General features: G+C 35.0%; 10 protein-coding genes, 2 long non-coding RNA genes and 4 other non-coding genes across 28 annotated transcripts; 12 read left to right on the top strand and 4 right to left on the bottom strand.

The window, feature by feature from the left end:
- Positions 1 to 7327: 7327 nt before the first annotated feature.
- LOC110816633 (uncharacterized) lies at positions 7328 to 24389 on the bottom strand. 5 transcript variants are annotated; one of them, XR_015821046.1, is made up of 6 exons: positions 24283 to 24389; positions 23107 to 23172; positions 15123 to 15199; positions 14868 to 14964; positions 8309 to 8494; positions 7328 to 8201 (listed from the first exon to the last, which is right to left on the bottom strand). It is a non-coding gene; the product is annotated as an uncharacterized LOC110816633 (long non-coding RNA). The 5 variants fall into 5 exon arrangements; XR_015821045.1 differs by having other exon boundaries at positions 8317 to 8494; XR_015821048.1 differs by having other exon boundaries at positions 7328 to 11196.
- LOC110816769 (purine permease 1-like) lies at positions 10436 to 12718 on the top strand. Its single transcript, XM_022045086.2, has 2 exons — positions 10436 to 11164; positions 12150 to 12718. The coding sequence occupies exons 1-2, from the start codon at positions 10436 to 10438 to the stop codon at positions 12495 to 12497; spliced, it is 1077 nt and encodes a 358-aa protein (XP_021900778.2). The 3' UTR covers positions 12498 to 12718.
- On the top strand, positions 15908 to 18646 carry LOC110816632 (purine permease 3-like). The gene is made up of 2 exons (XM_088221633.1): positions 15908 to 16692; positions 18213 to 18646. The coding sequence occupies exons 1-2, from the start codon at positions 15967 to 15969 to the stop codon at positions 18552 to 18554; spliced, it is 1068 nt and encodes a 355-aa protein (XP_088077759.1). The 5' UTR covers positions 15908 to 15966; the 3' UTR covers positions 18555 to 18646.
- Positions 24390 to 24924: 535 nt separating the features above from the next.
- On the bottom strand, positions 24925 to 29001 carry LOC110816788 (mediator-associated protein). Of its 3 annotated transcripts, XM_022045105.2 has the most exons (6): positions 28524 to 29001; positions 27861 to 27913; positions 26663 to 26827; positions 26228 to 26306; positions 25993 to 26076; positions 24925 to 25546 (listed from the first exon to the last, which is right to left on the bottom strand). In XM_022045105.2, the coding sequence occupies exons 2-6, from the start codon at positions 27897 to 27899 to the stop codon at positions 25110 to 25112; spliced, it is 804 nt and encodes a 267-aa protein (XP_021900797.1). In that variant the 5' UTR covers positions 27900 to 27913; positions 28524 to 29001; the 3' UTR covers positions 24925 to 25109. The 3 variants fall into 3 exon arrangements, with proteins under 3 accessions (XP_021900797.1, XP_021900799.1, XP_021900798.1); XM_022045107.2 differs by lacking the exon at positions 27861 to 27913 and having other exon boundaries at positions 28515 to 29001; XM_022045106.2 differs by lacking the exon at positions 27861 to 27913.
- A 1903-nt stretch (positions 29002 to 30904) lies between these two features.
- Positions 30905 to 33730, top strand: LOC110816810 (uncharacterized). Its single transcript, XR_015821034.1, has 2 exons — positions 30905 to 31419; positions 33107 to 33730. It is a non-coding gene; the product is annotated as an uncharacterized LOC110816810 (long non-coding RNA).
- LOC148270458 (small nucleolar RNA R44/J54/Z268 family) lies at positions 31449 to 31535 on the top strand. The gene has a single exon (XR_015816024.1). It is a non-coding gene; the product is annotated as a small nucleolar RNA R44/J54/Z268 family (small nucleolar RNA).
- LOC148270457 (small nucleolar RNA R44/J54/Z268 family) lies at positions 31704 to 31788 on the top strand. Its single transcript, XR_015816026.1, has one exon. It is a non-coding gene; the product is annotated as a small nucleolar RNA R44/J54/Z268 family (small nucleolar RNA).
- On the top strand, positions 31838 to 31912 carry LOC148270456 (small nucleolar RNA snoR122). Its single transcript, XR_015816035.1, has one exon. It is a non-coding gene; the product is annotated as a small nucleolar RNA snoR122 (small nucleolar RNA).
- Positions 32926 to 32993, top strand: LOC148270455 (small nucleolar RNA Z267). The gene has a single exon (XR_015816004.1). It is a non-coding gene; the product is annotated as a small nucleolar RNA Z267 (small nucleolar RNA).
- Positions 33731 to 34239: 509 nt separating the features above from the next.
- PEPKR2 (phosphoenolpyruvate carboxylase-related kinase 2) lies at positions 34240 to 41397 on the top strand. Its single transcript, XM_022044957.2, has 4 exons — positions 34240 to 34575; positions 34935 to 35795; positions 40053 to 40349; positions 40754 to 41397. Exons 2-4 carry the CDS (start codon positions 35042 to 35044, stop codon positions 41125 to 41127), a joined length of 1425 nt encoding a protein of 474 aa, XP_021900649.1. The 5' UTR covers positions 34240 to 34575; positions 34935 to 35041; the 3' UTR covers positions 41128 to 41397.
- A 1201-nt stretch (positions 41398 to 42598) lies between these two features.
- Positions 42599 to 45606, bottom strand: LOC110816711 (bet1-like protein At4g14600). 2 transcript variants are annotated; one of them, XM_022045015.2, is made up of 4 exons: positions 45393 to 45606; positions 45123 to 45253; positions 44023 to 44079; positions 42599 to 43002 (listed from the first exon to the last, which is right to left on the bottom strand). In XM_022045015.2, exons 1-4 carry the CDS (start codon positions 45412 to 45414, stop codon positions 42841 to 42843), a joined length of 372 nt encoding a protein of 123 aa, XP_021900707.1. In that variant the 5' UTR covers positions 45415 to 45606; the 3' UTR covers positions 42599 to 42840. The 2 variants fall into 2 exon arrangements, with proteins under 2 accessions (XP_021900707.1, XP_021900706.1); XM_022045014.2 differs by having other exon boundaries at positions 45123 to 45246.
- A 935-nt stretch (positions 45607 to 46541) lies between these two features.
- Positions 46542 to 49375, top strand: LOC110816710 (sugar transport protein 10-like). Of its 3 annotated transcripts, none has more exons than XM_022045013.2 (5): positions 46542 to 46559; positions 47136 to 47484; positions 47580 to 47905; positions 48060 to 48689; positions 48762 to 49375. In XM_022045013.2, exons 2-5 carry the CDS (start codon positions 47349 to 47351, stop codon positions 49236 to 49238), a joined length of 1569 nt encoding a protein of 522 aa, XP_021900705.1. In that variant the 5' UTR covers positions 46542 to 46559; positions 47136 to 47348; the 3' UTR covers positions 49239 to 49375. The 3 variants fall into 3 exon arrangements, with proteins under 3 accessions (XP_021900705.1, XP_021900703.1, XP_088077757.1); XM_022045011.2 differs by lacking the exon at positions 46542 to 46559 and adding an exon at positions 46920 to 46990; XM_088221631.1 differs by lacking the exon at positions 46542 to 46559 and having other exon boundaries at positions 46934 to 47484.
- Positions 49376 to 49779: 404 nt separating this feature from the next.
- Positions 49780 to 53215, top strand: LOC110816621 (dihydrofolate reductase). 2 transcript variants are annotated; one of them, XM_022044881.2, is made up of 6 exons: positions 49780 to 50398; positions 50517 to 50615; positions 50765 to 50806; positions 50949 to 51018; positions 52649 to 52750; positions 52891 to 53215. In XM_022044881.2, the coding sequence occupies exons 1-6, from the start codon at positions 50168 to 50170 to the stop codon at positions 52950 to 52952; spliced, it is 606 nt and encodes a 201-aa protein (XP_021900573.1). In that variant the 5' UTR covers positions 49780 to 50167; the 3' UTR covers positions 52953 to 53215. The 2 variants fall into 2 exon arrangements, with proteins under 2 accessions (XP_021900573.1, XP_021900572.1); XM_022044880.2 differs by having other exon boundaries at positions 49801 to 50398; positions 50889 to 51018.
- Positions 53216 to 54364: 1149 nt separating this feature from the next.
- LOC110816620 (pyridoxin (pyrodoxamine) 5'-phosphate oxidase) lies at positions 54365 to 64019 on the top strand. Of its 3 annotated transcripts, none has more exons than XM_022044879.2 (15): positions 54367 to 54545; positions 54620 to 54799; positions 54912 to 54950; positions 55353 to 55520; positions 55596 to 55701; positions 56289 to 56455; positions 56605 to 56847; positions 59836 to 59924; positions 61166 to 61216; positions 61319 to 61409; positions 62486 to 62590; positions 62669 to 62739; positions 62938 to 63033; positions 63517 to 63638; positions 63749 to 64019. In XM_022044879.2, exons 1-14 carry the CDS (start codon positions 54405 to 54407, stop codon positions 63581 to 63583), a joined length of 1614 nt encoding a protein of 537 aa, XP_021900571.1. In that variant the 5' UTR covers positions 54367 to 54404; the 3' UTR covers positions 63584 to 63638; positions 63749 to 64019. The 3 variants fall into 3 exon arrangements, with proteins under 3 accessions (XP_088077756.1, XP_021900571.1, XP_088077755.1); XM_088221629.1 differs by having other exon boundaries at positions 63517 to 63654; XM_088221630.1 differs by lacking the exons at positions 62486 to 62590; positions 62669 to 62739; positions 62938 to 63033; positions 63517 to 63638; positions 63749 to 64019 and adding an exon at positions 62337 to 62479 and having other exon boundaries at positions 54365 to 54545.
- An 18394-nt stretch (positions 64020 to 82413) lies between these two features.
- On the bottom strand, positions 82414 to 85980 carry AFB5 (auxin F-box protein 5). The gene is made up of 3 exons (XM_022044689.2): positions 84960 to 85980; positions 84083 to 84584; positions 82414 to 83992 (listed from the first exon to the last, which is right to left on the bottom strand). The coding sequence occupies exons 1-3, from the start codon at positions 85562 to 85564 to the stop codon at positions 83234 to 83236; spliced, it is 1866 nt and encodes a 621-aa protein (XP_021900381.1). The 5' UTR covers positions 85565 to 85980; the 3' UTR covers positions 82414 to 83233.
- A 22298-nt stretch (positions 85981 to 108278) lies between these two features.
- On the top strand, positions 108279 to 114469 carry LOC110816668 (GEM-like protein 1). Its single transcript, XM_022044958.2, has 4 exons — positions 108279 to 108732; positions 108842 to 108943; positions 111643 to 111914; positions 114052 to 114469. Exons 1-4 carry the CDS (start codon positions 108465 to 108467, stop codon positions 114229 to 114231), a joined length of 822 nt encoding a protein of 273 aa, XP_021900650.1. The 5' UTR covers positions 108279 to 108464; the 3' UTR covers positions 114232 to 114469.
- The last annotated feature ends 10347 nt before the right edge of the window (positions 114470 to 124816 follow it).

The following is a 124816-nucleotide window of genomic DNA, read 5'->3' as shown; positions in this document are numbered from 1 at the left end:
GATTTAATCTTGATGGACGGTTGAGATTAAAAGGCGAAGGGTATAAATAACCCTACCCACACCCCACCACAAAACCCTAGCCGTGAGTGCCTCGCCGGAGAAGAATAACCAGACGCCGGATGAGCCGAGCCGGCCACCGCCACCCGCCGCCGCACCGGAGAATTTTCTGACCGCCAATCGAGGTAAATTTTCTCCCATTAGCTCGTTTTTCGATGCTGAAAAACCCTGCCAAAGTCCAACGGTGCCGCCGCGGCTTCCCTCTATTTTTGCCTCCGATGAGGCCCTTTCTGGTGTCCGTTCGATGCAATTTTTATACCACTGTGATCACCGTTCTTTTCTCTACAGGTTGACCGGAGTAAAACATCAAAATACGACTCACGCTGGAGAAGCCGCCGCACCCGAAAGCACCGCCACCGGTAAGTCTCGATTTTTCGTGATTTTTTGGTCCACTGAGGGCCCTAGGGTTGTTTTATCGCAGGGACCGATGCAAGTTTGGCCGAATTCAACCGAAAACAGCCAACTCGAGGCGGATCGCCGTCGCTGGAGCGCGGCGGAGCCGCCGTGCCGGAATTTCGATATTGGTCGAAAGGGGCCTTAGGTCTGATTTGAGATTTTTTGGGACATGTGCAGGTACCGGTAGTGCGTTTCAGTTTCCCAGAGAAAATTTAGAGAATTTAGGGACAATCCGTATGCGCACTGTAGAGCCGATTTCAGACCCCAAAACAAGTAAGGATCTCTCACCCTACCTCCTATCATGGCATTAAAGCTTAATAAATAATTAAACGGTATTTTGTGACTTTATAGATATGTATAATTGATTAAGGTTGTCAATGGAGTACGAATCTGATACATTGTTGGTCAGTTGTTGTTTGATCTATTTTTCGGTATTAAATGCAGTATGATATTTGATGTATTTATTTTATCGTCTCGTATGCATGAATCATAATTTCTTTCATTATAGTTTGTATTATGGTGAACCCGCTACTGTGTTGTCTTGTTTGGTGTCAATGACTGGTTTACATATTTGTGTATGATTGGATGATTGAGACCAAGAAAAATGGCAAAAAAGTTATGTGAATTGATAAATGTATAATGTGGACAGCCTGACTAGATATCCTAGGAGATGGTGGACGGACCGGGTCCATAGGAAACCCTACCGGGAACATGGTCTCTCATACCGGACGGGGTATGGAGACCTTATGTGTTTTGGCGCCTATACCGGACGGGGTATGGGGATGGTCCGTTTCACTCTCATACCGGACGAGGTATTGAGGTTTATGATTTTGGCTCCCATACCAGACAAGGTATGGAAACGGCCCTGGAATCAGGTTATTAATGTTAATGGTTCACGTGTAGCGGAGACCCCCTATGGATCCCCATGGATACTAGTAGGCTGGTAAAAGAAGAAATTTATTGTCTGATTATTAAAGTGCAAAAGTATGATATGTGTTCTGTTACAAAGTCGATATGATTTTATAATGGTTATAATGTTATTGTTTTCGTATGTTATTTTCAAGAATCTCACCGAGGTAAGTGGACAGTAAAGGTTTTTATGTTAATCAATGAGTTTGTTATAAATTATGCTCCATTGTTTGTTTTTGTTTTCTACCGACCTTTACTCCTGTGGCAGTGAGATAGTGTGATGTCTTTACTGGGTTAATGTAGCTCATTCCTTACTTAATCATTTCAAATCAGAAAGACGGGGTTCCCGAGCCCGCTCCGCAGGAAGACGGCGAGTTAGACGCCTAAAGACTTTATAGTTCTATTTATAGTGTTTATTTCGAGTATCTCTTTTAATTAGCTTATTCTTTCATGTTTTGAGTACATTTTTTATTATTGTGTAAGGGATGTTAATCAAAATTTTTATTATGCTTCCGCATTTAAAATTCTTAACACATACATTTTCATTTAAATTTCAGAACCGTTACAATATTAATAAGACTCAAAATTATTTTATAAATGCCCGAGCCATTCCCATAAAGGGTTTGGGCCTGGCCCGGTCATTTTAAAGACCTATGGGGCTCTTTAAGCTGTTCGACCCGACATGGCTGACTGACTCATTAGGTATTACCTAGGGCCTAGACCACGATTGATGGGTTGCTGAGCTTCCTACCCAATAAAGTTATATATATATATATATATATATATACACTTCTTATAAAAAAACTACACACGCATATATATGAGAGACATTGCGCGGGGGGCCCATAGTCATAAACAACATTAAATGAGAAAGAAATTAGCATTGATGGAATACAGAAGACTGCTTCCTACCATTCATTAAATGGCTACTTTTTTCTTTTTCTTTGTTCTTTTGAATGATAGTGGTGGCTGTGCTTAAGACAGACTAGACATTATATTCAAAATCGACCTTCAACTGTTTGCTATTAACAACCTATATATATATATACACGTATGCATATATGTTTCGGATTCGCATGAGACAGTTTGTCGGTTGACGGAGACTTTATTGGAGTTTTACCCACAAAATTATTTAACTAAATTTCATCGCAAATTTTTCAGAGCAAATTACATAAACTACCCAATTTTTTAAACCGAATGATGAACTCCATGATGTGTAATTACAAAGTTTTTGGTATCACCGTTAAGCTTTGATGTTAAAATTTAATAACAATAACAAAATTACTAAAATGCTCCTTTTAAAATAAATTACCATATAGCCTTAACTGTGTGATAAACTCAAAGTTTTATGGGTCTCAAAAATTTTTATTTGTTTAGTTAAGAAATAAGTTTTTAAATAACTTCTATACAAATTTTAAAATAAATTTATTTTAACACTTTCAAATTTTGAGGGTACAAATTTAATGTACATAAGGTGTTTATAACTATTTTTTTTTTTGAAGAAAAAAAATAATAAATCGGAATTTTAACCCGTTATAAGTACTCAAATTAAGATGTAATACCCAATTATTTTTATTATTTCTATATAAATATAAATATGTATTAATTGAATTGAATTTAATTTATTTTATTTTATTTTAATTTAATGAAAATAATAGTAATAATAATAATAATAAGGGTGAAAAAAATAATTGAGAATTTAATTGAAAATAATTTTAAGGAAAATGGGTAAAAATTTGGGTTCTAAATGTATTTTTGAAAGAAAAATCGAAAAACGGAGTCAAAACGCAATTTTAAAAAGTTACGCCACTTCAGCTGCCCGGTCAGCAGCCTCGACCAACCAGGACGTGCCAGGTGGTAGAGACACTGATGCGGGAGGCCACGCGGGGGGAGTCACGTAGGCGATCAGTGTGCGCGCGATCGAACGGCTGAGATCCGTTCATGCGCGCACAGATGGCTCAGATCAAAAACGTGCACGGACAGCCCAGATTAATCGCACACGGACAGTCCATATTGAATCGCGATGAACGGTCCAGATTCACTCCCTATTTAATCGCGATCGGACAGTCCAGATTAAAAGTAATGGACGGCTCAGATCAAAAGCGGATGGGTATAAATAACCTCATCCTCACCCAAACCCTAACCCTAACCACCAGCTTGTCGGAGAAGACAGCCCAGCTGCCGGGGAGCCGACCGCCGCCACTCGCCGCTGTTGGCCCTTCCTGATTCCAGTTCGATGTTATTTTTCACCGTTGTGATTACCGTTTCCTCCTCTGTAGGTTGACCGGAGGAAAACACCCAACCGCAACATGAGCCGGAGGAGCCACCGCATCGAAGAGCCCCACTGCCAATGAATTTCGATTTTTTACGTTTTTTTGGCCCACCGAGGGCCCTAAGTGTGTTTTCTTACAGGAACTGATGCAAGTTTGGCTAAATTCGACCAAAAAGGTCGAAAACAGCCAACCCAAGGCGGATCGCCGCCGCCCGTCGTCGGAGTACGGCGGCACTGTCGTCGAAGCACGGCGGAACCGCCGTGCCGAATTTTTGAAATTGGCCGAGTAGGTCCTGGGACTGATTTTGGGTTATTAGGGACATTTGTAAGTACCGCAAGCGCATTTCAGTTCCCGAAGAAAAAATTCAGAGAACCTAGGGACCGCCCGTAGGCGCTATAATCATCTAGTTTTCGGCATCGAATCAAGTAAGGACCCCTCAATCTATTTCCTATCATGGAATTGAAGTTTGAATAAATGATAATACTGTATTTTGTATAAATTAAATCGATATACATAATTAATTAAAGTTGCTAATAGAACCCGAACCGGACATTATTCTCTGTCGATTCTTGTTTAATTTATTTTACAGTTTAAATACATTATGATATCTGGTTTATCTATTCTATGGTTTTAAATGTATGTATTACTGTCTTACTTTACCACTGTGTGATTTTGAAATTTAAGATATGATTGTATTACCGGGTGTATGTTTATTGTTTATGTGATTATGTTTAACTTAGTAACGGAGACTAAGGAAAAACAGATAAGGTAACAGTCTCACTAGATATCCTAGGAGATGGTGGACGGACCGGGTTCATAGGGAATCCTACCGTGAACGTTGTCTCATATCGGACGAGGTATGGAGACTTGGTCATTTAGCGCTCATACCGAACGGGGTATGGGGACGGCCCGCTTCAACTTCATACCGAACGGGGTATTGAGGTTTAATGTCCTGGTACTCATACCGGACGGGGTATGGGGACAGCCCTGGAATTAAAATTGTTAATGAGAATGGTTCACGTGTAGCGGTGACACCCCTATGGATATTAGTAGGCTGGTAAAAACGAGAAACGATGATAATCAGTTATTGTTAATGAATACAGATTTATGATATGTTTTATATTACTGATTATGCATGAAATTGTGATATGTATGATATTATTGTCTTTATAGGTTGTTTTCACAGGTTCTCCAATGGTAAAAAAAAAAGGGTAAATAGTTTTATTTTAAATAAATGTATTGGTTTAAATCTATTACTCCATTGGTTGTTTTGATTTTTTTACCAGTCTTTACTTCAGTGGCGATGATATAGTGTGATGTACTTACTGGACTAGTGTAGCTCATTTCTTATTTAACCATTTCAGATCAGGGGGACTTGGTTCCCGAGCCCGATCCAGAAGAAGACTACGAGTAAATGCTAGATGCCTTATAGTTTCCTTTATTTTTCTCATTTCTCGTATTTCTTTCAGAGAACTTATTTTGTAATGTTGTTTAGTACTTTTAAGTTAGTGTACAAGGGATGTTAATCTAAATCTTTTATTTCACTTCCGCACTCAGATTATTATATATATTCCCTTTTGAATTTCCGGGGCCGTTACATAAGAGAACTTAAACTTATTGAAACTTAACCCAACTTGATAATTGTTCTCCCACCAATATCCTAATTAATAAAGTTTTCAATATTACTAAATCAAATATCTTAAGTCAATCATAAATAATCTGTAATGCACTAATAAAATGATAAATTTTACGTTGTTAGTGAAATTCGAACTCGTAACATTCATGTAAAGGTAAATGATTCCAAACCTTAAGTTTTTTTTTATTAATGATCACTCTCTTTATTTTTTAATATTTGGGGGACCTTATTAACACTCTTATTGATATATAAATATTCTTTGTACGTAGATTTGCATTCCTTAATGTGTGTGAGCGAATATATATGCTTTTTTTTTTTTGACAAAAAAATTTTGACATATTAAGATAAATCCTACACCTCAAATTTTAGTTGGTTTTTTTAATCAAAATTTAGTCTATTGAGACAAATACCAAACTTGTAAACATTGAGTGACTAAAATACTTCTATTACAAGTAGGAAGACTATGATATAATGATTAAATAAAAAATACTAATTGAACACTTTAATTACAGAGGAGGAAAGTTGCATGTGATTTATAAGATAATAAACTTGTTGAAACTTAATTCAACTTGACAACCATAACCCTATAAATATCTTAGTGAATTAAGTTTTTAATAATATTGAGTTAAATATTATATGTTAGTTGTAATTTAAACTCTATTTTTTTGAATGAGGTTCGAACGTGTACTTTTGAAACAAAATATTTTAACTATTAAATTACGTAATTGTTGGTGCCTGTATAGATGTTTCAATTTCTTTTAAAAGCTTTTGAGAATACAAATGTCAATTTTAATTAAGATTAGTTAGTTCTAAATCCTAAATTTTTTAATTAAAAGTAATTTTTTTTATTTTTTTAAAGATTTTGAAAACTTTATTGATAGGCTTATTAATATGTAAGTACTCTTTATATATGGATTTACATCGTTTTACCACGTGTACTTTTTTGATTTAAAATAATAAAAAAAATTGACATATAAAGATAAATCATGCCCTCAAATTTTAATTGAAAATCAAAATTTAGTTGATTGAAACAGATACCAAACTCCTAAGAGTAAAGTGACTTAAATACTAATGAATTTTAGTTGATTGAGACAAATACCAAACTCTTAAACATGTGACTGAAATACCACTATTTAATAGTAACAAAATCATGATGCGACTACTTAATTAAAAAATTTTAAGTAAAAAAAAAAAAAATGGATTTATAAGATACTAATAAAAAGATTGCACGTGGGATATTGTACCTAAGTGATAATCTAATTGGTTTGCTAGCAAGCAACTTAAATTAGAAATTGACTAAATCAGGAAAATTTATGTTGTTACATTATTTTTTGGACATGAGAGGAAGGAACAAAATACGCTAAACTAATAAGTCTGCAACATAATAAATTGGAATTAAACTGCTTTAAGTTTGTTCTACTTTTTTAAATTAAACCTATGCATATTGGTTCGTGTTATATTTTTTACATATATATAAATATATAATATTTTAATTTATATATTGAAATCAGTTTTATTTGAAAATCACACGTGCCATAATACACAGACATTTATAAACTTTGTACGGATATAGGGTGGGTGAGTTCAGGTTTCACAAAGTCAATATGCACAGGTGTTATCTTTTCTATGGATATGAGAGTTCAATCATGTGAAACATGAGATTCTCGATATACAAGTCGGTCTCCGCAATCAATTTCATATTGCTTTTATGCTAGGAGAGGTTCAGCCCGTGAATGAGTTCCAAATTTTCAACATTAAGATTAATGCTTCAAGTTGTTACAAATCAACTGCTAGGGCCAGGATTATCGTTAGTGGAGCGATCTGCGCGTCCAACTTTAATCATTCGGTAAGACAAGCTAGAAAGATATCATGTATCTTCAGGCACTCAATGATATCATGTATTCTTAGAAAGTCTTAAAAGAGTAAGATATTGGCTTCCCTGTACAAGAGAGCCACCTTGATCATGAATATTCTTATATATATATATATATATACATACATACATACATACATACATACATATTGTCTTTCACCTTATCCATCTATCAGAAAGAAATGAAAATAAATTATCAAAAAATTTTACTATAAGATCATTCAAAACCTGTCTTGAATGAGGACAGTTTGATAGTACATAAAAAAAAATATCTTTGAGGTCTCATGTATAGCTAGGATAGGTATCATCAACTGTCTCCGCACTTCAAAGAAGAATAATTGAGCCAAGATCAAAGATAAATTGACGCATATTTGATCCTGAAATTTCATCATTGAAATGTTTCCAACTCAAAATATTATCTTCCAATTCTCCCATCTTACTTTTAATCATGGATATGCCAAAGCGCATTGAAAGTGGAAAGCAAGATTCGAGCTTCATCCAATTTTAAGAGTCATCCATATTGATATAAGTGGAAATATTTCTACCACACAGCTGTAAAGAGATATCTTTAAACGCAATATAGAGCAAAAATCTATCACCAACCCAGACATCCATCCAGAATTTAATTTTTCTTCCACTACCCACCAACCACTTAAACACTCACCATTTTCAGGATCAGAATTATACTTGATCCGGCTTCTCCAAGCATATGGTTAGGGGATTGGACAACTCAAGGACGTCATCATGAGGTCAGTATTTAGTTTCTAATATTTGCGCCTAAAGATTAGTAGGTCTCATGACCAGCCTGCAACCGAGTTCAGAAATATAGGCACCATCGTTCTCCTTCATTTTGCAAATTGTAAACCCATCCCTCTCCTTAACTTGCAAACTCTATCCCATTTAACCAATCAATCTTTTGGTTATGAGCTCTAGAATCAAAAAAGAAATCCCTGTTGAGTATGTCCAAGTGGTTAAAGATGAGGTAGACAACATGATTGTCAGTATATCATACGATTTCTTATGGTAGATATAACTGCGTTAACCAGAGTGGTTCAACCTGCCATAGATAAATGAGGTATTTGCCATCAAGCATATTTGTGTGGACTTAATAATTAACTGCTTGACAAGTATTATGCATGATCCTAAAGTGCATCAGTGGGATACCTACATACCGTCCAGGATTAGCTGTAGGTGGGACACTGCTAAGTTTGCTTTGATACCTCGCCACAATCACGTCAACATTATTAGAAATGTAAATCTTCTATTTAGCCAAGGTGAGCTTATACTCAAAGTTTGCACAAAAGACATTCAAACAATTTTTCAAGACTTCCATATGCTCCATCAAAGCCTCTGCAAAATAAATGAGATCATCAGCAAAAAAACAAAAAAACAAAAAAAGGGAAAGTAGAGAATCATCTCCTACAAAATTTTAGGGGTTTCTAGTAGAAGCTTCCTCTCACCACAGAAGCTTCTCCTAGTCATTTCTCGGACCTCCATATCCCTTCGGCTTATTAATAACAGTAGCGGTTCTCTCAAAATCATATTTGTGAGGTTGTGATTTGAAATAAAAACAATATTCATCAACCTACATCTCCACAACTTAAGCTCACTCATTAAACCAACCGTATACCTGCATGCACCGGATGCTCTAGTTATTTCTAACCCATTTTTAGATCATAAATCTTCCTTTTTATTTGGTACTTTAGTCTCTTACTTACTGAGGATAGCACATTGACACATCAACCTGGCCACATTATCATCTTTCACAACCTCTCCTCTTTGCCAACTTTGATATCCTATGTCCTTTCATCTCCCTTTTACAAGTTTACTTCCGGGAAATGAATTTTGGCATATTGATACAAGACATATTCTTAAGCATGCAGCAAGAAAGAAGAAACAGATTGTCTTGAAGATTCGAATAGCAACACCCAACAGACTGTCCTTCGGTTTTGTAATACTTTAATTTGGATATTACAAAGGAGATTTTGAAAGTTGTTTACCAATAGCTACAAAATTATTGTTTACGGCCCATAGTCTTTCTTAAACAACAACCTGAGCAATCTCTAAATAAACATTTTTAACTTAATCGCAACTTGTTCTAAAGTCAGCGTTGTCCCAAATTAAAATCAATGAAAGATAATCGGAGCAGTATGGTCAATCATCCCTTGTTTTTAATTATATTTCCGTCTCCCACTCAGTCATAAGCCAAAAAACAGCTTTCTATTTTCTAAAGAGTAACCTCGTGGAGAAGAGCAGGTAATATATTGGAAGGTAGTTAAGCCGGCCCCATAACATCAAACATGATCTCTAGTTTCTTGTCCCGCATTCCTCCACTCAATTCAAACTCACAATCATTCCGTCATTTAATTGACCAGAAGATAATTCTAGTGCCTGATTTGGTCCCACCAAACTTGAGCTCTAAGTCTCTAAATTAATAGGTCAAGATAAAATAGAATTAGAAAATTTGAAGAGAATTAATCATCCATATTATCATAATAATTTATCTTTGTAATAACAATAATAATATCACCAATTATAGACAACTTAAATGTTTGTAAATCTTTTCTAATTTATCACTTTTTGAAATTTTATTGTCATTATTATTTTTAATGTGTGTGTCTGTGTATATATATAACATTTAGCCAAAGAAATTCTATCACAAATTTATTGGATAATTTATTAATAGAAGATTGCACGACGCATGGAATTGAAAAGATATTAACAATTAGGCATGGAGTACCATCATTGACGTCTTATATAAAGCATTAATCCTGCAGTCTACTCGTTTAATCATCTGACACAATTTCTCCCAACTTGCACTCATTACGGATTCTTTTTTTTTTTTTTTTTCCACCTACAAACAGAAAGAAAAGACAAAATGAAAACAGAACTAACGTCCTCTGGTCCAGATACTATCACAAAGGTCAAGCAAAAGGGGACACGAAAGTCGTTTGGTGCATGATGGATCCTGATAAATCCACCGGAATATGGTGGGCACATTGAACCTTACGTCCTTTATAACTTCTATATATAAATAAAAAAAAAAAAAATTTAATGACGTAACAAACCAAATCAAAAACCTGATTGGCTTTTCTTCGTTCCACACTTCCATTTGAGACGTCAATTAGGAGCAATCAATGCATTTTGGATCCACATGAAAAGGTAGTCTTTGGTCCGTAATATATTCTATTTTTGTAGATGTCTACACCCATAAGGGCTTCCAGCGACAAAAGGCAGAGCAGGCAGAGTATTAATGTAATAAGCTAAGCTTGTGGGCTTTGTGCTAAAGAAATGGAGAACCCAGAACCTACTTTGAGCACGACTATGAAAAAAGTTCTACTAGTTCTAAACTGCATCATACTCACAGTCGGCAACTGTGGTGGCCCTCTTATCATGCGCCTGTACTTCATTCATGGTGGCAAACGAGTCTGGTTCTCAAGCTGGCTTGAAACAGGCGGTTGGCCCATCATCTTCCTCCCTCTCACAGTTGCCTACTTTTACCGGCGCCATACTCAAAAATCAAATCCATCTCAAAATAACAAGTTCTTCCTTATGGAATCTCGATTGTTCTTTGCCTTCGTAGTTATAGGAATTCTCACAGGCTTTGATGACTACTTGTACGCCTACGGTGTGGCCCGTCTTCCAGTTTCTACTTCTTCGCTGCTCATAGCTACCCAGTTGGCATTCACAGCCGGCTTTGCTTTCCTCTTGGTGAAGCAAAAGTTCACATCATTTTCGATAAATGCAGTGGTGTTGTTGACCGTTGGAGCGGTTGTCTTGGCCTTGCATACGAGCAGCGACAGGCCAGGGAATGAATCAAACAAGGAGTATATTATGGGATTCTTGATGACACTTGCTGCGTCGCTTTTATACGGGTTGATCTTGCCTTTGGTGGAGTTGTCTTACAAGAAGGCCAGGCAGCAAATTACTTACGCTCTAGTTATGGAGATCCAGATGGTCATGTGTTTGTTTGCTACCGGTGTTTGCACAGTAGGAATGCTGGTCAACAATGATTTCCAGGTATGATTATTGATTAATGCATGTTCGTCCACCTGTATCTCGGTTTTTCCGGCCAAAATACTATATTAAAAGGGTGTGGATATTTAGACGAAAAATTATTATATTAATCTCCAAAATTTTTTGTTTACTTCGATAACATTTTTTTTTTTTTGGATTAAAATATAATATTTTTTATTTATTCTAAATATATAATTTTCTTTCATTTTTTTAACAGAAAAAAAATATAATGATTAATCTATATTTAAATGTTTTAAAAATAACTTAAAAAATAATTTTTTTTTTTTTATAAAAAAGTTAATGTATAAAGTAATTATTTGAAATAGGAAAAGAAAGTAAGCATTTAAAATAAATGAAAAACATTAAAAATTAAATTGTAAAAAATATCAAACTTTAGAAACGGTTTTATTTTCAAACATCATGAACATTCAAAGACATGTAGACTAAGAAAGATCTCCAAGCCGGTTGGTATTAGGACTTCAAAGTATGTTTACTCTCTACTTTACTGGTATTATAATAAAGAATAATTAAAAAAATTATAAAATGCCGATAATAACAAATAGCTAGAGGAGGATGAAAAGAACATTTTATATAACATGGGTTTCTTGTACACTTAACAAAGTATCTCTTACATTTTAATGGAAGTATGGAATATTCCTAACATTCAACTTTATGGGAAGTGAACCTCAAAATTAATATTTTGTATAATAACGAAAAATCAAGCCCAAAGATATTTAAATTGACATAAAAATATTTATGAAATTTAAAAATATTAAAAAAAAAAAAAAAACGACATACCAAAAATCTATACATACTGCACTTGAAATGCTTTACTAAAAGAAAGCACCATAAATCATAAAGAAATTTATCTTAAGATTCGAAAATAAGCAAGAAATTAAGAAAACAAGCATGGAATACTCCATCTTCATCAATGTTCCGTCTACCCAAAATGTTATCTTCTATCATACTCTATTCTTTTCTTCTTCAGGCAATTTCAAGAGAAGCAAAAGCATTTGAGCTAGGTGAAACTAAGTACTATTTGGTGGTGGTGTTTAGCGCAATGGTGTGGCAATGCTTCTTCTTGGGGGCAATAGGAGTCATCTTCTGCGCTTCATCTTTACTGTCTGGTATTATAATTGCAGTTGGACTACCGATAACAGAGATCCTAGCTGTTATTTTCTACAAAGAAAAGTTCCAACCTGAAAAGGGTGTCGCCCTTGCACTCTCCCTCTGGGGCTTTATTTCTTATTTTTATGGTGAGATAAAAGATACCAAGAAACAGAAACCCAGTATTTTAGAAACAGAAATACCACGAGTTCCTAATCCAGACTCATAATAGCCTGGCTACCAAAATGTTTCTTGTTTCTATAACATATGTTCGCTTGAATATGAATGAGGGATTTATTCACAAAAGATAGATATATAATGCATGTAAAAGAAAGTTTCAATCAGGAATTGTTCTCATGCATCAAGCTTTCATCAAGAGGGAAGCTTAATCTGAAGTAAAAATCCAGCATGTATTTGACCTATATATATATTGCTGTTGTTGGAAGTCTATGTACCTTTGTATATTTAATTTTTTAGGTTTTTTGTTGTTCTAGATAATACTAATATTTGACCATTGTATATCTAAATTAACAGCTAGTGTAACCACCAATTTATCTTATAATTCAATTATTAATTTAGATAAATTATATTCTGACACAAACTTAAATTTTGTGGAAAGTCCACTTAAATCAATAATATTTTGAAATAAAAAAAAAAACAAGAATCTTACTAAATTGATAAAAATTAAACTCTTATACAAAGTAAGGAAAGTGTACACCAAAGTTTTATAATTTTTATAAAACCACAAGCCTAATTGGCTATTCCACGTCCCACAATTACATAATTTGTTATATAATTTTTGATATTTAAAGAAAGTCCGACAATTAGATAAATATTATTAGTTGATCTTAATTTTTGTTATATAAGTTTTTAGTAAAATTTAAGATAAACTAATTACATCAAGCAAATCTTTCGATCATTTTTACTCTTACAGCTTATTTATATATGCCATGCTTGATACTCCCGAGAGCTTCCAGCAATAAACAAGGACAAAGTAGACAGAATTTGGAAAAAAGCTGGCTTGTCCTAAGTAAATGCAGCGGTCTTGTTTTGACGTCGCATATAAGCAACGACAAGCCAAAGGAGGAATCAGAAAGAGTATAAACAGGGGTCTTCTTAACCATTAGAGGGGCTGTTTTTGCCTTGCATATAAGCAAGGACAAACGAAAGAATGAACCTACAAGGAGTATATGCAGTGGTCCTATTGAACATTACAGTGGCTGTTTTGACCTTGCATATAAGCAAGGACAAGCCGGAGAATGAATAAAAGGAGTATATTTTGCAAAGAAACTTTCCTTTTCCATTTCTTCTTTCCTCACTCAGGTTAGTCCGAAAAAGATTCGGCCGTTTCTTTTTTTTTTTTTTAATCCTTTTTATCCTTCTTCTTTTACTCTCTCTCTCTCTCTCAGGTCAGGCCTAAAACAGACCAAGCCCATTCATTTTTTGTTTTTTCTCTTCTTTCCTTTCATTTTTTTTAAGAAAGCGCCCAAACCAAAACGTTTTTTTTTTTTTTTCTTTTTCTCGTCCTCGGCACAGGCCATGGGCTCCAGGTGTGCCTTTAACCCACCTACCCAATCCGCATCATCTTGGGGAGGGCCATTTTTAAAGCCTTCTTCCTCTGCCTTCGAAAAGAGAGCATAGGTGGCTCTAGTCGATGAGGTCAAGAACTTAGATGCTACAAAAGAGTGAAGAGAGAGAGAGAGAGAGAGAGATGCTCCAAAGTGGAAGAAACCGGCAGCATGTGAAGTAAAAAACAATACTACATGTCACCGGTTGGAACATGCAGCATTATTTAGTTAGTTAACCTTTCACCCCACATTTCTTAAGGCATTTGACATGATAAACATTTTAAATAATATTTAAATTATTTAAAAATTAAATCATTTTCTCTTACTTTTCCTCTATATCGAAACATAAAACTAATAACATGAATTTCATAAATTATGAAGTAAAAAAATATATATATATCTTCTTTTTTTTTTTTTTGGGTCTCAGAAGGATGGAAATTAAGAGCATTGAGGGAAGCAACAAGAAGGATCATATGAGAAGTAGAAGAATAGCGGCTGGTGCCATTCACCAAACTGAAAGTAAACTTTTTTTTATTAATATTTTACCTTATAATTGAATTTTTTTGAAATAAATTTTAAATTTATGCACTTAATAAAAGTATAATGACAACAATTTATTTCAACACAAAATTACCATTAAGATTATACAAGAACTTGAAAATAATAATAATAATTTGCCATGTGAGGAAATGAATTTTATTTTTTAATCAGTGAATTAAGTTAAATATGTAATTTTAAAAATATTTTTTTCTTTCTTTTTGTCATAATATTTTCTCTTTTTTTTTTTTTTAACAAAATTTTTTTCCTGTCACCGTTATCACATTTTTACATTTTGAACTTTTTATGCAAATTGATAATGAAAATCTCCAGATGAGAATGAGTAAAATCACAATATTCCAAAACACAAGAAAGATGAAGCAGAATCACACAACCAAAGAACCTACTTTTAGATTAGTTGTTGATTTGGTAGGTTTCAAGTGAAAATATGAAGAATCAATAAAGAAAGAACCTAAAGAGCATTTAAATCATACCAATATTTGACTCTGAGCCAGAGCGTAAAACAGCCACACCATATGCCTCCTGACCCTTGAGTTGCTTGCAAAGCTGACCCTGTCATAAGCTTTTTCCCTGTTAAGATGAGTACAAAGCAAGTTGAAGCGAAAAAGATGCAGTTCAAAAAAAAAATTGTAATAGTAAATTTAAGTTATCTTGGGATATTGAATTGTTTGAACGTGTGATTGAGGTCTTTGAGATCAAAATCTTTTACTTCTAAAATCTATAATTACCAGATGAATCTTCAAAACTATTGAACTGCCTGTCCTGATGAAGGTTGAGTTTCAATTCTCCCACCAATTTCAGGGAACTAAAATGTCCATTTCAGAAAGAAATAAAAGTAAATTCCTGATTCTGATACTGTTAAAAACAAACACTGAATGAAGGAATGATAAAGTGACATTTCAATCATAATAATTTCGAATTATTTCTAGACATAATCTTAATAATTATCAACGAAGTTTCCATTTAAAAACATCATTAGTAATAAAAGTAAATCTTTGGCGTGGATTTCCCCTTCGTTCTTGGCTGTACTTTTCCTTCTCATTTTAATAATATCTTCTTTCATTAAAAAAAAAAAAATTTAAAAAAAAATCACAGAACCATAGGGTTAAAGAGGCGGTAAAAAAATTTGGTCATGATTAATTGTCATCCAACTAATAAATTACAAAGTATCCACTGCTGGGTATTCAAATTTGTTCTCCTTTACATCTTGAATTATCTAATAATTTCCCATAATATTTTATAATTTCTATCTGTATAAATAAAAAAGAAAAACCACAAGCCTAATTGGCTCTTCCACGTTCCATTTAAACTATACAAATCAACATAAACAAACTTAGAATATTACATATGTGCGATTTATTCATCTCAACTTTTTGTTATATATTTTTTTAATAAATTTTAAGATAAACTAATCATATCAAGTGAATAGTTAAACTCATTTGTCTTCTTACAGCTAGTTTATCACCAAGAGCTCCTACGTCCTAGAATATATATATGGCATACCCTAATAGTTTCCAGCAAGCAACAAAGACAGTAGGCAGAATTTTAAACAAGCTGGCTTGTGCTAAATAAATGGAGATAGAACCTAAGTCAAGGACCATTATGAAAAGGGTTCTTCTAGTTTTAAACTGCATCATCCTCATCATCGGCAATTCTGGTGGCCCCCTTATCACACGCCTCTACTTCATTCATGGTGGCAAACGAATATGGTTCTCAAGTTGGCTCGAAACAGCTGGTTGGCCCATCATCTTCCTCCCTCTCACAGTCGCCTACTTTTATCAGCACGGTGGGCAACAGTCAAACCCAACACACAGAAACAAGTTTTTCTTTATGAAACCTCCTGTGTTCTTGGCTTTTGCAATCATAGGAATTCTCACAGGGTTTGATGACTACTTTTACGCCTACGGTTTGAAGCATCTTCCTGTTTCTACTTCTTCACTGATCATCACCACCCAGTTAGCATTCACAGCAGGCTTTGCTTTTCTCTTGGTAAGGCAAAAGTTCACGTCATATACAATAAATGCAGTGGTGTTACTGACCATTGGAGCAGGTGTTTTGGCCTCCCATACAAGCAATGACAGGCCAACGAATGAATCAAACACGGAGTATATTTTGGGGTTTGTGATGACACTAGCTGCTTCTGCTTTGTACGGGTTGGTCTTGCCATTAGTGGAGTTGTCTTACAAGAAGGCGAGACAGGAAATCACTTATGCTCTAGTTCTGGAGATTCAGATGGTTATGTGTTTCTTCGCTACTGGGGTTTGCACAATAGGGATGCTAGTTAACAATGATTTCCAGGTATGATTGCTGATTTCCGTATGTTTGTCTATATCTGTCTTGCCCATCAAAATACAATCAAAAGCGGGTCACAGTACATGTATACTAACTACTAAACACGGATATTCAAGTACATTAAGAGAGATCTAAGCTGCTTAGAGCTAAGAGTAACATTCGTAAGGACTTCAAAGTTCTAAGATGTTTATAATTTGAAATATTTTATATAATATAGGCTTCTTCTGGTTAAGAGTATGCTGTAATTGCATTTTAATGGCAGTAAAAAATATTCCGAAGGTTCAATCTTGTTTGTCAAATAACACTTAAAAAATTACAGATCCGCAAGTGTTTTGTATTAGTTTCATTTGAAACAAAGCATACATAAAATAACATATTAATAAGTTTTGTTCCACTAGCATGAAAGATTTAAAAAACATTGAGATAATATATCAAGAAGTTCTTGTACCATTCAAAAAGAATTCAAATCCGCCCCTAGATTATTTTTTAGATCAAATATAATTTATACTTTCAAATTTCGTCCAAATAATTATCACTAATAACGTGTTTAACACTGTTAACCAAATGCTCATGTGATAGATAAATTACCCAGATGACATCAAGTTTTAAAATATAATAAAAGTGGCAACCATGTGACTGATTCAGCCATCGCTATACTGCTTTTTTTTGCAACTCTGTGTTTCACAATGCCGCTGAACTGAATGATGGCGCTTAAATGGAGGCACAAAAACATTGGAGCAACATTGGCATTGGCAATTTCTTTCTAGTTTTAGGTTTTCTTTTTAATTCTTTATAAATTTATATTTAATTTATGATTATTTCAAACCCTATGCTCATGTTAACAGATCATCTGCCACGTAAGGATTAGTCTAACAGTAGTAAACATGCCATTAATAATTAAGACATATCGGGAGAAAATCTGAAAGTTCAGGTTTAACTGAAAAAAAAAAACATCAAATACACACTGGAAAAAACATCAAATACACATTTGAACTTTTTAGAATAGTAAAGTAGCTTTTTAATATATTAGAACATTAAAAACATGTAGAACATAGCAATATATGCCAGGAAAAAAAGTTTTAGGCAAACCCGGAGGACTAGTGTTATTATTATTATTATTATTTATTCTTTTTCCTAAAAAAAGAACTTTTTTACTTTCACTACGCATGGCCCTTTTATGTCAATTCAAAAACTTTAGTTTAATAATTAGCCATTATATATCTTATAAAAATGTATAGTTAGAAAATGGTTAACAAATCCATATTAGAAAAAGAAAAAATAACCTAAAAACTACTGTTTGGAAGTCAAATAACAAAAGACCAGATTGCTTACTAAATTGGCAAAAAAAAAACACCATGAAAAGATCAAATAATTAAATCATACTTCCAAAAATTCATTACTAAACTCAAAATGCTTTTGTTAAAAGAAAGGGCATCTACCTTAACATTAGAAAATAAGTAAGAGAAAGAGCACTGAGTACCACCATAAAATCATCTTCCCTTATATTCTATCCTATTATATTTCAGGCAATTTCAAGAGAAGCAAAAGAATATGAACTCGGTGAAACCAAGTACTATTTGGTGGTTGTGTTTGGCGCAATAGCATGGCAATGCTTCTTCTTGGGGGCACTAGGGGTCATCTTCTGTGCTTCATCTTTATTGTCCGGTATTATAATTGCAGCTGGACTACCAGTAACGGAAATCCTAGGTGTTATTTTCTATAAAGAAAATTTCAAACCTGAGAAGGGTGTTGCCCTTGCACTCTCTCTGTGGGGCTCTATCTCTTACTTTTATGGTGAGCAAAAAGATGCTGATAAACAGAAGCGGAGTACTCTAGAAACAGAGATGCTACAAGTTTCTAATCCATGATTCAGAAAATTCTAACTACCAAAATGTTTCTTGTTCCAAGATATGTTGTTGCTTTGCTTTAATATGAATTAAGCGTTTATTTGCTTTGGGTAGGTTAGTTCTGTGCTTTAAATGTGTGAAAATGATTTTATATGGCATTATGTGGTCTATGAACACTAAAAATTTTGCCTCTTGAATTTATATTTAAAATAAATCCAATTCTAACATTGTTTTTGAGCCAAAATTTGAAAATAACTCCTAGTTTTGTAACATTTTTTTAAATAACAAGTAACAAAATACCATTAAGTATAGGCATCAAGGGAATGCTGCCATAGAAAGCAGGGTTGACCCATAACCAAAATACCAAGGGTCTAAAACTGTCTCCCTAATTCTATTTATACTCTCCTCTACTGTCTCAAAGACTCTCCTCCTTTCTTCCAAATGACCTAAAATATGGCGAGGGAAATTAACCCCAATTCTCTTTTCCTCCTAGTCAATCCTTAACACGCCCATAAAATCATCCCTAACGGTACCAACCATCACCCATTGATAACCAATAATTCCATAAGCCATTGACCATAAGTTATATGCAACTAGACACCCCAAGAAGAATATAATTACAGGTTTCCTCCGCCCTCTTGCATAAACAACACCAGTTGACTAGAATCCTCCTCCTTTTAAGCTTGTCAATAGTCAATATACATTTACGTCCTCCTTCCCAAGCAAAGAACACAACCCTATGCGGAACCTTCATCTTTCAAATTTGTTTATATGAGAAACTCTTATCAACAAGCTCGTTCGCAGTTAAGTACCTGTAAAAAGATCTTACCGTGAAACTCTCTGTTGCATTAAGAGCCCACATCGGCTTGTCAACATCTTCATTCAACACAACCGGTTCCAAGGATCCCAATAAAACTTCATATTCACCAATTTCTCAATTATTGAGATTGCACATAACTATATTACAAAATGTTGGCTTAATTAATTAAGATATTTTTTTCTATATAATTTTTTCTCATAATAATGTAATTAATTAGAATTCCTATCATAAGAGTAATTTTCTTATCAGTAGATAGAAATTCTGCATATATATCACGTTTATAAAAACATAAATTGTATGAAAAATAAAAGAGAATATTTTTCTCCAAAATTTTACATGGTATCAAAGTCATATAAAGTTATTTTAGAATTTTAATTTCAGGATTTCTTTCAAACCCCTAAAATAGCAAAATATGTTGAGTTTGTACTCACCACCACCCTAGATGGAGTCGCCACCTCTAGTTTCTATCACACGCCGTAACCGGAAAACACGCTAAAGAACAGGTTGAAGCCGCGTTGCACACGAACCTAGAAAACTGTCGTGCGATTCGACTTCCCCGGTCGAATCCGCCACCAACAGTCGGCTGGCTTATCATGATTATCCCCATAACCATTGCTTACTTCCACCATAAAAACACAAATCAACTCAGATCACACTCAGAACATGAAACACCAAATTCATTTTTCATGAAACCTCGTATCTATGTCCCAACTGTCATCTCAGGAATCATCCTAGGTCTCGATGACTACATTTATGACCACAGAGTGGCACGTCTTCTCGTCTCCACTACAACTTTGATCCTCGCTATCCAGCTGGCTTTCACTGCATTGTTTACTTTGTTGTTGGTCGAATAGAAACTCACTCCTTATTCTATAAACTCCATGGTGGTGCCAACCACTGGGGCCTCATTTTTTGGCCTTGCACACTAGCAGTGACAAACCCAATAACGAGTCCGCCAGACGGTATGTCTTGGGATTTATAATGATGCTCAGAACTTTGGTTTTGTCTGCATTTGTCTTGCCAGTGGCAGAGCTCGTTTTCATGAAATGATGCGAAACTCATTATCAATAGTGCAATCTAAAATTCATGTAATACTCAAATAGCATTAAAAACTTAAATTCTAAATAAACCCTTCCTACTTAACTTGCTAAGATAAATGAAAAATGAAATAATGGAAAAAACACCACAAGATTACCTTTGATAAGTTGATTCAATTCTCTGCTCAACGAGAAGAATATAAAACACCTCACGTGTTAAAAACTAGAGTTTATAATTTTATTATTCTCAAAACTTGATGCTTACAACCATGAATTGAATGTCTACTTATAATGGTAGGTCATGTGAATTACAAAAAAATAAATCTTCTAATTTAATTGTAATAAACTACATAAGAAATTAAATCAAACTAGAATAGGAATAAAATTATAATTAAGAAGATTATAGCCATAATAGTGTAGGTATGTCATCCCTCTATACAAACATTTTAAATGATAAAGATCTTCATTAATTGTGGAGATGATTGGGGAAAGAATTAAGGAAGATTATGGCCGGTTTGGAAAATGATTAATTGTCACCATATCTTCCTAAATCCGTGAGATTCAGGCTCCCATAGCCATAGTATTTAGTTTCTTTTTGTTTTTTTTGAGATCATGATTCGTATAGGAGAAGATCTTAGAGCAGTGGCCGATTCTTTCTTTAAGGGATGAGATCCTTGCAGTTTTAAGGACGGTGAAAGAAGAGGAAAATTTCACTTTGAGAAGGCAATCCTCTCATGTTGGAAAGGATTCCTCATAGGTGGGAGGATTTTCTTTCCCCTTTTCCGTTTGGATTATGATGCATGTACCATCGTGCCCTTGGTCGAACAGGCTTGCTATCCTCCTTTTATGGGCTTCCACCTTTGGCTCAACCCTCTCTTCTTTATAGATTCATCCTTTAACATAGACTTGAAAGTTTTCTTTAAATTTATTGGTCTATGATTTAGTGATATTCTATCCACAAAACACAGGTGCACCTTGAAGTGGACTCATGATAGACTTGTCTCCATATAGACTTTGTTTGACTTGAATTGGATCTTTTATCTCATTTAAATGAATCAAATCATGACCTCCTAGGCTTTAAGTTTCTACACTATGACCTTCTACACTTGATAGGTTTTAAATAGTTCAAACCATCCGTGCTCACATCATGAAGGCCCGTTAGCAACTTACTTATCCACTTATGTTGCAGATGCTAATAGTGATAAGTGCTTGCCATTGGGATGCTGGTTAATAATGACTTCAAGGTTAGTTCCTCTATTTTTTTTTACTGTAAATATTCATATATTTTAATATAGAACAAATAATGAATTTATTTTAATATTATTTTTAATTTTTAAATCGATCATTAAAATAATTTTTTTACTTTTTTAATCTATTTATTTTAAATATATATATATATATTCGTTAAATGTCACTAATACTATTAACTGATTTGTTGCACAGCAGCGAATTGGATAATGAATATTTTTGGTTGAATAAATTTTCATGACATGTAAAAAATATTTTAACTCCATGCACCACACCATGTTTAGGTTTCAATTTATCTTATCTCCCAATCGTTTAGGTTTCTACTTAACTCCACACACCACACCATGTTTCCTTGAGTGTCCAGCAAGAACTCCGTAACAGTGGCATCCTTATTGTGAGTGACGGTAAAATCTCTGGAAAACAAAGGGATAAAATTCCCTCTTCCACCCATTCGTTTCTCCAAAAACTCACTCTTTTCCCTGACCCCACGCTATATCTGATAAACTCTAGAAAAACATCATGTCGTATGATAAACTCCATGCAAACCCCTTTTGGAATTCTAGTGCACCAACCCAGCCCCTCTACCTCATGTCTCGCTGCTAAAACCCTCCTCCAAAAACTCCCCTGCTCCATAAATCTCCATAACCACCTTCTCTAGGGAGCTCTATTAAACCCAACTAGAGATCATAACCCCAATCATATCCTCTATTACAACCAACTAGAGATCGTAACCCAACCAAATGATATCTTCTTGTCTCCACATCACCACCCCAATGAAATTTAACTTTAGTTTTTCCAATCTATTAGCAATGTCAAGCGAAATTGAGGATAAAGACATCAAGTACATATGGATGCTAGATAGAGTACTTTTAGTAAGAGTCAGCCTCTCACTTTTAGACAGCAAATGCCTCCTCCATATTAATGGCATTTCTTCTATCCTTCTGCATGCTACATGATTTATTATCAACTGATACACTGAAGTCTCATGGTTACGACAGGAACTTATAAGTAGGGATGCATTTTTCTGCATCTAGGGACACTAACACCCATTCTTAAAGGTTTAGGAACACAGATTATGGTGCTACAACAAAGAACACTAGAAATAGCCAAAGAAAATCATCGCATATATATTTATTTATATGGACGTTTACATGGTTTCATAATTGTAGTCATCAACTAATACGGTAGACACCTTATCCCAATCAAGAATGTATATTATGGGCTATTCCTCCATCTAGAAGTAGTAAAACAATGCGTGTATCTATAAATCCCTAAACAATATTATAACAATAGAATTCGATTTGTAAATTTTTTGTAAATGGGCGGTGCCCCCTTCACACCTTTACTTCAATACAACTTTATACTTTTATTTCAAAAAAAAAAAAATTATAACAATAGAATTGCATTTGCATCATATTTTGATTTATATTATGAGCTCAATCAATAATTATAAATATCATAGGCATACCTTAATTATCTGTATCAGCTAATTGTCACCTTGAAGAGAATTTAATCAAGGGTCTAAGAGAAAAATCTGCAACAACCAAACATATAGACAAGAATAAGATACATCTGCTGCAAATTTGATAAGGAAAACAGAATTAAAAATTAAAGTCCAATTAGTATTCAATAGAGATTAGAAAAGAGCACACACAAGCCATTCTTGTGTGTGTTTTACCAAGTTCAAACCGATTCGAAATCTCAAAAATAGCCACAACAGATAATCAACAGTCGAAAAGCATTTACATAATATAAACTTTCATTTAAGACATTTTTAACTCCTGTCCATTTTTTGTTTATTTTCTTTAACATACCCATGCCCAAGCACCCAACAGATAATCAACAGTCGAAAAGCATTTGAATCTTAGAACCAATATAGAAAAAGAAACAGAAGGAGATGCATTTGAAATTTTGAATCCTTTCCTCTTACCTAGGCTTCAGCTATTGGATGGTGTGAATATCTTCTGGTAGTCTTCACATAGAAAGTTATCATGATATAAGATGCATTTCCTTTTTTTAAGATGTAGAGATGCATATACATTTTTTAATTACTATTATACCATAATGAGAATTATAAAAAAATAGAACTCAACAAGCAAATTATATGTAAAACTTGAGGATTTTCATCAACAAAGTTATAAACAATGAAAAATGACTTTCTATATGAAAAATTATAAGCAAATTACGGTCACCAGATGAGCCCTTCAAAACATCAGCAACACCATATCAGGTCATACTTCCACCATTATTGTGTTCTATGAGAATTGGGAAAATATACTTGAACACGAGAATTGGGAAAATATACTTAGTATTCACTGTAACACGAAATGAAAGTCTAAAAGCTAAATGCTTAGGTTACAAATGTATGAATCACCAGCATTCAGGTCGTGACTTCACCAATACCCCACTTTCTTAAGCATGACTACGAGATTGCTCAAATCTTTACATTTTTTTCCTGAATCTTCAAGCAATAATTCGGAATTGCTAAAAAAATGGAGTATAAATCTCGTCAAAAATAATATTAGGCAATTACATGCGCATCCAGACAACAAAAAGACGGCCCAACTCCATAACATACGCTTCTAGCCGTGAACTGGCCAAAAGTAAAAGACATCGGAAAATCTCAACCCGGCGATGTAGATACCTGACCGACGCGACGGAGATAATGCCTGCGCCTTGAGAGAGCTCGATGAGATCCGAGCGTCTCATTTTTTTTAGGGTGTACTGGGCGCGCAAATAAACCGAAAAAATATATATATATATTATATTCCTTCATTTTATTAACAATATTCAGTAAAATAAATAATAAATTTAGAATTAGAATTATGTTCGCAATCATTTTCAAATATTCTTTTTTCAAAAAAAGTTTACATGATTAATCTATAATTTATTTTTCAATTAAAAGACAAGTGTGTAAATTATATTGAAATAATAAAAAGTCAAGTATTTATATAATTTAATATAGATTTTGAAAAAAGAATTCCGACCTTTCATCAAAATTAATACAAGTTATAATATTTTTGTTTAAATTATAATAACATTAAAATTTATTTAATAAAATTTATAATATATTAGTCAAATTTAAAATAAAATTATTTAAATAGTACTGTTATTATTTATTATAATAAATTTGAATATATGTAAAAACATAATCCAACATTTCGATATTATTATTTAGTAAAAATTGAAAAATAATTTTTTTAAAAATCCTCTTCATATAGTTGTCTGAATTTGTAATAACAAAAATATATAAATAATATGTTAAATATCTATGTAAAATATGCAATGCATAATAATGAGATTCCATATTCATATATAGAACTTGGAGTATTTTCGAGTCAAGAAAACCAGGGGGGCATTAATGATTGTGAAGAATCACTGAAGCAATGTCACATTCTGCCAGAAATGTGTCATTGTGGTATGGTAATATTAATAACCAACAAAATAAAACCAGCAGGAGCATGGTGGACATTACTCGATTCTCCTCTTCTTTTTCAACTTTCCTTCACGGTCTGGCTCCGAGGAGCCTGAAACCGTAGTAGTTGAACTATGGGCTCGTCCTGAGGATCCACCTGAGAAAGTAACAGAACTCTGACCTCGTCCTGACTCTAATGCTGATCGGCCCATGGATCCAGAGGGTTCACTGACGTGTTTTCTTTTTAATGGCTTCGATTCCTCACTGACTCCAGATATGGAACTTTTATGTTTGCTACTGTGTGTGGAGGCTGGATCACCCCGACCAGACTGTGAGCTTCTCACCCAATTACTTTGCGTAGGAGTTGATAAATAGTGAGAAGAATTTGTCAGAAATGTTCCGGTTGGTTTTTGATGCTTTTTGGAACTCAGTTTTTCAAGTTCATCTGGCTCTGGGTACCGAACAAGGGAAACTCGCCGAGAAATTCTCCCAACTAGCAGCAGGGCAAAATAAATGTAGAGAAACTCATCACAAAGACATAACTCTTAAGCCATGCAGATCAGCAACACAATGACAGGAGACAATCAATTAACCTTGATGTTAAATGAATAATATATGGAAAGACAATTGGCCAAAATAGCTCACAAGTGACCCTGCTAATCCAAAGCATATGTTTTTACTAATAGCTTTATAGATGAGTAATAACAAACCAATATACATGTATATGAACACTTTGAACTTTTTGTGCAAGTTGACAACGAAAATCTCCAAACTGAATATGAGTAAAATCACAATTATCCCAAAACATAAAGAACGCGAAGGAAACAGAATCACAAAACCAAAGTACAAGTTACATAATGTCAATTGTTGATTTGGTAGATTTCAAGTGAAAATATAAAGAAACAATAAAAAAAGAACTACAGAACATTAAATGCATACCAATCTTTGACTCTGATCCGGAAGGTAAAATAACCACAGCATCTGCCTCTTGAGCTGCAAAGCTGACCAAATCATAAGCTTTCCCTGTTACGATGAGTGCAAAGCAAATCAAAACGAAAAAGATCAGTTAGATAAAATTGTAATAGTAAAGAAGCTACCTGGCATATTGAATCACTTAACCGTGTAAACTAAGGTCTTTGAGATCAAAATCTCTATGTCCAGAGTCTATAATTACCAGATGAATCTTCAACACTGCTGAACTGCCCATCTTGATGAAGCTCGAGTTTCAATTCTCTCCCATCAATTTCAGGAAACTAAAATGCCATTTCGGAAAGAAATAAAAGTAAATTTCTTATAAAGTTAAGAACAAACACCAACTGAAGGAATGATACGGTGACATTTCAACCATAATAATTTTGAATTTGCTCTACACATAACCTTAATGATTATTAGTAAAATTTCCATAAAAAGTCATCAGTAATAAAAGATTGTGAGACCATTGGATTCCAAAGAAAAAGCCTAAATTAATAAATGTGGTATAAAAAAATCAAAAGTGGTTAAGCCTGTTGATACTTTTCGAAGTTTAATTCGAACACTGAGTGCCAATTACGATATATATTTATTATAAATCTCCTAACTTAAGTCCTCACTTGCTAGAAAGGAATCATACCTGATTAAGGGGCCACTGAATAAGCCAGAACTCCGTGTTTTCATTTACATTAATATCAATAAGTGGCTGCATGGTGTCCACTTCGAGTTCTGGTGGGGGTTTGTAACCGTCTTCATTAGCTGGATGCATTGTTTCCCTTAAGCTGACAACCCACCAACTGAATATCTAATGGGGAAAAAACAAAGGAATAAAAATCTAGTTCAGGCATTTTGATCCATCAAACATATAACTATGAAAACCTAGTTCCAGCATTTTGTTGAATGATTTGCAAATGATACCTGATTAATCCAGGTCAACACTAATTGCTGCCACAACCATTGACATAACAGCTCTCCAAAAATTCATTAAAATCAGAGTAGGCTAATCCACTGGTGTGGGATTAGGCACCAAAAAATTGTTCGGGGTGTATTCAAAACATGGCACAAGAAAGGAAGAGATCACACCCCTATGAATAATATAGCTAAATAGTAATGACTCGTTGTTTTCTGTCTATATTCTAAGTCGCAAGTAATAAGAAAATACTGAAACGAAAACTAATAGATAATTGGAAGCATGTTTCCACTTGAATCACTCAACTAATAGATAAGATGTGGAAAACCAGATGATATAAAGTAGGTCAGAACTAAGCAAGCTATCCTCATCATGTGATTAAAAGATATTCTCTGTTTGTTTTTCATTCTGTCATGCCAAACAATAAACTATTTTTTTTGGAATAAAAGTGTAGAAAAGTATTATTCGCAATGGCACCAAGGAGATACGACCCGTATGCAAATTATTTACAAGTTAATAAGGTGATCAATAACATTTCCAAAATCTTCCATCCTATTGATGTCATGACCCAAAAGCATAGAACCAAAAAGCATGGATTCATCTATCTCTAACATTATCCATCTCTCTCTCAATACCCTCATAAGCTCTAACATTTCTCTCCTTCCACACAACCCAAAAGATAGAAAGATGAATCATTAGTAAAAGTGTTTCTTTTCACAATAAACTACTGCCAAAAAGGGCAGAACAATCATTCCCCATAGGATTCAATTTATCTCATTTAGCGAAAACAGCCAACAAAAAAAAAGTACAGCAACTCATGATTTGAAAACAGTGAATATTCTAACTTAAAGGACTCACAAAGCAACCTATAAAGAGCTTAGGGTCAAAAAGATTGTCAAAGTTTAAAATGAACTTCTTGGTTTCTTACCCTTAAAGCCTGCTCATTATCACAACATGAGTGATGCATCGCTACATAAGACTCTGCAAAAAACATTTTAAGTTTTAAAAGTTCGATAGGAGTAGCCACCCATCCCATTAGAAGTAGGATCAGACAGTAAATAATGTATTGGTGTACACAAAAGATCCTAGGTCCAAAATACTACAAGATAGTAAATTGTGAGGCGCCTACCAGACTAAGTGTGTTCTGCAAACATTTTATTTATAAATGTCCTAATCTGTGTGAAGCATGTGAGGGTAAAATTCATTCATAACAAGTGTCTAAATATATTAAATATTACAAGTTCACGGAGGAAGGTTAGGAGCATCAACCCTATACTTTGAAACTTTGATTTCAATCCACATTAAAATATAGCTCATTTACATGGAAAGTAAGGTATATTTTCCAACTGTCATTGCATTCTATCAAACAAGAATTGGGACCAAAACAAACGTATACATGAATTCGATGGAGAACAAAACCAGAGCAAAAAAGAATCTAACTAGCTCATTCTAATCATCAACACATCGTCAAGAACAGTGCAAGATCAAATATCCCGAAACATTTAGTTCATTGCGTTTTACCATGACACAGAGCAAATTGTAAATCAACTAGGAAGCCAGAAGAGTCTGTAAAGTAGAATACCGCATTTACCTTCCAACGGCCGAAATTGCTTCCCTGTGTTTTCCTCTTCTTCTTTCTTGTTTTCTTCTTCTCTGCCTCTCCTTTGCTTATGCTACCAGAGATCCCACAATCCCTTCGCTATTTGCCCTCACTTTTTCTGCCTTTTGAAACCAGAAATCTCTTCCCTCACTCTCTACTCTTTCTCTCGGCTTAAACCTCAAAATCCATAAATCAAAAGCATAAGCCCTTCTTATATCCACTCTATTTGCTCTCAAACTCTCTCCCGTCTGCAGCGATTACTGACCAAAATTTCCGGCAACGGCTTCCTACCACGCCCTATCCTTCCTTTGCATATTTGGTCGATCACACCCCGGTTTCTTGCACAGCGAAGCGGCCTCTTTCTTCTTGCTTTCGTCTTCGCGGCAGAGTCGCACGCCTTCTCTGTGTGCTTCTCTGCTTTCCGCCAACACAAACTTTCCAGCTTTCTTCCTTTTGTTTCCTCGTTCGCAACCCTGACAATATAAAAGGATGCATTATAATTGAATGGGCTGGGTTGCATCCACGGCCTGTGTTGATTTTTTGGGCTTAAATGTCTTAGGCTAAAGTGGATGTAAGATGAAATGCTCAAGAGTTTTTAATTAATTTTAATTAGTTAATGCAATTTATTTTACAAATATTATTTTATATTCAATTTTAATTTAAGTTTTATTTTTTATAAATTTTATATTTTTAGTATATTTTTTTGTTTCTTTATCGTATTACAATTTCATATACAAAAATTTTAATTATTTATTTCCCCTTTCTTTTCAAAAAACTTCTATATTTACCGTTAAATAAAAAATATATGGATTATTAAAAAAGCTAAATTCACTCAATACTTAAATTTCTGAAATATTTTTATGTGAAATCAACAACATAATAAATTTAATAAATATATTATAACATAATGTAAGATAAAAATAAATGAAAGAAATATACTCCCTATGAATACTTAAAAGTATATATATACAGGGCACCTAGACAAAAATATAAACAATAATGATGGAGAAAGTGTGGCAAATATTTTAAGATGCAGTTCACCGGTAAGTTTGTATTTAAATATATTCAATATCTTTATTTATGTTCAATCCTTTTTTTATGCTTTTTTTTTTTTTTTCGAAGTACGGGGAAAGCTGCAATTAATAAAATTTTTATAATCCTCCATTACCGCAAAAGAAGAACATGATATTATTTTTCTTTTCCGCATAGACCATAATATTTGATGCAAGCGTAAAAAAAATAATATTTAATTGATAAAAAACTCATTTATTGATTTTCCACCCCTTCAGTCATTATAAATGTCTTAAATCAGTGCAATAAATTATGTATATTTATTTATTTTTTTAACTCGAAATAAAAACTGATTTTAAAATTGATCATAAAGTGTTTAGGGTTTGACCATGAGAGTCTCTTAACTATGTTTTTTTTTTTAAGATAATTATTTAAAATATAATACTTAAAAGATACTTATTTTTTAAAATAAAAAAATAAATATATTTTTAATAATCATTTACTCAATTATATATGAGTTATTATTAAATTTTAATAATTATTAATATTCAATAGTAATAATATGATTATTATTTACCGAATACAATTTAAATTAATATATTAAAATTTAAAAATATTTTTTTTTTACTATATATAACTCATAGTTGAAAAACATATAAATTGTGAAAAAATAATGTTAAGCTACTTAAATTTTGATGCAAAGCTTGACATTTAGAGAATATATTTTATTAAACTAATATTTAGTTTGAATATAGTTTTTGAATTTAAAAAAAAAATTATGAAAGTACCTGTAAGATGATTTTATTCGATGGATTAAAAAAAATAAAAATATAAAAAAAACAAGATAAATACTAAGTAGTAAGAAAAATAACTAAAAGACAAAATTCTCGCATCTTACTTATCTACACATTAGAAAGCATTAATGTTATTATCTCATTGATACAACCAATAAAGGAAGAACAAAAAAATTAAAAAATAAAAATAAAAATACTAAGTATTAAGAAGTCCAAGAAAAAAAACTACCTATTAAAAAATCAAAAAAGAAAAATAAGAAGGCACATAATAATAAACTAAAATCTAATTTTTTTCAAATTCACACTGTAATAATCAAAATTTTGCCGGTGCCTCTTTCCCATGGTGCAAATTTTCAGTACTTTTTTTTTTTTTTTAATATTTTTATTATATTTTTACAGTTTTAATTATTTGTCCAATTATGTTCCTTCTTCTATTGCTATCGTCAAACCCACCCATCAAAACTCTTCTCACGAGGCCCATAACTTTTAATTGTTACCCCAAAATCAAGGTAAGCCCAAAAACAACATTAAATTGTTACCCCAAAATGCCGGGTCATCCCCAATTTACCCTAAAAAGGAGTATTTAAACTTCTCATTGCTCCCATGGCCGACAGAGCATACACTCAAATCTCAGCTCATCATTTCGCTCTCTGTATACAAAAACCCAGATTCCCCGTTGCGTCCATAATCTTCTTTCTTCTTCATTCTTCTTCATTCTGTCTAACCACTTGTTAGTCGACACATAGCACCGATCAGTCACTGGTTCTTCGCCATAAATTGTCATCCCCTTATCTCTGTTATCCGTTTCCTTTGTTCACCGCCTTGAAAATTCCCTTCTGGTATTTCACCCTTACATCAACATGTCTGCAGTGCCTATGATGGTGTTAAATATACTCCGAGACTTTTGTTCGTTATGCGTCTCTCTATTCGATTATGGATTTTATCAGTAACAGACTGGGGAATCACTTGAAACTATTACGCTTAGCATCGTTTTCTCCAGATGCCATCTTTTGCGCAGAAGTCCTCAAAAATGTTTAGTAGATATTTGGTGGGGCTGAAGTAGATTTGAATAAATAGTTGAAGTGCGTTTTTCTTAGCTGATCTAATGATATATGCAAATGACGAAAAACTAGACAGGGACATCAGATCACTAATGGTGAATGATGACTTGGTCTAATGGGAATCTCTCTGATGCTTACACAAAGCTGTTTTAATTCTTTAATGAGCTTGTTGAAGTTCCATTTTAAGTGCGTTTTAATCTGGGCACAAGTAGTTTTTTTTATGTCTCTCCTGCATGCGAAAGGATATATTCCCCTTTTTTTTGTTTGAATTATTTGAATATTTTGTTTCTTTTTTTTTAATCACCTGTGCAAATGACGATGAAGCAGACAGGGACATCAGTATTGCCTTTGGGCATGATGATTTGTCTTTGGGAATCTCTCTGATGCACCACAGTTTCTTGATTGAAACATATTTTTGCTTATTTCTCAAATCTTTGTTTGCCCATGATGCATTCTAATGCACGTATTATCAGATAGATGATGATGATATCTGCTTGTCGCTACCTCTGAGGCAAACCGTAGAAGATTTAATGTTTTCGCGCATCTGTTTTATTATTTTGAATTACGAACTACAAGTTAAAAATTTATGACTTAGTGATTGCATGTCTTTTTGGGTCTAACTTTGTTTTCTTTGTTGTTATGGCTGCTAATTTCGTTTAATCAAGTGTGCTTTTCCTAGAAATTGTTCTAAATAATTTGTTGAATTACTTGTATTTTACACCCTCCACCAGCATTGATTGTTGAAGTCAATATAAGCAATTTCTGATTTCTTTTTGCTTGAATTTTACCCCCCTCCACCAGCATATCTCCATAAGTTATTTTAAATATGCTGTTTCCGAATACTTTCTTTTATCATGGTTTACCAGTGATGGTTTTTAAATCATCAGATATGAGCATAAAATGATAATATCTAGTAACTCTGAGGTAATCCATGTGTGTCCTCTCTTAAAATTTTGTTTTCCTGCATGCAATATTGTTGTTCAGTATACTATTTTCTATATTTTGGTATGCTGGAAAATTTCTGTTTGCCTGCTGTGGATTGAAATATATGAGTTTAGATAGGCCCGATGATTGTCATGTGAGAACGGAGATATGAAAGATGGTCTTTTGTTGTAGCCTGATCAAGGGATTGGGCTCCAAAAACCATAACATGTGATAAATGTTCTTGAAGGTATATGAAGGGCTCTGAATGCATGTCCAGTAGCGGCTTGTTCAGTTTAGTTCTTTTATTTTCCTTTTATTTTCTTATGGCTTTTGGGGTTGGTGATGAATTTTCTAGCATCAATCCTAACATCCAAAAAGAAGTTACAGATTGGAATTACGTTGTTGCTCCTTTTCATTCTAGAAACTAGACTAACAGTTCGGCACTACACCCATTTCTTGATCAGTCTAGTTTGCTCAGGATCCTGGTGATTTTTCTTGTTGGGTTTTGAATTTTGATTCATTATTTTCTCCTGTCGGATAAGTTCATTTGAAACTGTTAGAGTTGCATGCTATCATGTTATGTTTTCAGACTTGACCTATGCCTATGCCTGTGATGGTGTTAAATATACTTTGAGACTTAGGTCTGTGAAAAGAACAAAATCTGAGGCACTGATCTTTTCATTCTTTTTTTTGGTCTTAAGCTTTATTTTCCTCAGTCGCATATTTTTGTGCCTTAACTTCCAAAAATATATTAAATATCTCATTATGGCAGCCGTTATTGCAGGCATTGTTGCAGGCATACAGCCAGAATCTTGTACTGGTTAGATCAGAGTGGATTTTCTGAGTTGCTTCGTGCTCAATTTTCTAGTTGTGCTGCTATGATTGATCATAAGTGGATGAAAGTAGTTGGTGTTCCTTTTCTTTCAAGAATAGATGTCAACTGGGTTGTATGTATTTTGTATGTCATCAAAGATCGTCAATTGGGTTGAGCTATATCCCCCCGGCCCAAATGGAGCATGCAGGAAGGAGTGCAATCCTTTTTTTTTTTTTTTTAAATCTTTTTCTTGTTGCAGTTGGGCCATCTTGAATTTGAATCAAAGACCTCGCTTGTGAAATAAATTATTGTACTAAGTGGTCGAACCAATTGGGCGCAGCAGACAATTCTCTGTTGTATTCTGATCGTCTAGTTTGCTTGTTCCCCTCTCTTTTTTACCATTACAATGAGAGGAAAAAAGAGGGCACAAGAGACTTTCCTGATCTAATATTAGACTTGTTTTTCCTTATTTGCTAAAACCTGTATTGCCATGAATAAGTTCAGCTCACTCATTACCTTTCAGCGGGCAAAGTCTGCCATGTAAATATTGTCATGTACATAGGTCAGTGGGTAATCTTACAGTACAATTTGTTAGATCTGATTTTGTTATATATGTTAAAATATGTATATAAATTTTAACTTCAAATAAACTAAAATTTAAGAGAAGTTTTTTTAAAATAAATTAATATATTTTTAGTAATTTTACAGAATAAAATAACTAGCCTATAGATCTTAAAAATTACAAGGAAATCACAGATATTAAACCGAAAACAAACTTCCTTTAATTTGTTATAATATTTTAACTACATGATCCGTACTAATAAGGAGCGCAAATCCAGACAGCGTTAATGGAACAAATATCTATGTACCAAGTAAATTGGTCAACCAGTCACAGTGGCCCACAGATTAATTGACCATACGTGTGTTATATGACTTCTGTCAATCAACATCAAGCATCGGATCCAAATACTTTCATAACCCTGACCATCGATTTGACTTGTATGATATGGGAACTAAAAAGAATCTACGCCTTCGATTCCTAGGCTGCACCGTATTCTTAATGCAGGTGCACCCACATTGTATATCCCGAGATAAAGCGGGTATCATCCTGATTGCGTCCGAGTCGGAGCAACCGATGTGTATAGAGAAAAAGGGAAAGCGCTAAAGCGTAAAACTCTGAAAGTAAAACCCCAAACCTCTCTGGTTATAATTACTGATGTGCATGTACAGGGAGGATTGTCCCTATACCGTCCGATCAGATATTCCTAGGGTTTTCTTGTTCGATTTTGATCCCTTTCGCTTCAAGATTTGCTGAGTCTTTGTTGGATCTTCTCTTGACCGTCATCCATTTTTAGATGTACATAGTGATATATTGATTCTCTTCTTTTTCATCATTCTGATCTCTTCATCTCGACGAAGAGCTTTTGCTGGGTTTAAAGGTTCGTTCTATGCGCTGATAATTCCTCTTATTTGTAAATTAGTTTCCTTATTTAATTCTTAATGCTAATAAGAAGGTTTAGGGTTTGATTGGATTTGCTCTGGGAGAAATAAATGATTAGTAAAGTGAACACTTCTGTTTTGGTTTTTTCCCCGTTGGGTTTATCTACATGAGACCCGAGAGAGCTCAACACTGACGTTTGGCTTAGTGTTTTAGATTGATTATCATCCATCTTGATCGAGAAATTCTGTCGCGAATAAACGAAATGCTCATCATTTTGTTCCCGAATGCGTATTCTTTTGTTATTTTACTGGTTTACCTATCAGAAGGTGGTTATTCCCCTTTGGGTTTATTTTGTAGGTGAAAAAGCAAGAAGCGTATCGGTCCACAATTAGGCTTCTTGTTTACTATCTGCATTTTCAATGTACTGTCAATTTGACGTCAGGTAGCAGTGTCATTTTAATTTGATGAGGAAGAAAAGGAAAGGAACTGATGCGGAAGTGTCCCAGAACTTACAGGACGGTTTGAGATCAATAAGTGATTCGAGATCATCAAATATCAGGTCTCACTATTCATTAGAAGATTATGCTAGGCTGAAAAAGAGGTGCAAAGAGGATGCCAGCACACAGCCTATTGGTTCATGTAAAAGTAGACTTGCAGGTATTGCTACTGCCCCACCTTGTGGTGCATCATCTTTGGTTTTGCCTGGACGAGGTCTGAAGAGAAAGATAGGGTGCATAGATGTTGCCACTCAGACTGGAAGGAAAAACAAAATTGGCGATGACTTTGTTTCGGGTGTCACAATAGGGCAAGGAAAATTCGGGTCTGTTTGGTCATGTAGGTCCAAGACTACTGGAGCAGAATTTGCTTGTAAAACTCTCCGCAAGGGAGAAGAGACAGTTCACAGAGAGGTGGAGATAATGCAACACTTATCTGGTCATCCTGGGGTTGTGACATTGCATGCTGTGTATGAAGAGCCGGAATGTTTTCATCTTGTAATGGAATTATGCTCTGGGGGACGTTTGATTGATCAAATGGTGGAGGAAGGCCGATACTCAGAGCAACATGCTGCTAATATGTTCAAGGATGTAATGCAGGTTATCAGATATTGTCATGACATGGGGGTTGTGCATAGAGATATAAAGCCCGAGAACATTCTCCTGACAACTTCAGGAAAGATAAAGCTGGCAGATTTTGGTCTGGCCATGAGAATTGCCAATGGTAACTAATTTGCACATACTCTAAAGAACATGTTTACTTTTTTTCTTTAATCCCCTTTTTGATGCTATATTTTTCTTTCAAGTTATCTACAGCTTCTGAGTACATTGCCGTAAAATTAATTTGTATGAGCATATAGCCTGGAGGTCTACTTTATAATCAGATTAAGAATTGGCATGCAAAATCATATTTGCATATTTCAGCGCACACAAGCAAAAGGAGGATAGACAGGGAGTGGCAAAAGATGAGAGGATAATGTTTGTTGACTACAAATATGCTGGAATTCCTTTCTTTCTGGCCATTTGGTGTTTGATGTAAAAGAAGACATCTAAAATGACCTTTGCATGTGAATCTTAGACTAGTACTTTTGTATTTGACTCCATGCGTGTTTCCTCATTTATAGCAGTTTTTATGCAGGAGCAGATAAGAAAAACTCCTAGGAAATTAGGGTTCTTAAAAGATTAGTATATTATCTTTGAAAGACTGTTTCTCCAAAATCATACTTGCATATTGATGAGAAGGGGAAAGACTATGGTGAACAGTTGTTCTTTGTGTAAAAGGGATGCAGAGACTTGTAATCATGTACTGTTATGGTGTCAAATTGCATACAATGGACTATGATGTCCAATTGCATTCAAGCATGTTTGGAAGACTAAAGTGCCGCCAAGAATGACTTTTTTTTTTTTGCTTGGGAAGCTTGTAGAGGAAGTATATTGACTATAGATATGCTCATGAGGAGGGGAAGATGCATGGTTAATAGATGTTACTTGTGCAAATGCAATGCTGAATCTTGCAACCACATTTTATTGTGGTGTCCGCTGGTTTATGATCTATGGACATCCATTTATGAATGATGGGAATCAAATGGGTTATAACAGGAATGGTTAAGGATGAATTGTGGGCATGAGTTAGATTGTGTAAGAAGAAAAACATTTAATGCTTATTCCATTACCGCTAATGTGGGTTGTGTGGAAAGAGAGAAATACTAGAGTCTTTAATGGGATTGAGAACAACTTTAACATCATTAAGGATAGATGGTTTTATACTTTTAGTTTTTTGTTCTTGGGACATGATATTAAGGATTTAGAGAATTTTGGAATGGTGTTAGATCATTTGATTGAACTGTAAATAATGTAAAATGGGTGGTACCCCCTTGGTACTATTGGTATAGTATCTCTTTTTATTTAAAAAAAAAACAGCCTATGAACTATGGTTATGATTGGGTTAGTAAGGGATGAGATATGGGCCTTGAAGGGTATCAGTGGTTGAAAAAAACATGTGGATCTCATCCCCTCGCTATTTTTTTGGGTGGTATAGAAGGAGAGAAATAGAGGAATTTTTGAGAGGATAAATGAAGATTTTGATAGTGTTAGGAATAATTGGTTCCAGACTCTGAATTTTTTGGTTTGGGGTCATCCTCTATCAGGTGTTAATATCCTAGTTGATATATAAATAATTTATACATGAGTTGGCACCCTCTTGGTGTTTGGAAATCTGTTATACATACTATACTTTTTATTTCTAAAAAATTTATTTTAGGATTCCTATTTAAATTAATTTCCTTATAGGAGGTTTCATACATTAATTTATTCTTTTAGTTATGATTTGTTCGCCAAAATTATCTCATCTTAGTCGTTTAAGTCTTAATTGGCATATAATTAGTGGAGGTATATGTATATTAATGTAGAGTGGAGAGTTGATTTATCTTTTTTTTTTTAAATAAAAAGTGTGAATTATATTAACAGGCACCAAGAGGATACCAACCCATATAAATAGTATTTACATATCCTATCAAAATGTCAATAAGTCCCTTAAATCATCCATAGAATAGAGAGGATGACCAAAAATAAAAAAAACCAAGGTTTGGAACCATTTATTCCTAATCGTATCAAAATTTCCTAAATTATCAACCTCCTTAAAAGCTCTTCTATTCCTTTCCTTCCAGATCACCTAGAAATTGATGAGTGGAATAGAAAGTTGATTTATCAATGTAGATTAGGACTAGTCAAGAGAAGAATTTTTCTACTTACTTTCTGGGTATATCATAATTTAATCCAAAATTGGGATTTTTTTATCTTTGATTCCCCAAATTTCTCTCTCTCCTTTCCCCATTTTGGTATCGGAACCAAATGACCATTTCTATTTGGTATGGCAGCTAGAAGAGGAAGAGATTCCAGAACCAAGCTGATAGATGGTGGATATAAAGAATATTTGGAGGCCCAAATGGAGGCATTAGGACACAACTATAACCCCTTCAATTTGCTAGAAGGAGGAGGCTTTGAGAATGATGATGGTTTCCATCAAAATCTTGTCGATTGGAGCTTACCTACAATCCATGACTAGAACAAGATGGGTTATATGGATACAATAGTTGCGATGGCCAAAAAGATGGGTTATATGGATACAACAGTTGCGAAGGCCAAAAAGTTGATAAAGATGGGATTTGTCAAGTACTTTATGAAAGTCCCAAACAAACTCTTTCATCTTTTTTAGTAGAAATTCTAGATTTGATCATGTATTGAAGATTTGATTTCATCTTGTCGAATGCTTATGGTATTCATTTCTTACGGTAGGCAATTATGAAGCCTTTTGCAACCTAAGTATTTTGGTCTATAAAGCGGAGACCAAAGAAGAAAAGATGGAAAGAATAACTTGGTAATCTGATTGATATTGGCAAAGAAAAGCAGGACTCCAGAATGATTTTCCCTTGACCCCCTGGAGAATATGCATGAGCGATGTAGGAAGCTCCTAGAAGAGTTGATCTTAAATAGATTCAATGTTATCTTCAAGTTTCTACTGCCAACTAGATATCTATTGTTAATGAGTTTCCTATTTAGATGAATCCGTTTTTAGTTGGACTTTATTTTCACTTGATCCTATCTTAATTTTTTAATTTTAATAGGAGTATGATTAAAGGAGCTCTGTATATGCCCCCTTTTTTCTTTTAGATAAAAGTAGCATTAAAGCCATGAAGGAGGTGGCTAAACCATCTACAAAAGTTTTTACCGAATTTCACAATTCAAAATGTATACTATGTTCTCCAAATCCATAACATCAAGAATAGGATTCCCTGTAAACAAGATATTAGGGTGTGGAACCAGTAATCTCTAATCTTGTCAAAAGGAGAGCAAAAGATTAGGCAATCAAAAGAGTTGACATTTTTTTTATTAGACATATGAACGAGAGTGAGAAACATTTTCCTAGATAGACATGCTCCAATACTCAATGAAGCCTAAAGTTCACTGCAACCAATCCTGAAGCAATCTGAAAAAGATTGATGAGAGCTAAAACAAAACCCCAAAATTTTGGCCTCTGAACTCTATAGAAAGAGATGATTGGCGATTTGCGTGCACAAAGGCTACATTTCCTTAGAGAGATCAACTTGGCACTTGGACAGGAAAGCCATCAAATCCACAAACTCCACAACCTCCCAATTAATGTTTCTAGATGGAAAACCATCAAATCCATGTAAATTATTACAGAGTCAGATTTACCAATATGGATAAGAAGCTATTGAAGATTTTCTCACTATTTTCTGGGAAAACCGGAATGGGAATTTACTCCAATTGCAGTATCTTTTGGTCACTGAACTCATTTCCCCACATTACCTTACTTTTTTATCAAGAACATTCTAGACCCATCCATTTAGTGGAAATATAGTGATTTTTATCTTGTGGAGGCATTTTTGTATCTGCATGATAGCATAAAAGGGAGCTTTCCGGCCTGGAAATATTAAGGGTAAATTTTTTGGTCCAACATCAAACAACACCCTCAACTGCGACAAAGAATATTTACCTGCTTTGTGCACTTTGATTTTCTTAAGGTTAATTTAAAAATTCCCCTTATATTTTTATTTTTATCAAGTTGCTCATTGTATTTCTATCTGTATCAAAATTAACTACTTGAATGATGAAATGACAGAATTGGTTAACTGAGCTATATGTTGTTATTTTAACTATATTTTCTTCTTATTTTTCCATTAACACACAACAATTCACTTGCGCTTTTGTTGAATTTTTGCATGGTGCTATTTTTTATATATCCTGTAAATTCTTGGGTAATTGATTTAATTAAAACACAATGAAAAATTTATTACAGTGATGTGTTAACTCATTTTGCCATTCCTTCGAATTTGAAGTTTTTAGCATCGTCCACTAAAGATTACTGTTTAATTTTGTTACCATGTAGATTCTCATCGTTTTCTTTAGCTTGATTGTTGTTTAAGAACATATTTTGTGCTTATGATGACATAATGTACAGGTCAAACTTTATCTGGTTTGGCTGGAAGTCCAGCTTATGTTGCCCCTGAGGTATTGTTGGGAAATTATTCGGAGAAAGTTGATATATGGAGTGCCGGTGTCCTCCTACATGTGCTCTTGGTCGGTGTTCTTCCATTTCAAGGAGATTCTCTAGAAGCAGTTTTTGAGGCAATCAAGAATGTAAAGCTTGATTTCCACACAGGGATGTGGGAATCAGTGTCTAAACCAGCACGTGATCTGATTGCAAGAATGCTGACAAGGGATGTTTCGGCAAGAATAACTGCTGATGAAGTACTGAGTAAGCTTCTGATGCCATTTAACTTTCTGGAGATGTGATTTTTCAATATAAAGGATATAATTGATTTGCTGGGCACTGTGGAAATCTCTAGTTTTTATATAAGTGAAAAACATAAGCTAACATCTTGACCGTTCCGCTTGAGAAATTAAAGTAATTATCAGCCATTGCAGGAATGAAACACCAAGGTACCAATCACGATGATGGAATATTCCAACTCATTTGTGTTTTTGGATTATTTAATAATTTATCAAGAAAAAATGAAAGAATTTTAGGAAAAAATTTTAAAAGGAAAAAGAATGTTAGTATTGTAGTCAATAAAAATTCAGACATTTTTCATCCTCCAGTTGCTCTTCCTGCGTGGTCTGATAATAACTTTTGGATTTTTTTTCTCGGACATTTTTCAGGTCATCCATGGATATTGTTCTACACTGAGCGGACACTTAAGACATTATCTAGCAAGACAAAATCTAAAAACCAAGTAGGGACTTCTTCATGCCTCTGTGCCCTTCCTTCTGTTCCAGAGTTGGATGGAACAAATGAGAATGATGGTAGTGGCTCTTGCAGAAGAGCTTTGTATAAAGCTTCAACATCTGACTGTTCGAGCTGCAAATCAGAGGAGCAAGACGAAAGTGGTTTCGTGGATGTGCTTGCAGTGGCAATGACTAACGTGAGAATTTCAGAACCGAAGAGGAGTAGAGTTTGTAGTCCAACTAGCCCTATAGTAGAACAACAGCACTCATCTAACTTGAGGGCTAACAGTCTCTGCAGAGCATTCTGATCGTGATGATAATGAAACTAATCACTAACATCATTATCTCCGCTGGTTTTTTGAGCTGGGGACATTAAAGTAGACCTGCCCCCGCTGCTATATTCAGTGGGCTAACGATGCTTAACAAAGTGATCTGTCGCTGGGATTTGACTGATATGCTTCTTTGCGTTCTTGTTTATCTTGTTGACCTGAAAATGTTTCTGGCTAACCATGTACAGAAATTTGTAAATATGATGTTACCAGCATCCCAAATGATCATTATCTCATGATTATTGGATATTTGCAGATTGTTCCTTGCCTGACATGCAAGTACAGGTATTTATTAATTTCAGCAGCTATAGAAGTGGGTGGGATTCCCTCTGGCACAAGGATATAACGGCCCTCTAGGGATTGGGTAATCTCTCTATCTAATGTTTTGGATGATGCATAAAATTTAGGGTCTACATGCCAAGATCATATATTTATTCTGGAATTTACTTGGAAATTCACATTTAGTATGCGAGGGTTGAAAATTTTATCATTTTATCTGAAAGTAAGGGAGCTTTATTTTCTTGTCAGATAGGAGTGTGTTTTTTAAAAAAATAGGAAGTGTGGCGAATACATATTAACATAGGTACCAAGAAAACAGAGGTGTACCATCCATTACAAAAGCTTTACAATGTGTCATTGACATTCAAAATTTTTATTGCTAATTATGTCATACCTTAATAAAATAGATTTAAAATAATACAATTATTTATTCTCTATTTTCATAGAATACAAAAAAATACTCAATGGAATCATTTTTAACAACTTTCTATCAAAGTGCACACCATCCCAAGTCCATAATTCTTCCCTCACAGGCCGAGCCACCGCCCAATTAATAGCAAATAGATTGTAAATAAGGCTTCACAGCTCAAAAGCCACGTGACACCACAATTGACACATGATTACATGATTCTTCTGCTTTCATGCACAAATAACATCTGTTTGAAATGCAAAACCCTCTAGCTTTTAATTTATCAATAGTCAGAATACACTCCCTGCAAGCTTCCCAAGCAAAAGACGAAATTCTTGGTAGGACTTTTGTTTCCAAATCTGCTTCATAGGGAAATGTTGTATCCGATCAGATAGGGGAGTGTGTTGATGACAGCGCATTCTATGGCAAGACTGGTTAGCCTTCCTTGCTAATTTTAAGAAGAGATGAATATTGAAGTTACTCCAGAGTATCTCTGAATTGTCATTTCAAACGTGATATCATGTAACCCATCCTGTGCACATGAATGTATATGATATCCTTAAGCACCTAGAAATAAATTTCTACCATCAAAGACTTTAGATAATGAAGTTTAAAAATAATAACCCACTTCAAAATTGAAATCAATCGCAAACTTAAGTATCACTTCCACCTTTGCAAAAGGACATAAAATTTAAGGGGGAGCCACTGAATTAGTGAGCTAGAGTATTCCACCAATGGTTCTGTTCCCAAGCCACATTATCATTCAAGAAATACGTGCTTTTGGAGCACAAATTCTCATTAAGAAGAACTCTATAGATCTCTGCTTTCTTTTGGTACAATCGTGTAATTCGTTGAATAATATGCAAATATTTATGTTGAGCACTAAAGAGCATAATATTCTAATCATGGTAGAGGAAACTAAACCACCGTCAGAGATATCATTACAAATGACAGAATTATATGGGAAGGCTTTACACAGGAAGGAACTGTATTTTTGCTCCCGCTTATCTTTTGAACATTTTGGACCACAGATAGACAATAAAGAAGCATAATAGTGCAAAGAGGACCACATGGACGACATGGTTTGAACCACTCCGGACAATGCTCTTGTTCAACTTCCTTAAGTTGTTCTTCACGCCTGCTTGTGCTTTGATCATAGTCATTTGCTGTCATCAAATAGATGCAGGATAAGAACTACAGTTCATTGCCTTAATGAAAATGATGCAACTGCAACTGTTTAATTATGGAGAATATTAACAACAGCCAAATGAATACATACGAGTCTTTAACATCTGAAATGATGGTAAATAAATGAAGAAAAGCCACTTCAAATAAAATCTGCAAATTTTTCAATTGGTCAAATCACTTTTGTTTTAATTCTAAATTTATGTTTAAGGCCTTTAATTGCTTTGCAGGAAACATTGAGCAAGGACTATATTGTTGCGATTGGCTGAGTTGTCCTGATATCATAAATTTAATGTGGGATCCTCGTTTATCCAATATTTCATTGAGTTATAACATTATCTGTTTTAGTTTACTGGGTGATGGATAAAGGAATAATCACTATGTATAAACAAGTATATGTTCCCGATGTAAACCTATTGGAAACATCTATTAGTATCTTCCATTGGCTTCAACTAGTTGTTCGCAAGTTGTTCCATCTGTGTTTATCATAACTAAAAAATTTGCAAGTGTGCATGCATCCATATGCACAGGGTAAACTAAAAATCTACTTAAATTCACCCATGTCTAACTTATTTTCACTTTTTCAGGCAGCTAATAATTTGATTAGGCTATGCCTGAAATAAATAAAAAATTTAGAGAAACTTATTTGCAAATCCAACATAGTCACTTAGGAAATGATACAAAATGTATTAGGATAACCCCAAAAAATTGATTTTGTAGGTACTTCCGTATGAGACTAGAATAATGCATTATAAATTCAATCAAAATGTAATGTTCTGATTTTATGGAATTCTATATGAGGTCAAGTTTTTCATTTTAAGGATGATTTTCACTAACTTTCTAGATCTATTTCAAATATAATCTTAGTAAATATCATGCTTCATTAGATCAGACTGAAGTGATGATGTGAATGCCTGTTCAAGATGGAAGGTCTAACAAAATATGCATAAAGGGAAAAAATGAAACACACTGTCAAACGTCAAGCAAAAGTGATTAAATACCAAGTGGTCTAGGAAATCCCTCTGAAATTTTGCTTCTGATCCTATCTCTTCAGCCACCTGCAAAAACCAAGCTTGATGAGAGATGATGCAGTGTAAAAAGGAAATTTAAAAGCAAAACACTTAATTTTAGAATTTTATATAAACAAATTGAAAAATGTGTATCAACAGTTAATTTCAGACAACGGAGAGGAGAAACATAAAACAGAAACATTAAGGTTAAGGGGAAGAGGAAGGGTGAGAAGAAAAGTAGAAAGCATTTCACTTAACCGGAGCAAGAAAATTCTAACAATTTTGATCTACTACCAAAATCATCACGTTTCTACTATACACATAGACGATTAAAGTTTTGAGTTTCTAGAAGCAACCTTAAAAAAGTTCAACCAGTTCCCCCTACAAAGTTATTTTCTACTTGCTCTTTTCTCAAACCTATCAAATCACTTCTAAGAGACAAAACGAACATCAGAAGATATAGTATTATCCAGCTTAGGGCTTAGGACAATGATATTGAAAATCGGATCCTTTCTGCATCCTTTTTCACAATCAATGCCAACGGTTGCTGACTACCTTGACTATGATGTGCAGAGAAATGAATAATGAAACAAAACAACCAATCTTCTGGTCCACCAAATTCCGAACCAGAGGTAATGAAACAAGGCAACCAACTTAATTATCCACCAATTTAACCACTGAAGTAATCATCAAATTAAATAATATGAGTAGGACAAGAACCAAACTTCGACTCAGAGTTAATATAACAAAGCAATCAATCTTAATATTCAGCATATACGAGAACAAGAAAGAAATTGAATGGTACTAAACCAAATGCAAACTTAAACAATTTGGCAATTCAACTACCTGTGCTTCTACTGCCTTGATGAATGCCCATCTAGAAATCTATACATCTGTTTAGGTAATGGAATGATGAAAAACCACTACAGCAGTAAACAGACGTTCTTTAAAATCATACCCACGGCTTAATAAAATAAAATACTCTACGATCTTAAAACCGCTTATTCATCGCGGTCAAGGGAATTAATACAGAAACGCGAAACACATTCATCTAGGGGAGGGTGGGAAGGAGAAAGGAACAGGAAATTTACATTTCTTAATAGCTTAACTTGGCTACGGAGACCAGTAATCTCATCGTCCAAATCGGCGTGAATAGGATCGATCCGCAGCTGGATTTCATCTGAACCAGCAACCGGTCTCGTGCTAAGCCCCTCTCTGCATCCTCGTACACGAAAACAATACAACATATATGAAATTAGTTATAAATCGAATTCATACTCTCTTTCTCTTGATTTTCTAGGGCATCAAACAGATGATAGAACGAACAAGTTATAAATCGAGATCAAGCTATTGCATAATACCTTGATCGATAGGGAGCAGCATCACCGTAGAAGGAACCACCACCTCGATGCGAATTGGCCGCCATCAAAACGAAACCCCCAAGAAAATCTATCTAAAATCGCGAGAGCAATTTTAATTAAAGGGGGAAACAATAAAGCGATTGCTGCGATTTTGAAATTTCTCAGGCGATGTGTTGGTGATGTTGTCCAGTGGGACATCCACCGTCCGTCTCCAATTATCGCACGGTGCCAGAAGGTTCTACTTTTTTCTTACGGTTATTGGTGGCAAGATGGTAATTTTTCAGATTTCGCGTGTAAATAATTACTGATCAAAGCCACGAGGATATTCTGTTTTATATTTGGATTTCATTTTGTTATTATTGTCTCAATTTTTAATAAAAATTAGTCTTCATATTTTTCTAAAAAATATTTATTTAATTTTTTTACTAAGTACTGTTATCATTAAGATGTGTGTGGCATATTAAATTTAATAATAAATATTTTTTTAATTAAAAATATTTTAATTTTATATTATATTATACATCTAATTTTACACTTAAAAAACCGATCAGTTTAAGTTAATTCATAATTTTTAAAAATATAATCAATATTTAAATATTAATATAGTAAAATTTTTATCAAATTTGAATGAAATTTCATATTTAAACTTTTATATCATAATTGCTTATTGTTCTTCCATATAAGTAAGAAATGTGACAGAAACCAATTATTGTTTGATTGGATTCTTAGTAATTCTTTTATTTTGTAAAGGATTATAAATTTTAATTTTATTATATATTCTCATATTATTATTAAAAAAATTGTATTATAATTAATGTGTAATTAGAATTATATTCGATGAAAAATATTTTAACCGATATTAGTTTTCTATTTTTTTTTTGTAATTTACTAAAATTAATTTTATTATAGAAAGATATGGATAAAGATTAATACATAAGAGTCAATTATAACAATAAAAAAATAAAATAATTTTTTGTTTACCAACTCATCGTATTAATCCCGATTGAACTAAGGATAAGGACAATGATTGGATAATTCATAACTAATACAAACTATATATATGTGTGTACGCATATCTCTCTCCCAAACTCATCCATTCAATTGGGTAATATGGAATACATTCATTGTCATTTTTTGAGCGCCTTCAAAAATTTATCTTTGTTAGAAGTACGTAAAAATCTAGCATTTTTCACTTGTAGATTTTTATTTTTCTCAAATAGTTAGTAACATGTACGTGCATCCTCGGGTAGTTTTGAATTGAACTATATTTTTCGGTGCTTTCATCTAAAAATTATATTTGTGATATTTTAATTTATTTTTACGTATCATTTATTAAATGAATGCATCATATCTCCAAAATGTAATGAAAGGAACACCCATGTGCATAAATCCTCACGCGAGAGGTCCCAGGTGACAGCTTGGGTCAACTTTCATGGGAGGTACCTGTATATCCTCCATGCATGCTTGGTAATTGCGTATCCACATGTGTCTATTATACATATTATAGATATATATATTTATATTAAGCTGCATAAACTAACATATAAGAGAGAGATTTTGCGGATCGATGCACGAGCACATGAATACACATTGATAGAGTTTATCTCTTTCTTATTACTATAGAAATTTCCACTTTCATGATATATTTTATATACATATTCGGCAATATATATGTATGTATGCAAACTAGTCAATGCATGTCCATTTATATATGTTTTATATATTGTAATTTTGTCTTTGCAGTTAAACCTGCCACTGGCTAGCTCCAAAATCCAAATATAGAAAAGCACTGAACAAGTTTCTATTTGAGAGATTAGAGGGATAATTAAGGTTCGATCCTTGAAGTTTTGTGTCACAGATCTATATACACACGTGTGTAGATATATATATCGACTAAGATTCAAGGTGCCGAGCACAAATTGACCGGCCGGACACTGTTTTACTGCATTAACGAAAATGGCCGTTGGAGGTTCTGTCCCTCAAGGTCCGACGGGAAGAGAGTACGAAGGTGGCGTCACTGCTTTTGTGATCATCACTTGTATAATTGCTGCTATGGGAGGTCTCCTCTTTGGTTACGACATTGGCATTTCAGGTTCGGCATTTATAATTTATATCTTCTGTGTTTCAACTTTGAACTTAATCATGAAGGTTCAACCAATTTCAATGGTGGTTTATTATGATTTGCAGGGGGGGTGACATCTATGGAAGAATTCTTGACGAAGTTCTTCCCACAAGTGCTGAGAACAATAAATGAAAAATCCGCACATGATACCCAGTATTGCAAATACGATAACCAGTTACTGCAACTATTCACTTCTTCTCTCTACATTGCCGCACTCGTAGCTTCCTTCTTCGCTTCGACGGTGACACGTATTTTCGGCCGGAAAATCTCTATGTTCACCGGCGGCGTTGCTTTTCTCATTGGTGCGTTTCTTAACGGGTTCGCATCGAATATCGAAATGCTAATTATCGGTCGCCTGTTCCTCGGCGTCGGTGTTGGATTTGCTAATCAGGTCTACAATCAATCTCACAGCTTATTCACTAATGTTCTGTTTTCGTGCTAGATATTAATCAATTGATCTATGAATGAATTATTATTAATTCTGATTTATCCCTGCGTATCACATCCATGAATTTGAATAAAAAAAATTAACTAATTTGCTGCAGTCTGTTCCGGTTTACCTATCGGAAATGGCTCCGGCGAAGATGAGAGGAGCACTCAACATCGGATTCCAAATGGCAATTACTATTGGGATCCTAGTGGCGGGTCTGGTAAACTACGGCACAGCACAAATCGAAGGCGGATGGGGGTGGCGAATTTCTCTGGGTCTCGCCGGCGTTCCGGCGGCCATGATGACAATCGGGTCATTTTTTCTTCCCGACACGCCCAACTCGATCATCGAAAGAGGACACGTCGAGGAAGCCAAGAAAATGTTGCAGAAAATTCGCGGCACGAACAACGTTGACGAGGAGTTTCAAGACCTTCTCGAGGCCAGTGAAACTGCCAAGAAAGTGAAGCATCCATGGAAGAACATCATGCGGCGAAGATACAGGCCCCAGCTCGTCCTCTGCATACTGGTTCCATTTTTCCAGCAGATCACCGGCATTAATGTCATCATGTTCTACGCGCCGGTACTGTTCAAAACACTTGGCTTCGGTGACAATGCTTCGCTCATGTCTGCTGTCATCACCAACTCGGTCATCTGCGGGGGAACAATCGTCTCCATTTTCTGTGTCGATAGATTCGGAAGAAAGGTTCTGTTCATTGAAGGCGGTGTGCAAATGATCATCTGCCAGGTAATTAATTAATTAATTAGTCATTTTTTGCTTGACTTTTCTTAATTATTCTTATAATTTTCTTCCCTGCAGATCGCAGTGGGAGCCATGATAGGGTCAACATTTGGCGCTGACGGTCAAGGGAAATTTTCAAAGCTCGAAGCCGATATTCTCTTGTTCTTGATCTGCGCATACGTAGCAGCATTTTCATGGTCTTGGGGTCCATTAGGCTGGTTGGTGCCGAGCGAGGTTTGCCCTCTTGAGATCCGATCAGCCGGACAAGCCATTAACGTGTCGGTCAACATGCTCTTCACGGCGGTCATTGCTCAGGCCTTCCTTACACTGCTCTGCCACATGAAATTTGGTCTCTTCTTCTTCTTCGCCGCGTTTGTGGTGATCATGACGATCTTCGTCGTCATGTTCTTGCCGGAGACGAGGAACGTTCCGATCGAGGAGATGAACATGGTGTGGAAGGCCCATTGGTTCTGGGGAAAATATATCCCCGATGAAGCTATCATCGGCAACCATGGAGCCAACCAGACTTGGACGACGAAGGCTGCCGATTGCTAACAGATGTTACTGGGTCTTTTAAAATGTCATATTAGGACAATGGTTTGACGACGTCGTTTTGCTTTTTCCCTGACGCCAATTTGTGTAAAGTGCAAAATTGCTGGCATTAATTGTTTGGTTATATGTTTTTTTTACAAGATTCTGCTTCTTTTTTTATTATTATTATTTTCTTTCCGTTTTCAGTTTGAAATTGATTATGTTTTTAGGGATTCTTGTGCCACAAATATTTTTAAAATAACAAAAATATTTTAGAGTTGAAATATATATAGTTTATTTTCAATTAAAATTATTTTTGAGTTCAATTTTTATAATTTTATAAGTAATTTTTAGTTTTTGGTACAAATTATAAAAATATTTATTTTAATTTATAAATTAACTATTTAAAATCTAAAACATAAATATTTATTATGATATTTTTACAATATTACAACATAAAAAAGAATATTATGAAATATTAAAATATAAATTTTTTCATTATAACAAAAAAATTAATATGTGGTCCATTTGCCATGTTTTTCATAACGAAAACGGAAGTTTTTATTTAGAGCCAAACGCGGCATGGAGCATCCAAATTGAATGCTGCTTCCGCGTAGTTGTCACGCCCCATTTACCAAACGGCCGGTTTCATGCCTGACTAACTAACAGCCTCGAGCGATCACAATCGTTGATTAGAATATTTTCCTCCTTCTCTACCGTCGATTTTCTTGACCTTCTAGATCTCCTCACTTGCCAAGTTATTTGAAACCGCGCCCAACAATCTCCCCACCTCGTTCTGGTTTGTTTTGGTTAGTGAATCCACGCGCGCCCGTTCCCACACTGACAAAAAGGTCTCCCTCTCTCTCGCTCTCTCGGTATATATATATAATCCAACGCCTCTCCGGAACTAGAGGAACTATAATTGAGAAGAAAAGAAGCCTTGAAACTGAAATATGGGTAGTGAAAGCTGTGAAAATACTCTTCTGAAGAAACCAAGATTTCTATGCCTTCATGGTTTCAGAACAAGCGCGGAGATTATGAAGAAACAGATGGGGAAATGGCCTGAACTCGTACTCGATAAACTCGATCTCGTCTATTTAGATGCGCCGTTCCCGGCCGAAGGAAAATCTGACGTTGAAGGAATTTTTGAACCTCCTTACTACGAGTGGTTTCAATTCAATAAGGTTTTATTTTTTATACTCTCCCCTTCCATGGTTCTTTTCCCCTTTTATTTGGATTGAGTTTATGATGGTTTTTCAAATTTCTTTGTTCCATGGGTTTCTTTTTTCTTCATTCCTTCAGGAGTTTACGGAGTATACTAACTTTGACGAATGTCTTCCATATATCGAGGATTTTATGATTAAGCACGGACCATTCGATGGTCTCCTGGGTTTCTCGCAGGTAGGCGGTGAATGTTATTGGTTCTTAATTCTGTTAAGTTCTTAAGGAAATGGAGGATGGTTTTACATATTTTTCTTTGCTGGATTGACTAATTCGCACCGTAACAAAACAGTGATTGATAATATTTTCTATTACATGAACAATTCTAGGGAGCGATACTGTCGGCTGGATTGCCAGGCCTGCAAGCAGAGGTATGTGTAAATTTTCTTGCTGATGTTATTCTTTTTGTGGACGCAAATGATAGAAATAGAATTTAAGGTTTGTAATTTACAGGGATTGGCTCTTAAGAAAGTACCTAAAATAAAATTTCTTTTAATAATTGGTGGGGCAAAGTTCAAGTCACCCTCCGTGGCTGATAAGGCGTATGCTTCTCCAATTGAATGTCCGTCTCTCCACTTTTTAGGTATGAATTTTTGTTTTTGTTTTTTTTTTTTCAAAAAATATATATTATATTTATGTATTTGTGCTTAAATATGGAATACTTCGGAAATTTCTATTTAAGAAAAAACAAACAGTATAAAGTGATGATTGTAAAATATAAACAGCTGTTTTTTAAAAATATAATTAAAAACATGTATTTGTTAATTTATGTTATTATATATACTGTTATTTTTAAGTACACAATAATTTTTTGTCTCAAGGGGTGGCCGTAGCAGAATCCATGTATTCTAGTTAAGATCTTTCATTTTCCTCTTAAATTGTTGAAAAAGACTGTGTAAGACTCATTTGTTCTGTAAAGAATGTCATGACTGTATATGCTGAAAGGTTTATTTGCTTTTAATGTCAAGTTAATAAATGTTTGAGTATGAGTCAATTTTGATACTTGGGCGAGCAAATTCTAGCCTTTAAAGTAGTTTTAACCTTTGACCGCAATCTGGGTCGTTTAACTGTAAGCTATTGGTCAAAGTTATCTGTTATTTTATTGTATGAATTAGGCTATACGATCATATGCTCCATCAAGTTGAATCAGTAAACCACTGTCGGTCTAACTCTATTGTTTAATATAGTATTAGAGGTAGAGACTAGCTTCTATATTACGATATCATTCTATTCTTGTTAATTTTACATTTAGGGTGGGTTTGTACTTATTTTTTGGTATGATGAATTTGCAGGTGACTTTTGTTCTTAATGTTCAGCTTAATGAACCTAACTGTGAGGGTATCTTATTCTATACATAATAATTGGAAGTTTTTCTGTTAGCTTAAACATTTAGGAAAATAAGTGTAACTTCATTATTTAACAGATTTCACATGATGCGTGAAATACATAGTGGTTTCAATCATGCAACTTTTGTTATCTATGAAATGAAGAGGAAAAATGTAGAAATAGGCTCACTGCAAGAACTGTTTTATGAATTAGAGCATGGCATACTGAAGCTCTAGGCAATTGTAGGTGAAGGATGTCTTGTGGTATTAATAAAGAGCTCTCCATTTGATTAGGTTATATCTTAGTCACTTAACCTTCCTAAATGATGGCTAATGAAACAGAAACTAACCTCTGAATATTATATTATATTTTGTTGTCTTTACTCTTCACTGAATGCAGTTCTATATTCTGTTGGCTGACAAGATAAAGTGTTATAAATCTTGCGGTTAAAATCAGCCTTGTTTTATATAAAATTTTTCTTTAATTGTTTTTAGTCCATGTTTGAGGCTTTTAACCCATATGTATATTATTCTCATTTCCAAAAACATTTGAAGAAAACTTAGACCTGGAGGTTTGAGGCTTTTAGCCTCCATGTACATTCCCATTGCCGAAACCATTTAAAGAAAACTTAGACCTCGGCTATTCTATCTGAAAAAGTGTAATTTTCCCACTCAAAATCAAACCTGGGCTTCCATATTACACGGTGGAAATAATCTCAAAGTAATTTAACAATGATGTCTATATCCCGGCCTTTCCATTGGAGAAGCTGGAACTGAGGCTTTGAGTCCTGTATGTACTCACAACAAAGTGATCTTGTGTTTGTTTGCTATATTGTTCCCCGTGCATTATTGTCTCCAGTTGATATTAATAAAGATGTATTGCTGCAGGAGAGACTGATTTTCTGAAGCCATATGGAATTGAACTCATAGCATGTTGCTCAGATCCTGTCACAGTTCACCATCCCAAAGGTCACACGGTACCAAGGCTTGGTAATTTTATCTAGTAACCTTTTATTTAATTCCCCTTTTTATTCTAGTGTTCATTTCTTCTCCAGGTTGAACACATCACATCTATTGTTTTAGAATTATTCTATTAATGGTAGAAATTTTTATTGTTTTTTACATTTCAGATGACAAGAGTTTGCCTGTCGTCCTTGGCTTCATCGAAAGAATTCAAAAGATGTTGATTTAGAAGGAAGAATGAAGTAAATGATTCTGAGGGATATGCATTTGTAGCATAATAATATTAATGAATATGCTTTACGGCTCATTTTAACACCATAAAAATTTAAGAACATCGCTTTGTTTTCATTTTTGTTTTTATGTTCTTTCCACGGCACCATTTTTTAACCAGTTATCAGATGCCCATCTCACTTTGTACTGCTGTACAATCAGGAGAGAAGGATGTGTAGTATACTTTTTGCTTTGGATTATTTAAAAGTATTTTGAAGTGTAGGTAATATGTTTTTTATTTCAATTAATAATACAATGATATATTAATTAAATACTTTGTATTTTATTTAAAAATTATAAATTTAAATTTTATTGATGATATGGAATTAATTACTTTATAAATATATTATGATTTAATAGTGATTAATTTATAATATTTAACTTAATTAAATTAAAATTTATAAATTTATTTTATTTTTTATTAAAATAAATATTATGTAATAATAAAATTTTTTTGAACAGTATGTTAAAAGTTATTTGAAATGTACATACCTGGAAGGATTTTATTGTATTTTCTATAAGCATACCTGGAAGTAGTTAAATGTTTAAAAGAGCTAACCAAATCCTTAAAATGCTTATAAATACACTTAGGTGCTCAGAATGCCTAAAACTGCATATTATTTTATATGCAACATGTATCATGTATACACACACACAGACAATGTGCATATAAATTATATACAAAGTGTATTTCTTGTATATTTGTATATGTACACTGCATATACAGTGTATGTATATATATATATATGCAATAAAAATACATTATATCTAAGAGTTTGAGTCTTTGAATTCAGACTTTTGGGTCCGGTAAAAGTTTTTCACCTAAACAAAAGTGGAGGTTAGAAATTCAACTTTTGATTAGTGCACCATTAAATATATATTATATTGCATTAAAAATAGTTTTTATTTGATATGTACTAATATTTTATAATTGTTTTAAAATTAACAAACTTATGTTACATATTAATTTATGGAAATATATAAGAGTTCATATTTGTGATATGAACAATGCACAAATAAAATGCTTATAGAAAATATAATATCTAAACAAATTTTAATTCTATTATCTATTTTCCACTATTATTTTTTTCTAGCGTTGACCAGTTTATATATATTTTTGAATAAAACATATATAAATTTAAAATAAAAATGAACACATTTTTATCAAAGAAAGCCTTAAAATATAAAAACTTGTAATCTCTGATCCAGTAAAAATTATAAATCACAATAAAACGAACTAATGGACAACTGCCTGTTCAACCGGACTTGAAAGGAGCATTTGTCATCAGGCATCGGCCCACGGAGCAGACATTATGGACCAAAAGCCGGGAGTCCAGAGAAACCCACAACTAAAAGCGGGCAGCAATTACCTCTGCTTGGCTGAAAATGGTGAGGAGCAAGTACAAAAACAATGTGGTCAGCTATACGCAAAACCAGAGCGATGACACGGTTGCTTGTCATCCAATCACTTCCTTTCTCTTATAGCAAGCCTCCATTTCCATCTGCACACCCTCACTCTTTCCAGAACCATCTCTTTTCACTCTCCCGTTCGGTAACTCTCTCTCTCTCTCTCTCCCTTTATATATATGTATACATGCAGTTAACAAGAGAAAGCTGTTTGTATAGGGTTCTTTTCCTGCGAAAATTTGGAGTCCCTCAATCCGTGCATTTTGTTCAAAATCATCTGAAGTGAAACCAGGAAGCATGCAAAATCCGGAATCGATATCGTACCTTACGCAGCGAGAAGCTGCCGAGATCGATGAGGAACTCATGGGCCCTCTTGGCTTTAGCGTCGATCAGCTCATGGTCAGTGTGCTAAGATTTTTTTTCTCTCAGAACTATGTGATTTCGTTTAGTTTCTACTAATTTTCCTTAAGCTCTTTATCTTATTAAACATGCGTGTTTCCGTTAATTATAGGAATTAGCTGGTCTAAGTGTGGCGACATCGATAGCAGAGGTAATACTTTGGCAATCTATTTTTTATTTTTGCCTCTTGCTTGTTCTGTAAGTAGGCAGTTGATTATAGATCCGAACAGAGTAGAAGAATTCGAAAACGTCGGCTGGAATATACTCTTTTATAAGTGGCAAACGTTGTGGTGCCTGTTGAACAGATAGTTATTGCTTTTTTCCTCGTCTACCTACGTGTATTCATTTATTTTATTTATGGCGAGAATGAGAAGCTTTTGTGTTTCGTTGCTTCTGATTCTCGAGAAGCTTTGTGTTTCATTGCTTGTGACCTTTAATTTAATTATCTAGTGTGCTTGCTAGCTTCAAGCTTCATATCTTCCCATCCCTTAACATTTTTGTATGAAATGCAATGAGATCGGGCTTTCTGCTTGTAAATCAAATTATTTGACAGGTCTACAAGCCAAGTGAGTATAGTCGTGTTCTTGCAATTTGTGGTCCTGGGAATAATGGTGGAGATGGTCTGGTAACTGCTCGTCATCTGTACCATTTTGGATATAAACCTTCTATATGTTATCCGAAGCGCACCCCGAAGCCCCTTTACACTGGTCTGGTTACTCAGGTAGAGGATGTCTCTTGTCTTGAATTATACTTGGACCATAAGTTAAAAGTCTAATTTAATTCAATGATTTTGTAGCTGGAATCACTATCGGTCCCTTTCTTGTCTGTGGAAGATCTGCCTGCAGACTTGTCTAAGGACTTTGACATTCTAGTAGATGCCATGTTTGGATTCTCATTCCATGGTACGTCAGTTTTGAACTTTTGTTCCTGTAATGCTCTTTGTATTGCTTTAATGATTATGTATAAGTGCAATTCTGATCACCATTATCCACATATGATAATTTTTTCCGGACTCCTAAAAGATTTTGAGCTATTAAAAACATTTGTCTGATTAGGTTTTTTTCTCATTGAAGTATCTGTCAGTATCCATGAAAAAGGCGAGCATGCAAGTTTGAACAAATTACTTTTGCCCCATGGGAATTGAACTTCTATTTTTTTATTCAATCACATTCCTCCTCTTCTAATTTCTGCTAATTTGTTTATTTATATTGAAATTACTGTTTTCAACGCCTTCATGTAATGAAGAATCTGTTCAATGTTTTCTATGCTTATTGTCATCTTGGTCTGAGACCTTCAAATTTTTAGGTCCAAACATATCTAATCACTAGTTTGCAGTTTCAGATTAGACCAGGTTAAGCTTTTACAGTTCTTAGGTTGCTGCTGTTTTTGCTTAGTCTAGAGTAAAAAGTCATCTGCATTGTCCATATGTGATAAAAAACACTTTATTGAATTTGCGTATTATCTAAATTCAACATATCATATCCTTCAGGAACTCCAAGGCCACCTTTTGGTGATCTGATTCAAAAGCTAGTTAGTTTGCATGGTTATGATCAGGCATGTCCCAAACCTCCTGTCATTGTGTCTGTGGATATTCCTTCTGGGTGGCATGTTGAAGAAGGAGATGTTGGTGGTGAAGGAATTACACCTGATATGTTGGTATGTCTTTGATGGAAAGCTTAAATTGCTTCTTCCCACTGTATCTTTTGGGAGACTGCAGTTTTATTTGGGAGAGTTAGGCGAACATGCAATTATTCAAGCATACCTATTGAGTAACTCTCTTGCTGAAGAATTTTAGCTCTTTGTAGGTCTCTTTAACTGCTCCGAAGTTGTGTGCAAAGAAATTTCGTGGTCCACACCATTTTTTAGGAGGTAGATTTGTTCCCCTGTCAATTGTGGACAAATATAAGCTTGTGCTTCCTTCTTATCCTGGGACATCTATGTGTGTCCGAATTGGAAAGCCTCCTCAAATTGATATATCAGCCCTCAGAGAGAACTATGTATCTCCAGAATTACTGGAGGACCAGGTGGAATCCGATCCCATTGATCAGGTATAAATTTAGGTAACAAATTACCTGCTTCCCTCACTTCTCTTTATGATTTAGATTCTTTTTCTCTTTAGGAAAATTTTCTTTAAAAAAAAAAAGGTAAAAGCCAGTAGCTATCTATTACAGTTCCTAGTTTGTGATTGAGCTATGGCTTTAGCTAAAATCAAGTTGGGCTCAGAATGTTTACAGGTTTTCCTGCCTTTATAATCTATTTTCAAAATTAGGATAAGGTCATTACCAACAATGTCTACATTTAGAAACAAAGAAGTTAATCTTTTTCTAGACCAAAATTCCTTTTAATCTTTCAATCCCAAAACAACATTTAACTGCATATGTTTACTAGAAAACCATAAAACTAACAAGCAACAGAATAAGTAACCATCCACAAGCAATAAAACTACCCAATTACACGAGTAACTGACCACGAGCGAACCATAAACTACCTCAATGCATTAATAGTTACCAACAACTAAGAAAAAAATTAGCTGTCACCAAAATTTAACATAGAACATTCTGAACCGCTGGGAATAAATGGACAGAACTGAAAATGAACCACCTAATCATCTTGCCATCGCTTGCCAACTTCAGCCCATAACACTATCTATGGTATGATGTAGGACAAAAAGAGTTTGAGCATTATATTTAGAGAAAATTAAAAATCAAAATTGAAGATCTCAAATCTCAATAATCAAATCACTAACCCGTTATTCCTAATTAGCGGTACTAGATTACAATCAAAACAGAAATTCTTAAGACAATCTAGGAATTATACTTAGAAAATAAACTGATTAATTGAAATAACCTATAATCGATAATAACTATATAAGATCCTAACTATATAGGACAGTCTATAGATACTAGTTCCTTAATAAATTAAATACCTCAATAATACGTAGACCTTACAATTATATAAATATATCTTTTTTTGAGTAAATTGTGGGAACTTGATCTTTTAGTAAAAATTATATAATCACATCCTAGTATTGAAATATGTCAAATGCAATAGTTCTGCATCCTTCTGTCCATTTGGTAGAAGCTCGATTTCGAGTTTTGAAATATTAAAGTAGAAATAATTAATTAGAATTTGTCTTCCTAGCAATTGAAACTTGCAAAACTTGAGATTATCGTGAGAGAACTAGAATTCTTCCAAAATTAAGAGGTCTGAATATGCTGTGAAACAATTAAAAATAATAAAATCTGTAGAAGGAAGAATAGCCAAAGTTTCTTTATGCCATTAGGAGCTAAAGAAGTTTTTAGGGTAGCTCGATCTGATACGGCTTCTTTTGTCTTAATGGAGTTCAAATAGACTAGATTATCCATTTCCTCCTCAGTTACCTTACTTGTGTTCATGCCTTCGGTATCATTACTTCATTTTTGGTGACAATGTTGCACTTTAATAAAACTTTGCTCACTCACCAGTTCATTCCCCTTGGCATCCTTTACTTGTTCATCATGTTCTACTGAAGTTTTAGGTCCTTGTGTGATAGAAGATTCAAAATTTTCTTGACCAAGTGCCTTTATCTTTATTTTAAACATATCAATGTTATTACTGAGTTCTTGAGTAACTGATTTTAAAGCTTCTGAATCAGTTTTAGAAGGACAATAATTGTCATGTTATTCCTTTGACTTTTTTTCTCTTATGTGTGGAACATTTGTTTCCCCTATTTTAGGCATCAGAAAATAATATTGGAATTTCATTTAATAATATCTATAACATAAGCAGTATCCTTGGAGAGAATTCCAAACTTCATCTTCATAAAGTGAAGTAAGTCACAAAAGCTTGTACTGTTGAATTTCAACTAATTTTAAGTTTCTCCACATATTTATATTATCAAAATTTTCCTATATATATGTTGATATTATCTTTTAAATCATCTTTTGTGACTGAACCATATGTCTTGTAGAATGTAACTAAAAGAACACTAACCTGTTCTTGTTTTAATTAGTTGCTTTTTTGTATGCTAAAGAAATGTTTAATACAGTAAGTCCAAGCACATTTTGTCCAACTTATCCTGAAACGAACTTCCAAATCAGAAAGAACAGTTTAAAACCCAGAAAATTTCAAAGTTGTGGCTCATAGTTGCTTGAAAATGGCTCCAAAAAACAACTAAGCTCCCGGGGCAGCTCAGCTTAAGAGGTGGCTCAACTCTAGAAGTGGCTAACAAAATATTTCACTACAACTCCCAGCAGTGATGTCATGGCACAACTTTTCAGTAATCTTCAGGCGTCAGGTTTCCCTTAGAACTTAAGTGGCAAGGAAGCTTGAGTTTCAGCAGAGCAGCAGCGGGCAACACCATTTTTAGCGAGTGTGGCAGTTTCTAGCAAATTTGGAGGTTGAGGCTTGGAGGCAGGCCTATGGGTGTTGATGGTTGTGATGGTGACAACCACCTCCTGGTGAGGCTAGGAAATGCTTGTAGTTGACAGTCTTTGTCTAGGTTTTTCTTGCAATGACTTTTAGGGTTAACAGTTTGGAGTCTGTTATGTTTTCTCTTTATTTTTCCTCTTTGGTACTAGATTATGAAGTTTGGATGAGAACTATGAGGGTGTGATGAGTTGGAGTTAGGTTCTAATACTAATTTTTGTAGGATAAAGACAGGTTGAACACAATACTCAGAGAAAATTTATTAATAACCAAAACTAAAGGTCCCATATCTCAATAATCAAATCAATAACTCAATATTTGCATGATAGTTATATAAATAGTCCATCAAATCATTAAAATAGGTACCTGTTTATAGATATCAAATTACTGTCATAATAGGAATTCTCAAGTCTATTTAGAAATTTCTACTAAATAATGGGGAATAACTAAATAAGATCCTAATTAAATAGGAGGTAGTAAATTCATACCATAACCAAGCCTATAGATATAGTTCCTAAATAAGATAAACATTTTAACAATATATAAACACTAAAATTATATAGATATATCTTTGTATTGAAATTTGTTCACTTAGAATCATGTTGTCCAAAACATTGCCTGCCTTGCAGTTCCGCAAATGGTTTGATGATGCAGTTGCTCGTGGATTGAAGGAACCAAATGCTATGGCTTTGTCAACTGCTGGCAAGGATGGAAAACCGTGAGTTCTCTGCTTTGAATTCATTGACTGATAATGTTTGAGATTCTTCTAATAGTGGAACTATATGATGGTTATGAGAAGTTTCAAGATAGATTTTGTTAAAGATGCTTTTCTGGTTTTTTCATCTTTTTGTGGACTCAAAATGATAACTTATTTGGTTCCAAGGACCATTCAATTCCACCTTTAACTTGAATTCTTTGGCTGATGGATTTCAAATTTCTAGCTACTAAAGTAAGAATTAGAAATCCATCCACAAATATAAAAGTGCAGTTGATTCAGAAATGAAAATTACGATCCAATTTTACATGCAAAGTTCTAGTAATTAAGTACAAGAATATGGTAGGAGTTTAATGGAAATTGATCAAACAGAGAGTGAGATAATATTGGAATAATAGATTAATGCAAGGCTCAGGGGAAATGACATGTGAAAATTTGTTAACTGGATTATATATTGTTATATATGGCTTGTGATTATAATGGTGCATTCTTGCTGTCATTAAAGTCATAACGTTATTATTCAAACAGCAGGAGAATTGACACATGAAAAATTGTTAACTAGAGTATATATTTTGTCATAATATTTTGGATTAGAATGGTGTATTAGTCATTAAATTCCTAATTTCATATTTCAAACAGATCCTGATTACCGGTAGTACAACATATGTGAATATCAAGATGCTATCTTTATTGTTGAAATATAGGTACTCATTGCATATGGAGGTTCTGCAGTTGCATCCATCCTCATTTATTTATTTTTTCTTCATGCTTATCACAAGGCAACACACAGCCCAACTCCCTTTTGCAGAAAGAGAAAAAACACTATTCACTTCTTGAGGGTGTTTTCATCATTTTCTACTTTGTTTCTTATGTTGGTTTCTGGTTTTGAGAGGATTAAAAAGACAACAAGAAAAGAATTAGTTTCCTGATTTTAAAAGGTTGCAGTTTTAACTTTTATAGGTTTTTAGAATTCAGAGTTTGAATGAATGAGAAAGCTTATTTGTTCAGTTCCATTTCCTTTTTCTGTTAGTTTGTTTCTTTCCTATATGCACAAGAAGGTATCCTGATTTCCAATATATTATCAACTTCTTTGAATAAACAGATATAAAGACATGTCAAAGTGCTCCACTTAATATTCTTTCCATTATTTAAAATGTTTGTATTAATCTCATTTTTTTTCTCAGTATTATCGTACCAAGGAAGTAGTTGAGCTTTTTAATTCACTCTGTTGACCTTTGCTACAGCTCATCAAGAATGGTGTTACTAAAAGGATTCGACGAGGATGGATTTGTCTGGTTGGTTTTGCCATTATTAATGTGCTTGTGGATTAAGTTGCCAGTCTTTTCTTTTTTCTGCATATTGTCCTTAATCTTTCTTCTACGTTCACCTAAATCCAGGTACACCAATTACAGAAGTAGGAAGGCACGTGATCTGTCTGAAAATCCCCATGTTTCACTTCTTTTTTACTGGGATGATCTTAATCGGCAGGTAATGTTACTTTCCATTGTAAACTATCTTGATCTTTGTCAACAATTAATATGATTTGTGACTTTTAGGGAATTTTTAATATTCATTTGAAAGTGATGGTTATGTGTTATACCTGTCATCATTAATTAATAACATTATAGTTCATGAATCGCATATGCTTTAGCTGCTGTAGCCCCCTCTTGTTTCCATATTGGAAAATTTGGGATCTAGCCTTGCATTGCCAGCTCATTATTCATGCCATACGCATCTAATTGGTACTGCAAAAGTAAGATAATAATAACCTTAAATCCGAATCGTTTAATAACCATATCATGATTTTCAAATCCAAAAACCAATATTTTTATAAATGGGTCTATCTATTTACATGCATATAACCTGTTTATTGAGTTAGATTAGTTATTTCAAACCAATTTGATATGTTTAACCCAATTGTTATTTCAAAAAATGTTTAACCCAATTGTTGAGTAGATAGTATGATTCAATCAACAGAATTCATATCTGGTATGTTTTATCTGTAATATTATGAAATAATTGTAAAACTCCAAACATCATGCATAATTCAAAACAAATTAATAATCTAAACGCTAATTAATAAATTATTTATTTCACCATCATTAATCATATTATTGGTATTCTCAGCATAATTAAAATAGAAGATTTGCAATTAGTAAATATGGACAAGTCATTATTTGTTACATTATCACTGAATGTATTTAAATTTTTTATCAGCTTAGTCATTATTTGTTGCATTGTCAATGTATTTAAATTTTTATGGGATTAAATGATTTTGACTGTATCTAAACAAATTAAGTGGGTTTAACAGGTTTAACGTGAATATTATCATTTCTAGACGGTTTAACTTATTTGTTACTTCAAACTGATGACAAGTATACTTTATATTCATTCTAAATGTTGCAATCGGTACAGGTCATTGAGCTGATCATGTCTTAGAAATTACATCTTTTCCAAACTCAACTTTTGAAGCATGCTCCACCTGAAAGCGGCACACATCAACCTTAAATGCAATTTTTCCGTTTCCAGTAAATTTTATTTGTTACTTTAACTCTGATTTCCAGGTAAGAATTGAAGGATCTGTCCAGAAAGTTTCAGATGAAGAATCTGAACAGTACTTTCATAGCCGTCCTCGTGGAAGTCAGATTGGAGCAATTGTTAGCAAGCAGGTTTCTTTTACTTTCTTTTTTCTTGGAAAGGTATAAGGTTATTTGCTTGCATGAACTCTGATCAGTTACTTCCAACAGAGTTCTGTTATTCCTGGAAGGCAAGTTTTGCACCAACGATACAAAGAACTAGTAGAAAAATACTCTGATGGGTGAGTTGATCAAATCTTGTTAACTCATTTGGTTAAAATGTTTATACTGGTGCGAGTGCCTTTTGTATTTTCAAGTTTATTAGGTGACCTTGTGTGATTTACAACTTGACATCTGAAGAGTTCACCATGAAAAGCCAAGAATGTTCTAACTTCCTCAGATGAATTTGGAAAAATATCATTTCTTTCTTTTATGTGCAGAAGTTTGATTCCAAAACCTATATATTGGGGAGGATATAGGCTTAAACCACACCTTTTCGAGTTTTGGCAAGGACAGCAATCTCGTTTACATGACAGGTAATATTTTGTTATTGACCAAGGAAAAGGGGGTTTTGGGGTTCCCATTCCCAGTTGTGCTCACCATGCCAGGTTTTAAGCTTTCTACAGTGGTTTAATGTGAGGATTAAAATCAGCTGTAGAGTCAAATTTGAGATTGAGTTTAGTTGGATGAAAGCATGGTTGATAAATTGAAGTTACACTTGCATGTGTTATTTTCTTATTGCTAATTATATTTGCTCAAGTTACATTGATTGATTATCACTATGCTAAAAATAAAAGTTATCTCAGGTTAGTTATTAGCATAACCTGATCAGATTGAATTTCTATGCAGAAGCACTTGCAAGCATGTTATGATTTTTTTTGTCTATAATAACTAAAAATTATTAGTAAAATGGCTCTGTCGGTGATCATATGAGAATCACTGGGTTCTCTCCCGGTAAGATTGAAGAAATGTTGTTGATGTTGGCTGACGGTGATGATACATGCACACTTGCTTGACAGGTTATTATATTCTCCACGAGAGATCAATGGAAAACGAGTGTGGAGAATGGATAGGTTGGCTCCCTGACTAGTATTCGCAGCTTCCTCGTTGTGAGTTGGATCAATTAGAGATTGATGGAAAAGTGAGTAGGAGAATTGGTAGGTTGACTCCTTTATTAGTATCCAGCTGCCTCACTGCGAAGTATATCAATGTGGTATTCCCGCCATTCATATCTTTTTTTTTCTCATGTAGGAAGATGCATTTATGCGCTCCCCTGATAGGCAGATCTCAGGATTTGTCTGGTACACATGAAAAATATGATTGTGCTGAATCAATAATGTGGTCTCAAATTTAGTGATTGGGGAAATTTTCAGTTTAATGGGTTGATTGTTGTATATCACATCATTGTTGAGGCAAAGAGAACAGTTCTTTCCTCTCAAATTTAATATTTTCAGGTCTTCAGTGGAGTGCTGTACATCCCAACGTTATTGATAGAAAAATAAAATTATTTTTCCCTCTGAAATTTCAAGGTGATATTCTAGCTTTCTTCTCTTTATTTGTTAAAATTATGATACATAATGCACGGGTCAAAATCTCTGATCTCTTTACATCTCAATATCACTATGGTGATTTCCCCATTTTGTATTTCGCTTTCTTGGAGGATTTTGATGCTTAGAGTTCAAGGTGATACTCTAGCTTCCTCTATATATTGTAGCCAATCAAAATCTCTGAGTTGTTTACTGATATAGATATTACTGAATGTTGATTTCCCGTTCGTATATTTGGCTTTCTCTGAGGATTTTGATGTCTAAATCTTTTATCCTGTCAAACATCTTGTCATTTTAGTTCAACAAGAACCCTAAGCCTGGTGTATATCCTACATGATCTTATCTTCTCTTTTTTCCTTTTTTGAGCCGCTATGTAATCTTATCTCTGGCTTTTCCATGATTAGAACCTTTCAAGACCTGCATTTCTTGAATTAATCTAGGAAGGTTGACAATAGTAGTTCTTTTGGTTTCTATTAGGAGTATCAGAACTCTAGATTTTCATTGCATATGAGAATCGCAGATTAGTATATATTTGAAATAGATCTAGGATTTTTGTTACGTCTAGTTAGAAACTTATTTTTAGTTTAATTAAAAGGGATGAAATTTTATTAGACTATGAGAAAAGATGTCAAACCAGAGAAATTGAATAGAACTTGAATAGTTTATTCTGGTAAAATTTATCAGATTTAATGAAATTCAGAATTTATTGTTTTTATTTTATTTTGGAAAACTCTATTTTAGCTAACCACAGTTTTTATCATTTTTTCAGTTAAACTAAATATGAAGTTCGAAATATATTCTACAAAAATTCTGTCATTTGTTACAAACATAGCCTTATTAGAATACTCATGTTGGTGAAGTGTCTGACTAGAATCCTTAATAAGTTGGCCATCCCTTTGACAGGGCCACCTCAATGCTCTAAATACCACAACTTTGTTTACGGGACAATTATGATGGTAAGTCACTTTAATTAGTGGACCTTAAAAACTTTGCATTATTTATATTCCATATTTCATGATTGGAACAGATTTGTTAATCGTTGATAACTACATGAATGCCATTATTCTAATCTCATCGTCTGTTGACACCATAGAAAAGTTCACAGTGTGTAAACAAAGTTGATAATCGTTCACAGGTAATATTCTGTATCTGTATCTGATCTTTTATTCTTATGCTTCAGTATAAATTCCAATTGAAAAATGTTAGCAAGGACCAAATACACTAATTGATCTTTGAACCTTTTAAATTTATTCAATTGGCTCGATGATATAGGTACTGCTGGTTCCTGTCAAAATTATCTTCATTTGTACAGAAAAATACAGAGTCAATCTGATTCCTTGCCTAAAAGCAACATAAGCCTTCAAAATTTTTTAAACCTAGCAATTTGGCTTTTTAGTAATTCCTTGTTCAGTTAGGTAGAAAACCATAGTTAAAATTTAGAACAAATAGCTTAGATAGAAGACATATTGAAGTAGTGCTTACGTGATAGCTACCCATATATAATGGTCATTTCCTTTCTTTTATTTCTTATTCATCAGCATATATCCCCACCCCCCCCCCCCTCCCCAAAAAAAAAATCAAAAGACTTCAAAGAAAAAAGATTGTGTGTACAAACAAAGCGGTTAGATTTTTTATTTTCAAACTGGTCTTGAGTTTGTCTTGAAGTTGGGAGGTTTTATTTTAATGGATGCTGCTTGAATTTTGATGATATTTGTTGCATTGATTACTGATGGAGGGTTGACGTCTATTACTATTGTGACCAAAGCCCGGGGGGGGGGGTCCGCCATGAAAAGAAATTATCGGCAGTTCCTTTTGACTGGGCTTGTACCTTGTCACCTTGACATGCTCTTCTTTTTTAAATTTTATTTTTCAAAGAGGGGCCAAATATTTGATTCTAGTGAGACCACCACATCACTGTTTTACCACTCCACTTTGAAAAGATGACGAGAGGGAGTTGAACTTTAAAAATGTATTTGCAGATGATTGGCTTTTTCTTTCTATTGATTTTTTTCTTATTCAGTTTTCTTTAGAAAATTTACTACTTTTAGTTTGATTTTTTATTTTTTATTTTTTTAAATTATAGATGAAATTATTGTTTTTTTTTTATCCCACATTAATTGTTAATTTCATTACTTTTTTATTATTCTTTTTGTTTTCTTTTAATTTTTTGTTATTGTATACAAAATTATTAACTTTCTAAACATTTTAGTGTTTTTGTTGAATAAACTTTGAATTTTATTAAATTCATCCATAAATTTATACTTATCTTAGTTAGGAATTATAAATTTTATATTTTTAAAAAAAAAATGAACTCCCATTAAAATGAAATTTTTTTTATAAAAATTAATTGTTATTTTTAATTTAAACTACTGATAAATCATTGTGAATGATTACAAAAGTTCCTAGCCTTTTAAAACAAGAGGATATTTGAATTGAAATACTAAATGATTTTTTATTTAAAATGAAAAACATTCTGATTTTTTTTTTTTTTTATATTAGTGATCAAATCACTGCATAAACTGAGAATTTGAATCCTAATCAGTTCTTCACTCAACAATACTGAACGACTTAGTGATTAACAGATTCTGAACTATTAAAAAGTTATAAGTTTTGAATTTGAATAATACCAAAAACTATTGGTTCAAAATTAAATTGCACCAAGTTGGACGAAACTTTTTTTATAAAAAAAAAGAAAAATCAAAGTATGTGTTTGTGAATATATATATATATATAGATATATATTCAACAAATATACACGATGGTTTGGGAATCTGATTCTATAGAAGTAGCTTTGTTTTACGGATCATTTGTATTGTGCTTACGTTTTTCTAACCTCCGCCAAAAACAAAAGGTTCCCTTTCCAAGATCTTAGCCAAAAGAGAATTCAACTTTCATCCCATCAACTATCATTTTCCAAAATCTTGTCACGATCAAAATTGCATGTATCTTCAGCAAATGGGTTTGATCAGGTTTCGGGCCAAAAAAAAAAAAGAGAGAATTTGGTAGAATCAGATGCTTGCTTTCTAACAAAAGTAAATTGGTCCTATAGAGACTTAGAAGTCTGTATCAGGTGGGGAAACATCACATAATGTGGACGAGACTGCTACTCTTCTTCAACTCCAGCTGATATTTTTATGAATATTATTTAAGATTTGACCGTAATCAATCACACACACACACATATATATATAAGGAATTTCACATATTTACACGTGATTTTTTTTTTTGAAATAATTTTATATTTAATATTAATATATATAATAATTATTTATTTATTCATATAATATAGAAATAATTATATATAAAAGTAAAACTAATGTGAAAATATAAGTAATAGGTATTGATAATCTAATGTAATAATATATTATAATTATTTATTTATTTAATTTTATTATGAATTTTCTAAATTTAAGAAGAAAAAAAAGTTGGAATACACAAATAATTAATATAGAAAAACCACATGTTTAAAAAAATTAGTTTATAACAGATTAGTCTTGCTAGAAAGAGCCAACTTATATAATATGCCTTAATAATAAATTGTACCAAACGGCACGTCAATAGAATAAAAAACGGCACCAAAATCAATTTAGTTAGGCCAACCACACCGTTTTAATTTCTTTATGTTTCTGCTTTTTGGGTTTTGATATGTATGTGAAAAAGAAAACTAATCAATGTAATTACGTGGAAAAAGTAACCAAAGTTCATATAATTTGATAATTAAAATTAAAATAATTATCATGAACAAGTTGTACGTGTCGTATCATATCAAAGCTAGCGTATCTTATCCCGTCAACAATATTATTTTTTTTAAAAAAAATATTATATTTTATTCTAAAAGTAATAAAATAATATATTTTTTTTAAAAAAACCTACCATAAAATTCTCTTTTTATAAAAAAATTCAACGAAATTTAACTCAATATAATTGTTATAAATTCACGAACATAGTTATAAGTTAAGATATTATTTTTATTGAATTAAATATTATAATTTAATTGCTATCAGTATATAATATATGTAAAAAATAATATGTAACGATTCCGAAAATTTCAAAAGAAATAAATTATGAATCTAGTGAGAAAACGAAATAAATAGTTAAGATTCACATTACTTACACATAAACTTAATGTCCCAAATAGTGCTACGAAAATTACCCTTTTAAAGGAAATACAAAAAATCTGAAGAAATAAACGGACAATAAATAAAACTGGTATCCTACTCGCAACCCTCTTGTGAATCGAGCTCTAAATCCTGATTCTCTTTATTTGAAATGATTAATTAAAAAATGAGCTACACTAGCCCAATAAGAATATCACGCTACTCACCGACACAGAAATGAAGGTTGGTATAAAATTAAAACAACTAATAGAGCATTTAATTAAACAAATGTATTTATTAATAAAAAAATCATTTACCGTCCACTTAACGCAACGAGATTTATAAAAATAATCTATAGAGACAATGACATAACACTTATTATGATTTCATATACAATTGGTAACATGTACACATTATAAATATATATTTAATAAATCAAACAACCACTGTCCTTTTTCTATCAGCTTGCTGGTATCCATGAATATTCATATGGATATTCTCGCTACGCGTGAACCCTTTCCTTTAACATTTTTAATTAAATGACCGTCTCTATACCTCGTCCGGTATGAGCGCCAAACTACTAAACCTCAATACCCCGTTCGGTATGAGGGTGAAACGGGCCGTCCCGATACCCCGTCCTGTATGAGTACCAAACTACCAAGTTTCGATACCCTGTCCGGTATGAGATGACGTTCACGGTAGGGTTCTTTATTATACCCGGTCTGTCCACTATTTATCAAGATATCCAATAAGACTGTCGTTTCATCCATTCACTTAATCACACAATTTTTCATTTTTTCCTTAGTCTCCATTTTTCAATTCACCATAATCACATAAACAAACAAACATACATCAGGGAATGCAATCATATCTCAGTTTTTCAATTTAACAATAGTCATGTAAGGCAGCAATACATGCATTCAGACCATAAAATCGCTAAATAAGATATTATTATGCATTTAAACTGTAAAATAAATCGACAAAAATCAACATAGAATAATTTTCAGTTCAGGCTCCATTAGTAACCCGTAATTAATTATAAATATTTTCTAAATTGCACAAAACACCGTATTATTGTTAATTTGACTTCAATTTCATAACAGAAAATAGGGTGAGGGATTCTTACTCAATTTGATACCCGAAAAGCTAAACTGTTGACTGCGTCTACTGGCGGTTTTCGGGTTTCTTGAATTTTTCTTCGGCAAAAAATGCACTATAAGTACCTACCAATGTCCCAAAAAATTCAAAATCAATCTCAAGACCCAATTTTGGCCAATTCTGAAATTTTGGCACAGCGGCTCCACCGTGCTCCGGCAGCCCGCGGCTACGGTCTGCCTCGGATCGACTATTTTTGACCAATTTTGCATTGATCCCTACAAGAAAACCTATTAAGGGGGCTCGATTGGCTGAAAAAATACAAAAAATTGAAACTCACCGGTGGCGGAGCTCTCTAGTGCGGCGGCTCCTCTGGCTCCCTTTGCGGTTGGGTGTTTTGCTCTGGTCAACCTGTAGAGAAGGAAACGTTGATCACAATGGTAGAAAAATTATGCCGAACGGGAAGGAGAGCCGCCGCCACCCACCGCTGTGCTGGAGCTACTTTCGACTGCTAAAAAAGGTAAAAAAAAATTTCTTTGTTCGGAATTCAATTTTAAACACCCCCATGACCAAATTAGAGCAAAAAGACTGGTCGATTGGCCGAAAACCATGGGTAAAGCACAGCGGCACTGCTGCAGGGAATTTCGGATACTATCATTACTGACACTATATATAATCTGACTATTTTCTGGATGTACATTCTCGCCTACTTGTTCAAGGGATCGGTCATCCTAATGGCCAAGAAGTGGGAAGACTTGGTAAGTCGGTCAATAATTACCCAAATGGCATCATGTCCTAAGCGTGTCATAGACAATTCTGTCACAAAATCCATGGTGATATGTTCCCATTTTCACTCCGAAATTGGTAATGGCTGAAGTAGCCTACCTGGGCGTTGATGCTCTACCTTGACCTGCTGACATACCAAACTCTTAGAAATAAAGTTAGTTATATCTTTTTTCATCTCGGCCTACTAAAATCGGGGTCGCATACTTTGATACATCTTAGTACTTCTGGGATGCATAACAAACTTTAAGCTATAGGCCTCTTCATGATGTCCCTTTTCAACTCACTGTCACTTGGAACACACACTATATTATGAAATCTAAGCAACTCATCGGTAAAGACTTGGAATTCTGAGTTAACTCTTTGTTATGCATCTTTCTTGAGGGCTACTAGGGTGGAATCGGTGGACTGAGCTTCTTTTATTCTCTGGATTAACTCTAATTGAACACTTAGGTGGTCCAAACATGTGACTCCCTTCAAGTCCTGAAGCCGTACCTGTTGTGCGGCCCCTATCTGCCTACATTCTGAAACCATCAGATGAGCTAATGTACCTGTATTTTTTGTACTGAGTGCGTTGGCTATCACGTTACCCTTACCCAAGTGATATGTGATGTCACAGTCATAGTCTTTGAGGAGTTTTATCCACCTTTTCTAACGCATGTTGAGATCTTTTTGAGTGAATATGTGTTTCAAGCTCTTATGATGGATATAGATCTAAAAGGTCTCCCCATATAAATAATGGCACCAAGTCTTCAAGATGTGGATAATTGCGGTAAGTTCTAAGTCATTGGTGGGCTAGTTTTTCTAATGACTCTTCAACTGCTTGAACCCATAGTGTAACGGCCCCGAAAATTCAAAAGGAAATACATATAATAATCTGAGTACGGAAGTGAAAATAAAATATTAAGGTTAACATCCCTTATACAATAACTTAAAAGTACGAAACAATATCACGGAATAAGTTTTTAAAAGAAATACGAAAAATGAGAAAAATAAAGAAAACTATAAAGTGTCTAGCATCTACTCGCAGTCTTCTTGTGGATCAGGCTCGGGAACCAGGTCCTCCTGATATGAAATGGTTAAATAAGGAATGAGCTACACTAGCCTAGTAAGGACATCACACTATATCACCGTCACAGAAGCAAAAGTTGGTAGAAAACTAACAAAATAACCAATGGAGCACAAATTTTAAAGCAATATATTTATTTAAAATAAAACCATTTACCCTTTTTCTCACCATTGGAGAACCTGTGAAAACAACCTATAAAGACAATAACATCATACATATCACAATTTCATGCATAATCAGTAACATAAAATATATCATAAATCTGTATTCATTAACAATAACTAATTATCACCGTTTCTCGTTTCACCAGCCTATTAATATATATGGGGATCCATAGGGGTGTCCCCGCCACACGTGAACCACTCTCCTTAACAATCTTAATTCCAGGGTCGTCCCCATACCCCGTCCGGTATGAGCACCAAGATATTAAACCTCAATACCCCGTCTGGTATGAGGGTGAAGCGGGCTGTCCCCATGCCCCGTCCGGTATTAGCACCAATGACCAAATCTTCATACCCCGTCCGATATGAGACAACATTCACGGTAGAGTTCCTTATGAACCCGGTCCGTCCACTATCTACCAGGATATCTAATGAGACTGTGACCTTATCTGTTTTTCCTTAGTCTCCATTACCAAGTTGAACATAATCACATAATCAATAAACATGCACCCGTTAATACAATCATATCATAAATTCCAAAATCACACAGTGGTCAAGTAAGATAGTAATACATGTATTTAAAACCATAAAATAGATAAACCAAATACCATAATGATTTAAACTGTAAAATAAACCAAGCAGGAATCGACAGAGAATAATGTCCGGTTCGGGCTCCATTAGCAACCTTAATTAATTATGCATATTTATTTATTGCACAAAATACAATATTACCATTTATTCGAACTTTAATTCCATGATAGGAAATAGGGTGAGGGGCCCTTACTTGATTCGACACTGAAAATAAGATTGTCACTGCACCTACGGGCGGTCCCTGGGTTCCCTGAATTTTTTTTCGGGAACTAAAACGCATTTACGGTACCTACACATATCCCAAATAACCCAAAAATCAGACCCAGGGCTCACTCGGCCAATTTTAGAATTCTGGCACGGCAGCTCCACCGTGCTCCGGAGACTGCGATCCGCATCGGGTTGGCTGTTTTCGGCCGAATTCAGCCAAAATTGCATCAGTTCCCGTGAGAAAACACACTTAGGACCCTCGGTGGGCCAGAAAAATGTAGAAAACCAAAACTCACCAGCGGTGGGGCTCTCCGGCGCGGCGGCTCCTTCGCATCACGTTGCAGTTGGGTGTTTTGCTCCGGTCAACCGTAGAGGAGGAAACGGTAATCACAACGGTGAAAAAATTACATCGAACGAGAATCGGGAAGGGCCTCATCGGAGGCGAAAACTGAAGCACCCTGCGGTAGCGCCACTGAGCTTTGGCGGCATTTTCCGACCAATTGGCCAGTACTTTCACTTTGATTTGGCCATAGGTGGGTTTAGAATCAAATTCTTAGCAAAGAATAGAATTTTTACCTCATTTAGCAGCTGAAAATTGCTCCGGTACAGCGGCAGGTGGTGGCAGTCGACTCCCCAACGACTGGGCTGTCTTCTCCGGCAAGGGGCTCTGGCGACTAGGGTTAGGGTTTGGGTGCGGATGAGGTTATTTGTATTCATCTGCTTTTGATCTGAGCCATCCATTGCTTTTAATCTGGACCGTACGATCGCGATTAAATAGAGAGGGAATCTGGACCGTCCGTGCGCGATTCAATCTAGATCGTCCGTGCGCATTTTGGATCTGGGTCGTCCTTGCGCGCAGGAATAGATCTCAGCTATTTGGTCGCGCGCATGCGGATTGCCCATCTGGCTCCCTCCCGTGTGGTCTCCTGTGTCAGCAGCTCTGTCACCTGGCGTGTCCTAGTTGGTCGGGGTAGCTGACGTGGTACAATTTTTTTAAATTACGTTTTGACCCCCTGATTTCCGATTTTTCTTTCAATAATACCCCCAGAACCTAAATTTTCACCCCTTTTCTCCAAAAATTTTTTCAATTAAATCCTTAAATAATTTTTACCCATTATTATTATTATTATTATTATTATTTTCATTAAAATAAATTAAATTTAATTTAATTCAATTCAATTAATACATATTTATATTTATATAGAATTAATAAAAAAAATAAAATAAAATAAAATAATGAAAATAGTTGGGTGTTACACACAGGCTATAACTTTCTCATGCTGCATCAAAACACAACTCAACCCTAGGTATGAGGCATAACTGTAAACTGTATATCCACCCGATTGGCTCGGCGAGACTAACACAGGTGCTGTAGTTAACCGTCTCTTAAGTTTTGAAAAGCTTCTCTCACAGTGTTCGTTCTACTCAAACTTGACGTTCTTCTTTGTGAGCCGAGTCAGAGGAGCAGCTGGACTAGAAAACTCTTCCACAAACCTGTGGTAATAACCTATCATCTCCAGAAAGTTATGGATTTCCTTAACATAGGTCAATCTTTCTCATTCGAGCACTACTTCAACTTTTTCGGGGTTCACTGATACTCCACCCTTTGATATGATGTGTCCTAGGAATGTAGTCTGCTCAAGACAGACCCCACACTTACTCAACTTTACATACAGCTTCTTCTTCCTGAGAACCTACAAAATCTGAGTCAGATGGTGAGCGTTTTTCTCTCTGCTTTTTAAATAAACTAAGATATCATCAATGAACACAATGACAAACTGATTCAGGAATTGTCTGAAAACCCTGTTCATCATGTCCATGAAAATTGCTGGAGCGTTGATTAGTTCAAATGGCATTACTAGGAACTCATAGTATCCGTACCTGGTTCAAAAGGCTGTTTTGGGAATGTCTTCTGCTCTGATTTTTATCTGAAGGTAACCTGAACGCAGGTCTATCTTAGAGAAGATCTAGGCACCCTGTAACTGATCAAAAAGATCATCGATCCTGGGAATGGGATATTTGTTCTTGATCGTGACCATATTCAGACCTCTGTAGTCAAATACATAACCTCAACGTCCTATCTTCCTCTCTTACAAATGTGACTCCGGCACTCTAAGGGGACACACTATGTCGAATGAATCCATTATCCTGTAATTCAGTAATCTGTTTCCTCTATTCCTTTATCTCAATACGGCTCATGCGGTAAGCAGTAACCGAAATAGGCTGGGTGTCTGGCTGAAGGTCTATGGTGAATTCAACCTCTCTGTCCACTAGCAATCCAGGTAGTTCATCCAGAAATACATCTAGAAAGTCTCGGACTACTGAAATCTCTTGAATACAAATTTCTTTTCTGAGTTTCCATTGTTAGAGAAAATAGTTGGGTTAAAGCACTTGATAATAAAAAAATTTACTATGAAGGAACAAATGTTAAACGATTTTATTAATTTGTAAATGACTCCTCATTAGGAGGGTTGAATACAACATTCTTGCTAAAATAATCTATAGTGGCGTAATACGCTGCTATCCAGTTCATTCCTAAAATTAAATCAAATTCTTCTGTGTCAATTTCTATTAGGTCCACACTTAAATCCTTATCTGTTATATCTATGACACAGGCCATGTATATAACATCCCCCAGCAATGTACTACTCCCATGAGTAGATACAAACAACACATAATCAAGTTTTTTAAGTAATAAATCTAATTTTAATGCAAAAATATGTGAAACAAATGAATGCGATGCACCAGTATCAATCAAGATATGAGCAAGATGGTTACAGATAGTGTACATACCATGTACCATGTCCGGGTTAGCTTCTGCATCTTCCTGAGTGAGATTGTAAGTCCTATCCTAGATAGGAGGTATAGCCTGGTTCAAATTTCTCGGGCACTCTTTACGTAATGTTGAGCTCTACTACATATGCGGCATGTATTGTTGAAGCGATAGCAGGGTCGGTCTCCATGATCCTTACCATAATGCTGACAGATCTTGTCGCGTCCTGCTGCTGGAACCTGAGGGGGAGCCTGAGTCATCGGTCTAGGTCTTTTATTCTGTTGAACAGATGCAATAGATGCTGGTCTGCGGTGTGGGGCTGAGGACCTGGGTTTCCTACTACTTGAGGGAAGGTGCGAAGGCTCCTCTCCGCTAACTGTGCCTTGGTCAAGACAGCCGAATAAGTACTAAGCTCGAGCACAAACAACTGCTGTTTGATCTTAGGATGGAGATCCCACTCGAACCTTTTAGCCTTCCTGCCTTCATCCATCATGCTCTCAGGAGAATATCGACCCAACTCTAGGAACTTGCGAGCATATTCTGATACAGTCATGTCCCCTTGGACCAAGTGTGCAAACTTCATCTCCTTCAGATGTTGGAGATACTCTGGGAGGTACTTTGCATGAAAGGCTGTTAGGAACTATTCCCAAGTGACTGAAAAAGGCAGGGTGGTCTGCTTGAGTTGTCACCAGCGGTCTGCTTCTCCCACTAGCATGTAGGTAGCAAGGATGACCTTCTATTCAAGAATCACCTCGAGGGTCTTAAAGGCCTTCTCTGTCTCAGCTAACCAGAACTCGACCTCTTCGAATAAAGATCCCCCTGCAAAAATAGATGGATTTAATCTTTTATACCTTTTTATGTAGTCTGGGTCCATCATGAGAGGAGTTGGATCCCGTGGATGAGGGACTGGATTGTGCTAAGGATGGACTGGATGGCCCTGCAATGGTACTTAATGATCCGGTGGAGGCACCGGATTGTACTGTGGTGGTGCCGGGTGATGTGGTGGCTGGGACATCGGATCATACTGTGGTGGTGCAAGGTCATACGGGGTGGCTCAGGATTCTCCTGCTGCAGGGGTGGCTCAACCTGTGGTAGCGGGGGAGGGTCAGGTAGCTCCCTCCTTTCCTCCTGGGCCTACTAAGGAGCAATGAGTCTCTCCACCATCTCAAATAACTGATCAATATTCTCTTTAAGTGAACCCTCCCGGGCTGCTCGGTTTAATGGGAGTCTTCCTCTCCTCATCTATCTATACTTATATTTTACAAAGAATGGTTGAGTGAAAATTCCTTTTTTTTTGTTTCCTAAGGGTTTTGTGTAAGGAATGGGTTCGAGGAACACGACTCTGATACCAACTATAATGACCCCAAAAATATTAAATGAAATAAATTATGAATCTAATGCGAAAGCGAAATAAATAGTTAAGATTCACATTCCTTACACATTAACTTAATGTCCCAAATAGTGCTATGGAGATTACCCTTTTGAAGAAAATACAAAAAACTTGAAGAAATAAACATAAAATAAATAAAACTAGTATCCTACTCGTAACCCTCTTGTGGATTGGGATCTGGATCCTGGTTCTCTTGATCTGAAATGGTTAAATAAGAAATGAGCTACACTAACCCAATAAGAATATCACACTACTCACTGACACAGAAATAAAGATTGGTAAAAAATCAAAATAACTAATGGAGCACTTAATTAAATAAATGTATTTATTAATAATAAAACCATTTATCGTCTACTTAACGTAGTGAGATTTATAAAAATAACCTATAGAGACAATAACATAGCACTTATCATGATTTCATATGCAATTGGTAACATGCACACATTATAAATCCATATTCAATAAATCAAACAACCACTCTCCCTTTTCCATCAGTCTACTGGTATCCATGGGGGTTCATAAGGATATCCCCGCTACGCATAAACCCTTTCTTTTAACATTCTCAATTAAAGGGTCGTCTCCATACCCTCTCCGGTATGAGCACTAAACTACTAAACCTCAATACTCCGTCCGGTATGAGAGTAAAATGGGCCGTTCCCATACCCTGTCCGGTATGAGCGTCAAATCACTAAGTCTCGATACCCTGTTCAGTATGAGACAACGTTCACGGTAGGATTTTTTATTGTACCTGGTCCATCCACCATTTTCCAAGATATCCAGTAAGGCTGTCGTTTTATCCATTCACTTAATCACACCATTTTTCATTTTTTTCTTAGTCTCCATTTTTCAATTCAACCGTAATCACATAAACAAACAACACATGCATCAGGGAATGCAATCATATCTCGGTTTCTCAATTCAATAATAGTCACATAAGACAGCAATACATGCATTCAGACCATAAAATCGATAAATCAGATATTATTATGCATTCAAACTGTAAAATAAATCGATAGAAATCAATAGAGAATAATTTTCAGTTCGGGCTCTATTAATAACCCGTAATTAATTATACATATTTTCTAAATTATACAAAATACCATATTATTGTTAATTTGACTTCAATTTCATAACAGATAATAGGGTGAGGGATTCTTACTCAATTTGATATCCGAAATGTCAAACTGTTGATTGCACCTACTGGCGGTCCCCGGGTTTCCTGAATTTTTCTTCGGAAATTAAAATATGTTATAAATACCTACAAATGTCTCAAAAAATCTAAAATCAGTCTCAGGGCCCAATTTTGGCTAATTCTGAAATTCTAGCATGGCGGCTTCGCCGTGCTTTGGCGACAGCACCATCGCGAGCGGCGGCGATCCGTCTCAGGTCGGCTATTTTCGGTCAATTTTGCATCGATCCCTGTGAGAAAACACGTTAAAGGAACTCAGTTGGCTGAAAAAATATAAAAAACCGAAACTCACATGTGGCAAGGCTCTCTAGTGTGGCGGCTCCTCCGGCTACCGTTGCGATTTGGTGTTTTGCTCTGATCAACCTGTATATAAGGAAACGATGATCACAATTGTAGAAAAATTATATCGAATAGGAATTGGGAAGGGCCTCATCGGAGGCGTTTTGTAAATTTTCTGCGACGGTGCTGCAGGGCTTTACCCGCAGTTTTCAACCAATTAGCCAGTCCTTTTACTTCGATTTGGTAATGGGGGTATTTAAAATTGAATTTCGAACAAAGGGAGAAATTTTTACCTTTTTTGACGATCAGAAGTAAATTAAAATTTTACATAAATTAATTTAATTTACATTAAATTAAAATTGGGGATTACATAATAAATTTATAATCTCAACAAAATTTAAATTCATAATTTTTAAAGTAAAACACAAATAGTTTAATTAAATAGGACAGTATTTTTTTTATAAAAAGACAAAATAATAAAAAAATTGTTATTATTAGTCATTACAAGTTTGATACTAGCTATAGGCATGTTGTCTATCTATGTTGGTAGCTTTTCTTTGTGTCCTGTTAGACATTTTTAACCTATCCCAAACAAGCTTCTCATTCAATGCCAACCACCCTTTTTCTTAACACGCCTTATCGTTTCATGAGTGAGATTCAGGAAAACAAAAAGGCAGTGCTTGTCAACTAAATTTATCTAAAATTGAAATTTTATTAATTCAACATAAACTTATATTTATGCACGAATATATATCTTCTAGTTATATAAAATATAATGCAAATATTATTTTATATGAACGAAAATTCCTAATAAAAATATAAAAAATTTATTGCACATTCGATTTTGGAATTAGGTGTGAAAAAAAAAAATGTGATTTAGGAATTACATAGAATATAGTTCAAGAGAGCTTGTAATAACTAACATATAAAATTATTAATATTCATATTTTATTTTTATATTTAGAGTTATTTATTATCACATTAAATAAATAGATAACTATTATCTATACTATCACCCTATTTTTATTTAAATATATTTATAATTATTTTTTATATTATAAAGATAAATAGATAATCATTATCTATGTTCACACCAAATATAAAATTATTTCAAGAAAATGAGAATGTCAATTTCGTATTTCTTATATATATATTGATGATTATAAAGATTTATAAAATTTATTTACAGTTTGCCCCTATTTTAAATAAGAATTTATATAAAATTTCAAATTCTTCTCTAAATTAAGCTTTTGAGGACCAACACTAAGTACAATTTTATAAGGTATATCAAGATACGTATCCATTTACTTGGTACATTCAAAATTTTATTCATGTCATGTAGTAACAAAAATTGAATCCATACAAAAGTTACATTCATGTGATCAAAATATACATTCATTCTCGCCATATCTATCTATATGTGTGTGTGTGTGTGTGTGTATATATATGTTTGTGCATATAGTAAAATCCAATTATCTTTCTTGTCCTTTTTATCTTGTTGAATTGGAGTAGAAATGAGTGATAAAACTTCACCATTTCTCTTCGTTTGTATTAATCAATAGTGAACCTGAAGCACGTGGTTTGGAGTCCCAGCAAGATCAGATGCTGATAAAGCGTGTGATAACTAATGAAAAATAAAAAAATTAAAAAAAAATCAGTCTCACTATCATATGCCAATTGATATATATATATATGCTCGTATATGTACATATATATATATATAGCTGTATATATTAAGATATAAGTGAAGTCAAAAATTAGGTTTCTGTCAAAGTATTTTTGTTTTGTCATTTTATTTTTCAAAAAGGATAGTTATATTATATACAATTGGTTTGGAATGATCTACATACATACTATTAAAAAATTAAATTAAAATTTTAATTTGTTATAATTATAATAAATAAATGAACATAACTATCATATAATGTTATTTGTGTATATATTGATTAGATAAATCAATTTTATATATTATATATAAAACTTGTGCAAGATCAGATAATTTTTTATTGTTCTAAAAAAAGTCTGTGTATTAAAATCACCTCCAATCCAAGATCCGAATAGAATAAAACAAGATCCGATTTCCATTTTGCATTTTTTAATTAAATCAAATTGATAGTTCCTAGCTAGTGGGTTTTTGCTAATACCCAATTGTAATAAATATATACATAATGATTAATATTGTAACACATAGATAATTTGATTTTAAAAATATTTTGTATATTAAAAACAAAACGACGGTGCTTCACTTAAAAAAAAAAAAAAAAGAAGCAAGATCAGTCCGGGAAATAGTGCAAAAAGGTTTCCATATTTATTTGTTATGAATATTAATTATATAATATAATATTCACTAAAAAAAAAATGTAATATAATAATATTAAAAGAGAATTAAATGAGTGGAGGAGCACTAGGGAGAGCAGACTTTAGTGGTTGACCTCGTGCTTAGTTCACCCATGAATGCAAAATTCCAAAATAAACTTTGAATTTTTTATTTTCCATATAAAAGAACTAAAGGTATTCTTTTTTTCGAAATTCAAAAATAAAATAAAATTTACTTGTAAGTTCACAGTTCATATATTAAGATCATAAATAAATAAAAAAAATTTTGAATAGAAATTCTAATAAAATTCTAGTAATATATTTTACTGATTAAATCTAATTTGATTTCATATAAATTTACTTTTTTAAAAAAAAAAAAAAAAAGTTTCTAAATATTCCTTCTCTCTCTTACCACCTCATCACCCACTCGATGTCTACTATCTGGCTCTAGCTCCAGATCTGTAATCAAAATCAATCTCATCAATTTGTCGTAATAAAATTTAAAAAATAAAATGATACATGTTTAAATTTAAATAATAATTTTTTAATTTAAGATCGTCATTAATGTATCCTACCTTCCATACCGTACACGTGGCCCACATAAGTCAGTGATCTGGTGGTGGGCCATATCTACAGATAGCTAAGCTCTCCACCAATCTACATAAAGCGGCTTACCTTTGTTGTTTATCACCATAACCTTTTTTTTATTTGATTTGTGTGCTTTTAAGTATATAATATAATTAAGAGTGATGCATGTGCTTTGCATTAGATCATACATGTAAATTAAATCAATCACCGCCGTTGGATTTAATCAAAGTATCTCCATCAAATGATGGTTTATATTCAGTAGGTAAGAAGGCCACATCAGAGATAACATTTTCGTGTCATCCAGTGGCTAAGATTTGTCTATCCAGGACCTTATGTAATGTCATTATCAAATATATCATCTAGCTTCTTTCATTTATTTTTTTCCTCCTCTTCTTTTCTATTTAACTTTTTTCTTTTGTTTTTCATACAACTTTTCTTTAAAAAAATATATATGTATCTATAACCAAACTATCATTAAACTTAAATACATTATAATGTCCTAAGAACTGTTTCCCAATTTAAATCATAAGAGATTTTCAAGAAATTATATGGAGACGGAGACCCACATCTAGCCAAGTATTCACATTCAATATCGGGGTAACAAACTTTACCCTTTTCTCGATAAACAAAAAAACAAGCAGGATCAAATACGCGTAGTCAAATCTAACTATAGAGATTCTTATCAAATTATCAAGTTCAAATCATAATTATTGTTTTTAAGACCGAGTTAGTCAACGTAATCTACCAAAATTTAAGCATAAACACTCTGCAAGTAGGATGACTAGAAACAGGAAACCACTACGTGAATTCAAATCTGCTACTTCTGAAACGGGAAATATTTTTCTGTCTTAACAAATTTTACCGGTGTTTAGTCAATATTCTCAAGCAAATTGGGTAAGCGACGGCGCTATGGCGAGTATATGTCCTATTGCAAGGCAAAGCAGATGACGCTCATAATTCATTCATACATACATACATACATATGTACATATAGCGAGTGAGGGAAAGACCCATCTGGGTCTGGGGCAGTGGGTAAGAAGAAAACATTAGGGTTTGGTCCACTTGCTACGTCTAGAAACGGATAGACAAGAAAGAAAGCCAAAGCTTTGTTTCCCATCACTCATTCAATTGCACAGTCAGATCCCACTTTGATGATAAGTTTGCTTTTTACCTCACTGGTTGATAGAATACCAACAAAGAAGGCAGATAGATTTCTATCCTAATTATGAGATATATATATATATATATGTATACATATACACGTATAGATAGATACAGAGAGATAGCGATGGTGGACTCAGGCTGCTTTATAACGCAAATGCAGGGGCTGTGACAAATCATCACCATTTTTGGTCCCACCCACAAGTCAGAAAGAAAAAACAGAGAACAAATAATTCAGGAACAGCTATTCTGTTGTAAAACCTGTTTTGCCCTCCCTTGATTATCAACCTACCTCTTGCTTTGATTCTATTAAAACAAACAGATAAAGTCCATTCAACTCGATCAAAACACAGATCAATTCCATCTGAAATTGAATGGTTTGCAAGAGCATTTACCTGTTTCTGAGGCCAAAATGTCTGACGTGATCCACAAGGACAGAGAAAATGATTCAAAGCCATTCCCCCAGAGATGGGTTTCTCATGGAATCTAAACCCCACAGAGTGGTGGAAGGGGTCCTGCATCGTGTACTTGTAAGAACACTTTCCACATATAATTAATGGGCCTCACTGTTTGATCACTCCACATCCAGAATAAAGGGAGAAAGAAAAGAGAGGGCGACGAGCCAACGACATAGTCACAATTTAGTAATAGTATAGATGGTCCATGCATATGCATATTTGGCATTTATTACTCATCTCACATTGCCAACAAAAACAACAATAAATTCAACAGTCAGGTGCTACAACAACACATCTGAAAAATAAAACGTTGAGAAAGGAAGGGGGGGAGAGAGAGAGAGAGAGATGTATCAGTCTGGGGATTTAGTTCTCACCGGCTATGGTCTTAAACTAACTACAACTTGAATTAAAATAACGTGCTAACTTTGTTTACGACTGAATACTTGCTTTTCGTTTCAATTCAATTCTCTACTGGGAGTGACATGGAAGAAAAGTTCCGCTACTTCACCATCTAAATCAGCAAATTCTTCAAGGCCATCTTTGTTTACTTCAGTAATGGACGAGTAATTTGTTGGTTGGGTCCAGTGAAAACACATGCATTTCTGATGCAGATGCAGCAGATCAATAATCCCTCCCTTTCTCCTTTCGCAGCCTTTGTTTATGATAAATGAATAGGAAATCCCGAAAAAGAAAAGAAACATAAAAACCTTAGATGCATACCGATACAACAATGCAATGGTTCAAATAACTTACAGAGATGTCCATCTTTTGATTTAGATCCTTCCTCTCAAAGAACCAAAGCAACGGATGGTCCTCTATAGAGCTTTCACTTTGAATACCATTGCAACAGCCCAGCTAGGAACATAAGTTGTTTACCCAAACAACTATGGTTGACAAGATGCTGGGACTCTCCTGCGGGATATATAAAATGTCCCCGCAATACTAAAACTTCCCCAAAAATAAATACTTTGTAGCTTTGCAAGGTAGCCACAGTAGGAATAGCCAATACAACTTCCAGCACCACACAAGGGTCTATAAGATTGAGACAAATTTTGGTGCATCTTTTCTCGGTCCTTCAAGAGACCTATACATGTACAGTGTCTCAACATAGTCATCTATTTCCTCCTCATCCTCAGATCTAATCACTTCTACCACCAGGTGAGGCATTGCTTGAGCAATCTCCTGGCATCCTTGGCGTGATAATCTACAAGAGGACATCCATAGGAACCTCATGTTGTAATAATGATGCAACCCAGAGCGCAGAGCAGCATCCCCAAATGGACTGTCTCTAATCTCAAGCTTCTGCAGCCTGGGGCAACCCTCAAGCACATACTTCAATCCCATATCACTGTCTCCAGCAAAAGCTACCGACAGAGTCCGCACCAGTTTCCCATATTTCCCAATATAACTGAAAGCTCGATCAGTTAGTAAACCGGACACAGCAAGTCGAGTGAGTTTCTTGCAATTCATAACAATGGCTCCAAATCCCTCATCCATGGGTTCTCCAGTTATGTGATCAGGCCTGTGGCGACCCATTATGCAGAGCCTAAACACCACAAGATCTGGACAGTTCTTTGACATGGCTATCACTGCAGCATTGGTCATTCTCTGGCAGAAGTACAAGATAGATTGCAGTTTCCTACAACCCTCAGAAATTGCTTGGAGGCCCACTTCAGAAACAGGGCCCTCGCTGTCCTCCCGAGCATCAATAGGGAAAACCCTAAGCTCACGGAGTTCCTTGCATGTTGCCGCTACAGCCTGAAGACCTTCATCACATATTGAATCAAGAACCTGCAAATTGAAATTCAAAGCAAACTAAGGTTAATTCAAAGTCACTTTCCCCTAGAATAGTCATAAAAAACCAAAATGCCGAACACATACCCAGAAAATCTGGAGTTTGTGGCAGTTACTTATCACAGGTTTAAGCTGTTCAGCAGTAATATTAGCATAGCTGAAATTCAGAGAGGTGAGATTAGCACAAACTGGATAGATAGCTGGTAAGTAATCTGGAACAATTTCCCTGAATCCAGAGAGACAAGTTAAGGATTTGCAAGCAGCAAAGGCAGACGCATAATCTGGTTCATGTTCACCCTGAGCAACAAACTCTAATGCGCTAAATGAGCCAGTCCCTAGATGCGTAAGCTGCGGGGCTCGAGTTATCAACCGATATAGTTGCCCAATGGAGAGAAAGCGATTCAACCGCAGTTTCTTCAGAAAAGGAGACCTGATCACCAGCCTCTCTAATACTTCAAAGTTCAACGGGCACTCAACGCAATCAAAAATCAATGACTCGAGACATGTTTCACCCTCTGGGAAAAAAGATATCCATTCTACCTCATCGTCTGAAACTTCAGATTCAATTAGATCAAGCACTCGAAGTTTTCTGAAACAGATTCATAAATCCACAACAACGTCATCAGACATTTCTTCCATAGCCAAAAAGAAAATAATACCAATTCCTAAGCATTATAAATTCATAAAGCTTCTTATCTACGAGGCGTTCAACAACGTACATAACGCATAAACACCAAACTTACCCCATTACAAATCAGTAACAGATCTAAATATTAAAACAAGATGAACGAAAACCCAGCAAAGCACTGAAAGTTTCAACACCGTTCCCCAAATAAACCACTGCCGAGAAAAATATCACTATAGAGAGATCTAATTAGCCGCGGTGTGGATGGATTGAACAAGTAAAACCCTACCATCTACTTCTCAAGAAGGTGAACATGAAGAATAAAAAGCAAAAACGTACCTGCACTTGCTGGCAACAATAGCAAGCCCACTGGTTCCAAACCCTTCGCAGCAAATCAGCGAAAGCTCCTTAAAGCCTGAGAACGACTCTGCGAGGAGCGCTAGATCATCATCGGTCACAGACATTCGCTTCAAGCAGACCTTTTCAAGCCAAGGATAAGCCTTCGCCATCGCAGACACCCAAGGCGAAAAGTATGCCCCCCAATTGGGCGGCATCAGATTGAAATCGGCGAACCTGGGCTTGCCTTTAAGTACGAGAGACCGGACCCTCCTGAAACGCTCCGTAGCCCGACCTGGTGAGACTGCGTAGCAGTTACCGATGAAGAGCTCAGATCGGGTCATAGCCTCCACACGTGACCACGACTTGCAGACTAATGAGGCGACGTTGCGGTCCCTGCGCGAAGTCAGGAAGTGAAGTACGTTCTCCAAAACGTTCTCGAGCACCTGGTCCGGGAAGGGAGCCTGGGAGTCCGACCCGGACGAGTTGCAGTTCCGGGTTTTGTTCGAAGACGACGCAATCGCTGATTCGGATATCGCCGCAAAGCGGAGATCCAAAGGCGGGGATCGCTCGTCGTCTTCTGACATTTCGTTGGGATCCCGTCCCATCAGAGGGCTTCCGAGTTCCCACTCTCGGGCTCTGATCTGGAAATCTTCTCTGCTTTCCCCTTCACCCAATCATAATGGATTTCGATTCAGATCATATAGCTTTTGGTGCTTTTATTGCTCGAAACAAGAAAGAGATAAGAGAAAGAAAGAAATAAATGGAGGAACGAGAAGAGAGAGACGATACAGAGGAGGAAGGTGAAAATTTGAGATTAGTTTAATCGGGTCACAAGGAAGATGAGTTTACAGAGAGCGGTGGGCTGTCTGGGAGGGTCTGAGCATTGGGATTCTCCACACTTGCCTCTCTTTCTCTCTCTTTCATCTGTGTTTGTGTATATGCACTATCCAATGGCTCAGCTCTCCACACTTCTCCTCCATTATTTGGGGTTTTTCTTTCTACAAGCTTTTTGTCTTTTTATTTTCCCTGTGTTTCTTTTTCTAATTTTCAGTTTTTCTTTTCCCGGTTTTGCTAAAATGAGGATTAAGATATAAGTCTTTGATTTTTTTCGATAAAGACCCAAACATTTCATCTTTTTTGTAATTTTACCCCTTCAAGATTTATTATAAGTGATGATGAAAATAATAAATTAAGATTGAATTTAACTCAAATTAAATACTTAATTATTTTTGTACTAACCTATATATATATATATATATATTACATAAATACCCGTTGAAAAATAAAGATTAAAAAATCTTACTATATGTCTTAATCAAAATATGTTGTTTTCATGGTTGAAAACATGGTCAAAATAATAAATAGCAACACCGTTGAAGTTGATAATAGAAAATCCAAAGATTTTCATCAATAGTATTAATGAATCTTGTTAGCATAATCTTTGTTTGACTAATGATGTTCATGTGCCGACCTAATTTTTGTTGTTTTTTGCTTACCGAAAAATTTAATATTTTAGATTGTAATTTTTATTTTTCAATAATTGTATACTTAATATAATAATTATTTATTTATTTTAATATAAAAATATTTTTGGACAAACTTAGACTAATATGATACTATAAATAGTTATCTATTTATTTACTGTTGTAATATGTAGTATGATTATGGTATACTTTACATAATTATAAAAATTATATTTTGTTTGTAATACAGTAAGAGCAAAATTATTGATAATGAAATATGGTCTGAATGAATATACAGTAATTGCTTTAATAATTTCTAGGTGATGAAGAATAAATTTTTGGAACAATATTTTTTTCGGTAATTAAATTTAATTAACATATAATATTTATTTTACTTATACATATATATTATAATATGTTATGAGTAATTTTAATTTATTAATATATTAATAAATTAAGTTTAATTAATATTAAAAGTATTTTAGCCTCAGTAAAAATACGTTTAAGATTCGAATTACTAACTTTGAATGGAAGGGGTTGCACCGGAATTTTATAAGTAAACGGATGACACTGCAAAATAAAATCAAAAAACCCGTACGAGACGGTTTATCTCTAAAAACACCAAATTCGAAGGGGCGTTGTGCAAAGACGAGCCGTGGATAATATAATATAATACATGAAATATCTATTTTTGGAACGAAAGTGAAGAGCACGGTCCAATCAAAAAAGCAGTAAGGACTAAACGGTCGGGGATTTTACTGAACCTTCATGAGTGACTTACTTTGTATATAAAGGCTGACACACAAGGCACAGTCATTTCAACGTTTAATCCACACGCGCCATAGTCCGCGTGAGCTTCAGTTACCTCACTGTTCACATGCCTTTTTTTTTTTTTAAATTAGACTCAGGCAGGCTCCCTTCTTTTTCACTTCTTGTTGTGTAGTGTGAAGCGAAGCATCATTGTATTTAAAATATATTATTAAATAAAAAATAAAAAACAATGATTATTGTAGTAATAAAAATAATATAAAGAAATAAAATTAAAAAATAAAATGTAATTAAATTCACAATTTCTCTTCTCTTATAGGTGTTGCTGAGGTGAGATGATTTGTCCTCCTCCGATTTTGGATCTAAATCTAAATTTATAAGGTTAGGGAGGGTGGATCAAATTTCAAACTTTATATAATTTATTTTTATAATAAAAATTATCTTTAAAATTAACCCAAAAAAAAAATATTTTTATAAAAGTTTATATAGAATTGATATAAATTTTATTATAAAACTATATTTTTAAATTTTGATGTGATCTGTAATATATTATTTTAATTTAGATTATAAATCGAATTTTTGATTTATTATGATTATCTTAAATACAAAAATCTAATCTGTCACATATTAATAATATAAATTTTTGATTTTATTTAGTAAAATATGTAGATAATATTTTTATAACATAATAAATTTTACACATTCAATAAAAATTAAATTTATTAACTTCGAGTAAATATATATATATATATATATATGTTAAGCATATCAGCATATTCTTGATAATCCAAAATATAAGTTGACTTTTAAGTTTAGGAAAATCGCCATAAGACCCTTTCACCATCTTATCCTTTTTATGTAAATTCCACTCATGATAAACCTTACTACATCTTGATATGTAAATTTTACTCTTTTAAGCAATAAGGTTTTAAAGTTTTGACCGTGCAGTTGTTTTTATCATTTATGGGTCAATTTCATTTTTGACTTTTCTGTTTTTATCATTTATGGGTTAATTTTAATTTTTGACGTTTGGGTCCGGAGGGTGATTATTTCTTTGGGTTCACCCGCCCTTGTTTTTCTTTGACAAAACAAGTTAACCACCAATTGATATTTTTGCTGACACGTGTAGAAAATATAAAGTTCCTAAAACCAACGAGGTAGTATTTTTTATTTATTTATATAAATATAAATAAATTCATAATATATATATATATATATATAATGAATCAAGTTGGTCCAAATTTTATAACGTTAAACTTGTTTATTAATCATCTTTTTATTAAATTTATTTGTTTTTTTTGTTTTTTTTTTTACATATTTGAATACCATACTAATATAATATATAAATACTTATTTTATGTATAAATACCTTGTAAATTTTACAAATAAAAATTCATAAAATATTTAATGGATATTTAATTTTGTGAAATTATTTTCATCTAACATATAAATTAAAGTTTTCTTAAGATCAAAAACCAAATAAAAAAAAAACAAATTTCTTTTAGACTGCCATGTCTCATTTTTAAATTATATTTATTTTACTTAAAATCAAACTATATCTTATTTAAAATTAAATTTAATAACTTTTTCAAATATAAATTAATGGTAAAGCTATAAAATTTTAAAGTAAATTATGTGAAAATTATTATTTATTGCAAACCCTTTTTTTTTTACAAAACTTCAAAATATGAATAAAATTTATATAATTAAAATATATTGTTCAAATTTCACTTTAAATTATATATATATATAGATACAATGTTAATCTTTATCATCTTCTACTAAAACTCACACCATTTCCTATTAAACTAAACACAATTTTACAATTAAATATGATATAATTTCAATATTTAATACATGGGTTGTGTTTAAATATATTATATATTATATCTATATGTACGTGAAGTGTATTAATTGGATGATGGGCCATCAATGTCCATATTGTATTTGAACAATAATTCCGTGTTTGGAGATCAATGTTTTGAGACATTTGGTTCAAAATGCAATGCAAATTGTTTGATCATACTTATTTTTTGGTTCAACCTCCCTAATCTTTTTGTTGATTATGATGTTTAACTTTACAAATATGATGTTTAACTTTATATATATATGTGTGTGTGTGTGTGTGTGTGTATGTTCATTTGAACCTCACATGTATATATATATATATATATGACATGACATTGATTAATTAAGATCTCTAATCTGTAATCAGAATAATTAAAATTTCCTTCCCTTTTTCCTTTTAGCATAACGTGTTAATTAATTAGACGTTCTGAATTGAACTTCATGTGTTTGGCCACATATTTGAACTTCATTTCTGTAATTATTGTTTTTACTTATTTTGCACTTTTTAATTATATCTTCGAATTTTTAATCTCAGCATATATCCGCTATTTTATGAATATTATAACTGATATATAAAATTATTCCGGGCAAATTATTGTTTTAATTCCAAACTTTGCTCCATTTTTCATTTTAGTCCCTATATATTTTTTTTCATTACTAAATGGTCCCTAATTTTATGTATAAATATTTTAAATGCATTTAGGTATGGACTCATGCAAAAACACAGATGAATTTTTTAAATAATGAAAATTATAAGATTTTTTTTCATGTTTTGGACAAAACTTATTTATTAAATTAAATTAAAAGTAGATAAAATGAAGGGATTCACAAACCAGAAATATTATATATTTATATTATGTTGTACATACATGCTAAATTTATCACGGCCTGAATCTTTTGCCCTTTACAATTATAAGCAAATTTTTTGCTGACAACAAGAATGTTTAATATTTGATTCCCAGAAGTTGTCGCTTAATCAATTATATTCCCTTCCATTGCATTTGACATATGCATGCATTTGCATCTTATGAGTTATTTATTATTTGGCTATAATAAATAAATATTAGTCCTGAAAGTATCTTAAATATAACGAATATGGAAAAAGATTCTCCATTCTAATGTCCTTCAAAAAAAAAAAATTAAAAATTAAAAATTAAAAATTTAATATTATAAATAATTATGTAATTTATTTATTAAATATAGTTTTGGATTCGATTATTGGGTTATGTCCCAATTTCTCTTTTAAGTCATTTGATTCCAAATTACCATGAGAATGTCCACTTTGATGGCCAAATTTCTCCACTATGATTTTGGAAGGGGAAGAATTTTGATTCGTGCAAAGCAATGACCCTTTAAAAGTTGAAAGCTTTAAAAACAAAGGTCGTCGTCTCCTTGGAAGTAGCCTTTTTAGCCATGCTTTGTAAAAAGAAAGAAGACAATTCAACCACCAAATTTACTGTCAAATTTCCCAAAATTAGGGAAAGTTTTTGCAAGAATCTTCATCTGTTAATTGTTATTGTTTAATTCCACTCTTATATTGTGTGTGTGTGAGTGTGTGTGTACGTACAGGAGTATTCATCAGTTCACCAAATTAAAAAAGATTTTTGAAGGAATATTAATAACTCAATATAATAAAAATTTATAAATTGAAAGAAATAATTAACATCTAAAATAATATATTAACATTTAATTAATTAAATAACACAGTAAGTCTTATAATAAAAATGTATATGAAATGTGTAACGCGCCGTTTTTTTTTTTTTTTTAACGGCGCAGTCTAAGATAATTTTATGATCAACTCAAAATCAACTTAAAATTTACCGTATCTCCCATCTCCATCTTCCTTCCTCCCGTGGCTCGCACCGTCACAGTCCTCCTTTTTGCTCTCTCTCTCTTCTCGTTTCTCTCCAATCCGGCTCCTCTCTCTCTCTTTCTCTCTTTCTCTCATCTTCTCTTCCCGTCCTCGATCTCTCTCTTCTCTGTTTTCTTTCTTTTCTTACCTCCTCCTCTCTTTTTTTCTTTCCCTTCTCCTATTTATACCCCACCAGCCTCTCATACTGCCCGTCTATCTCACCTCATCCTAATCGTCCACTCCCCCCTTCTCCAAACGACGTTGTTTCCTCCTCCACTTCTCCAAACGATGCCGTTTCCTCCAAACGACGCTGTTTTCCTCCTCTTCTTCTCCAAATGACGCCGTTTCCTCCCCTCTTCACCAAACGATGCCGTTTCACCTCTGAAATCCTCACTATATATACATATATACATACATACCAATTTTCTCTTTTTTTTTATCCAGTTACTACATATACTTCCCCCCAAAAAAAAAAATTTGGTCCCTCAAATTTTGTTACCTTACCTCCAAAAAGTTACGGATAATTTCATCTTATCTTGTCCTCCCGTTCCCATGTTGCTTCCTCATTCGCATGATGTTTCCACTGTATCTTCACCATAGGTATTACCCTACTCCTCAACTTCCTTTCTTGACGCTCGAGAACCCGGTCGGCTCCTCATCATAAGACAAGTCCTTCTCCAATGGTAACGATTCATACCTTATAATATGATTCGGATCTGGGTGGTATTTCCGTAGTAGGGATACATGAAATACATTGTGAACCCCACTATACCGAGGAGGAAGTGCTACCCCGTACGCAACCACCCCCACCTTTTCCAGAATTTCAAATGGCCCTATGAAACGAGGACTTAACTTTCCTTTCTTCCCAAACCTCAACAAGCCCTTCATGGGAGATACCTTCAGGAACACATGATCCCCTATTTCAAAGCTCAAATCTCTCCGGCGATTGTCTGTGTATCCCTTTTGTCTACTTTGAGCAGCTCGTAAATTCTGCCGTATCACCAACACTTTAGCCGTAGTTTCCTCCACTATTTCCGATCCCAACAACTGTCTCTCCCTTACTTCCCCCCAACACACCGGCGACCTACAGGGCCTTCCATACAAAGCTTCATAAGGAGCCATACCGATGCAAGTATGATAACTATTATTATATGTAAACTCTATTAAAGGCAACATATCCTCCCAATCTCCCCCCATATCGATGACACAAGCTCGCAACATATTCTCCTTGTAGTGTTCGCTCCGTCTGCCCATCCGTTTGTGGGTGAAAAGCTGTGCTAAAACTCAATTTAGTACCCAACGCATGTTGTAAACTTCTCCAAAACCTAGAGGTGAATCGAGAATCCCGATCAGAAACAATAGATATGGGAATGTCATATAACCTTACTACCTCTTTGACATACAGTCTGGCCAACTGCTCCACTGAATCAATCACCTTCATTGCTAAGAAATGGGAAGATTTAGTTAGACGATCAACTACTACCCAAATACTATCATGCTTCTTGCGGTTTCTTGGCAACCCGGTCACAAAATCCATGAAAACATGTTCCCATTTCCACTCGGGTATGGGTAAAGGCTGTAACAAATCCCCAGGCCTTTAATGTTCCGTTTTCACTTGCTGGCATATCAAATACTTTGACACATACTCGACCACATCTCTCTTCATGCCCCTCCACCAGAAACTTTTCTGTAAGTTTTTGTACATCTTAGTACTTCCGGGGTGTATGGCAAATTTGGTGTCATGTGCTTCACTAAGTATTTTTTCTCATATCGTACGATCACGGGGAACACACATTCTGGTTTGAAATCTGAGTACATCATCACCTTCCACCCCCAAATCTCTCACTGTCCCCTGTTCCACCCCTTTCCGGATCCTCTGCATCTCGGTGTCCACCATTTGCCCTTCTATGATTTTCTGAACCAAGGTAGGTTGTGCCCTTAAACTAGCCACATACCTTCCATTATCCCTTTCTTGAATACATAGTTGTTGCATGGCTTCCTGTAAACACCACTCTGACACCATCAAATGTGCCAGCACCCCAGTACTCTTACGACTGAGGGCATCTGCCATAATATTTTTCCGTCCGGGGTGATACCTGATTCTACAATCGAAGTTTTCAACAGATCCATCTATCTCCTTTGTTGTATATTCAACTCCCGCTGTGTGAACAGATATTGTAAACTCTTATGATCCGTATAGATTTTAAAGATTTCCCCATACAAATAATGTCGCCACAGTTTTAAGACATAAACTACTGCAGCCAGCTCCAAGTCATGGGTGGGGTAATTCCTTTCATGTACCCTTAATTGTCGAGACCCATACGCTATAACCTTTCCCTGTTGTATTAATACACAACCCAATCCAACATGAGATGCGTCGCTATACACTGCAAACTCACATTCTCCCGACGGAATAGCCAATATTGGGGTGGTAGTAAGTCTACGTTTCAATTCTTGGAAACTGCTCTCACACCTCTCATCCCATTCAAACTTCACATTCTTTTTCGTCAACCTAGTAAGAGGTGTCGCGATACTTGAAAATCCTTGAACAAACCGGCGGTAATACCCCACTAACCCCAAAAAACTTCTGATCTCTGTTATAGTCTTTGGTCTTTCCCACTTCACCACTGCTTCTATCTTCGCTGGGTCCACTGATACCCCATCTTTTGACACAATATGACCCAAGAATGCTATTTGATCCAACCAGAACTCACATTTACTGAGCTTTGCGTACAGTTTAGCTTTCTGAAGTATCCTTAGCACAGTTGCCAGATGTTCTGCATGTTCCACTGAATCCCTTGAATAAATCAATATGTCATCTATGAAGACAATGACATAACGATCCAACAGGGGTCTGAACACTCGATTCATCAAATCCATAAATACTGCGGGAGTATTTGTTAACCCAAAAGCCATCACTAGAAAGTCATAATGCCCATACCTGGTGTGGAACGCCGTCTTAGCAATGTCTTCTGCTCTAACCCGTAACTGGTGATACCCCGAACACAAATTTATTTTTGAAAATACTTGTGCCCCTTGTAACTGATCAAACAAGTCATCAAACCTTGGTAATGGATACTTATTCTTTATTGTCACTTGATTCAGTTCTTTATAATCAACACACATTCTCATAGTCTCATCTTTTTTCTTAACAAACAATATCGGGGCCCCCTCGCCATCCAGTAATTCTCTCCAATCCAGCTCCTCTGTCTCTCTCTCTCTCGAACCTTCTCTTCCCGCCCCCGATCTCTCTCTTCTCTGTTTTCTTTCTTTTTTTACCTCCTCCTCTTTCTTTTTTTTTCTTTCCATTCTCCTATTTATACCCCACCAGCCTCTCATCATGTCCGTCCATCTCACATCATCCCAACCGTCCACTCCCCCCTTCTCCAAACAACGTCGTTTCCTCCAAACGATGCCGTTTTCCTCCTCCTCTTCTCCAAACGACGCCGTTTCCTCCCTCTCTTCACCAAACGACACCGTTTCACCTCTGAAATCCTCACTATATATACATATATACATACATACCAATTTTCTCTTTTTTTTTTTTCCAGTTACTACAAAATGTATAATACAATTTAAACTTACTATCTCATATAAAATAGTAAAAATATAAAATACTTAATTAAATCATATTCAATTATTATACTTAGTTAAATTGATAATAAGAAAAATATTTTATTACAATTATACGAGTACAAATATCATAAGTAAGAATTAGTATAGATCATTATTATAAGTCGTATTAAAAATACTTTATATACTTGATTAATATAAGAAATTATATCTTTAAAATTATCAAACAAAAATCTTTATTTTTATTTAAGTAATAACAATAAGATTATCTAATATTATGCTAAAAATAATTAGGATTTCTATAAAAATATGTAATTCATTTGATAAAAAAATATATATATATATATCAAGAATTTGAGTGACTAAAGTTGAAGGTGTAAAGGCCCGAAACTTAAAAGAAATGAATTTATATTTTAAATGCAGAAGCAAACAATAATATTAGGATTTACATTCTTTACACAATAAATTGGAATACCCAATAGAGTTATGGGAATATCTTTTATATAGCGGTTCGTAAACATAAACAAATAAATAATTTAAAATAAGTAAATAAATGTCTTAGGGTTTAACCTCCACTAGCGCTTGACAGGGTCCGGGAGGCTAATCTACTCACAACCCTCATGCTGATCAGAATCTAGATTTTAATTTTCTTGATCTGAAATGGTTAATAAAAGAGTGAGCTATATTAGCTTAGTAAGAATATCACACTAATCACTGATACGGGAAACTGAATGTTGGTAAAAATCATAAAACAACTAATGAAACCCTTAATTTAAGTAAATTCATTTAATACAAAGAAGACCATTTATTCCGTACTTACCGTTGCGAGTTTTTCAAAACGATATACGAAAACAATAAATTCAAGTATCATTCTTATGAAACATTTACATGAACAATAACAGTAAACTCACTTCATTCCCTACTTACCGGTAGCTCTGGAGGTTCATAGAGATATTCTTCTATTCGTAAACCCAATATATAGATTTGTCAATTAATCCGACCGTTCCAATACTCCGTCCGGTAATGGGCACCAAATACATCATCGCCTCAATACCCCTTTGGTATGATAGTGAAACATATCTTCCAAATCTTTCTGGTATGGGACTTCTCAGTCTCGTCTGACTAAGATAATGTGCACAGTAGTGTTTCTTATATACTGGGTTCGTCTACTTTTTCCCAAGACACCTAGTAAACCTTTCATATATAGATCCCCATTAATAAAATAACCACCTATTGCATACCAACATCTTCTTTTTTATTCATAGATCAATCAAACGACATTTAAGCAAATAGTACAATTTTATATCTCAACAATTAAGAATGTAATTAGTGCCTTTATTTTAAATAAGTTAATTAGATAAAAATCACGATTTAAGCAATCAATAAATAAAAAAATAATTTAAAAGTAATAATTTAAACCACATGGTAAAACAATAAATAATTTAGGCAGTATAAGAAAATAAATAGGCAACACATACGAGTTAAGGCAATCGTACTCCACTAGTAAGCTGTAATTATTTTTAGGATTTTTTTAATTTTTTATAAATATAAAATATTCAATTATTAAGCCTCAATTTACCGTAACATGGAGTAAGGTAAGGGATTCTTACCCAGATCAATGTTTCGAAATGTCGTACTATTTACTACATCTCTTAACGGATTTCGGATTTTCAGAATTTTTCTTGTAAAAATCAAAGTACTCGTCATATACTCATAAATACACTAAAAACTCAAAATTGGTGTTGAAAACCTTTTTGGCCAATTTTAGGGTTCCGACACGGCGGCAGTTTGCCTTGGCCTTGTTGATTTTGGTCGATTTTACACGTATCCCTATGAAAAAATACATTAGGAAGCCTCGATTGGCCAGAAAAATAAAAAAACTAAAATCTATCGACGGGAGGGTCTCCAGGTACGGTAGCTCTGCTAGTTCTCCTTTGCGGCTGAGATTCTTCTTTGACTAACCTGTACTAGAAAGAGACGGTGAATACGATGGTTAAAGAATCATGTGAAACGAAAAACGAAAAAGGGGTCATCAGAGAGGGTTTAGGGTTTGTCCCGATTTTTGGCTCATTCGCCTTCTCTTTTGCTCCGATATGGCCATAGAGAGACTCAAAATTGAATTCTAAGTGGGGAGGAAAATTTTTTATCTTTTTTGACGGTTGACAGTGGCTCCGGTGTGATGTTTGGTTCTTCTTCTCCGGCAAGGGCTGGGTGGCTAGGATTAAGTTCTCCAACGAAAAAGAGTTTAAATACTCATCTCCTCTTCGATCTGGGCCATCCGTTTGTGTCGATGTGGAAGGAATAGGACTGTTCGATGATTTTTCATTTAGGCTGATGGTGTGGATGAATACGGACCGTCCATCGCGATCCATCTCATTCGTTTGATCGCGTTTAAAGAGGAAATGCATTTAGGCCATTCACACGAGCGGGATGAGGTCTGGACCATCGGATTACAAGACATGTGGATCGCTCGCGTGACTTTCGCATGGTGCCGATATCAGCCTGCCAACCATGGAGCGTGCTCTAGTTTGCTTGGGCTATTGACTGGGCCGTCCCACATGGCCAAACTTTTTCTTTTTGTGATTTAACCCTCAATTTTTAATTTTTCTTTCAAAAACACTAACCGAATTCAAAATTTCACCCATTCTTCCCAAAATTATTTTCAGTTTCGTCCATCCATTTTTTCTCAAAAATTCACTAAAATTAAATTGAAATAAAATAAAATTAATTATTTATATAATTTTTATAAATAAAAAAGATTATCTCAGACTCGGGTATTACAGAAGGTAAATTTGAATGAATAAAAAGAATGTTAAAGCTAAAGGCAAAAAGAGAATTTTTTACTTCTTTTTTCCAATTGAAAAACATGCATGAAACTTTCATCTCACACGACTTTGAAGTGATAAAAGTAAATAAGAACTCATATTCTTTTTTATCACATTTTTTGCATATATACAATATTAAATTTGTTCAGTTTATAAAATGGATTACTAATCTTTATGTAATAATTTACCATAAGTGAAAGGAGGGGGGGGGGGAGAGAGAGAGAGATAGATGGGATGAATGGTGGAGATTTAGGGAGGGAGTTTCAAAGGATAAGATTTGAGCTAGGTGGGGTATAAAAAGGGAATTCTAGGTGAGAAAAAAAAAAGAGAAAAAGGAGAAGGAGAGCGGTCAAGGGAGATATAAGGAAGAAGCGAATGAGACGATGAATGAAAGTGAAATTGCGGGGAGAATTCGATGGACCAGAGGAGTTGAGTGAGTTGTGGCTAAGGGAGAGAAAATAGAGGCAAGAGGTAAGGAAATTTAGGGCTTTTGACTCGGTATGGTAAAGCAAGATCAACTCCATATATTTTTTTCCTCTTTTCTTATAATCGATTGAATGAGGTGATCAGGAGTGAGGGAGGAGAGGTGCAGATGAAGTTATTAGGTTAAGTGTGGATGGTTGATATCTATTTTGAGAAAGATTGGTGTAGCTAGAGTAGAAACGGTCGGGTGAGGGTTTAGGGAAAGCATAAGTTGTGTAGGCTAGGGCAAGTTCATAGGATTCGAGTAACAAAGGCGAGTTGAGTGCTCTGGAGCGAGGAAGGACCGTGACGCAATCGATGTGCTTGTGTGGCCATTACAGGGCGAGTGTGATAATGTGAGTGAGTGGTTCAGTGTGGCATCTGGTGTGTACGTGTGTGGTCGATACTGGCTGAGTATTGTAGGGATGGAGTAGGTGAATTTCTGTGATATGGTGTGTGTGGCCTCTATGGCTGTGGTAGCAGGTTTGGTGAGGGATATGTGGAGGGTCTTCACTGGCCAAGAGTGCTGGAAAGAAGCCACGTTATACAGTACTTCTTGTGTCGGTGTGGTCTGTACAGGCCGTTAGTTGTAATTGAGATAGAGGTGGACTAAGTGTGTCTGTGGCCTCTCTAAGTCGGGCTTTACCGGTGTTGATATGGACTAGTGCATGTATGTGTGGTCTTTACAGGCCATTGTCCCATGTTTGGACATGGATTACCGGTTGGTTGGATGTGTGTGTGGCCTTTTTAGGCTGGGCATCGCCAGTGTTAGTGTGGGCTGGGGTGTATATGTATGGTCTTCATAAGCCGTTGCCCCAGGGTTGTTAAGGGATAAATGACTAAGTGGTGTGTATGAGTGGCCTCTCCAAGCCGGAAGAGTAGAAAGGTGTGGGTATGTGGTTTGTAAAGACTGATTGGTTCCGATACTGAGGTTAAGTAGTGAACATAGGCAAATTGTGAGTGTATGTGTAGGTCTTTAGGGCCGTAGCTACGGGCGTGGGGTGTAGGGGTATTTGAGTGTTGGTATGGGTAAGCAGTAGGTTCACTTGAGTGGATATAGGGAATAAAGTGTTGGGGAATGGCTATTTTAAGGTAGAGATGGGAAAGTGGATATGTGGGTTATAGTGAGGGTCTATTGTGAGGAGTGTTGGAGTAGGAAGTTTTTTCGTTTCCTTACTGTTGGTCTTAAGTTTTACATTTTTCTTACTTGGTCTATTGATGCTCATTCCTGCTGTTTTCAGATGTGTTAAATCAGAAGTCGAAATCGGAATGCATAGCGATGGAGCCCCACACTTAATGTAATATGTAATACTCTTAATTAATTAATTTTAATGTAATTAAAATTTATGTATAAATATAATTTTTTTAGTTTTTGAATTTTTATTTAATGTAAAAATTAAGAAAATAAATTGGAGGATGAAATTGAAAATAATTTTGGGAAAAATGGGTGAAAATTTGGGTTCTAGGAGTGTTTTTGAAAGGAAAATCGAAAACTAGGGATCAAAACGTAATTTAAAAAAATTATGCCACATAGGACGCTCAGTCAGCAGCCCTGACGAACTGAGCGCACTGCATGGCAAGACACGCAAACGTGGTGCCATGCGGGAGGCCACACTGGTGATTCGCTTGCCCGCAATCGGACGGTCCGAATTTATTTCCGCGCACATGGACGATCCAGATTCGTTCTTCCTTTAAACACGATCGGACAGCTCAGATCAAATCGCGATAAACGGTCCAGATTCACTTCCTATTTAAACGCAATTGGACGGTCCAGATCAAGTACGATAGACGGTCCAAATTAAAAGAAGACGGATGTAAATAACTCTCTTCACACCAAACTCTAACCCTAGCCACTAGACCCCCTCGCCGGAGAAGGAGAGTCAGTTGCCGGGAAGGGATCTGACCACCGCCTGCCGCCACGCCGGATCCACTTCCGACCTCCACCTGCCATCGCGGTGGAGCCACTTTCGACTGCCACTTACTGCAACACCGGAGCCACTTCCGACCATCGCTTACCGCCGTGCTGGAGCTACTTCTGACCGCCAAAAGAGATAAAATATTTTTCATTTGCTCGAAATTCAATTTTAAACACCTCCATGGCCAAATCGAAGCAAAAGGACTGGTGGATAAGCCGGAAACCGCAGGCAAAGCTTGCTGCGAGAAAAAGTAAAAACTGCCTTCGATGAGGCCATTTTTTATTCCCGTTTTGTGTAATTTTTTTACCATTGTAATCACCATCCTTTTCTCTATAGGTTGATCGAAACAAACCACCTAACCACGAAGGTGAGCCAGCGAAGCCGCCGCACTAGAGAATCCCACTGTCGGTAAACTTCTATTTTTTGACTTTTTTTTGGTCAACCGAGGCCTCTTAACGTGTTTTCTCATAGGGATTGGTACAAAACCAGCTGAAAATAGCTAACCCGAGGCAAACCACCACTGTGGGCGGTAGTGCCGTCGCAGGAGCACGGCGGAGCCGCCATGCCAGAATTTCAGAATTGGCCAAAAAGTTTCTAACACTGATTTTTGGTTTTTTAAGGTATTTCTAGGTACTCGAAGTGTGTTTTAATCCCCAAAAAAAATTGAAGGAACCCGAGGACTGCCAGTAGACGCAGTCAAAAGACTTAGCGTTCGGACACCAATTCGAGTAAGAATCCCTCACCTTATTCTCTGTTATGGAATTGAAGTTTAATTAATAACAATACAGTATTTTGTGTAATTTAAAAGATATTCATAATTAATTACAGGTTACTAATGGAGCCAGAATCAGTTACTTATTACTGTTGCTATGTTTAACTGATTATCTGATTTTACAGTTGCCGAATGCGTGATAATACACTAGAATTGGTATGATGATGCAGTTGTGTTTTCTTGATGTATGGATTACTTGTTTTATGTGATTATGATTAAATTGGGTAACTGAAAATTAAAGGTAAATGGAAAATTGTCTGATTAAGTGAATGGATGAACGACAGCCTTACTGGATATCTTGTGAGATGGTGGACGGATCAGGTACATAAGAAACCCTACTGTGAACGTTGTCTCATACCGAACGGGGTATCGAGGATTAGTAATTTGGCGCTCATATCGGACGGGATATGGGGATGACCGGTTTCACCCTCATACCGAACAGAGTATTGAGGGATGGTATCTTTTGGCGCTCATATCGGACGAGGTATGGGGACGACCCGTTATTTGAAAATGTTGAATAAAGGTTCACGTGTGGTTGGGATATCCATATGGACCCCCATGGATACCAGTAGCTTGATAAAAGAGAAAAGTTATTGTTATGAATGATAACATATAAGATTATGGTATTGTTTATGTTCTTGACTCTATAGGTTGGTTTTAAAAATCACACTATGGTAAGTATGCGGTAAATGGTTTTTATTCATGATAAACGAATTTACTTGAATTAAGAGCTACATTGATTATTTTTTCAATTTCTACCAACCTTCATTTCAGTGTCGGTGAGTAGCGTGATATTTTTACTTGGCTAGTGTAGCTCATTCTTTCATTAACCATTTCAGATCCAGATGATCAAGATCCAGAGCCCGATCCATAAAAAGGGTGCGAGTATGATGCCCAGTTGTTTATTTTTCATTTATTTCATTGAATTTTCGTTATTTCTTTTAAAATGGTTAATCTCATAACCCTATTGGGTAATATGAATAATTGTATAAGGAATGTAAACCTTAACTATTTATTTCACTTCCGCAATAAATTTATAATTTATCTCCTTTGGAGTTCACGGGCCGTTATGTTAACTTGGTCTCGAAATTTGGCTTGGGATTAATTTTAAAAATTAAAATTAATATATAAAAATATAATTTTAAATTTATAAATTTTTATTTAATATAAAAATTAGGAAAAAATAGGTGGAGGATGAAATTGAAAATAATTTTGGAAAAAATGAGTGAAAATTTGGATTCGGTGGTATTTTTGACAGAAAAATCAGAATATGGAGGTCAAAACACAATTTTTTAAAAATGTGCTACATAGAATTGCTCAATCAGCAACTCCGACAAACCGGAGTGCGCTGTGTAACAAGGCACGTTGACTCGGTGCCATGAAGGGAGCCACGCAGGCTATTTGTGTAACACCCAAGAATTTTAAAATTTTATTATTATTTTTATTAATTTTTTTTAGTTTATTTTATAATTTTTAAATTTTAATTGATTTATTTAGTTTAATTTAATTTAATTTAATAAAAATAAAAAAAACAATAATTATAAAATTGGGTAAAAATATTATTTGGATTTAATTGAAATTAATTTTGAAAAAAGGGGTGAAAATTAGGATTCTGGGGGTATTTTTAAAAAGAAAATCGAAAAACGGGGGTCAAAACGCAATTTAGAAAAATTACACCCCGTCAGCGCCACGTCAGTAGCCACGTCAGCGGCCCAGTCAGCAGCCCTGGCCAACCAGGACCTGCCGCGTGGCAAGACCATGTCGACCCAGGAACGGGCCACGTGGACGATCCGCGTGCGCGCGATCGGACGGCCCAGATGCGTCCCTGCGCGCACGGACGACCCAGATCAAGCGTGCGCACGGACGACCCAGATGCAAGCGCACGGACGGCCCAGATGCACGCGCACGGACGGCCCAGATTCAATCAAGTACGGACGGCCCAGATTTAATCAAAATGGACGGCTGTGATCAAAAGGCAAAAGGGTATAAATAAAACCCCCACACCTGACCACAAAAACCCTAGACGCCTGCCCTCGCCGGAGAAGACGAACCAGACGCCGGAGGAGCCAGCCGCCGCCACCCGCCGCCGCACCAGGGAGTTTTCCGACCGCCGATCGAGGTAAATTTCATACCGCCGACTCATTTTTCAACGCTGAGTTCCCCTGTGGCCAAATCAGAGCCAAAATCCTGGCTAATCGGCCGGAAAACACGGCTGAAACCCAGCAGCACCGCCGCGTCCCTCCTCGATTTTTGCCTCTGATGAGGCCCTTCCCGGCCTCCGTTTGATACAATTTTTATATCATCGTTATCACCATTTTTTTCTCTACAGGTTGATCGGAGCCAAATCACCAAAACACGAACCTTGCCAGAGAGCCGCCGCACCCGAGAGCACCGCCGCCGGTAAGCTTCGATTTTTTTCGTATTTTTTTGGCCCCTGAGGGCCCTAGGGTTGTTTTATTAGGGGGATCGATGCAAGTGTGGCCAAATTCGGCCGAAAACAGCCAACTCGAGGCGAATTGCCGCTGCAAGCGGCGGCGCCGTCGCCGAAGCACGGCGGAGCCGCCGTGCCAGAATTGCGATATTGGCCGAAAGGGGCCCTGGGTCTAATTTGGGATTTTTTGGGACACGTGCAGGTACCAGTGGTGCGTTTCAGTTCCCCGGAAAAAATTCAGGGAAAATTAGGAACACCCTGTAGGCGCACTGTAGAGCCGTATTCGGACCCCGAAACAAGTAAGGACCCCTCATCCTATTTCCTATCACGGTATTAAAGTTCAATAAATGATAAAACGGTATTTCATGAATCAACAGATGTGTGAAATTGTTTAAGGTCTCTAATGGAGTCCGAGTCTGGTGTATTTGTCGGTCAGCTGTTGTTTGGCCTATTTTACAGTTTTAAATGCAGTATGAGGTCTGATGTTTTCATTTCATAGTTTCGTGTGCATATTTTACTGTTTTTATTGATTATGGGTTGAATGACTGAAAACCCGATGTTGTATGTTGTCTTGTTTGGCATAAATTACTGGTTTGCTTGTTTGTGTATGAATTGATGATGCTGACTGGGAAAAAAAGGGAATGAAAGGTTATGTAAATTGATAATTGCATAATGTGGTCAGCCTGACTATATATCCTGGGAGATGGTGGACGGACCGGGTCCGTAGGAAACCCTACCGGGATTGTGGTCTCTCATACCGGACGAGGTATGGAGACCTTATATGTTTTGGCGCCCATACCGGACGGGGTATGGGGACGGCCTGTTTCACCCTCATACCGGACGGGGTATTGAGGTTTATAGTTTCGGCGCCCATACCGGACGGGGTATGGGGACGACCCTGGAATCTGATTACAAGTGTTAAGGATTCACGGGTAGCGGGACCCCTATGGATCCCCATGGATACTAGTAGGCTGGTAAATGAGGAAAAATATGTTGTGTAATGATTGAATTGCAAAAGGCGTGATAAGTATTATGTTATACAGCTCATATGATTTCATGATGATGATAATGTTATTGCTTTCGTATATTGTTTTATGAATTTCACCGAGGTAAGTGGATAGTAAAGGATTTTATTATTGATAAAAGAATTTGTTGTAAAATATGCTCTATTGGTCTTTTTGTATTTTCTACCCACCTTTACCTCCGTGACGGTGAGATAGTGTGATGTCTTTACTGGGCTGGTGTAGCTCATTCCTTATTTAATCATTTTAGATCAGGAAGACATTGTTCCTGAGCCCGTTCCGCAGGAAGACGGCGAAGGGGACGCCTGAAGACTCCGTAGTTATATTTATAGCTTTTATTTTCGAGTTTCTCTTTTAGTTAGTTTGTTCTTTTATACTTTGAGTACGTTTTTGGTTTTAGTGTAAGGGATGTTAATCAAAAATTTTATTACGCTTCCGCATTTGACCTTTTTAATACACATATTTCATTTTAAAATTCCGGAGCCGTTACAATTTGTATGTCCGCGATCGAATGGTCCAGGTTTGTTTTCGCGCTTGGATGGTCTGGATCCGTTCCCTCCTTAGGCGCGATCAGACGGTCGCGATTAAATGCGATGAACGATCCAGTTTCATTTCCTCTTTAAACACGATCGTACGGTTTAGATCAAATCGCGATGAACGGTACAGATTCATTTCATCTTTAAACGCGATCGAAGAGGTCGAGATCAAACGTGATGAATGGTTCAGATTAAAAGAAGACGGGTATAAATATCTCATTTCACACAAAACCCTAACCCTAGCCGCCAGGCCCCCGCTGGAGAATAAGAACCAATCGCCGGAGAAGAGAGCCGACCGACGCCCGCCGCCGCACTGGAGCCACCTCCGATTGCCAAAAAAGATAAAAAAATCTTCATTCGCTTGAAATTTGATTTTGAACATCCCCATGGCCAAATTGAAGCAAAATGATTGGCGGATGAGGCGAAAACTGTGGGTAAAGCTCGACGGTGCTGCTGCGGAAAAAACCAAAAATCGCATCCGATGAGCCCCCTTCTCGATTCTCGTTTCGTGCAATTTTTTACGATTGTATTTACCATTCTATTTTTTACAGGTTGACCGAAGAAAAACACTCAACCGTGATGGTGAGCCGGCAGAGCTGTCGCACTGAAAAATCCTGCTGCTAGTATGTTATTGTTTTTCAACTTTTTTCGGCCAACCGATGCCCCATAATATGTTTTCTTACAGGGAGGAGTATAAAATCGGCCAAAATCAACCAAAACTGGCTGAAAACGGCCAGTCCGAGGTAAACCATCGCTTCGAATGGCGATGCCATCACTGGAGCATTGTGGTGCTGCTGTGCCAGAATTCTAAAATTGGTTGAAAAAGGTTTTTAACACCAATTTTGGGTTCTTTAAGGTATTTTTAGGTACTTGAGGCGTGTTTTAATCTCCGAAAGAAAATTCAGGGAACCCGAGACCGCTAGTAGGCGCAGCTGAATATTTAGTGTTTCAAACACCGATTCGTATAAAAATCCCTTACCTTATTCTATATTATGAAATTTAACTCTAATTATAAATAATACGGTATTTTGTAAAATTTAGAAAACTTTAATAATTAATTACATGTTACTAATGGAGCCGGAACTAGTTATTTATTACTGTTTGTCCTATTTTAACTGATTGATTGATTTTACAGTTTTAAATGCATAATAATACACCGGAGTTGGTAAGATGATTTAGTTGTATTTTCTTAATGCATGTATTGCTTATCTTAAGTGATTTACGATTAAATTGTGAAATTTGAAATTAATGTAAGTGAAAAATTACTTGATTAAGTGAATGAATGAATGATAGCCTTATTGGATATTCTGAGAGATGGTGGACAGACCGGGTAAATAGAGAACCCTACCGTGAATGTTGTCTCATACCAGACGGGGTATCGAGAATTGATATTTTGGCGCTCAATCGGACGGGGTATGAGAATGGCCCGTTTCACCCTCATACCGGACGGGGTATTGAGGAATGGTATTTTTGGCACTCATACTGGATGGGGTATGGGAACGGTCGGCTAGTTGATAATGTTGAATAAGAGTTCATGCGTAATGGAGACATCCCTATGGATCTCCATGGATGCTAGTAGGCAGACAAAAAAGAAAAGTTATTGTCGTAGCTAATTGAAAATGAGATTATGATGTTATTTGTGTTATTGCCTTTATAAATCGATCGATTTTGAAAATCTCGTTATAGTAAGTATGTAATAAATGATTTCATTTATGATAAATGAATTTACTTAAATCAAGAGCTCTATTAGTTGTTTTTATGATTTTTACTAACTTTCATTTATGTGTCGGTGAGTAGTGTGACATTCTTACTTGACTAGTGTAGCTCACTCTTTCATTAACAATTTCAGATCAAGAGGACCAAGATTCATATTCCGATCCACAAGAGGGTTGCGAATAGAATACCCAGTTGTTTACTTTCCATTTATTTTTTGATTTTTCGTTTATTCTTTTAGAAATGTCATTCTTATAGTCCTATTGAGTATTTTAAATTATTGTATAAGAAATGTAAACCCTAACTCTATTATTTCGCTTCCGCATTCAATTTATGATTTTATTTCCTTTTAAGTTATGGGTCGTTACATTTAAGGAAAAAACAAATGCTAGTATAGGATGTTCGCTTGATATACATGAGTATACATACTTTATCAACATTGAGATTATAGTTGTTGTAACATCGAATTATGTAGATTAACCATGCACTCTCTAGATGTTGAATCGAAAGGAGATGATTGTTACTTTTGAGGAATTTAATGATAGTAGTTTATTGCATGATTGAGGATGTTCTAGAAATTGGATGATAGGTGGTGGTAATGCTCCATCTTTAGGATGGGGCATTACACTTTAACTATTTAATGAACAATTTGTTAGTGATTGTGAATGATTAATTTTTTTAAAAATTTTTTTGACCTTAGTTTCATAAAAACAAACTAAAGAGATCGGGTGGTTATTAATATATCACTTATATTTTAATTCCTAAATATAATAAAAATAAACATAAATTTAATAGACCTCAAATTTCAACTTTATAAAGTATGAACGTGTGTATTTACACATTAAGAAAAATTTAGTTTCTACATTCACATTACTTGCAATATTAGCTTTCTTTAAAAAAAAAAAAGATCAATTATTAATCACAAACATGTATAGCCATTACTAGCAAGTGAAAACTTACAAATATGGATTTTGTACGTGTTCCTTGATTGCTTTTAAAGTTTAGATACAAGTCAAATTATGAAGCCCTATATAGATATATAGTTGTACTCATTTACATTTCTCAAGTGCTCTGTCCTTTAGCTTTTAGTTTATTTCTTTATTCTATATATATATATATATGTATGTAGCACTAAAAATTAAATAAAGAATTATTATTTTCTATAGGCACACATTTATGTATAAGAAGCACTTAATTTTTTAATTTACCCGTATAAAACCATGTGATAGTCATATATGTTTTTTACATATGAAATACTAAGTAGCAATAATAGTAGTAAATTATCAAATTAATTCTTCAAATTTGATATTTATTATAAATTGATTTTTAATATTTTATTATTAAAATTTGGTTAATAATATTATTTATTTATTTATTTCAAATGCTTGATTTAATTTAATATATTGATAAAAAAAACTTAAAGTGATTAGTCAAAATAATTAAATAAATATTTTTTACTAATTAATTAAATTAATAAATCAATAATAATAAAAGTATAATTAATATGGTTATTAAGTTATGAATTTAATTAAAATCATTTTTTGAATTATTTTTTAAAAATATTTAAACATGACATAATTAAAATAAAAAAATTAAGATTAAATTATTAATGAAAAATTAGAAATTAAATTATAATAAATGTTAATTACTAATAATATAATAATTATTAAACTTTTGTATGCATAGGCCTCCCAAGTTGACGAAAAATGGGCCCTTAGGAAAAGCTCAAAAACATTTCTTAAAGGTCCAAGCCCAAACAATCATTGATGTTTAGGACCGGTCCAAATTTTTCTTTTTCTTCTTTTATTGGATAGAGTTTTTAGACTAATATTTGTGTATCGATATTAATGTACTTTATTTTATAAATTATATGTCTTTTATAAAGTATCTTTTAACTTTTGAATCAATGATTTCATTAATTTTAATGAGTTTAAATATTACGGATCATCGCGTAATCATACTACATGAGTAACCAATTTTAGATTTTTAATAAAATATTTTTAAGTAAAATATAATAATTTTAATTATTATATTACTGTACTGATATTATAAATTAATTAGTAATTGTAATTTATTTTTTTAATAAGTTTATAATAATAAGAAAAAAGTATATAATAATGTTTAAAATGATTAATAGCCTTTCGAAGGACGGAGGAGGTAAACCGAAGTGACGATTTGACCGTCCGAGATTCTAGAAGGTCCCTGAGGCATCATCGGTCAAGAACCCTCAACCACAACAAGAAGAATAAGGAATCCGCTAAAAACACGTTTAGCTCTCCGATAATTCCTAGGGCCGTTCCCTTAAATCTATCCGCGCCGAGAAAATGAACCAGCAACAAGCTGATCCCATCACCACCGGAAAGCCACGGACGGAGTCCGACCAGCACCGGGCTCCTCACTCCGAGGACTACGCTCCGTACCCCAAGCTTGAACTAAACGACGTCGCTCCACCTCCTCAGAATTGGAGCTCCGTCTGCGCAGGCTCCTCAGATCGTGGCCCAGCGACAATCTCCGGTGCTGCTGCCACCACCATGCCGCCCGAGTCTAATCCTTACGTAACACCTGCTCCGGTTCAGTCCTCCTCCGCCAAGAGTAAGTTCCTTTAAACTCTTCTTCCACATTTTAATGTTGAAGTTTTTATATTTTGATTGTTATAGATGTCTGACTTTTCTTCTTTTTCGATTCACATGTTTTTGAGCAGATACGATGGATACGGTGAAGGATGTGTTGGGGAAATGGGGGAAGAAGGCGGCGGACGCATCCAAGAAGGCAGAGGATCTCGCTGGAAATATGTGGCAGCACCGTAAGTGTATTTTACTTGCTTTCTTTTTGGTCTCTACTTGTTTCTGGTGTCAATGGAGTCATCTGGCTTGCCTGGTTGGCGCGTAATGTTTAATTTCATTGTTCTTTCTAGATGCTATGTGTGTGATTGCCCAATTGAGCTGTTCTTGAACATTCTTAGGATGCCGGTTTTCTTTGTATCAGTGGAGTTCTTTCTCTTCTTTTTTGGCCTTCAAGAATTTGGTATGGGCTTATTAGTTAGAACGACAGATAGTTAGGCTCTAATCCAGGTAACAGAGTTGCTTGTGTAAGAAACGAGGTTTTTAGGCTTTAAGATTTGGTTCTATGAATTTCAGTAGCAATTGGAGCATAGTTATAGGAAGCTCGATTAAACCTTATTCTAGCGTTACAGTGTGACGGTAAACATGTTAAGATTTAAGTACTCATTTGATGTGTTGGTCTTTTCAAAGCTGACATAGTTACAGATTTCAAACTTTTTCTCTTCTATTTTCTACCCATTTTCTTGATAAGGACTTTCCTTCTCGCACCTTTTTGCTCTTCTTTTTTCGCATATATCTTTATTTGATTTGAAAGATGGTTTTGACCTCTGAAAGATAGTTGTTAGCGTGGATAGTTTTGAAATCCTTAACCAGAGGCCTCATTGGTGAGTTGTGGAGATAATTTGATAGTAACAATTGACTGGTTAGGCCTAAGGATTTAGGAGCTTGATTCACGTTACCTGTATCCTTGGATTTTGTCATTTCCCAGGTTCATGATGAATGTGTTATGGCTCTCCCCAGCTTCTTTCCTGAACTATGCTAAATTTTTGGGAACAATGAGACTATTGTTGCCACCTTTGATTTTTCTTGATTTTTTTTGGTTATATAAGTGCAGTTTTAGTTTATTTATCATGAAGGATGAATATTTATTTTTTTTAAATGTTAGATTAATCAGCTTGATTTGTGCCAGATATAGGTGATGCAGAGCAAGAATATCTTAGTTTCGAATAAATTTTCTATTAAAGAAACCTTTTCTAATTATTATTATGTTGTATTTTAAGTTATTTAGATTTATTTAGGCCATAGAGTATTTTAGTTTCCTTTTAGGTAAACTTTAAACATTATAGAAACTATAACATTTTAGATTTTCCTCTTTTTGGAACTAATGCCTATTAAAGGCTAGCAGCTACCAACAGAAAAAAAAGGAAGAATGAATTAAGAATATCTTTATTGATGTTTTTTTTCCCCTATCATCTCTCTTTTATGGTTGTTCTTTTTGTTGTCTTCTATCTAATCTATCATGTTCATTGTGCTTCTTCCTACATTTCTCACCTTGATCTGTAATTTCCTCTGGTCTAGTTGTATTCTTCTATTCTTTTCCCCACATTTTTCTCTATTCCTCTACTTTGTAGGATAATCTTGATTCTAGCATTACTTGTCCTATATCAGTAGGACACCATAAAGCTTAGGATTGAAAAGATCAGGTTTGGAGTTTTCTTGGGTGGATTAAGGGTAGAAAGTTGGTGGATTGGAGAGTTTATTATGTGTACGTGAGAGAAAAGTAATTTAGGAAGCAATACAATGGTTGTTAAGGGTCAAATTGGCTGGTTGTTTATATGAGTTGAGTTCTAATAACATTTGGTTTGGGGTTTTTTTTTTTGGTGGGGTGGGGTTCCAAATTTGATATCTTCTCCCTGTAGCGTCTCTTTTTCTTTTTCCACCTTGAGATGCAAGTCGTTTTTTTTCCTTGGACATGGCTCACCTATGTGACCAGGCAACTCACACTTGAAACAGAACAGCTTCATTTACCTCTAATATTAGGTGTGTTGGAAGAATTGGCCCCAATTCCGAACATGATCATGAGCACAAAAATGAAGATTATCCAGATGCCTATTAACAACTTCCATTAGCCCATTTCTTTTATGTAAATGATAATCAGCCAAATTATTTGTTCCATCCCCAATAGATGATCTTCTTCTCCAGGCTCTAGCATTTCTTTCCCTTGTTCAACTCCAATATGCAGGTTGTCAATTTTTCTTTGGATGTAGATAACCTATGTACTACAATAGGTAAAGAAATTAAATCGATTCTACTAGTTTGCATACCTTCATAGACTCAATCGGCAAGTTGATGTAGGAGAAACTGAGATAATCTGATACTTTGGAATCATGGCACTGTTTTGGGTTATGAATAGTCAGCTGTGAACAGTACTGTGAACAGTACTGTGAACAGTACTGAAACCTAGATATCACATCGGTTTCTTAGATTTAACACGGATTATGCATCACACAATCACAAAAAGCATAAGCTTCTATAGGAGAAATCTTCTTTCATAGAGTAGGATCTTGCTTGAGAGATTTTACAGGAGAGTATACGTAGACTCTAATGTCACCCTACTTCCAGGAGAACTAGAAATCATAGTAGGAAAATTGAAAAAAGAGTTTAAATAACTCCTAGAAGCCAACAAAATTTAAAAAAACTATAATAATTGAGACTTCTTATCCAAACTATTTGAGAAAAAAAAATTAGAAAGTCAATAAAATACTCTCAGATTGATATAACTTGGATAAACTAAATCCAATAATTCTCCACTTGAAGGAAGTATAATTTTCAATCTGTGTGGAAAATCCAAGCCAAGCCTCCTCTGCATCACCAGCTATATTCTTGGCCTACATTTTTGCTGTCTGTCTAAGTAAAGTTACTGATACTCTTTTTAAATCAGTGAAAACAGGCCCTAGTGTTGCTGATGCTGCCCTGGGAAGAATTGCTCAGGGAACCAAGATTCTTGCAGAGGGTGGTTATGAAAATGTCTTCCGACAGTCTTTTGAGACTGTTCCTGAGGAGAAACTTCTGAAGTCCTATGCATGCTACCTCTCCACATCAGCTGGTCCAGTTATGGGAGTTTTATATTTGTCAACAGCAAAGCTTGCATTTTGTAGTGACAATCCTCTGTCTTACAAAGTTGGTGACCAGACTGAGCATAGCTATTACAAGGTATGTTTATGCTGGTGCTTCATTGTTTGTCCTAAGAGCCAATGATGGAAGGACTGACGCTTGACTATGAAACATACATTTTTAGTAGCTTCAGTACTATGCATCATGATCCTAAAGGAAAGAACACTATCTCTCCATTTGGTTAAATTCTTATTTCATTATTGGCTAATTCCTATATTTAGTTTCCACATCAGTCTTGGTACATAGAATTAAATATGATTTTTTTTTTTGTTTGAATTAGTCCTATTCCCCCCTTGAATTCTTTGGTAGTGGGTTTCCAGTTCCTACATCGGAAAGTAGGATGTCTTCCCAAAGTAGTTTAAGGAGAGGTGAGGTAGCTAGCTGGCTCAAACATAAAAAAGTCATGTTTTAACTATGCATATTAAGTCTAATATAGAAACTAAAAATAGTAATTAACTAGGAGTGGAATGAGGATCGAATCAAATGTGGTGTTAAATTAAGACATTATAGGCTCTGTGCTCAAGAAATATTGTGGATATTGTTGGTCCATTTCAACTTTTCATAAGAAAATCAACGATGTCATTTTTTTGCGTAAAAGAATTTTCTTGAAGAGAAAGAGATTATGCAAAAGAGGAAAGTTATGAGGTATCCGTCAACAGAAAACAAAGAAACAAGAAATGCAACAAAAAATGCGAAAATCCGCGAGGCAAATTACTGATCAATCATTATCCAAAGAAGAAAAGGCATCACTTTGTAGCAAAACTTACTTTTGAAAAAATCACTTTGTAGCAAAAAGTAAGTAGATTCAGGCATCCCTTAAATTAATTATAGGCTTTAGTCCAAAAGACAGTAAAGGAAATTGTAATATCCCAAATCATGGCGTTTCATTCTGACCACATGATCCACATACCAGCAAAAATAGCCCCCTCCCTACACACTCCTTATGCTCCATGATCTTCCTTATGGCCCATAAGATAGAAGAGAAAAATTTCTACAAGCTCCTTATGTCCCCGGATCTTCCATATGGCCCATAAGATAGAAGAGGAAAATTTCTACAAGCTCCTTATGTCCCTCGATCTTCCATACAGCCCATAAGACAGAAGAGATAAACATGTCTAGACGAGAGGGACAAGGTTACCTATCCAACCTGTAACAAAAACAATTGAGTCCAAAAATCTACGTCTGTGAGTAATGGAGAGAAAAGTAACAATTGCTTGCTGAACAATGATAACACATCAAACAGATTTTAGACAAGTAAAAACTGACAATTGCTCTCTGAACTATGATGATACATCAAACAGATGTAAGGAGAGAAAGTTCTATGAGAAAGTTCTAGACAACTGATGAACAAGTTTTCTCAGTGTTTCATAGCTTACATCCATATTTCGCGTTTTTTCTTTTGTTTGATAGAAGGCCAATAGATCTTCATAGCTATTGAATCGAAGGTAAATTTTATTCTGGATCGGGCATCTGGAAGAGAGCAGGTAAGTAATGTTTAACCTTGTGTTGATTGAGGCAAGAAGAATCTAGATACCTTAAGGTCTTTTTTTAAATTTTCTTGATAGTTTAATGTTTGTGCATTTTCAAATAAAATAACGTAGATTGATTTTTGATACCAATAGACTCAGGTGTGATGTGATACCTTGGCAAAAGTTAAATTACATTCCGAGGCAAATGGTATTTTGTAACAACCTTCTGTTTTAAACTCTGCCCTGTGCCTGGGATATCTGCAACTTCTGTTTCTTGATTGCATGCAAGACACAGTTAATGGAGGCTCTTTGTCTTTGGACTGATTTTTTAGAGATTTAAACTAGTTTTGAGAGGAAAAATAACCATGTAAATATGGAGTTGCTTTCTTTGGTATATAACTCATTGGCTTTTTTCTAGGCAAAAGATGAGCCCTAAATATAAGTTGATTTGAGGGGTTCATTATTTTTTTGTTAAAAAATCTAATATACCAAAAAGTCATTCTTCATTTGCATAAACTGCATTTCCTCCTAAGAAAAAGGCTAATTATCTCCCTCCCCCCCAAAAAAAAAATAAAAAGAAAAAAGAGAAAACAAAGCCAATCTAATGGCCTCTTAATTCTGCAATGATCATGCAGTTATTTACTGGAGTTCTCTGATTCTTTTCATGTTGGAGCAGTATAAATAAATTATTCCTATTTCACACGTAGGTGATTATTCCGTTGCAGCAGTTGACGGCAGTTAATCAATCAACGAGCAGAGTTAACCCCTCCGAGAAATACATCCAAGTAATCTCTGTTGATAACCATGAATTTTGGTTCATGGGTTTTGTACACTATGATAGTGCTGTGAAAAATCTCCAAGGAGCATTAGAGTTCCGCAGCCCATGAAGTGCTTATTCTGCTTAGTACAGGTGAGCATTATGCCATCACCACCAAGTTGGTATAGAAGTATTTTTAAGGTGAGTGAATATGGGGTGCATGTGGTTTTATGCTTGTGCTGGATTTGTTGTGAAGTTACTGTGATATTCTTCTGTGAGTGGAGAACCCCATTGATTGTAATTATGACCTTTGTGATGTATTTAGGATGGTGAAAGTAATGAAATTGATTTATATAAGTTTGTTTTTATATGATTTTGTAAATTAAGAACGCTTGAATGTTATACTCTTACAGTTTTGGCCATCCTACCCTACTATGATACGCATGATTCTCACTAGTACGTTTAACTGAAATCTTTGTGTCATGAGTCATGGTGTTGTGGGCATATTATGTAAGTATAAAGAAACACTAATACATCCGCACGTGTAAACCTACGTGCCTAAGAACACTTTTCAAGACAAGGGTCTTGAGCTTATCATTTTATATTAAAGTGGAAAAAGGTATTAATAGGGTTGAGATGAAAAATGGAGAAAATGAAACAAGAGCATGTGGGAGATGCATTGAGTGGAAGTGCAATCAAGGTTGAGGAAGAAGACAGTAATGTTTTACCTATCAGTTTTGAATCTCATCTTATAAAACATAAAATGACTCCCACTTTGCCAACACCTCCATTTGGGAGCATGGCCCCACAAAATGCCATCCCAGTGAACCCATATATACATATATATATATATATATATATATCCATAAAGCTGGTAAAACTGGAAAAAAAAAAAAAAGCTATATCAATTAAAAGTAACCAGTTTGGATAATAATGTTTTAAATAGTTATTAACCATTAGTTTGAATATTATAACTGTTAACTTCTTACTTTACACGCAAATTTTTGAGTTTACAATTGGGCTAATAAATTACTGATTCAATTAATAAACTAGATTCCCAATTAATCAAATCAGTTTTAATAACCGTAGTTTTCTCTTTATGCTTTGTTTAAGTTGAAAAATAAAGATATGATCCTATGTTCTCAACCCATGTATATATATATATATGTATGTGTGTGCGGGTGTGTAAGATCCCTATACAAGGCAACTTGTGTAGGGTTCGGGGTCCAGACCAATTGGGCTCAATTCTGAACTGTTGGAGCAGAGGCCAGCTTGCCTGTCTACATCCCTACTGGCAAGCCCTGAAGCAGGGAACATTACACAGACCCTTTACTCTTCTTTCCAATAATTTCCAACCCCATCCCAATGTTTTTCCCTTATAATTTATTGCTGCCATTAATTTCAAATTTTATTAAAAATTTTACTTAATTGTTATTAAAAATTAAAAAATAAATTAAAAAAAGCAAAAATAGTGTATAGTATTAAGAAATTGACATTAATATTTTAAATAGCTGTTAAATTATAATTCTTTTAAAGAAATAAATTTTAAAAGCATATTAACATTAAATAGTTACAAAAAGTAATACTTATAATTACTTTTCTATTTTATATATACATATATATATTTATATTTAATATAATATTTTCTATTTAAAAAAGAATAAAAGTGAGTCTCTGTTGGGAAACATGTTAAAGAAAACTAAAGAAGTGATTGGGATGTAAGAGGAATCCTTCTGTTTTGCCTCAAAAATTCAGCCAAGACTCGCACCTTGAGCATTTACTTTCCACTGTCAACCACTGTTCTACACTCATCCTTTCCACCCATTTAATACCCTATCCCCATTTTAATTCTATATATACATATATACCACACACTACATACATATATGTACCATCAGATCCCGAGTCTTTTTTGTTTTTGTCCCTTTCTACTTGTATAAGTATTTGTGAACATCTCACCCACAACAAGAATTATATGTATATGTATAACAAAAAAGACTCAGGATATGATGGTAATTGTATAAATACATATATATATATATATATAACAGTTGTGTGTGAATATCCCTCAATGGTTAAGGCAGTGTTTGGTTTCTGAATTGGCGGTTGTTGCCACCAAACTTAATTTCTTGATTTATTTCACATTCCTTTCCTCTTCTGTGTCGCCACCGGGCACTACTTACTACTACTTATACACACACACACACACACACACACATCTATTAACGCACTGCATTTGTTAGTCAAGCATAATTTATTTTATGGTAATTATAAAATTTTAAATTAAAAATCATATATTTTATTAATTAGTTAGTATATATAGACTAATAACAATATATTTTTTTTTAATAAAGATAGATGGATATAAAAGTTATAATTCAAACTTGTACTCTTACAAAAAAAATAGTCGAATCACTATTATTTAAGAAAAAATTATTTTATCATATAATAATTATAATTCAACATAGATAATAATAATTAGTTATATGTTATATTTACTTTTAGTGTGTACATATATACATATATATAATTAAGTATGGAGGGAGATTGTTGCAGAACAAAATGACTTAGTAGCATACACATAAAATAATAAACTCTACTCTTTTAATTAAATTTAAATTTGCAATATTCAAATAAAAATAAAAATTTTAACCATAATACCATTATATTAAATAAAAAAATTCCACATGTTTGTTAAGTGGGACAGACCCAAAATAAGAAGATTCAAGAACACCACGTTCCACATTATATCAATAATAATTATATATATGTAATTTTTAAGATATATTATTATTTCACGTTGTTAAGCAATTGATTGTGATTCACTATTTCAAAATTTATAAATAATAAAAAAATAATTTAATTATTATTTATATTCAATTTTAACAATTTTCTTTTAAATGCAACAAAAAATATTACACTTGGAGGAAGCCCAACCATGAATCACAAGACATATTTTGTGACATACCACTTCCTTGTTCTAAGGAATAAGGATAATATATTTCAGTATCCTATATAACGCATCGTATCGAAAAAAATTCAACTAAGACTGTAAAAATTCTTACCATAAGACACACAATTCTTTACAAAATATACAACATTTAACTAAAATCAATCTAACGAATACAAGAGAATACATAAAAATTAACTGTCGTTTTAATACAGTTAATTGTAACCCTTCATATTAATTTTAATATTACTATTCTATCTTCCTTAAGTATTGAGTCTCGTGGCTAAACATTCCGGTTTTAATTTATATTGCATAACATCTTAAAATGAAGGTAATAAGTATAAATAACCCAATAAGAACAATTTAGAATTTAAAACTAAAGTATGACAATTAATTAGTCTCTCTTCCCAACATTTTATTCTGCACTCCGTTGCTCATTCCTTGTTACTCACTACACCTCCTCTCCACCCATGCTTCTTTCACACTCACACTCATTCCCATTTGTAACCTACTGTCTCTAACCTCGTCCCCTGCGACTGGTCGGCACAGCCCGACACCCCTATTATTCTAACATAATACTTCACTATGGCCTTATCGACTCCTAGATACAGAACGCAAACCCACCCAACACATTCGGTAGTACCACCACACCAAATACCATAACAGCTCAAACAACTAATAACCCCTATAAGTACCACCACTCGACATGACCAGACTCAGTTGTATCTTTCTTTTTTTCATATTCATACCACCCACTTTACACCGCACCTCATTGTGCAAATAACGACCCGTGCCGCACACCCCACCCACACACACCCGTGCCGCATCCACTATCTCACCACAACAGTAGACACCCCCAAACACATATCGACCCTTTAAGGGCCACACTCACACAACCATCGACCCCTTAATGGCCACACTCACACAACCGTAAACCCTTAAGGGCCACACTCACACAACCGTAAACCCTTAAGGGCCACACTCACACAGCTGTGCCTCTTCACTCTACTGGCACCTCCACACAACAACAACTGCTTCATTCTAACAACATCCCGATAACTAAGTGGCCACACGCACATGACGTGCCTCTTTACCCTATCGGCACCTTACGCACCAGCAAATGCCCAGACACCCATCGACCACTGAGTGGCCACAGACACACAAAACAGACGTGTTTTCTCACCACATCGGTACCCCAAAATCCCTAAGTATCGGCCAAAGGCCTCCTAAACACACACTTAAACCAATAAGTGTCGGCCAACATATGACCTCATCCCTGTCCGTCTCCCTCGCCTCTCGGTTTGCTTAGTTCTGCTCATTTCTAGCAGTCCTCTCTCCCCACACAGCCTAGTTGTAACACCCACAAATTTTTTTGTGGTGATTAAATAATTAGTAAATATAAATTTTATTCATTTACTTTATTTTACTGTATTTTGTTTTATTTAATTTAGAGTATAAAAAGGAAATAAAATTGAAAGATGATTTAATTGAAAATAATTTTGGAAAAAAAGGGCTAATAATTTGGGTTTTATGGGTATTTTTGAAAGAAAAATAGAAAAATAAGGGCCAAAACACAATTTTGGAAAGTTTTACCACTTCAGGCGCCGGGTCAGCAGCCCGGACCAACCAGGACGCGTCAAGTGGTAGAGAAGCTGACGCGGGAGGCCACGGGGCGGGGGGGAGGACCATGTGGGCGATTCGTGTGCCACGTGATTGAACGGCTGAGTTCCGTTCTCGTGTGCACGGACGGTCCAGATCAAACGCGATGGACGGCTCAGATCAAAAGTGGATGGATATAAATAACCTCTATCCGCACCAAACCCTAACCCTAGCCGCCATAACCCCTCACCAGAGAAGACGACCCAGCTGCCGGGGAGCCGACCGCCGCCACCTGCCGCCGCACTGGGACCCTTACCGACTGTCAAAAAAGGTAAAAACTTTTTCTTTTGTACGAAATTCAATTTTAAGCTAACCCATGATTAAATCGGAGTGAAAAGACTGGCCAATTAGTCAAAAAACATCGGCGAAGCCCGGTGGCGCCTTGCGAAGAATTTCACAAAACGCCTCCGATGAGGCCCTTTCCAATTCCCATTTCGCGTAATTTTTTCACCGTTGTGATCATTATTTTCTTCTCTACAGGTTGACCAAAACAAAACACCCCACCGCAACGTGAGCCGGAGGAGCCGCCACACCGGAGAGCCCAGCCACTGGTGAGTTTCGATTTTTTGTATTTTTTCGGCCAACCAAGGCCCTTTAACGTGTTTGCTCGCAGGAATTGATGCAGAATCGGCTGACCCGAGGTAGACCACCGTCGCGGGCGGCGGAGCTGCCGTGCTAAATTTTCAAAATTGGCCAAATGGGTCATGGGACTGATTTTGGGTTTATTTGGAACATTTGTAGATACTATAAGTGAGTTTCAGTTTCTAGAGAAAAATTCAGGAAACCTAGGGACCGCCCGTAAGTGCAGTAAACCGTTTAGCTTTTCGGCGTTAAATCGAGTAAGAATTCCTAACCCTATTCTCTATCATAGAGCTGAAGTTTAAATAAATAATAATGTGGTATTTTGTGCGATTTTAGTAGACATGCATAATTAATTATGGGTTGCTAACAGAGTCAAAATCGAAAATTATCTACTATTGTTTGTTGATTGATTTTACAGTTTATACGCATGATAATATCTGATTTATTTTATGATCTTGAACGCATGTATGTTTAGTTGATGTGTTTACTGCTGAATCGGGAAAATAGGAATGTTAAACACTAAGGAAATTGTGTGATTTAAATGAATAGATGAAACGACAGCCTTACTGGATATCCTGGGAGATGGTGGACAGACCGGGCACATATAGAACCCTACCGTGGATGCTGTCTCATACCGGACGTAGTATAGAGACTTGATAATTTGATGCCCATACTAGACGGGGTATGGGGACAGCCCGCTTCACCCTCATACCAGACGGGGTATTGAGGTTTAATGATTTGGTGCTCATACCGGACGGGGTATGGGGATGACCCTGTAATTAAAATTTTTAAATGAAAGGGTTCACGTGTAGCGGGGACATCCTTATGAACCCCTATGAATACTAATAGGCTGGTGAAAAGAGAAACAGTTATGGTTTGAGTTATTGTTAATAGATATGGATTTATAATATGTTCAATGTTGTTGATTGTTCATAAAATTACGATCTGTATGGTATTATTGGTTTTATAGGTTGTTTTCATAAATTCCACTATGATAAGTGAACGAGAAATGATTTTATAATTGATAATTGAATTAACTAAATTTAATGCTCCATTAGTGGTTTTCGATTTTATACAAACTTTTACTTTTGTGTTGGTGATATAGTGTGATATCCTTATTGGGCTAATGTAGCTCATCCTTTATTTAACTATTTCAGATCAAGAGAACCAAGTTCCAGAGCCCGATCTGTAAGAAGATTACGAGTAGATACTAGATATTTTCTATTTTCTATTTATTTCCTTATTTCTCGTGTTTCTTTTAAAGAATTAATTTAATATTGTTGTTTAGTACTTTTAAGTTATTGTATAAGGAATGTAACCTTAACATTTTATTTCCTACCGCACTTAAGTTATTATATATTTCCTTTTGGATTTTCGGGGTCGTTACAGTTGGTATCAGAGTCGCGTTCATCGGACCCATTCCTTACACAATAATCCTTAGGGAAACACCAAAATAATGAATTATCACTTAATCGTTCCTTGTGAAATACAGGCACAGAGAGATGAGGAGAGGAAGACCCCACTAAACCGAGTAACCCGGGATAATTCGGTTAGGGAAGATGTTGACCGAATATTTTAGATGCTGGAGAGACTCATTGCTGCCCAGCAGGGCCGAGAGGAGAGGAGGGAGCTACCTGACCCTCCTCCGCTGCCACAGGTTGAGCTAACCCTGCAGCGAGAGGATCCCGAACCACCTCGGTACGACTCTGCTCCTCCACAGTACCACCCGACACCACCACAGTATGATCTGGTGCCCTAGTCATTGTACTACCCGGCACAGCCACCGTACAATCCGGTGCACCCACCGTATCAGCATGTACCACCATAGGGCCCCCTAGTCTATCCTCAGCATGGCCTAGTCCCTCTTCCACGGGACCCAGTTCTTCCCATGATTGACCCAGGCTACATAAAGAGGTACAAGAGACTAAACCCATCTATTTTTGCAGGGGATCCTCTTTTGAAGATGCCGAGTACTAGTTAGCAGAGACAGAGAATGCATTTAAGACCTTGGGAATGACTCCCAAACATAAAGTCACCCTTGCTACCTACATGCTAGTGGGAGAAGCAAACCGCTGGTGGGAACTCAAACAGACCACCGTACCTATTCCAGTTACTTGGGAATGGTTCCTAGCAGCTTTTCATGCAGAGTACCTTCCAGAGCATCTTCGATATCTAAAGGAGATGGAGTTTGTACAGTTGGTTCAAGGAAACATGACTGTGTCAGAATGTGCTCGCAAGTTTCTAGAGTTGGGCCGATACTCCCCTGAGACGTTATTGGATGAAGGCAGGAAGGTTAGGAGGTTCGAGTGGCGTCTCCGCCCAGATATCAAAGAACATTTAGTTGTGCTAGAGCTTAGGACTTATTCGGCCGTTCTGGCCAAGGCACAGTTAGTGGAGAGGAGCTTCCGCACCCTCTCTCGGGCAGCAGGGAACCTTAGACCCTCAGCTCCACCTCGCAGATCAGCACCTACTGCGCATGTTTAACAGAACAAGAGGCCTAGGCCGGTGATCCAGGCTCCCCCTCAGTCTCCAGTGGCAAGACACAATAAAATTTGTCAGTATTGTGGCAGGGATCATGGGGACCGATCTTGTTACCGCACTTAACAACATCGGTCGCATATGTGGTAGTACCCAACATTATGCGAGGGAGTGCCCAAGGAAGCAGAATCAGGTCAGACCTCCTATCTAGGGCAGAGCTTACAATCTCATCCAGCAGGATGCAGAAGCCAAGTCAAACGTGGTACATGGTATGTACACTATCTATAACTATCTTGCTCATATTTTGATTGATACTGGTGCATCGCATTCATTTGTTTCACCTGTTTTTGCATCAAAATTTAATGTATTACCTAATAAACTTGATTCTATATTGTTTGTATCTATTGTTGGGAGTATGACACTATTGGGAGAAGTTGTCTACAGGGCTTGTGTCGTAGATATCACAGATAAGAAATTGAGTGTGAACTTGATAGAATTAGACACGGGAGATTTTGATGTAATTTTAGAAATGAATTGGCTAGCGGCGTATCACGCTACCGTAGATTATTTTAGCAAGAAGGTTGTATTCAATTCTCTTAATGATGAGGCATTTACAAATTAATAAAATCATTTAGCATTTATTCCTTCATAGCAAATTATTTTATTCATTAAGTACTTTAACCTTACTGTTTTCTCTAACTAGGCAAACCAAGAAAGAGATTTGTATTTAAGAGATTCCGGTAGTCTGAGACTCTCCAGATGTATTTTTGGATGAACTACTCGGACTTCCAGTGGACAGAAAAGTCAAATTCACCATAGACCTCCATCCAGGCACCCAGCCTATTTCGGTTACTCCTTACCGCATGTGCCGTGTTGAGATGGAGGAACTAAGGAAACAGATAACTGAATTGTAGGACAGTAGTTTTATCCGACATAGTGTATCCCCTTAGGGTGCCAGAGTCACCTTTGCTAGAAAGGAAGATAGAACGTTGAGCTTATGTATTGATTACAAAGGGTTGAATAGAGTCACAATCAAGAACAAGTATCCCCTCCTCAGGGTTGATGACCTCTTCGATCAGTTGCAGAGTACTTAGGTCTTTTTTAAAATAGACCTGCGTTCAGGTTACTATCAGGTGAAAATCAAAACAGAAAACATCCCTAAGACAACCTTTCGAATCAGGTACGGACACTATGAGTTCCTGGTCATGTCATTTGGACTACCCAACGCCCCACCCATTTTAATGGACTTGATGAACAGGGTCTTCAGACAATTCCTGGATCAGTTTGTTATTGTGTTCATCGATGATATCCTGGTTTATTCAAAAAGCATAGAGGAACATGCTCACCATCTAGCTCAGGTTTTGTAGGTTCTAAGAGAAAAAAAGTTGTATGCAAAGTTGAGCAAGTGTAGATTTTGGCTTGAGTAGATCACCTTCCTGGGACACATCATATCAAAAAGATGGAGTGTTAGTGAACCCTGAAAAGGTTGAAGCAATGCTCGTCTTTAAAAAATTGACATCAGTTAAGGAGATCCGTAACTTTCTGGGGATGGCGGGTTATTACCGCAGGTTTGTGGAAGAGTTTTCTAGTCTAGCTGTTCTCCTGACTCGGCTCACAAAGAAGAATGTCAAGTTTAAGTGGAATGAGGACTATGAAAGAAATTTTTCAGAGCTAAAGAAGCAGCTGACTACTGCACTTGTGTTAGCCTTACCGAGTGGATCGGGAGGATATACAGTTTACAGTGATGCTTCCTATCTAGGCCTAGGTTCTGTTCTAATGCAGCATGGGAAGGTCATAACCTATGAGTCTAGACAGTTAAAGAGTCATGAGAAAAACTATCCCACCCATAACTTAGAGCTTGCCGCAATCATACACGCCTTGAAGAGTTGACGCCATTATTTTTATGGAGAGACCTTTCAGATCTATACCGATCACAAGAGTTTGAAATACATATTCACTCAAAAGGATCTCAACATGCGTCAGAGAATGTAGATAGAACTTCTTAATGACTATGATTGATATCTTGTATCACCCGGGTAAGGGCAACGTGGTAGCCAATACACTCAGCAAAAAAAAAGTGCATGTACATTAGCTCATTTGATGGTTTCAGAATGCAAGTAGACTGGGGCCATACAATAGGTACAGCTTCAGGACTTGAGGAGAGTCACATGTTTGGGTCACCTAGCCATTCAGCCTGAGTTAATTCATAGAATAAGGGAAGCTCAATTCGCCGGTTCCACCCTAATAGCCCTCAAGAGAGATGCAGAACAGGGAGTTAGCTCAGAATTTCGAATCTCCGCCGATGGGTTGCTCAGATTCCAGGACAGGGTGTGTGTTCCAAGTGATAGTGAGTTAAAGAGGGACATCATGGCAAAGGCCCACAACAAAAAGTTTGAAATGCATCTTGGAAGTACTAAAATGTACCAAAGTATGCAACCTCGATTTTGGTAGAATGGGATGAAAAGAGATATAATTGAATTTGTTTTTAAGTGTTTGGTATGTCAGCAGGTCGAGGCAAAGTATCAACGCTTAGATAGGCTATTTCAGCCATTATCGATCCCGGAATGGAAGTGGGAACATATCACCATAGACTTCGTGATAGGATTACCTAAGGCACGCTTAGGACATGATGTCATATGGGTAATTGTTGACCGGCTTACCAAGTCTTCCCACTTCTTATCAAGATAACCGATCCCTTGGACAAGTTAGTAAGAATGTATATCCGAGAAATAATTAGATTGCATAGAGTGCCAGTGACAGTAGTGTTTGATAGAGACCCCAGGTTCACTTCTTGATTTTGGAATAGTTTTTAGCAAGTCATGGGAATGAAGCTGTCCTTTAGTACTGCATTCCACCATTAAACTGATGGACAGTTAGAAAGGACAATCCGTACACTTGAGGATATGCTCCGAGCTTGTGTTCTTGACTCTGGGGGCCATTAGGATGACCATCTACCCCTGGTAGAGTTCACCTATAATAACAGCTACCAAACGAGTATTGGCATGGCTCCGTATGAGGCGTTATATGAACGCCCACGTAGATCGTC

Source organism: Carica papaya, chromosome 1 (genome assembly GCF_054855325.1).
Source record: "Carica papaya isolate Zhongbai chromosome 1, ASM5485532v1, whole genome shotgun sequence".
Classification (NCBI taxonomy): Eukaryota; Viridiplantae; Streptophyta; class Magnoliopsida; order Brassicales; family Caricaceae; genus Carica; species Carica papaya.
The sequence above is the reverse complement of the archived record's forward strand: the minus strand, read 5'-3'. Positions and strand labels throughout refer to the sequence as shown.

What these genes read in the sequence shown, in the direction of transcription:
- LOC110816621 (XM_022044880.2), top strand. Translation starts at nt 50,168, where the DNA reads ATGGGTAGTGAAAGCTGTGAAAATACTCTTCTGAAGAAACCAAGATTT. An exon ending in GTCTCCTGGGTTTCTCGCAG is followed by an intron (nt 50,616 to 50,764) that starts GTAGGCGGTGAA and finishes GAACAATTCTAG; the next exon opens with GGAGCGATACTGTCGGCTGG. An exon ending in TCACACGGTACCAAGGCTTG is followed by an intron (nt 52,751 to 52,890) that starts GTAATTTTATCT and finishes TTTACATTTCAG; the next exon opens with ATGACAAGAGTTTGCCTGTC.
- PEPKR2 (XM_022044957.2), top strand. Translation starts at nt 35,042, where the DNA reads ATGAGGAAGAAAAGGAAAGGAACTGATGCGGAAGTGTCCCAGAACTTA. An exon ending in GGCCATGAGAATTGCCAATG is followed by an intron (nt 35,796 to 40,052) that starts GTAACTAATTTG and finishes CATAATGTACAG; the next exon opens with GTCAAACTTTATCTGGTTTG. An exon ending in AACTGCTGATGAAGTACTGA is followed by an intron (nt 40,350 to 40,753) that starts GTAAGCTTCTGA and finishes GACATTTTTCAG; the next exon opens with GTCATCCATGGATATTGTTC.
- LOC110816788 (XM_022045105.2), bottom strand. Translation starts at nt 27,899, where the DNA reads ATGCATCACTCATGTTGTGATAATGAGCAGGCTTTAAGG. An exon ending in ATAATGAGCAGGCTTTAAGG is followed by an intron (nt 26,828 to 27,860) that starts GTAAGAAACCAA and finishes TTTCCCCATTAG; the next exon opens with ATATTCAGTTGGTGGGTTGT. An exon ending in TTCAGTGGCCCCTTAATCAG is followed by an intron (nt 26,307 to 26,662) that starts GTATGATTCCTT and finishes ATGGCATTTTAG; the next exon opens with TTTCCTGAAATTGATGGGAG.
- LOC110816668 (XM_022044958.2), top strand. Translation starts at nt 108,465, where the DNA reads ATGAACCAGCAACAAGCTGATCCCATCACCACCGGAAAGCCACGGACG. An exon ending in TCAGTCCTCCTCCGCCAAGA is followed by an intron (nt 108,733 to 108,841) that starts GTAAGTTCCTTT and finishes GTTTTTGAGCAG; the next exon opens with ATACGATGGATACGGTGAAG. An exon ending in TGGAAATATGTGGCAGCACC is followed by an intron (nt 108,944 to 111,642) that starts GTAAGTGTATTT and finishes TTTTTAAATCAG; the next exon opens with TGAAAACAGGCCCTAGTGTT.
- AFB5 (XM_022044689.2), bottom strand. Translation starts at nt 85,564, where the DNA reads ATGGGACGGGATCCCAACGAAATGTCAGAAGACGACGAGCGATCCCCG. An exon ending in ATTGTTGCCAGCAAGTGCAG is followed by an intron (nt 84,585 to 84,959) that starts GTACGTTTTTGC and finishes AATCTGTTTCAG; the next exon opens with AAAACTTCGAGTGCTTGATC. An exon ending in ACAAACTCCAGATTTTCTGG is followed by an intron (nt 83,993 to 84,082) that starts GTATGTGTTCGG and finishes TTCAATTTGCAG; the next exon opens with GTTCTTGATTCAATATGTGA.
- LOC110816710 (XM_022045013.2), top strand. Translation starts at nt 47,349, where the DNA reads ATGGCCGTTGGAGGTTCTGTCCCTCAAGGTCCGACGGGAAGAGAGTAC. An exon ending in TTACGACATTGGCATTTCAG is followed by an intron (nt 47,485 to 47,579) that starts GTTCGGCATTTA and finishes TATGATTTGCAG; the next exon opens with GGGGGGTGACATCTATGGAA. An exon ending in GTGTTGGATTTGCTAATCAG is followed by an intron (nt 47,906 to 48,059) that starts GTCTACAATCAA and finishes AATTTGCTGCAG; the next exon opens with TCTGTTCCGGTTTACCTATC.
- LOC110816620 (XM_022044879.2), top strand. Translation starts at nt 54,405, where the DNA reads ATGTGGTCAGCTATACGCAAAACCAGAGCGATGACACGGTTGCTTGTC. An exon ending in TTAGCGTCGATCAGCTCATG is followed by an intron (nt 54,800 to 54,911) that starts GTCAGTGTGCTA and finishes CGTTAATTATAG; the next exon opens with GAATTAGCTGGTCTAAGTGT. An exon ending in GACGAGGATGGATTTGTCTG is followed by an intron (nt 61,217 to 61,318) that starts GTTGGTTTTGCC and finishes ACCTAAATCCAG; the next exon opens with GTACACCAATTACAGAAGTA.
- LOC110816711 (XM_022045014.2), bottom strand. Translation starts at nt 45,457, where the DNA reads ATGGCGGCCAATTCGCATCGAGGTGGTGGTTCCTTCTACGGTGATGCT. An exon ending in AAGTTAAGCTATTAAGAAAT is followed by an intron (nt 44,080 to 45,122) that starts GTAAATTTCCTG and finishes TGGTTTTTGCAG; the next exon opens with GTGGCTGAAGAGATAGGATC. An exon ending in GGGATTTCCTAGACCACTTG is followed by an intron (nt 43,003 to 44,022) that starts GTATTTAATCAC and finishes ATTTGATGACAG; the next exon opens with CAAATGACTATGATCAAAGC.
- LOC110816632 (XM_088221633.1), top strand. Translation starts at nt 15,967, where the DNA reads ATGGAGATAGAACCTAAGTCAAGGACCATTATGAAAAGGGTTCTTCTA. An exon ending in TAGTTAACAATGATTTCCAG is followed by an intron (nt 16,693 to 18,212) that starts GTATGATTGCTG and finishes ATTATATTTCAG; the next exon opens with GCAATTTCAAGAGAAGCAAA.
- LOC110816769 (XM_022045086.2), top strand. Translation starts at nt 10,436, where the DNA reads ATGGAGAACCCAGAACCTACTTTGAGCACGACTATGAAAAAAGTTCTA. An exon ending in TGGTCAACAATGATTTCCAG is followed by an intron (nt 11,165 to 12,149) that starts GTATGATTATTG and finishes TTTCTTCTTCAG; the next exon opens with GCAATTTCAAGAGAAGCAAA.